Genomic DNA, 144,179 nt, shown 5'->3' on the forward strand with positions numbered 1-144,179 from the left:
AACAATTGTTTTGCCCACCAGTGTAAAGTAAACGCCAACACCGCTAATCGGAGATTCACCTCAAAGGGGGAAAAACGAATGGGTAAATTTGCTGCTTACTTCACATACCACGCGGCCCTATCGCACCACGCGTGTACATTATCCGCGTTGACGAAGGCGTCCTCGTCATCACCACACAGCAGCACACACTACCGTAGTGCGGTTCGGTTCGGACGCAAACAAAAACATCTAAATGAGTTGAACAAAACAGCTACCTCTGTACCAACAACAATCTACATGATTAACACCTAAAGCTTTTCTGCTACTGATTCTACGATTCCTCTGCCTCGGAATGCGATACATACTATATACAACATCAATTTCATCAAATTTGTTGATTTGCTACATTATCATTAAAAAAAAGTTCCGTGATTGGAAACAAACAGCATAGAATTAAAGGATAATACAACAAAAAGGTTATCATCATGAGTCAGTTCACCTAAGCAGATGACTCCCATGTAGAAAGAAAATCCGTTCTATTCAAAGCTGTCCAGGTTGAGCGATTTGATGTACCCGTCGATCTTCTGCTTGAGCTTCCCGTTCACCACCAGCTCGTCGGTCGACAGTTCTACATTGGTCATCGGGGATACGATCTTCTGGCGGCTGAACCACTCCTGAATGGCCAAACGCTCGTACGTGAAACCGTCTGTGGTGAAGGAAAAAAGCAAAAAAAATGCAATATGATTATTAGGTGTCAAATCACAAATAACAGTCTTTCAACCAATTGAGCTGACTTTTTGTGAGTGTCAAGTTTGTGGTTGACCCTAATCACATACAAAAAATCAGCTCAATTGGTTGAAGGATTTTTGAGAAATGGCAGTGGGTAGACGGCCCCACCCATCGCACAAATCGGGGATTCCTAAATAATTCGTTATTTAAATGCCATAGACTAAGGTAAACGTACTAATGTTCTACCTACCACTAGTTTTCGACCCTTCCATTCAAATTGAAAACAGTGTTTAACATATAAAGCGATATGGTCAAAACTTCCGATGTATGCAAATTAGGAAAATTTGGTGGTTGGAACAAAAAAACTTTTGACAGGCATTTGTTGATGTTTTATTGAAGAAGAAATTGATGAAAAGTTTTTCTCGATTGATTGACGCATCCCGAAATTACGGATCATGGAACTTGAGAAAAGAAAATTAATTGTGCACAAACATCTAGAGAACCCTTCGTGGTCTGCCTCAAAAATAGCAAAAGTGTTAAAATTCCCAAAGCCAACGGTGAGTCTTGTAATCAAACGTTACAAGGATACTCTGAGTGTGGATAGAGCACAGCGCATCTATCATAAAAGTGGCACTAGGGACAAAGAGCTGAGGAAAAAGGTGTTGAGGTACGTGAAAAGCTACCCAGGTGTCTCCATACGTGATTTGGCAAAGAAATACGATTCCAACTTTTCCACCGTGCGTAACATCCTTTCAAGAGAAGGATATAAGTCTTTTTGTGCCAGCAAACATCCGAATCGCTCCCTGAAACAAAATTTAGTGGCCAAAAAGCGAGCACGATTACTATACGAACGAGTTTTGACGAAATTTGATGGCTGTATTTTAATGGATGACGAAACATATGTCAAATGGATTATAAACAAATCCCCGGACGAAAATTTTACCTGGCAACTGGTCGTGGGGATGTCCTTTCCAGGTATAAATTTGTTTTTGCTGATAAGTATGCTCGTAAACTAATGATTTGCCAAGGAATCTGCAGTTGTGGCCTTAAAACCAAGGTTTTAATCACATCTCACACAATGACGTCGAAGGTTTACATCACAAACGAAGTGACAGACGGAGCGGCTCGAAAACTTTGGTGACTAACCTGCTATTTCAATTTTTCAGTGTACCACATGGCAACACCACTACTACTGGATTGTACCACATGGCAACACTACTATTGGATTGTACTAGCATTTTCACCAAATATATTGGAATGTTTTGGTTCTATCTCTTTCACTCTACTCAAAACTGAAATGCACAAAAAAATGAAAAAATGAAACACTCTTTGCACTCTGTCAAAGAATCATTGTACACAAAATCAACTTTGTTCAAATCAAAACAAAAAAACTAACCCATCTGGTGGATAATGGCACAAGCTTTCAAGAAAATTCTATTACAGTGAACCACATTATTTTAATGGATTTCTTCGCCAGTTAGTCGTCTGTCACTTCGTTTGTGGTTTACATTAAAGAGAAGAGTGTCTGAAAAAGCGGATTCCACCCTTCATTCGGCAACACAAGACCAACGTTATGTTTTGGCCGGATCTAGCCAGCTGCCACTACTCTAAGAAGGTACTAGAATGGTATACTGCAAACAATGTTAATTTCGTCGCCAAAAAGATTAATCCTCCGAATTGCCCTGAGTTCAGACCGACCGAAAAATATTGGGCAATTGTCAAGCGAAAACTTCGAGGATGCGGTAAAGAAGTGACAAATGCACAACAAATGCGTTTAAAGTGGAATAAGTTCGCCGGTACAGTGTCACCAACGACTGTGCAGATCATGATGGCATCGATCACAAGTAAAGTGCGACAGTTCGTTCGAAACGGTGTTCTGTATATTTGTAAAATTCTGGGATCTCTTCAAATATGAGCCTTCTCAGCAATCAAAATAGGTCCTCTTAGTGAGAAGAACAAGCGATGATACTGATATTTGACCATGCATCGGAACCCTGGCCCGAACCTTTTCTTGTGTCCAATATCAACACTGAAGTTCATAACCGTCACCAAGAAGAGCTTAGGCCCAGAGAGCGATGTAGTAGATCATACATCCCGCTACGTACCAAGAAAAAATGATCTATGCACGTTATGGGGCAACTGTGCAACTGCATTACTTGAATAATTTTGCTGAAGATCATAATTGCTGAGAGATTGAGCATTTTTTTGTGAAATCTTCGTGAAAATCAGTTTTTGGTCCGTAACTTTTCTACAATGTTTTTAAGTATTTAAAAATATGGTTGGACTGTCAAATTAAATAACTTTAAAGAAAACAGCAACTTCCTATCATCATAATTTGAAAAGTTATTCGCATTTTTTGTGTGTGAAAATTACCCAATTTCCAATATCAATACATTCTAAACGTTCAGAAACAATTAGGCCATTCATTGAGCATGTGAAAGTTCAAAGAAAATACTGTAAAATATTGAAGGAACCAGATCACCCCCGTGTGACCCTGTATCGAAACACTTAAACTTAAAACAAAATCGATTATGTCAATAAACAATCCTAAAATCATTGATTTTTTAAATTGGCTCATTCAGCTCCTAATCATTTCAAATTTTCAAAAAGGCTGATGCCCACATTCATCAGGATTCAGTTCAAATTGTTTGTTGGAATGTTCACTCAAATTATAGGAAGTATTAATTTTTATCATCACCAATATTTTAATAGTATTCTAGTCAACTACATTATGAACTGCTCTTTTGTCATGACGTGTCAAGAAATATCAATATTAAATATACAACATTTCAAAATATTTTAATGATTTTTATATATCAATGTTTGTAGGTAGCACCAAAACTTTTAAAATAATTTACAGCTCTTTAAATATTTAAATAAATGCTTACGCCAAAGCTTCAGAATCAGTTAGTTTAGCAGAGCTTTGAATTACTAAAAGAAATGCTTGCTCTTTTTGATGCAGTTTGTAACCCTCATGGGTGACAATTATAACCCACCCTTTTAGCGTGTTTGCCATGAGCGTGTGTCTTGTTTGTTATGATTTATTTTTGATCTGGTCGCACGCTCGGCAACATACTCTCCACTGTTTAATTCTAGATAGAGCTGGAATTAGGGCGTAACAGCTTTTGTAAACAATGGCTTCTCTCGATGATTTCTCGAAAGACATAACTCTCCCTGGCAAATCAACATTACCATCGAATAGGAGAAGACTTCTCCTACCCGATGGATATGTTGATTTGTGTAGGCGTTCTTTGAGTTGCTAGAAATCAACGACAGAAGTCATTGTTTACAAAAACTGTTACGTCCTTATATCAGCTCGATCTAGAATTTGTAAATATTTTAATTTGTTTTTTTAGTAAATTTTATTCGTGTCAGCATGTTTTTAGGATTATAATGTAGCGTAAAAATTATCGTTTTGAATTGTCTCGCGTTTGTAATAAAATAAGGTCCCGTTTCTCCTCCCGCTGCAAAAGCAGGCGAATAAAAATTAGCAGCATAGCAGTCGAGCGCGGTTGCAATAGAACGATGGCGGTTTTTGTTATTGTCCGTTAATGTAAAAAAAAACGGGAGAAACTTTCAAACCAAGCTTGGAGAACAACGCGTTTTCTGCCCGTTATTTTTATTTTAAACCCGAGTGCTTTGTGCCTTTTACGCGGTGCGCATTCGCTGGGGCGACAATTCCCATCATCGTCGGGTGTATGATAGTAGAGTTCCCCCGAAAAGTGCCGGCCCGTGGTTTTGAAACACGGCACAGTAGAGTGTAGGATCGCCATTGCGCGGAAACTAATCATTAAGGATCTCTGCGCTACGAAAAGGATCCAGAATACGCTTGCCGTTCTCGCAACGGAAGGCAGCTAAACAGTGAAGAAGCGGAGGATACGCTTGGCACAGACCGTGTCTGGAGCCGACGTGCACAGCAACAACCACCACCGCCGTCGTCGAAGGGCCCCACCGTGTGACAACGAGGACAGCGAGGACAAAAAGGGAAAGGTCAAATTATTAGAATAGACGCCTTATAAGGAAAATGGCTCTAAGGTTGGCCTATGGATCTAAGATTGGGCCCATCGTTAAAAATCTGCTATTTATCAATTTTATCTAGAGGAACACGTCATTGGGACGGTACTATTTCTGGATGGGACCAAATTAGGAGCATTTAGGCCGACATTACATACGTTTCCCCTATTTCACTTTCTCTCTCCTTTTCCCATCATTTTCACCCATATCCGAACGTCTTTGGGGGAAGTACCCTTGCTCGAGGCCGCCTTGCCGACGTAAAATCGGGCCAGCAGAAAAGTTAAATAGGTTGACAGAAAAGCCACAACTTATAACTTCACATTAGTTATTCGGATTTTTTTTAGGATTTCATTAAAATTAATACTCATCATTAGTTCAAATTGTCTTCTCTACTCGAATGCATATGTAATGGCCTTACAATTATTTTGAAATTCATTTCAAAATTTTCTTTGAGCTTTACGCAAAGCTCTCCTTAGAATACCTTGGAATTAATTACTGAATTGTCTTGAAACATTACTTCTTTTAAATTATCTTCCAATTTTTTATCTCAGTATACGATTCCATCGATATTTTACTCAGAACTTTCTTAAAGCTCTCTGCTGAATTTTCCTCAGTACATATTCTTGAAATTCTCTCGCTATTCTCCTCACCATCGCCATACAATGCTCCTACACTGATAAAATTCGACACATTTTTATTGGCGAATTTCCATGTAAAATGCCACATGATTTTCATGTGTCCACACATAAACAGATTCCACTCAGAAGTAAACATGAAATGTATGAGTCAAATGAATAGTATGTGTGGTTACACATGAATTGTATGTGTACACATAAGAGCTATGTGTCCGACACATATATATCATTTGTTTATCACATTGCAAAAAATCATGTGTGGGACACATAAAAATAATCATTGAATTTTTATTAGAGTACCATGGAGTAAGTCACTTTGCCACATTGTGCCCTTGTAAAACCCTAAGAGAAGAGGTGACAATACGGGGGCGAAAATGAACCACTTTTCTGTCAAACGTGAACCAGCTCCTGATTGGCCGATTTCATGTGCGTAAGATAGAGATAGAGATAGATAAAGATAGAGATAGAGATAGAGATAGAAATAAAAGAGGAAGAAGCCAATTGTCACCTCCTCCTCTTAGCTAAAACCCACACAAACATACTTCAAACCCCCTTTTTTAATCAATTCTGGCACCAGTGCTAAAAATGTTTACATTCGATTGTTATTTTGAAACAACATTAAACATTATGGATCTGGATTAAAAAGCTCAAATCCGAAGAAAAGGAAGTCCGGAACCGGTTGGGATCTGCAAATACAGCAGCATCAGGAGGAACAGATACTAGAAAATGTGAAGATGCCAGAAAACCAAGACAAACACAACGAAACAGTTTCCGATTTCTGAATGTCAGTCCTGTACCACCGAGAAACCGACATGAATGACAATAGCAAAATCAATAAAATTTCTGACCAAAGCACACTACTGACATCTGGCTCCATGTTCGCGGGAAATATTTAGCTAAGTCATAAAACCGCATGCAAAAGTTATGAATTGGTTCGTGTCTGATCTATTCTGGACAAATTATTTTTATCTAGATCAAAACATCCTATGGTTGTGACAGTTTGGATCACTGCACATTTAATTCTGCCGTTTACGATTTTCGGGCATAAGTCAGAATTAAGTGTCATGTCGGTTTGTCGGTGCCTGTACTGCCTATAATTGTATATCAGTCCCATATGGAAAAAGCAGGCATTGAGAAAATGGCGGTCGAAGTTACGAAGTGCAACCAATTCCCATGTAAATATTTGAAAAATCATAGTAAATTAATTGATAGTTTTTTCAAGTTAAAATTAGTTGCAATGCAGCTTGCATGTTTTGTTATTTCAGCGAAAAATATGACAATTCAAAATGCAGAACTTTAACTTGAACTATGGACGACTGAATTTTAGGATGGGACTGATATGCGATTATTTTGCTTGATAGGACAAACTGACTTGATGTTGTTTTCACATTTTTCATGATCAAAATCCATAATTTTATTTCATAATCTGAAAGTAGATGCCATTTGATAGTGGATGGCGTAGTTATCTTAAAATTGACGATAATCCATATGGGACTGATATACGATTATAGGCAGTGGGAGCTGCCTCTTTGGTGTCGGTAGCATTGGTACTCAGTTGAAGGAAAAGAAGAGTGACTTATCCTATGTCTCCTACCCAGGAATTCACCGTGAAGTTCTCCTTATGACTTTCTTGTTTTGAAAAATCATTTAATTCTCACATCTGGAAAATTGTCAATATCCTAGAACTACTAAAATTTGTTTGAATCCAAACTTGTCAGAATACATACTTAAATAATTTCAAATCTCAGACATATGATTGATTTTATTCTAGGAATGATAAAAAGTCTGAATAGTAATGAACGCTTCAGAATTTTTTAAATTGCTGGCCTTCGGGATCTCACCTTTTTGTTCAAGTCCAAATGGTCAAAAACATTAACAAATAGGGGAATTTACGTATTCTCGGCAACCTAAGCAGCCAATGAGTTGGATTACCGAGGTGAAGCAATCACTCACACAACCACTGTACGATACACGCAAGTACACGTAATACCCCGTTCACATTACAGCCTATATCACGTAATATAGGCTGTCTTGCAATGAGCACTCATACATAGGATTTCCAGTGAAAACTTGATGTATGAGTGCTCATTGCAAGACAGCGTATATCACGTGATATACGCTATAATGTGAACGGGGTATAAGTAGTGACGTCACTACTTACTTTTACGTTGATTTTTTGGTTTACCAACCCTATTTCACGATCTGCGCCACCTCTCTCTGTACCTCATTGCTAAGCAGCGACCTTCTTTCTATAGCCTTTTTCTCTAAGGCTCGCACACATATGCAGTATTGGTTTGTTTACAATCTTTTGCTGCCAGCTGTTCTAACAATTTCAGTCGAAAGAATTGTCAAAAACTGTTTTGAAACACATTTACAAAGCTCCAATCTTCTCTAGTGAGAGCGAGTATTGTCGGCAATCAGTTTTTCTTCGGCAACCGTTCCATTTGAACTGCATGTAAATCTGCTGTTCTATTATCGGCAACTCGAAATCAGCTACAATTTGTAGTGCGTGTGTTGCATTTCAAGAAAACCTTGCTAGATTGCTTTTTCTCAGTGGTAAAAATATAGTCAAATTGAAGCTGAAAGCATAAAGAATCGTTTGCATGCATTCAGCGAAGTGTTTTCGTAAGAAAATCCAGTGAAAATAGTGTTTCAATTTGTGTTGCCGAAAATAGTCTGTCATGCCGAATCCGTCATTTCCCTACCAGAATCTTGAAAAAATGTCATAGTTCAGATTCTTTAAATCTTTTTTAATTATTAGATTTTGATTAGTCCGTATGTTGATTATTTTTTTTCCTGTATCTGGGATCTTGAAAATACGTCAATTATCTTTGAATATTTCCCAGAATTTTTCTTCTAATTCTGATAATTTAATTTGAGCATCTCTCAATTCCCCTCAGAATTCTTCTACAACTTTACTTCTTTAAAATTTTCTTCAAAATGCCCATTTAATTGCACCTTTATTTTTTTCTGAATTGTTATGAAATTTTAGTCATAGAATTCTTATCGAAGTTCTTTTTAATTTTCGTTAAATTCACCTAGCATTCTCCTTACAAATCCTATTTAATTAGCCTGTGGATTTTTGTTTTGATCGGCAACACTAATTCATGCGCACTTTCATTGTTACGATACCCATTATCACATTCCCGAAGGGTAGTGTAAAAGAGAAACAGATATTGCATTAAATTCTCAATATTTAGTTTTGTAAAATCTAAGCAATTTTTCCTTCACTCAGGGAATATTTTGGTGACAAATGCCACCTTTGCCACCTGCTGAGTACGGTGCTGAGCATACCTTGCAATCGTCCCAACATTCCATTGAAATAACGCTGTAAGTTTCATTGGAACTACCAACAGAATTTCTTAGTGACCCAAGAGTGTTAATGTGACTATAATAATTTAAAAAAAATTGTGATTCATTTGAAGCTCTCTTAATATTTTCTATAGAAATATATTAAAAACTATCTTGGAATTCTACACAAGTTTCACCAAGAATCGGGTTGTCCTTACCTTGGAAACAATTCTTAGACTTCATCGAAGATCTCATCACCACTATCTTCTAGTTTGAACTGTTTTAGATTACTCTTTAGAATTATTTTCGAAGTATTCCTAGAATGTTCACCTCAAAACTCTTTAGGAGTTTTAATTGAAATTATTTTCTCTAATATTTTCCAGCAGTCCAAGAACCTTGGCAATTTCAGAACATTCATTATTTTCATATTTCAAATTTGAGATCTAGGAAAATTTTCAAGCTCACCAAGTTGAAAAGTTGTGGTGAAGACATGTTGAGACATCGTTTCGATCTCGTTGAAGACTTTTTTTTCTTCTAATAACACAAGGCATCCCTTCCACGCACACCCCCAATCTACCCCTTCAAACAACCTACCTTCGGCGTAAACCGGTTCCTGCATGACCTCATGCGTAATCGGGCAGATAAACTCCAGCGGAATGTCGGTGGTCTTCGATGCCAGCGTAAACAGTAGCGACCGGATGCCGGTGATGTGCGAATCGATCGTCAGATTGTTGGTCAAATCCCAGATGACCACGGAGCGATCGTTCGAACCCGAAGCAATCACGCTCGAGTCGCTGTTGATGGCCAAACAGTTGACGTAGCGCGAGTGTTCCGATAGCGTTTTGATGCACGTTCCCTGCTGGTTCCAAATCTTAATTGTCTTATCGAGGCTGCACGATATCAGCAGTGTGCCGGTTCTGTTAAACCTGTGCCAAGCGTAGGGAGGGAAAATTTAGGCCACATAAAAATAGAGCTCATTAGACAATGAACAAGCTCGTTCAATTCATATCGATTGGACAAGTTGGGGCGGCGATGCTGATAAGAGCGTCGTCGTCGACATGAATCGAGATTTCAGTTTGGTCGGGCTGGGCCCACGTTATTTACCTCACACAAGTCACCGAACTGCCGTGGGCTGCGATCGATTGGAAGCAGCTGGCGTTCATCACTTTCGTGCTGTAGATGGTCGATTGGCCGGCGAAATGCTCCTGAGGTGTGTTGGGAATGAGGCGAGATTTTTTGCTCCGATCCACGTTGGCAGGGATGTAGAAAAGGCGCCAAATTTTTATGACATGATCCGTACCGCACGTGGCCACCGTGTAGATGATCGAGCAGTTGTCAGCGGCTGGCGGGTGGAATTAGGGTCGGGGTTGAATTGTTTATAAGGCACAACAAAATGGTACTCACGGTCAGCATGTACGATTTTGCAGAAATCTGCCGAGAGGACTCCCATGTCATGCGCAGCATCGATAGAGCAGTCCGCTTTCGCGATTTCGGCTGTGGACACAGGAAAGGATATTATGTTTAGCCAACAGACTTCTTTGGCCTGGTCTAGTTAGTATAGGCACAGCTATAAAGCAAAATCATGCTGGAAGTAGCGGATTCCATTCCGCATTGAGTCGAAGATTTTTTTTTTTTGAAGCTGGGAAATTCCCGGCTTCCTTGACTCGTTATCAACAGACTATTGTAATCACAGTGAGCATGCATTAGGGCGTATACGCGATGATCGATTCTATTCGTCGATTTTCTCTTAATAACTCGCTAGATTTAACGTTTCTCGGTGCGTTTGCTGTTGCTTTTGATAGCCAATACAACCTGTTACTACTCTGCATTGAACAAATTCTAGAAAATTGTTTCGATTAGCTGTAGCAATGCAAAGAGAAAATCGATGGAGATAATCGATCATCGCGTATTCGCCCTTATGCATGCTCACTGTCCTAAAATTTAATTTTTCCAGCATTTGGATTCAAAGATCGATACAAATTTGAAACCCTTTGCGCCAGTACATCAATCTTTATAATTTAATGTAATAAATTTATATTTTTTTTTTCTTGAAAAGAGGCATGCTGTTGGGTTATTATATAAGTTATTAATCAAACTGGGGGTAATTGATAGAATGAAGCATCTTAAAGCTTCTGCTTTGACAGTTATTTATTGAGAGCTTTCAATACCAACAAATGCATGAATTTGTATATTTTGTAGAAATGAAGTCGAGAATATTTCCAACCCCGAAGATTTACTAGATCGAACCAGAAATTGAACCGCCGACTACCGCCTCCCACTTGGTAATACCGTGCCTTTACTGACTAGTTCAATTAACATTGTGTGAATGATGTTCTAATTTTGAATACAGTCAATCTTATTTTTTAGACCAAATAGGTAATTTACAAACCTTAAAAAACATGAACCCATTGAATCAAATAATCCAATGTCGGCACGTACCTTCGAAATCATCCTCCACGGCGTAAAATCGAATGTTCCCGAGCGTGCAAGCGGTTAGCAAGATACTCGAATCGCTGGAGAAAGCAATGGTGTGAATTGCTTCGTCATGAATCTTCATGTGTCTGCGGCCGCAAGAAGACAGAAGTTGAAACCAAAAAAAAAGAGGGTATAGAATTAAAAAAAAAAACCGCAACTCTGGCTCTCCTATATGGGATGATGAATGTGTTAACAGAAAGTACAAACTTGGCAGAGGATCGATTTCAGCTCCACTTAATACTTGACCGTTAACGTGACTTCACAACACACACACCACGATTATGCAATCACGTGAACTGATCATCAATGTGGAGCAACGCAATAAATATACAATACCTTTTGAGACTTTTGTCCTGTCCCCAAACGCAAATGCATCCACTGTCGTCGGAACTGACGATCAAGGTTCCATTTGGACTGAAGATGCATGCTCGGATCGCCTCGCCCGCTTCCTGCGTGAGCACGTTGGTCTCCTCACCGGTGGATAGGTTCCACAGTATCACAGTGCCGTCCACCGAGGCCGATGCCAGAACCGCACCCTGGAGATTTTTTTTTTTGTATAGAAAACCGTGATTAGAGAACCATTAAGAAATATTTGTGGTCAAAATCTAGAGCATTTTTCGGACCTAAATTCCTGAAATTTCTACATTACTAGAAATCCAAAACTTGGTGAAATGTTCAAGGTTCTGGGAATCAAACAGCTGTTAAGATCCTGGGACTAAGAGGATTATACATTCAAGATGTCAGCCTATGAAACACAGTAAGAGAGATCTCGAACATAAACCAGTTATGAAAACTCAATAATATTAAAAACTAGCTAACTAACTAAATTCTTGGACATTACTAATTGTTCCAGATCTCAGAATAACGCTGAGTTTGTCTTCACTTTGCAGACCCACTTGTAGTTGTTTCCTCCCTTTCCAATCCCACGTCCGGTTGGTCATCACCAGTGCTTCGAATTCCATTACGCGCTGTCTTCTTCTGCTTCTTCTTCTTCATTCCTTTATTTCTAGACCAACAATTGAAATAGGCGGAACAACGAAACTTAAACAATGCGACAGTGAGCTTGAGCTTGATTGACCGCCCACGGTTGCTACTCTGTTACTGCCAGATCAGCTGTAATTACACAGAGAACCAATAGACGATGCTTGGGACTACCCTAATAAAAATTGTATGGTTAATTTGCTTAACGACGTGTTCTGGGTATCATCCAAACCATTTGTGGAATAGTTCAATGATGTGGGTTATCGTTCGTTTATGGTTATTTTTTATTAGGGTAGCAGTCATCCTCAATGTGTAAAAACTGGTGATCTTAAATTAGGCAATACCAGCGCCGGCCGCGCCCGAATACAGGTCAAGAAAGGAATGGGAAGGATTGTGTTGACATGACACTCGCTTTGATGGAAGCCGAGAACACCTCTGCACTTCCACGAGGAATCACTGGGATGTTGGATAAGAGGGTTGGATTTGCAGCAGGGTTCGTTTTGGTTAACGATAAGCTGAATTGATGTCCGAACGATCATATAACGCGAAGGAGCTTGGGACTAAACCCACGGTCTTCTGCTCAGTAAGCAAAAACGTTTGCCACTAGGCAGACGAGCACCTTTTTAATCACCGAGTTGCTGTTATTACCATGTAGTCATATTAACAAATAAAACGATTGACGAATCTTGAATGTGGATGGGCCTGAGATTAGACTCATGATGTTCTGCTCAGTAAGCAAAAACGGTTGCTCTGAGGCCACCGAGCCCCTCATATCACATAATGCCGTTGCTCAAATTTGTGTATCCATTCAAACCCGGAACCAACGACAACAACGAGTTTCGCAAAATACAAGATACACAAGGGATTTTACCATAAATCCCTTTGATATGTAAGGACCTGGGACCGCGTTTTTCTGCTCAGTAAGCAGGCCACTGTAACCGACGATCTTTCAAATCCGAAAACTAAAAACTACGAAAAAGTACTTAGGCCTTCATTAAGTTCCACTTTCACCCGACGTTCAATGACAGGGTCCTATCCAGGATTACATCTGAAAAATCCAAATCTGACCAACGCCCACCCTAAACCTAAATCTGTTCTAATCCACCTGAAATGACTAACGAATGTAAGACTTTGACTACCCAGCCATGCAATAGTCTCATTCCGTGCCTTATGGCAACTTGATGATTCTATTGCGCTCATCTTTTGGCACCACCCAGGGGAGACTTGGTCCTGTACCCAATGCTTAACTTATCTCCATTCCACTCAGCTACTCGCAATTTCTTGTGATATAGTGGGCGGAATATTATTATATGAGACAATTCAATGCAGACGTCTTTCCAAATTTGGCAGATCGACAGGTAATCGGTGAGTTACCACGATAGTTGCTATTCAAAAACTCGACAACGTCGCATCGTCAACGCCTGCTATGAGAATTTTCCATTGCAGACGCCAACGAAATGACGTCATCGAGCTATCGATCAACTACCCTGGTTATCGCCTGGTACCTTATAGCACGATGCTAGGAGGCGAACCGGAAGAATCGATGAGCTACCTCTCCCCCATTGCGACAGTGAGCATGCTTAAGGGCATAAACGCGATGATTGATTCTCTTCGTCGCTTTTCTCTTTTGTTAATAACTCGCTAGATTTAACGTTTCTTGGTGCGTTTGCTGTTGCTTTTGATAGCCAATACAACCTGTTACAATTCTAGAAAACTTTTTCGCTTAGCTGTAGCAATGCAAAGAGAAAATCGATGAAGAGAATCGATCATCGCGTATACGCCCTTATGCATGCTCTCTGTCGAATGGCTTAAACGCAAATTTCCCAAAAATCACTTCCTTTATCGAATGGCTTTGTTAATTGGCGTGGGTGTATTCTGAATCTCGAGAAATTGTTGATCTAGATTTAACGTCGGTCTCTGTTCCGCAATCTAGTGCCATTTACCGAAGGACATCGATTGCCATCCATTGACGGCAATCGAACGTGCAGGAAGGCAGCTTCCACACCTGCCTATAGGATATCGCACCCATTCAAACACACATGGGCCGGGACCAACGACTTTACTTCCCTTCCGAAGAAAGACGTGACCAGAGATTTTTATGCCTCAGAAAAATCCGACCGACCTCTCCTGGGAATGAACCCAGACCCATCGGGGTGTTAGAAAGCAGTCACGCTTACCACTATACCACCGGCGCCGGCTATTTGAAAATTTAAGTGAAAATTCACCAATTCACAGTCTTAGGACCTAGTGCATTGTTCGGTTTGAGTTATGCAAAGTTTCATGCAAATCGGAGGAGGTCGAGTTTCATTGATCTGTCATTTGGCGTGAAACTGCTCATCTGTATTCGTCTTCACCAGGGTAGTTAATCGATAACCATCGATAACGTCAGCGTTAACGTCTGCAAAGGTGAACATCTGTAAGGACTGTTCATTAAAGAAACTGGACACCTGTTTATCAATGGTTCAGGGTTAAAACGTAACGAAAAATTGTGAATTTTCGCTCAGTGTGTAAAAACATTGTTTATTTTGGCAACACACCTGAAAAATAAAAAAAAAAATAAAAGTGGGAAATAATGACGAACGATGGGTCGGATCGAGGGGCGACACTATCTACGATGAAGGAAAATTTGTGTTTTGCTGTGAATAGCTGCGCGCACGCTGAGTAGATAGAAAGAAGATTGATGACGATTCTAAAGATTTCCTGCAAAAAAATGATGTGCAATGCGATTGTAATGCAATTAGATGCGAGAAATTGTAGAAACGCCTGGTTCGGTCCGAGGTACAACTGATAATAAATATTTATTCTCAGGCTTTAAGGTTGTTACAAAACCAATGGTTGCTTAGATCCTACATTCCCTCCTTACGTTTAATATTTAAAAAATTTAATATATTCAAAGTTTGTAATCTGCTAAGTATTTAGGTACATGTTTCGAGCGCTTGCTGGTAGCTCGGCTAGTCTCAAAAGGGCGTTTTCGACCATCGCATCGTGAGACCATCTGAGGTTCCGTAGTAGTTTGGCTGGTAGAGGGTTGTTCCGTTGGATTCGTAGTACGTTCAGCAGCAGTTGGAATGGCTGGTCCCATGTCATCTTCTTCTTGTGTGCCCTCAGAGGTTTTATGATTATCTGCGTCATTCTCCTGTTTCATCATGGGATTCGCATTTAGGATTCGTTTGGTGTGGTTCACGTGTCGATTGAAGATCACACTGCTTTTAATGTTCTTCAAGTGGAGCCGTGATCCGTCGCGTTGTATCACAAGATGAGGTTCGGGGTTGAAAGTGGTTGTTAGCTTATTTTTCTTGACAAAATTTTTCACAATCACATAATCTCCAACATCGATATTGCATTGCTTAGCTCTCCTTTTTGAATCCGCATAGATTCTTCCTTTTTCTTTCGCCTTCCTATCGTTTTCTCTTGCTTCAGTTTCATTGACTGGTCTTGAGTTTCCTGGTATTTTATCCCGAATGTTCCACCCAAACATCAATTCCGACGGTGAAAACTTTGTTATGCTGTGAGGTGTTGCTCGGTAAGAGTGAAGAAAATCTTGTAGATCATACCGCCAATTACGTCCCATAGTACAGCTTATTTTCAAGGTCTTCAATAAAGTTCTGTTTTGCCTCTCGACCAATCCATTTTGAAAAGCTGCATAAGGAACTGTATGCTTGATTGAGATTGCATTTGTCTGACAAAAATTCAAGAATTCTGCTGAAGAAAATGGCTGACCATTATCGCAAACAACTTCAATAGGATAGCCGAACCTTGCAAAAATTTCCCTCATTTTAGTGACTGTTACTTTTGCTGTCATTGAAGTAAGTACACACTTAGAAATAACTAATTTTATAAGTGACGGAATCCATCTTTGACATAAGAGATGAGACGTAAACAAACATGTCATGTAATATTAAGTGCTCCGAGACTAAAAATTTTGTTGCTCGACGAAAAGTACGTTTGATTAAGTTATATATCGCGTCTGTTATGACTCAAATTTATGTCAAAATTGACGCTCGTATATGTCACTCTCAGAGCACCTAAATTTACATGAGTTTTTCTAAGTGTGTATAGCAACTTCAACGTACCGGGAGTAGTAGTCTGTCGCTACAAGCAAATGGTAACCGCCAGGAATTTCCATGAAATCCACCGCTATTTTCTTCCACGGTCCGTTAGGCATCTCGGTTCTTGTTATAGGAAGTGTATCAGGTTCTGATACAAGCGTACATCCTGTGCAAGATTGGACGAATTTCTCTACCATAGAGTCCATCCTAGTCCACCATACTTTAGATCGTAGTCGACGTTTCATTGCTGCAATTCCAAGGTGAGGTTCGTGTGCAAGCTTCAAAATTTGGGTTTGTAGGATTCGAGGAATTACAATTCTTTGATCTTTCATCAATAAATGTCCATCACTGGTGAAGCATCCCGACATTTTTGCATAACGCATTAATGTTCTAGGCCAACGTCGAGAAGGGTACGGTAACCATGTAATCAGTTCTTGCAGTTCTTCATCTGAGTTTGTGGCAGTTACAATTTCCTGAAGGGTTATTGCCAACGGGCAAGCATCACTAGCTATCATTCGTACGATTCTTTCTGATTCTTCATCAAAGCTAGGTTCATTATCTGGTACAGATTGGCAGAGTCGTGACAGCGGGTCAGCGATGTTATTCTGTCCTGGACGGTACATTACTTTGAAATCGTAGGACATCAGGCGCAACTTCCATCGTTGTGACGGCTTCAGACGATCTCCAAAAATCACGACTAACGGCTTATGGTCCGTAACCAGATGGAAAAACTTCCCGTAAAGATAATAGTCAAACTTTTCACAAGCCCATACTAATGCTAAAGCTTCTCGCTCAGTCTGCGCGGTCTGCGCATACTTCTGTTCTGTCGGAGTGAGAGTTTTAGACGCATAACAGATCACACGATTGCGATTATCTTTCCCTTTCTGTACCAAAACAGCACCAAGGCCAACAGGACTCCCATCGGCAATAACATAAGTTTCATCGTCAACATTATAAAATCCAAGGGTATTTTTGTTAAGTAGAATCATCTTAATTTGCTCGAATGCTTGTTGGTGTACTGGTTTCCATTCGAAGTTTATGCCTTTCCTTGTGAGCTGATTTAGGGGGTGTGTAATGGTTGCCATATTTGGAACATGTCGATGAACGAAATTAACCAAACCAAGCAGACTTCGAACTGCTTCTGCGGACTTGGGGACTTGTAATTTTTCGATAGCTTCCAGTTTTTCTTGAGAAATTGAAATTCCTTGTGTAGAAATGTGATAACCCAAGAAGTCTATTTCCCTAGCGCCTGTGATAACTTTGTCAGCATTCAGTAGTATCTTGTACTGCTTCAATCTGTTATACACCATCAAAGTTCTTTCACGAAGCTCAGATTCGTTTCTAGCGGGGATCAGAATGTCATCGATGAAAATAATAAGCCATGGAAGATCAGCAAAAATCGTCTCCATAACTTTTTGAAACAACTCAGGAGCAGCAGAAAGTCCAAACATGAGCCTTTTATAACGGAATAAACCAAGGGGGGAAATGAAGGTGGTGATGTATCGAAAATCTTCTCGGATGGAAAGCTTGTCGAATGTCAAGTTTAGTGAAAATTTGATTTCCTCCGATTTTCTTCGTTATTTGCTCGAGTGTTCGAAGGACACTTCTCTAACTATTGCTTTGTTAGCCTCCCGGAGATCTACAATAAGTCTGACCTCATCGAAGCTTTTACGCTTTACTAACATTGGAGAGACCCATTCAGAAGCTTCATTGACACGTTCAATAATGTCCTGCTTCTCTAGCTCCCGAAGTTTTTTCAAGGTCAATTCTTCAAGAGGAAATGGTATGCGACGAAGGCTTTGGCGGACTGGAGTTACAGTTTTATCAACTTTGATATTAGCAACAATACCTGTACACATGTGAAGTTTAGAATAGATTTATTTAAATTTACCTGTATAAATTATTGCTTACCATCCATATGTGGGAACGATTCATCATTCACTGCTTGCAAAAATTTCACCAATCCAAGTTTGACTGCTGTGTCACCTGAGAGAAGCGAGCATTTCCCATTCTGGATCACGTAGAACGTAGTGTCGGTACTCCGACCGTCGATCATAGCTTCTGCGTCGACTTCACCAAGCACTTTCAACGGTGTATTTATCCCATAAGCATAGAATACTTTGCTGCTTCCTCTCCTGATAGAGTATGCTTCAAACCCAACGCGTTTCAACTTAGCCCAATCCGCTTCGCTTAAAACGTCTTCGTCTGCTCCTGTGTCAATCACGAACTTCAAACAAACTCCTCCAACAGATACTGGAACCAGCTTCTTTCCTGCTCCTAGATGGAAAAGATCAACTACATCTGAGTTGCGCTCGGTTCCATCTACAGATACTTCTCGTACGAATCGCTTTTGTTTACGGGAAGCTCCGAAACGATTGTACTGGGACGGTTGTCCGTTGGTCTTCTTCCTTTTTAGAAAACAGCAGCGGGAAAAGTGTCCCACTTGACCACAACTTCTACATTCGAGTGATTTGGCTGGACACGATGGATCTTTCGAATCATGTCTGCCATTGCATCGGAAACATCTGAACCGCCTTGGTCCTCCGAGTTTGGAGCGTACCTTCAAAATTGACTCTTCATTGGCCTCCGTTTCGACAGCGCTGACTTTTTGTAAGTTTCCGTTCCGATTGTCCAAATCGCTCATCTGTATTTGAACAGACTCGTGGGTACGACCGATCGCTACGATCTCCTTGAAGTTAAAGTATTTTTCCAGGCACTTCCTCTTCAGACTCACATCCGTTGTAGTTGTAATAATTTGGTCAGCTACCATGCTTTCCAGCTGATCTCCAAAATCACAGTAGGCTGCCTGCTTTTTCAGTCTGATGACAAAAGTGTCAAACTTTTCACCTACAGCTGGTTTCATCTCGCGGAACTTCTGACGTTCGAACGTTTTCGAGAGTCTCGGTACAAAGTAATCGTCCAACATTGACATGGCAATGTGGTACCGGTTCTCCATAGCGTGTGATTCGTCAACATGAACTTGCTTGACCACTTTCCGGATGTCTGGTCCACCGAACATCATCAGGGATTTGAATTTTTCCTCCTGATTGTCAACGTCCTTCCATGCTAGGTATGCTTCAAAATGTTCACGCCACTTCTCCCTCTCATGCTTTAAGGTTGTTACAAAACCAATGGTTGCTTAGATCCTACAGAAATGAAAGAAGGTTTTTCGAAGATCGATTCGCTAGTATGAGATTTGTTGAACATCTACAAATGAGATTTAGATGTGTCGCCCCCTCGGGTCGGATCAGCTTATCAAGTCGCAAATTAATTCCGAGGGGCTGTCAACTTGTGTATTTTCGATTCATCTACCCAAATTGAAAGGGCGTATTTTGTATTTTTCCGTATTTATGTATTTATAAGTTTTGTGTATTTTTGAATTAAAGCGTATTAAATTCTGATGAAATGTATTTTTCGTGTACAAAATATTTTCGAGGTATTTTTGTATATTTCATTTAAGGTATTGCTGATTGCATCTGAAACTGGACTGTCCCAAAAATGCAAAAAGTGTGATAAAAGTGCACGTTTCCGTCAAATCGTTTTGATGTCTTGGGAGCACTTATTGTTTGCATCATAAGGAATAAGTGCACCGAAGACACCAAGACGATTAGACGTAAACTTGCAATTTTTTCACACTTTTTTATAAGTGAAAACGCGCTTATTAGTCCAATTTGGTGTTGACTGCTTTAAGAAAATTTGGTCTGCAGCACAACGAAAAGTTAAGAAGAAAGTTGTGCAGAATCTAATGGGCGGTATCAAGAGAAAAGTCTGAGCGTTCTTCAGAAATGATAAGTAAACATTCAAACTCACGTGATATCGGTCATATGTATGTTTTTTTTTTCTTTATTTAGGAGATTTTCAGCCGTAGGCTGGTTCATCTCCGATATGTTTGTTGATTTTCATTAAACATGAATTTGTCCGAAAATAAATATTTTCCTTTGAGAAACAGATGTCTGCTTTCATTAATGAACAGTCCTTACCATATAGGTAATAGCATAGCAAGTACTGAATCTACCTAAAATAACAGTTTTACGGTGAATGACTAAAACTCAGTAAAATAAAACACCTAGTTTTAGCTGTTTTCAGTACTGATTGTATTTTACTGGAACAGTCATAAAACTTAATCCCAAAATTACTTATCACACCCTGTAAATCAAATGATTTATTTTACGTCATTCACTTCCGTTCCACCTCACACACTTGACTTCGGAAATTTATGTGTAAAAACAGCAAACCTCTGTGAAAATCAGTGAATCATCTGAAAGTCAACGCAGCAGCGCAGAAACAGCTACAATCTCTGCACTCCTGTATCGACTTCCAGATATTTCATTCACTTTCGAGCAAAAACATTAAATTGCCTGTAGTAGAGTTCCACACTTAGGCACGCAGTCTTGCACAGCAAAAAAGCTTCCAGTCGGCTAAACCACGAGGAAGTGTTGACCAATTAAGCTGGACGAGCTCTGGATTAGCTAAAACAGTATAATTGCCACCCTACCACTACACATGTTAACCGCAGTTCCCAAATAAAAATCGCCATGATTTGAAATATTTTATTTACTATTAATTTACATCAAAATACTGCGATTAAAATACTGAAAAAATCAGCATAAAAATATGTAAACAAATATTTTACTGGAAAGACAGCAATTCGTTTACTTCAGTTAAAGCAACAACTACTGAGTTGATTACTGAAAACTCAGCTCTTTGAAAATCCAGTAAAATTTTACCGACTTCCATAATCTAAACTCTGTGAGTAGTTTTTCAATCATTAAAACAAAACCTTATTTTTCTCGAAATTTTGCGAAAGTTTATTTCGTCGGATTGAAATATTTTTTCCTCTAGCTGGACTTTATGCTTTGCTTTATCGTTCATGCCAGTCTTTCGCTTATCTGTGCTGCGACATCACAAATAAATTAATAGCGAATTCGTTTATTATTCAGTTCCAACCTGGATCGGGTATCAAGATTGGGTCTGCTTGTTTTCTGACAAACGTCAGTTTGATCGTTTGTTTTTAAAACCCAGCTCAGGTTGAGGTTCGCACTGACAAAAAGTTCGGTTTCGCACTGGGTTGGAACTGGTTCCAACCTCGATAATAAACGAATTCGCTATAAGAGCAAACGGTCTATCCCTCGTTTCGTGCAACTTGCACGCACACATGCGCACACATCGGCGGTTGCTAAACGTCAAACAAATCAAAACAAACGAAGTCAATCAGTTGTTGCCGCAATCAATTTTCATTTTTCCATCAGACGTTTTCCCTCAAACTTTCGCAGGCAAAACAAAAGTGATAACGGTCACTGAAATCGATACCGTTGTGAATATTTTAATGGTTCAATAATTGCTCGCCACTTTTATTGTTGAAAAATAACAATCAAGCTAAGCGATGAGTGCCAAGAAGGAGCCGGAGACGGTTGGCTTCTGGCTGCCGAACCAGTGCAGCGCCAAGATGGACATCCTGACGCCGCACAAGCTGGCAGTGGTGTTCCTGATTCAAGAATACCTGTCGCTCAAAAAGTCAGCGGAGGAAAATCCACAGCTGGAGTTTACGGCACGGGACCGGAGGAAGTTCTGCATTCTGCTGCTCAAACTGATCCAATACCCGGACATGGCATTCAAAGATCTGTACGGGTTGCTCACCTCGCCCGTGTACGGAATCCACCGGGCTCATCTGGATGAGTTTGAAAAGCTGATGAAGATGCTCAAAACGGTTGGGATCGAGGTAAGAGGTAGCGGCGTATTGCTTTTGGCGAATGTGAACGTGACGTTTTTTGTTTTGTAGATTTTGTTCGACTTGTACAACGTAATAGAGAAGCTGATTACGGATAATGCTAGCAGCTACCAAATTGGCATCGTTGGGTTGTACCTACGCAGGGTGTTCGTAACGTTGGATAAGATGAATTTTCCGGAATTTATGGCACTGTATCGGAATGCGGTGGCCTATTACGAGAAGGGCGTTAGGGCAGTTCAAATTTCGAGTAGCACTTTCTCGAATAGCGAAAGCTTTATGAAACTCGAAGCGCAGACAGTGTACAAAGATCGGAACTCGACTAGCAAATGGTCTATGAAGCAAGCGGAGCTGTTCGTCGCACAGCAGAGTACACTGCTGCAGAACAACGAAATGAATGCCTTGAAACCGAAGGAAATGCAAACGAGACTGAATGAAATTATCCATGATCATCCCCTCTACTCGCAGGCCTATTTCGTAAGCTACTTAAACAGTGTTCGCGTAAGAGATTTCGTCAACGCAATTGACGCGCTGCATCGTTCGTTCGATAGGAGCACGCTGAACTCCATGGCTCTGGTCCAGGACAACAAGGAATATCAGTATTCAGCGCTGAACTTGGCTATTCTGCACGCTCAGTTCAACCACACCGAGGAAGCACTTGCAAGTCTCAAAGAATGCATCATGCTGGCCCAAGAGAATAGCGACAAAATTTGCCTACAGCTCGCACACGCCTGGCTCTGCCTTCTAGATGCCAGCAAACCGCAGTTCTCAGAGAAGAACATTGCCAACAAGGAACTGATAACTCTGGTACATTCAATTTCCCTTGGAATTCAATCGCTGGTGAAATCATCCGCCGCAACTGGTTACACGCCGGCCAAACTATTCGAGGTCCTGCTCAAGAGTGACATCCTTAATTGCCAGACATCCATGATAGACTTGATTGCCAATGGCATCGCAGAACGAGCTGCTCTTTGGGCCCTGTATGGGAAGAATGAGGTTTCTTCGCTTTGCTCGCAGCTGTTGTTAAACTCGGATCTCAAATCTCTCGGCAAAACCTACAATGGCGAAGGAATCTGCCAAGCGCTGTGCTCCCTGATCGTCTGGTTGGCACTCCAAGGCGAGTTCAATCTAGCGCTGATTATCCTGAAGCACACCAGAGAACGATTCCCGCGCTATCCATTGTCAAAATCGTGGATGGTTGTCGATTACTACATCAGTTCGATACAGGCCATTTTTCGAGGCGAATGGACCGATGCTAGTAACGCATGCTACCAACTCTACACCTTGGACAAGCATCTGTCTCTACTACAACGAGCCTATTTGGCACTGGCTCGTCTGAACATCACTTCAGCTGACCTCTTACTACGTAAGCTACTGGATGACGACACAATTGAGCCCCTCACAAGGGTTCGTGCCCTCCTACTATCCGCCCACACGCTTACCCTTTCCCCAGCTACGACCAAAATGGAAGTGGTCAACGTCCTTAACGAAGCCCTGGCGATCGCCAACAAAAACTATCTAGACTACGAAAAGGCTCTCATCGAAATGCACTTTGCACACGTCCTGCTAACGATGAAGCTGCCGCATCAAGCGCTGAAATCGGTCAAAAGTTGCCTGGAGAATATCCTAGCCAACGGTGGCATCTACGATAGGGCAAAAGTGCTGTTCCTGTTTGTGAAATGCATCCTGGTAGTGGAGCAGAAAGCGGTCAACAAAATTTCCAAAATCGGCAAATGTTTACCGATGCTGGAGCAGGCGGTGGAATACTTCCAGAAGCTGGAATGCTACGTCAAGGTAAAGGATGTGTACATTTTCCTGGCCTCGTTCTACAACGAGGTCGAGATGAACGAAGAACGGAACAAGTACGCCTATAAGTACCGACTAGTCGAGGAGCAGTACCCGACGGCGCGTGAATATTTAAATTTATTCTTCTAATATCGAGATTAATATTGCTTGAAAAAATATGACATTGAGCAACTCATTTGGTCCGAAAAAGTCATGCACGGATTAGCTGATAGCGCTTACTTACCTTTGGCGAAACGCGAACACTAGTCACTCCATACTTGTGGCCGAGTAAAGGCGAAAAAGGTTCCTCGCAGAACCCGTTCCCGGCTAACCAACGCCACACTCGTACTGTTTTGTCACTGAAATGAAACAAAATTTGTTCATCGATCAAACCAAAAACTGTTTATTCCTGTTTCTTATTTCAACCGAGAGCTTTCAAAAACAACCCTGAAAGAGATGGCATGAGCTACCTAGTTCGATACTTATTATCAAACCTTCCAATTATTAGACACTAGCTGAGTGTGCCCGGCCTTGCTAGGGATTCAATATTCCCCCCTATTCTGCGAGTCACGTGACTCTCTCTCACCGGTGAGGTGACTCTCTGTGCAAATCAAATGGAGAGTAACCTCACACGAGGTGACTATTGCCACCTCACCGGTGACAGAGAGTCACGTGACTCGCAGAATAAGAATTTATGAGTTGATGCGCCGAATTAAAAAAAACATGCTATATTGTACGTAGTCCCCCTCCTATCTAAGGGGCTACCTCCTATGACCTCCACATGAAAAATTTGGTTCCATATGCTTGATTAGTTCTCGAGTTATGCAGAAATTTCTGTTTCATTTGTATGGGAGCCCCCCATGGGAGGGGTCTCGAACCATCATAAGAACCTTTTACGGTATTTTCCGAGTCTATAAGGGTCAGACAGACAGACAGAAATTCATTTGTATGTATATATTGTGCGACTATGCGACTAGACTACCATGCGCCTATCTTAAAGTCATTGTTTACATTTGGCACATAGGCCCTTTCCACATGTTGCTCTAGTTACTAGCTCGACTAGCTCCCTCTATCATACGTCAAAACAAAACCGATAAAGGTTAGTGCAATGAACAGAAAGTAAAGAGGTTATATCCAAGACACGACCGTAGATTTGACGTAGGATTACGAAAGGTAGTTTTGATGTCACAGCAAAAGTATAGTAGGTATATATTAAATTGATTTCTTAACTCGTTATCAGTGAAAAAGTTCGAAAGGTTGAAATTTGGAAGCAATTTGAGAGTTCTGTTTGTGAGGTGCTCTGTCGATGTCTATGTAGTACAAGCCAATCCTGGACGATATGTCTTGGATACAAGCTCTTACTCTTTAGTAAACTCTTTTATCAGTCATTTGTGGTCCTGAAAAGGAACGATGGGTTGAAGCTTAGAAGCCAGTTTAGAACAATGCTGTAGAAATGTTCTTGGTGATGATAGAATGTCTTGCTTAAAAATTTCCAATCGCGAGATATCCGCGATAAATCATATAAATTCGAGATTGTTTTGATTTTTCTAGCGTCCTGGAGAAAACTTTGCGAAGTGTTTCTGGTAATTTGACATGGTCATGTGGTATTCGGCCATTGCGAGAATTTTTATGTAGGGGATGGGATGGATGTAATTTAGCGCCTAAATGCCCCTAATTTCGGCTCATACATATACTCAGCAATCGACTAAATTTTCAATAGCGACCAAAAATATCCATTAGTACCGTCCCAATGACGCGTTCATCTAGGTAAAATTGATAAATAGCAGATTAGGGTATTCAACACGGATGCAGCTGACGAGTTGTATGTTGTTTGGAACGAGGGTGACGTACTCGGCATACATGACCCACAGCGGCTCACGACGAGCAACTCAATCAGATCAGTGATTGAGGGTAAGGGCAGCCATGATAGCTAGCTGCTTGCGAGGAGCCTTTCGTTGTGTATTGGAGAACATCACCACTCACCACACACTGAATGAACAGCGTTCGGTGAGACAGGATGAAATTCAATTTTAAAATTTGTGTCAAATAGTTGAGCACGTTTCTTGGGAACCTTCTGGTCTTAGAGTTACCTCTATGGTTATATCAACAATCAATACGAAGCTATCGATTTTAAATTGGCTCACTACTTGACTAGCCTATTGGTCCCAAGCAAATCGATTAACGTATCCCATCCTAATCGAAATTATTATTATTTCGGGACCTTCTAGTCTTAAACCCTTAAACGCTGTACAGACTGGAGAGTTATAACATGTTATAACGGTTGTCAAATAATTGCAACACAGAAACCACCATCAAGATAGCGCTATAACATGTTATAACTCTGTAGTCTGAACGTACTATAAGACCAGAAGGTCCCGAAGAAACGAGCTCAATTTTTTGGCTCATCTCTGGTACTACTTCGGTCCCAAGCTAATCGATGCACCCCTCGAAACATGGGAAAATCCGAGGGGAAATTGTGTTTTTCTGTGCTTTTCTACGCACACACTGAGTAGATAGAAAAAAGATTGGTGACGATTCTGAAGTTTTACTGCAAAAATATTATGCCCGATGCAAGTAGCTGCGAGAAATGAGTAATGCGGTCAATTTTGGTTTTTTGAAATAGCATCCCCAATATGTTGCCGAAAGACGTAATCCTACGTCAAAAAGTAGAAGGGTCTGTGCCTAGGAGCACGAACGGAAGCTTGACGTTGGACCGCTAGTGTAAGGAACAATTATGTTGATCATTTAGTTCTTAACTCTTTCCGTTTTTTAATTGGTGGAAAAGGGCCGGTTGTTTTTCAAATGGTGGCCACACCAGTGTAAGTCGGTGCAGACCGGATGACGGCGGCCTAGTCATGCTGCCTACTGCGGAAAGCCTTTCCTCGGGTCGATGTGGGTGCTTTCGTCGTCGTGTCGTCTTCGTATTGGTGCGATGCGTGCTGTTCCACTCATACGTCGTGTCCGACGCTGATCCGTCCGTCGCTCGAAAGCAAATGACGAATCAACGATTTGGCAAGCGTTTTTATTATCGCTGCTTTTCTCCTCCCTTCCTTTCATTGGTTAAATGGTGAACGATCAACCGAGCATTGAGCTCGCTCTTGTGAGCATGCGCAATGTGTTGTTTGTTCGATTTGCGCTCTATCGTTGCGTCCGTGTTTGGGATTTTTCGTTACATGTCGGAATTTTGATTTTTTTTAATGTGACCCCTAGTATAGAACCCAGACAACCAGAATGCACGTATATTCAAAGTTGTTTTCCTGATGTACAAACATATATACAAACAAACAAATCGTATAGAATGCAAAGAAATGGCTTATACGTACAAAATTGGAGGCCGTATACATGCAAATTTTTATTTAATTTTAAATGGGTTGATTTAACATCATATACGATTTAATCTGTAATAACACATTCACTTTGAAAAGTCATACGATGTAATCCGATTTGATTTGTGATACAGTACGACGAAAAAATGAATCATCGCATATTGGTCGGAAATTTGCATTCTATACGATTTAACTTAAACATAATGCGATGCATGCCGTTCTTATATGCGATGTTGACTTCAACTGTAGCAATTTACGATACTGTCTGCACATTGTTATACGACTTCTGGTTGTCTGGGAAATTAAAGACGTAGTCCTACGTCAAAAACATTTAAGAGACTGCTTTTACTAAGTGACGGGTTGCGACAGAATTTTGTCCAGGCATCCCCTGCACGGATAGAAAACTCCTTATACCTTTTGGCAAATTTCTATTACTGATTATCCATAAAATGTATAAGTCAACTAACAAGCAGACACCTTGCAAAAAGTTAATGAAGATCATGTGTCAAATGAAACGTATAAGCGGACCTATAGGACCTATGTGGGTTGTCTTATGGAATGTATAAGGCTGATGTTTTGGCAAAAATGTATAAGTGAAACACATGGATAAAATAATTGATTTTCGTTTCGTGTGGTACTCCCATAGACTAACTCTAAGACCTAAGACCCTAAAACTTGCTCGATCTTTGGCTCTGGAAGTACCTGACCTTCGGTCCCAAGCTAATTGAAGCACACCTCGAAACGTAGGAAAATCCACGAACCACTCATTAAACTCTGTAAAATTTATTTGAGGCGAATCAAAACAAACACGAACTTTGACAGATCCTACCGTATGCGTGAGAATGTTTGCACCATCGTACAAATAAGGTTCCCGTTCCACCTGTGCATACAATGCCTTGGTTTTCTTTGCATGCACGTAACCTATAGCGCATACCGTAGTAGCATAGAGGTAACTCTAAGACCAGAAGGGGGCATGAAGTAGTTCGCCTCCTCGTGGTGTTTCTGGAAACGTTAATTATCGAACCCAAGGGATAGATATTGCGGCCAACCGAACTACAGCAGAGTAAGGACGCTGGAGCCCCATCCAGCTCGTCCCAGGAGGTCGATAAGCCCTGCACAAACCCTCGTTGTGCAAAGGCAGGAGTGACACCGGGTTCTTAGAGTGCTTAGCACACGCAGCTGGTAAGCGGTCATATCTGTCCGGTTTGGCCCTGGACAGTTGGCTGGCTATCACGTCTGCTCTAGAACTCAGGCGAACAATTAACAGCGAACAACAAGAGGAAGGCTCTGCACAGCTGCTCACTGTGCAGTAGCGAGTGTCACGTCTGACACACCACCAGTGATGCGCCATAGCGCAACCGGCCCCCTCCCATGATGTAATACTTTCGGACGGTTCCGGGGAGGGCAAGGGCCTAGAGCACAGGGTAAGGTTTAGTGGGTCGGGAGCGCTACTTCTCCCATCCCCACACCCTGAGTTATCTTCTCAGGTGTCTGGGAGTTTCCGCCGGTTGGTAGTAGGCTGTGTATAAAAGAAAATGATTTACTTAGTTTGACAGTTGCACCATGACGAAGTGGCAGCGTATTCGTGATTTGTTCCACGCGCAAATGTCGCAAAAAGACATCCCTAATAAAAAATTACCACAAACGAACGATAATCCAAATCATTGAACAATTCCACAAATGGTTTGGATGATACCCCGAACACGTCGTTAAGCAAATTAACCATACCATTTTTATTAGGGATTTCAATCGCTGTGGGAGTGTCCCGGTGGACCGTCAAAAGGGTTTTAGACCGAGAAAAGAAAGGACAACTAGCCGCGAAGGTGGCCACAGGTCGTCCGAGGTCAGCTCGGGTTCCGAGGGTTATCGCTGCTATCAAAAGGAAGATTCGGGTGAATCCAGTGCGTTCAATAAAGAAAATGGCAAAGGAACACGGGATCAGTGACTTTACGGCACGGAAGATCGTAAAGGAAGATTGCGGGCGAAGTCGAGGGCACGGAAAAAAAACTCACATGATTACCAACCGCATCCGGGAGCTACGAGTCGAACGATGCAAGAAAATCTTGAACTTCCTTAAGCGAAAAAATCCGGTAATCCTGTTCACCGACGAGAGCATGTTTACCGTCGATCCCGTATCAAATTCCAGAACCGACCGCTGTATTAGTTCTCTTCCGGTAAAAGACGTGACCGACGAGCACAAGAACGTGTATCTGACCAAGCATCCTGCTAGCGTTATGGTGTTTGGATTGGTGGCTTCCGATGACAAAAAAAATGGACCCGGTGTTCATTCCAGAAGGCGACAAGGTCAAAACGGAGGTCTACATCGGGATTTTAAGTAATTAAGTATGTTCTTCCGTGGATCAAAGAATAGTACGGTCCGAAGCCAAATGTTGTATGTCAACAAGATGGGGCTCCGTGCCACACCTCGAACCGCACTCAGAAGTGGTTGCAGGAACATCTTCCGTTCTGGGCGAAGGAGATGTGGCCGCTATCCAGCCCCGATCTTAATCCGCTGGATTACTCAATATGACGCGTCATGAAGGTCAACAAATCTCACACTAGCGAATCAATCTTCGAACAATCTTCTTTCATTTGTCGCATCTACTTGCATCGCTCATCAATTTTTTGCAGGAAATCTTCAGAATCGTCATCAATCTTCTTTCTATCTACTCAGCGTGCGTGCAGCTAGCCACAGCAAAACACAATCTTTTTTGCATCGTAGATAGAGTCGTCCCCCTCGATTAGAACCTGCCGTGCATTCCGGAAGCGTGTGGAGGCCGTAATTGCAGCAAGTGGATACTCGATCGATGATTATCATAGTTTAAGACTCTGAGAAACATCCTCCTTTGAATAAATAAAAAAACTCGAAAACGGAATTTTTGAGAATTTTTTTAATTTTGACATTGCTCAATATGGTGCAAACATTATCACGCATACGGTAGTACGAAAATGGGGTATGCTTATAGGTGTACTTAGGACCAATAGGCTAGTCAAGTAATGAGCCAATTTAAAATCGTAAGTTTCGTATTGGTTGTTGATTTGTTTATTAATTTATTTATTTGATAGGGCTCATTCGAATTAACTTTACAGAGCCGAATATTCTTGTTAATTATACAAAACATCGTAAAACTAGTCCAAAGGTACAACACTATAAACACTTTATCCTCCGCTATTCAATAAACCTCCTTCATAAGAAAGGAATCCATTTCCAGTGGTTTCAATGTACGGCAGTATCGTCAACGGGAGTTAGAGCGCTTCCATTGCAGCAATGGACGCAAAACGTGTTCGCATCGACCGGAAGAACTGCTGATGAAGAACAATCACCCCTATTCTGTATTTCGTTTCGAACGAAATTGTCATACAAAAAAAAAATTTTGTATGAGAATGTCGTTCGAAACGAAATACAGAATAGGGGTGAATGAGGAGGAACGCACAATGGTTGCAACCGCGTAAACAGACACGTGACAAACATCGAGAGTGGCCTGCTTCTGTCGACCGCCGAGTGAACTCTTGGTAATCCTCTGTGCATCGTCTCAAAATTGCGTGCCATGATGTCGCCACGCTCTTCGAATCACACCTTCCAAGGCGATATTAAATTATCATCCAACAACCAACCAATCATCCACTTATTGGATTCTGAAGCATCTTTGATTTGAATAGGCTCGATGCTTCCTCATCCTTTCGTTTTATAACGTCCCCACTGGGAATTAAAGCTGACTCCCAACTTAGACGTTACGTTACTCTATTTAAATATGAAATAAATTGTACAAGGTCCTGTCTTGAGACTTGCCGAATTAAATAAAACAAGTGAAAGTGATTGCTTTAAAGACTTTCAAACAATCCAGAAAATAAAAATAAAGAGATAGAGAGGTTTTCAACATTTTCAGAAATTATGAAGTTCAAATTGGCCCATCGCTAAAAATCTGCTATTTATCAATTTTATCTAGATGAACGCGTCATTGGGACGGTACTAATGGATAATTTTGGTCGCTATTGAAAATTTTGTCGGGGCATTTAGGCCGACATTACATCCATTTCCCCTATAATGAAAATTTGAAGAAGCACTTACTTACTTACCTTTCCATCCCCTTGGCTACGTCCATGATGACCATGTCTAGCTAGTTGTACCCTTTTTTTTAATCAAATACAAATTATCTATTTTTATAATGTTGACCATAATTAGTTCATAATCACCGGTCAACGCCCGAAATCCACTTGTCTGAATGAATAATTCTTGTAATCGTCCTCCTAATTACGTGGTTCGATAACTCAGTCGTAGCCATAGACATGGTTTACTCATCGCATTTGGGGGGAGCAGTCTCAGTTTGGGGTGACTTCCGGAAGCTTAAATTGATGGCCGGTGCGTCTACGCTGTGACATATACATTTATAACCACATCATCCCCACGTTTTCTCTCTTCTATTAGATTCTACTTGATAGAATCCTTGATATAAGGTGACAACCGATATCGGTGCAATGATGAGGGACATTATAGATATTATAATTCATGTGCGACTGATTGACTACCCCTGAACTACCCATCAATTGCGATGATGCCTGATGAAAATAGAACAAAAGTCGGCATATTGTAATATCGATCCTTTGCGTTCTGAGCTGGAGGGGGGGTATTTTTAAACATTGTATCAACTGCACCCACGTGAAGATTTTCTCACTTTACAAAGTAATAAGTTTTATAAGGAGTAATTAGGGAGGAAGTTATGTGAGATACTGGGCAGGTGCAAATCAAAAGAAAAAATCACCAACTTACGTTCCAATCCAACCAACTGTATCGATCGGACACAATAAAAGAATGCCTGTTGCATTAGGGTGGGTCACTTTTACAACCCCCTGCTATGTATTGAGATCCCCAACAACTGTGCCAAATTTGAGCGTATGTGGTTACGATCTGGATTTGCGGGAGAACTTTAAAGTTTGTATGGTAAAATATATGGGAAACGGAACATTTGCTTGTCAAAAATTCAAACATTGATCAGTTTTTACCAAACTGGAAAAGCTATGCCAAACAACTTTGTCCAAGATCGCAAATTGATTCGACTGCAGTGCAAAAAGTGATTAACCTTTTACTTTATTGAATGTGGTCCGCCATACAAAGTTGACCCACCCTACTGTTGCATTATAGATGATAATGCACCTGATAGTGGCCTGATATTTGATTCATATTTGATATGTATGCCTTGCTCTTGTACGTCCTCGACATTGCAATTACCTTGACCCGGTGACGAGTAACGAATTTCCGAAAAAGTCAACAGACGTGACGTCACTGTTGTGGCTGGTTAGCTTCTGCAGAATCTTCGTCCGGGAACCACTCATCTTTTGGCAACTATGTTCTTCGTTAATATACTCACTGGCACTGGAGCGTTTGAGAAAGATTTACACAATGACGCGGTACTTGTTGATGAAGCAATTTTTCCTACTTAATCTTATCGCAAAAAAAAAACGTCGCAGATAACAATAGAGAATGGGGTTGTATTATACCTATTTGCTTTTTGTCAAGTGGTTCGTTGCTTATGTTTTCATTCACCAAGTCGGCGTCATCATCATCATCATCATCTTGATGTAGTTCAAACAAAGACAGGATACACTTAGTCCATTAAAAAAAACTCGACCGTCCTCGTCCTGGAGCAAGGGCGGAACTGGAAAAAGTTTCCACATGACATCACTTCGCTCCACAATGCAGTGACGACGAGAGGCGTGTTTGTTTCGACACAATCTGAGCGACGAGAGAGACCGAAAAATTCACATTCAAACTTTAAAAGAATGTAATTGCATATTGCATTGTAAGTAGTTCACCCATACCTACTGTTCACATTTACACTAACAGTAACAGCACTTCTCTATTCACAACTACGACTGTCAATGGGACGAGGAAATGTTATGACGTCGTTGCTCGACTGCAAGATTCGTATCACATGAACTGATACAACACATCAGACATCTAGCCTAACTGGAACTACTAAAGTCAATCTATTGGTCTTGCGTACGACGTAGGTATCAAATCGTATAGAAACATGTTGCGTAATAAATAAACTCCTACAAGCTATTGTCGTCGTCGATTTACATATCGATGCTACTCCCTATAGGTAGGACATCGGGTACATAAAAAATACAGCCTGTAGTTCAAGGCGACAACCGAGGCGGTTCATGGTTTACACCTGTTGGCCGCTAGTAACCAAGATGTTTGTTTACATACGGATGTACAAATGTTGGTGTCGTATCCTAGCATGTATTCAAACGTGACATGCGCGTGTTGGTGGAGGTTCTATTTTCTCTCCCTCCCTGCAATTTCTGTTGTTTATTTGTTTTGTCTGAGAGTTCTGTGTTACACGTGGTTCCTGTGGCACGGTGGGAAATTCTAGTAAAATTTGTCTTGCTGCTACTTGATACTATATGGTCTACAATTCGTTGAATCGAGCTTACTTAAATAGCCTGGGCAGCTTCAGCCAACGTGAAAGACTTTCATCCTGGCGGCTGCTTGCTTTTGCGTTCTTTCAGATAAGGCTGGCAATGAATTGAACTTTATTGTTTTTCTCAATACTCATCTCAAATGAAATTGCATCTTCGAAGTCGACTTGTTATTGTATTTTCAGTTATTATAATTTAGGTCACTTCAACCGTTAGGATTCGGAAAAAAAAGGATCACACAATCGTCCGTACTCCAGTTCTTGTTTCGCTCTCTCTCCCTCTCACTCCGTGAGGAATCTGAATCCTCACGCTTAGTTAAACTTGCCATTCTCCGCGTTTCAGGTTCCATTTTAAGTATCCCCCTTCTTCTGTTTGAAACGATTTCTTGCCGTCAGATTATCGACTGCCGCCTCCCGAATAACATAAAAGTTGATTATTGATCAGCTGGCCACAGTTTTCCTTCCCTCGTTTACGATTGACCGCTGGTTTAGTTATTGTGTGCGCTCGCGCATACTAGTTAGACAACTTCACTGGTACGGAACAGTCAATGTCCCAGTGCGTCTTAAGACTAAGTGGAAATTTTTGTTGAAAAACACGGAGGGAATGGGACAAAAAAAAATGAACACAAACGAAAACCGAAATGTTGAAAACGGAGTTGTGGGTGGCCTCGAATTCGCTCCCCTTAGGGTGTAAGTCTCTTCGGGTCACGCGGGAACATTGAGGTTTTACGGATGTTGTCCAGTCCGAGGTACAGCATGACAACACGCTCCATACCGATGCCGCCGCCAGCGTGCGGCGGACAACCGAAGCGGAACGCTTCAATATAGGCGGCGATTTTCGAAATATCTGTTGAATAAGCGAACTTGCGTTAATGAATGATTCTTTGGTGGAATTTCAGCAAAGTTTCCGTACCGATTGCGTGGTGCTTGGCACGCTCTACCAGATATTCGGGATCGTGGATACGTTGCGCACCGGACAGGATCTCTTCGCCTCGCATGAACATGTCATACGAGTTGGAGTACTTCGAGTTGTTGGGATCCGGCATCGTGTAGAACGGTCGCACCGCCAGGGGGAATTTGTCGAGAATGTAGAAATCGGTGTCATACTTTGCCTTCACCAGCCTGCCGAGAAGTTTTTCACTCGGTGTCGATAGATCCTCCTCGTCGTCCATTGTGACGCCGGCTTCCCGCAGCATGGCGACTGCGTCAGCGAATTCCAGCTTGAGGGGTGGTTCCAAAAATTTGAACGCCTCAACGTTGTACTGCTGACCGACGGCGGCAATTTCGCGGCCATAACTGAAACGGGTAAAAGGGAATTTAGTTCCAACTTAGACACTAGAAAAAGGATCATCGAAATTTGAACATACTTATCGCGCAATCCCTTGAAGATCGCCGTAAACGTATTGCCGATGGTGTCCAACACCTCATGGTAGTGATACTTGAACGCCATCTCCAGATCGAGTCCTACGAATTCAGTTAAATGTCGGTGCGTGTTGGAATCCTCCGCGCGGAATACAGCACCCACCGTAAACACCTTGTCGAAGTCAGCTGCGATTGCCATCTGCTTGTACAGCTGAGGAGATTGGGCCAGATATGCAGAGTCTGTTCCTCAAACAGTGCCGGTTATAATTCGTCTGATAATTCGTCAAACCTTATCATCCTTACCTTTGAAGTAGCTGACCGTAAACACATTAGCACCACCCTCACTCGCAGCGGAAATAATCTTCGGTGTGTGAATCTCGGTGAATCCCTTATTCGCCAGAATGTCACGGAACAGTTTGCACACACCGGCCTCCAAGCGGAAAATCGCCTGATTGGCAGGCGTTCTCAGGTCCAGCACACGGTTGTCCAATCGAGTGTCCTGATTGACGCGGATTTTTAGCGCCTCCGGATCGTCGGATTTCTCCGGACGCGCAGCATCTTCAATTTGCAGTGGCAGTTGGGCTTTCGCGGCCGACACCAAATAGATCTCTGCCACGTGCAGCTCCAGGTTCTGCTCGGTACACGATTCGATCTTATTTTGCACCGGAATCAGCTTCGCTTTGATGTCGATGATGCTTTCCCGTGGTACACTCCCGGAAAATTTGACCATCTGCTTCGAAACGGTACTCTCGTTCACGGCTAGCACACACTGCACGGTGCTACTTTGCTGACGGAGCACCAGGAAACACTGCTTGCCCTTGGCACGTGACGTATGCACTCGACCTCGCACCCACACCAGTGCATCCTTCCCGCAGGTGGACAGGTCATGCACCATTGTAAAGTTACGCTCGGCATGCTTGGCCGTACTCTGGATCATCTTGGTCACGCCGTACAGACCGACCGAGTAGTCTTTGCTCTCGTCGCCGCCCGGTTCCTGTTGGTCCTTCTCGGCAGCTGCCGCTGCTTTGTGCTCCGCTTTCTATACGGAACATGTTTATAAGTCGGGTTAGTATGATAAATGTGTTGATGAAGACGGGTATTGGTAATACCTTAGCGGCCTTGACGGCATCTTTGGCTGCCTTCTTTGCGGCTTTCTTCGATTGCTCGGTCTCCTCGATGATGGTGTTCTCAACCATGGTTGCGCGCGTCGCTGGGAATCAAGTTCCTGTGAAATAAGAATGATCTATGATGAATTTCGGCGTAAAGGTTCGCGTTTCACGAATGCTTCGTCGAACTAGACATCCCCCCTAATCACGGATCAGTCCGAATATTATATATGTTGGTAGATATCTGTTACAGTATATCTACGTGCAAACGGAAAAACGCAACATCCCACGCGAAGAAGCTTGAATGAAAAATTATCTACGTCACGATCGACACATAACTACTTCAGTCAGCTTAGTTTTCCCGGTATTTTCGTATTTTGGATTACATTGCAGTCTAGTCTGTGATTTATTTTAACCGTAAGTCGTTCGACATCAAAATTGAAAAACGACCCAGACACCCAACAAAAACAATGATCTCAACAACAACCATCAAAATACCTTGGTAAATACCTGTACCTATATAAAATTAATGGTGATAAGATCCCCCAAAAAGGTACGGCAGAGCTGCGGCTTACATAATGTTGCTGCTGTGTTGGTGTTTTGCCAGACGTACAGACGTTGCACATACAATAATTTATTCCTGATACAGGACCAGGAATGGGATGATCAGACTGAGGGAAAGAGAACCCAGTAAAAAAGTTGTAACGTTGCAACCAAACTTCCTAATGTTGCATCATTTTTTACCACTAAGGAAATTTTAACTTAAAAAGGTACCCTTATCAACAAAAGAGAGCCACGAAGTCAAAAACCTCAGATCATCAGTGTTTCGACAAAATAAAGCACTCATTGCACTTTGCCGGACGGAATCGCTATGCCTCGTTGTCGTCGATATTAAACGAGCAGACGGGAAAGTTGGATTCTACTTCCTATTTAACCTAAAGTGCCGTGAATCAGGCTCAAATTTCGCCGGTTTTTCAGGCTCACCTAAATGAAGTTTGCTGGTATTCTACAGCTAAGGCGTAATCCTACACTTTTCCACCAAATCTGATCACTTTCAAAGGGGTTTTATCGCATAATAATCACTTTTCACTTCTACCTAATCAACCGGACCGCACTATTGCCCGCAACTTCTGTGCAACTACACGTCGCGAATTTCAGGTTTGGATTGAAAACTGCACCGACGGAGAAGAAACTGACAGAGCGTCTGTCAGTTTGAACGCATCAAGATATTGTTGAAAAGCAGGGGTGTGACAAAAGCAGGCCTTTTGGTAACCACAGTGCATGCTCGATTATCCGACCATCACAGCAAAATGCACTGCTATAACTAAAAAAAACATGTCTTTTAACTGAAAGTCTGCTATTGTCGCTAGAGTTGGAAACCGAAATAACCCACTCTCGGTCTGTACGTTAAACATAACGTCGCATCAAGTGCGCTGCATTCTTTGAATTATGCACTACACGAAACGAAAATTAATTATTTTATTCATGCGTTTAACTTATACATTTTTGCCAAAACATCAGCCTTATACCACAAACGAAGTTACAGACGACTTTCTCCGAAGAAATGAATTAAAATAATGTGGTTCTCTGTAATAGAATTTTAGTCCACCTTCCGCCCCTCACCGCCAGGTTCGCTAGTATTTTTGTGTTGAATTAATTCAAGTTGGTTTTGTGTGCAATGATCTGGCAACTCGTGTCCTTGCTCGTGTTGACGGGGTGCTGTTTTCTCACTCATCGAAGGAAATTTTGATTAGAGTGAGAAAGTAAGGAACAGTCAGCGCGGGAGCCGTGTGCGTTACTATAGGTGCGGCAGAAGGAATGTAGTCGACTCTGTCGTTCTCACGGTGTTCTTACGCATGATCCAACGTTTCGTCACACTAGATTATGCATAAGAACGTCGTGATAATGCAAGTGCTGGCTTGTTTCCTTCTGCCTCACCAATCACATTGATCACAGCACATACGATTCTCCGTCGGTTCGTGGTGCATTGTGCATTCTTTGTGCCATACCACCAGTCCAAACACTAGTGGTGGTAAGCTCCAACCGGTATTATCCTCGGATTAAATCCCGATCAAGAATGTCCGGCTGGTTTGATGTCGACATCAGAGTTAATCAACATAATTCTGAGCAAACATTTTTCAGATCATACAAACAGGGACGGTATTAAAAGTTAATCCGAGTTGGAGCTTACCGCCATAGAAGTTTTGGAAGGTTCTCCCTCAGTACCTGTAAGCAGTGTGATACCAGCTGACATTCGCATGGGTAGAGAAATCCGGAACATTTTCTCACTTTTGAGCATCAACGTCAACCCGGTCTCGAATCGCATTTTCGCTTGAGGTGGCACCGTTGGCAGTAATCTATTGCGCCGTGGGAAAGACCTGCTTAGTGCACTAGTGCTGGAAAATTCTGCAAGTTCGTCATTAAAATTAAATCAACTTTTCTTCGCTGTAACGTACTCCGGATCAGACTCGCTGGTGGAACGTTTTCGTGGGACCCAAAAAGCTTCAGTTTGAACTGCTTTCCAAAAGATTTCTGGGCAGGCGTCTTGGGACGCACGATCTCCACCGAGGCATCCGTTAGCGTGTTCGTGTCGGAGCGGATGACCTGTTTGATCGGCTGCAATTCTACCATCGATTTTCGGCCCTGCTTTTTGTTTAACTTCACACGATAGTTGAAATCGAACACGGTCGACGATCCGGCGGAGGATGCTTCGTCTTCATTCTCCGAAGAAGTCAACGATTTGATCTTTTCCGAGCTGAGCTTCTCGAGCCTTACGACCGGTTTGACTCTAAGTAATTTTTCGACGGAAGTTCCTCGTGGCAGTGGAATCTTCTTGACCAGTTCCTCCAGACTGATTTCTTCGCTTCGAAGAAACGAACGAGGAAGAACTAGATGAAGACGTGGACAGCCGTCATTTCGACGTTGGTTTCTTTCGTGTAGAAATCAGATCGGAATCGCTGTCGTCACTGTCTATTGCGGTTCGTCTTTTCTGAGATTTGCGTTTGGTCGTCAATGCAACTGACTCTTCAGAATCTGAATCATCCGATTCAATCTGACGTCTGCCACTAGATCGGCCCCTAGAACTCCCCTCTCTGCTATCGTTACCGGCTTCCGCCCATCTTGCTGCTTCCACTCTTCGGGAAGCCTTGGCTAGCTTCAAAACCGCTTCCGGCGTCTTTCGGGCAATCGGATGACAAAAGGTGAAAACATAGTTCTTCGAGGGAACCTCCATGCACTGATCTTGGCGACAAGTCGAACCGCACGTTGCACAAAGGATCAGATCCCAACGCTTGCAATCGTCGTAATCTCGCCCATACCGACAGCGACACTCTTCAGCGTCACACTCCGAAGGACGTTCCAACTGATCGTTGAATACATTCGGTTCCAGCTCCCACGAGGCATCCTTCGAACAATTAAAATAAAATATTCAGTATTCAAATACCGATTCACCCACCTCCGCCGCTTCACTTAATTTTCCGGAATATAAATGCCACGCTGATGGATCTGCTGACTAAAGTCGTCCTTGTTGCACAAAGGGCAATTGAAATAGTACCTCGCCGATTGGGCAAACTGTGCCACGTAGCTCCGATGGAACCAGCCATTCTGACAGCACGGGGCACGAATCGATTCCAGCTTCCTGTACGGTCCCATATCATCGTAGCAAATCCCACAGGCTTCGGTCTAGGAGTGTTTCACCTTATCCACCAGCGCTACGTGCTTATCGCACCACGACTGGAACGTTTCCACGTAATGCGACAGGCACTCATTCTGCATCCCACAAAGCGTATGGAATGAACGGAAGCAACACCAAACGTTTGCATACCGTTCCTTGCAGATGTAACACTTTTGTCCTCGGATACGAGCTTCCTCATTTCTGATGTCCTCCTCCATGAATCCGAAGATTCCCTCCTCGTCTTCAGGTAACAAGGTACACGTAGCAGGTATAATGACTAGTTTTGCCACGTCTAGTAGCCCGGTCCAGAATAGAGCATCGCACCATCGTACCGCAATCATGCTCAAACGCGTGACATACAGCATCTTTAGCCGAAATAAATAATAAATTGAACAAAATTGGTTTCATCCGATCCTCCTTCATTCTCACCTTCAGCACGTCGATCGATTCGATGGATTTCGGCATGATTTTGGAGTAAATTTTCCTCCTTCAGATCGCCCTCGTCGAGAGCTTTCAGTTCCTCTACGGAGGAGCAAATGCATACCGAGTATGGCCACCCGAAAAAAAAATAATTATAATAAAATAACGAAATTACAATGATTTTTACGGTTGAATTTCGGGCACATTATAAATTTATTGTTAAATTATTGGACGGGTGAAAAAATAAATTTCGTTTTAAAAGATACAATTCTCAATGAAAATTAATTTGATGAGATCAAATTTGTTCGAGAAAAATCAGTTTTTTTATTGTTAAGATGCTTAACAACCCCCCTTTTTTACTGTACATTTCTCATATACCATGATTTTCGTTTTGATTTTATGATAATCAACAAAAATCTCCATTCAAAATCATTATATTTTTATTGGATTTTTTTACGGTCGGGTCCTGTTTGGCGTCCAACAACTTGATATCTTCTCGGTCGCGAATGACCATGGCTTTGGTTAGGAGCACCGACTGATGAAATCTTTAGCAACAATTGCCGCCAAAAAGCGCGAGTCATTGACAGCTCAACATTGTTTACTTGTAAGCAAATGTTAACCCGATGTGTTTACTCCTAATCATTTTGGCCTAAGGTCTTTCATTATACAAAAGAAGTGCAGATAACAATGAACACAACATAGTGACATGCAGTTTGACAACAGGCTCTCCCTTTCAATTTTCGTTAGAGAAAAAGAGATAACAGGCGGTGCCCCAATAGCATCAACTACTTTAAGCTAGTACATATGAGTAGATAGTGTTGCCGTGAGGTACACTCGAAAATTTCAAATGTAAGTGCGTCAAACCAAATTTCGAGCCGCTCCGTCTGTCACTTCGTTTGTGCTTATACATTCCATAAGACAAACCACATAGGTCCTATAAGAATGCATAAAAGGTATGTGTGACCGCTTATATATTTCAATTGACACATGATCTTCATTAACTTTTTGCAAGGCGTCTGCTTATTAGTTGACTTATACATTTTATGAATAATCAGCAATAGAAATTTGCCAAAAGGTATAAGGAGATTTATATCCGTGTATAATGCGCACTAGATGCGAAATGATGTTCAACGTACAGAACGAGAGTAAAATCGATTGTCGTGAGTGAGTTATTTCGGTTTCCAACTCTAGCGACAATATCGGAAACAAGTTTTCAGTTAAATGACATTAAGATAAAGGCCCAAACGCAATGACGACGGAAGCGGAACGGCAACGGCAGCGAAAAAGCCCGATCTGAGTAAGCCTACTTGTCGGATTGAAAACTAGTTAGATCCAAATCGACTTCGGTTAGGCATCTTGATGTCATTAGTGACAACTGTCAAACTTTCCGTTTCCGTTCCGCTTCCGCCCACATTGCGTTTGGGCCTTAAGTTTGGTCATTGCTCCAGTATTTGGCCCTACACAGTAAACAAAAAATGTATATCCAGCTTTCCATGCTCGGTAATGGCGGCCTGTTTGTATGAATAAATGTATCCTTCACTGTGCTTTTTGACACTATCTGGATGTTCGAATTTCAACCCCTTCCCTTTCCCTCTCCCAGGAACAGAAGAAAATGGAACAACATACGCCCTCCAGTTAGTGTCAAAAAGCACAGTGAAGGATACATTTATTCATACAAACAGGCCGCCATTACCGAGCATGGAAAGCTGGATTGATCAGACTACCGGGAACCGGTAATCTGACCGTTTTCAATCTGCACGCCTTGCAAACTAAAAAGTGGTCAAACCAAGAGCTGGTCACTCTACACATTTACTTTGCGCCAAAATTTTTCTCAGTGTGCCTCAAGTGTGCTGCGCTGTGCCAAGAGTGCCAGTCATCGGACTGCCTAAAACAAAAAAATACTATAAATGAACGATAGCCCGAGGGGCACGCAATACAAAGAACCGCCGAAGTTTTTTTTTTTTTTTTTTTTTTTTTTCTTTATTACAGTGACTTTTAGCCACTGGCTGGTTCGTCACTTAATCGGCGCGTTGAAGTTAAAATGCATTCAAAAGTACTTAAAGTAATTAATGCGTTTTGAAGTAGTACTGACGGTAATTAAAATTATCTATCCGTAATTAATGTAATTAAAAGTATTGAAAATGTAATTAATGCATTTTAATTACGAAATTTCAACTGTAGTTAATGGAGTTAAAATGTAGTTAATGTTCTACATTGTGTAATTAATGTAATTAAAGCAGTAGTTAATGGAATTAATTTAATTACAGCCGTTGCCTGCGTTGGAGTTAAAAGTTATTGCGTGCTCCTAGCGATAGCCCAAATCACAGAACTATTCCACAAAAGGTTAGGATGATACACCAAACACTTCTTTGAGCAAATAACCATACAATTTTTAGTAGGGTGACTTTGTTTGTGTATCATAGACGTAACTCTAAGACTAGAAGGTCCTGAAATAACGTGATCAACTTTTTGGCTCAGCTCTGGTACTCTCTTCGGTCCCAAGCTAATCGATTCATCCCTCGAAACATAGGAAAAGAAAAACCAATAACCCCTCATTTTATCTGTCAAACTTTCATAGCGAATCAAAACAAACATTGCGTAGTACTAGAATTTTGACTAGAATGGGGTACGTTAATCGTTTGCTTGGGACCAATAGGCTAGTCAAGTAGTGAGCCAATTTAAAATCGTTAGTTTCGTATTGATTGTTGATAGTATGTTTGGTAACCCGGTATTTTGATAGATCAAATGTTTTGTTTTGCTTACCGAAAGGGAGCGATAGGAATATTGTACGTGTGATGTTCTTCGAGAACCCATTCGTGTACGTTGAGGAAGTCCTGCAATTCGAACTGATCAGCGAAGAATTGGTGTACGCGTGTTGCTTTCGCTGTTGGACAAGAATTCCAAAACTCGGATCATCCAGGAGCTACTGGAGACGGAATGGATGACGCAGGAAATCACCCCCTGCGAACCGTACAAAACCAATCGGGAGAAGTACGAGATGTGATGCTCCAGGCAGACGGGGCTGTTCACGTCGCCGCACAGCCTGTGGAAGATGGTGAAGATGACGATGAGCATGCATGGATGATTCTTTCATGAACCCCGACGAGATGCTGGGTAGTGGTAGTGGATTCATTTTGTTCCACGCTTTTTCCAAACTGATACAGATGGCCGATTCAAGAGCTGTGTGAATCATTTAAGAAAAAATATTTTATGGGATCTGCTTACATACACTAATAAAAATTCAATGATTATTTTTATGAATTTTTGCAATGTGATAAACAAATGATATACATGTATGGGACACATAGTTCCTAGGGGCGTCTCACTTTTAAAATGCTTATTGACGATGTATTTAATTTTTTAAAAATGCATTTAATTTCCATCGTTTACATCAACCATTCAGTGGGATGTGAACGTCAAAACAAACCAAGATATACAAACAAAACATGAAAAGAAAAATCGTCTATCCACACGATTTAGGTGGACTAGAGAATTTATATGCTGCGCTGCCAACGGAGGTTCCCAGGGAGTTTCAACGGTGTTTCAACGCATTGTCGTCGGAGGAGCTTCGGCCAGTGAAGAGTTTGGATGCTGCCAACGGGATTTTCTCTCGTTCTCGGTGGAGGAGGTTCTGCATGATTTCTTTTGGAGACGGTTCTAGATGCTGCAAACGCAGATTCTAGGAAAGTTTTTCTTGTTCGTCGTTTGACTAAATTACGTAATTTACGAATAACGTTTGACTAACAATTACAATTACCTACAGTATGACCAATTAAAAAAAATGCCAAAATACAAAATTTCGATGGCATTCTCTTGCGTTCATGGCGGACGAATTTTCACACGGTTTCGGTGGCGATTTCTGATGCTTCCAGCGGAGATTCCAAATAATTTCGACGGAGTTTTCTCAGCGGAGGAGGATCTGCACGATTTCGGTTGAAGTTTCCGTTTTGTCAACTAAGGTTCCAGGTAGTTTCGATGCAGTTTTCTGGTGTTCACGGTCGAGAAGTACGATTTCGGTGGATATTGTCGGTGCGAACAACGGATGTTCCAGGAAATTTCTAAGTCATTTCCTCGTGTTTTCGGTGAAGAAGCTTCCACAAGATTCTGGTGGAGATTTGCTATGCTGTCAACGAAGGTTCAACGGAATTTTGATGGGGTTTTCTCGCGTTCTCGGAGGAGGTTTTCGATGTTGACACTGGAAGTTCCGAAGGCAGCTTCTGCACGATTTCGTTTGAGATTTCCGTTGCTACCGAAGGAGGTTGCAGGGAGTTTCTAGTAAGTTTATGCGTGTTCACGGCGGAGCGAATACCATAGCATGATTCGACAGTGTTTTCAAATGTTCACGTCGGATAGAGTTATGGGCGATTTCGATGGAGATTTTCGGTGCTGCCAACGGAGGTTCCAGTGGGTTTCATCCGAGTTTATTACGTCCGATGCTTCCATCGGTTGCAGGGAATTTCGACGTATTTTTTCCGCATTCTCGGTCGAAGAGCTTCAGGAAAAAAAATTTCTCGAGTCAGGAGTGTGGATTTGAGCGAACCGATGTGAACAACATGTTTTGGTAGGAACTGTCACTTAGAGCATCACGCTAAAAAAATGCACTGGGAAAATGTATTTAATTTTTTTGTTTGTGGTCAAAATGCATTTATTTATTTTTTGTTATAATAAATGCACCGCAAGTGATCTCCGTAATAAAAATAACCTCATTAATAACCCGTTCACATTACAGCGTATATCACGTGATATACGGTGTCTTGCAATGAGCACTCATACATCTAGTTTTCACTGGAAATCCTATGTATGAGTGCTCATTGCAAGACAGCCTATATTACGTGATATAGACTGTAATGTGAACGGGGTATTATACGTGATATAGAACGATCCGTGATATAGCAGCTATATCACGTTCTATATTACGTGATATCCCCAGGGGGAACGACACTTCAGGATTATCCCATTTTTACCCGAATCACTCCTTAAATTTCCAACGTGCACAAAAGTTCAATCCATCCTGTCTATTCTTTCTATTCCCAATTTATCCCTTCTGCATGCACACAAATTGTCAAGCAAGCCGTGCAGTTTTCAAGTCAAACGCGAAGCACTTTGCCATACTCACTGCCAATTTTCAACGATCTCCATAATAAACATGGTGTTAAAAAAATTTGATTTGCGTTGAGTCGTTCAAGGTGGCGATTGTCCTGGCGGAGCTGGTGGAAATTATCAAAGTTGAAACGTGAAGGAATGAATAGTACGAAGGTAACCACCACGTACATCAGCTGGTCGTGCGGTTAAAAATCGGCAAAATGCGAGCTATGCTGGAGGCCAAGGATGAAGTAATTTCTCGATTGGATTTCCGGGGGAGGTTACATTAAAATAGATTACGGATCAGTCATCTAAAATCGGTCGTGGGAGCAAATATATCAAGCGCGTCATAGAGGAGACGGCAACGCACATCCACTTCCCTGACTCAAACCACCAGCCTCACCTGACAAGGAAACCCCCTACATCAAGCATGTGGAAAAGGAATTCAAGTTCCACTCGGCCCTAGTTGTATTCGTTGCTGGTGCCGGTCAAGAGTTCGAAGAAGGAAGAGCTAATGGTGAAGGATGTCACCCACCGGGTGATGGAGTTTCTGTGCGAGAATAAAAAAAAAAACGGAACAAATCGAAGAAAAATATATGTATATAGGGTAAATGTTGGCTTCGGCACCCATTGACTGTTTTCGGCAACCAAAATTTAAACGTTAATTTCACTATGTTTTCCCATCAACGCACTTCCCTGAATGTGTCCAAACGATTGTTTAGCCTTTCAGCTTCAATCTGATTATATTTGAACGATTGAGCAATCCAGTAATGCTACATTTTTCTTCAAATAAAGCATACGCACTACAAAATGGGGTTGATTTCGAGTTGCCGATAATAGAACAGCTGGTTAACACGCAGTTCTAATGGGAAGGTTGCCGAAGAAAAAGAGGCTGCCGACAATAGTCACACTCACCTGAGAAGTTTGGAGCGTTGTAAAAACGGTTTCAAAACGTTTTGAAAAATTCTGTCGATTGGAATGGATAGAGAAACAAGCAGCAGATGAATGTAAACAAACAGACACATCATATATGTGCGTGACGCTGAGAAAATGCTAGTAGAAGTGCAGACGCTGCTTAGATTGACGAGAATACGTAAATTCCCCTATATGTATACATACCACAGTTTAATCTAAAACTAATGTCGAATCTCCATATCATTGATGAAGTACAAAAATAATAAATATGTATTATGTAGATCAGTTAATTGAAGGAAAGTATAAGAAGTAGAATAAATAAAAGAAAGTGTTCGATTTGTAGGGCCGTCATCTTTATGATATTAAACAAAATATGTACAGTAGGGTGCTTCATTCTGAAAAAAGTGATGAATTTCTGATGGGCCACCCTCCAGTTCGATTCATAGCCCCAAAATATGAACCTGTGCAAAAATGGGTAAAGATTGATGAAGGTTTAGACGTCGCGCCAATAATTTGAAATTTGTATGGGAATTACTATGGAAGAATTTAAAAAATCGCTTATATCGCTATAACTTTGCTTCTACTTGCCCAAATGTCGAAAAAATTTAGTATGTTATTGCTATGGCAATAAACAAAAAGCCTACAGTTGCTACGCTCAGTTTTGCAGCGTATCAAGAATTATAAAAATGTGAAAAAATGGCAAAATAGGGTAAATTGACAGATGAATATGTACAAGGCAACAACGCCAATTTCATCGCAACAACAACAGGCTTGTTGATCATTGTCATGACAACCACATATTTTTTTTTTTCAACGTTTGGACAACTACAACCAAAGTTAGAGCAATGTAAACGAAAATCAATAATTTCCCATACTAATTCACCAAAATCTCCATACAAAATCCAAATCATTGGCGCGACCTCTAAACCTTCATCAATCTTTACCATTTTTTGCACAGGTTCATATTTTGGGGCTATGAATCGAACTGGAGGAGGGTGGCCTATCAAAAATTCATCACTTTTTTCAAAATGAAACACCCTAATGTACAGTCTTTATCAAATTTAAAATAACAAAAAAAAAAACTAAATTATACATAAGAAAAATTTTATATCCTCATTGCTGAGTAAGCATGATATATCGACCGAAGATAGATCTTTTAATCTTGGGAATACCAAGGAGTTTTGGTTCCGATGCATGATATCTCTCCTTGCCTGGATTTTATTTAGTCTTGCTTTAAATCCTTGCATGGTGAAGTTGAGTTCGTTGACCAATTTCACCATGCTCCAATTTCGCCACGCTCGTATGAAAAATAGTGAGTACATAGAATAAATGAAGAACACTAATTTTGATTATATAAATCGAATAAATCGGGTATCGCTATCAGTTGCCATACAGACAATTTGATTTTTTTCTTCTTGGAAAATTGCATGGGTATAATTCAATTTTTTGTGGCGTCCTTGGTGTTAAATCGATTATCTGTGCAATAATAATTGACACAAAATGGTGATGCTCCAGCCAACAATGGTAGTATCATAATCAACTGAACGTTGCGACCGACCGGACATTTTTTCAGATGATTTGATGATTTGAACCAATTTATACTAATAACACTCATTGATTCGAATCCGATAGAAAACAAATGAGATTATTTTTTCACTGAGCATTGACTAAAATGGCTACTTCGATGTTTTTCTTTCGTAGTGTTTCATTTCAGTTGCACGCATCCCCATGAAAATTTAAAGCACTCTCGTATCCAATGCAATCCTATCAGGAATCCCATATATTTTTTCATCCTTTCTTTATTTTCGTCATAATGACACACTCAAAAAAAACTTTTCAATTACATTATTTTTAAAGGCAAGCATGGTAAAATAAAATGCATCTGAATGAGTGTCGTTCCCCCTGGATATCCCATACAAACGATCTGTCAATCTATATCACGAATAGTTCATGATATAGCTCATTTCATGTTGTGTACTTAATAAAAATCTAAAAAACAGCGGCTGGCAACCAGGCTATGATAGAGCTGGTCGTTATTTTTCGGCATCAAATGTCATTTTCTTGTCATCCCGTGCATGGAATCGATACACAAAATAAAACAAAATACAAAGTGCAAGTGTCCTCCTTTTTCTCGCTGAATTATTGTTATCACTCTCCGTCAACGCAGCCGCCTCTAGAACAAAATAATTGGAAATCTCTCCTACAATAGCAATCGTACTCCCAGGTTGAGCAATTCCGAGCCCTTTCCGTTCTGAATTGCAAGTCTACCGGTTTGTAAATGTTACTACAACCAGAAATAGCATGCACTATGTTTTAGGTAAATTTCAAAAGTAAAATTAATGTAGCGATAATTATCATCTTGTTAACTTCACTTTCAGTGTCCATAGCCAACTTAGGAACGAAGCTGAAGCTCTTCACCCTCTAGAACGCTACTGCCTGGCAGCGGAATCATTGAATTTAATTCCTCTTCCTCCTGAACATCACGTATTCGAGCTGCAGATCAACGTGATTAAGGTGATCATTGCCGACATAGACGATTCGACGGAGGGAGTCTAACCGAAGATGAGACTGCTGATGAAATTGCCCCGATTCCGGACCAGGAGTTTGCTGAAGAACTGGGGGCGTCCGATTAGTACCCTGATGAGCAGATGGCAGCAAATGTTGCGGGTACACTTAGATGATGTACAGAAACGGAACGAGGCAGATCGAGAGTACATTTTAGTGGAAGCGATTTTATTTTATTTGTCTAATAATTCGACAGTGAGCATTCATAAGGGCGTATACGCGATGATCGATTCTCTTCATCGATTTTCTCTTTTCTTAATAACTCGCTAGATTTAACGTTTGTCGGTGCGTTTGTTGTTGCTTTTGAAAGCCAATACAACCTATTACAACTCTACATTGAACAAATTCTACAAAATTGTTTCGCTTAGCTGTAGCAATGCAAAGAGAAAAACGATGAAGAGAATCGATCATCGCGTATACGCCCTTATGCATGCTCACTGTCGAATTATTATGATTTACTGCATGCAAAAAAATTATGTTTTTGTTTGTCACATTTGCAATTCAAATGAACAAATCATGAGAAAATTGAGCCGTAGATATTTGATTCAGTAATTGCATCAATCAAATCACAGTTCCCTTCCTGATGACTGTGTCCGGACTGAAAACAAATGCAGATAACCACCCATATTCTTGTTTCGTTCGAACCACACAAACAAATGTTTGTTTTGTATGGTTCGAACGAAAACAAGAATATGGGTTAATAGCGAACTGCGTATGAAAATCATCATCTTGACATGCAAATTGACATATATGGATAAGCCACCTGAGTGAGTTGAACGGTATGCAGATCGTAGTGCAGCAGAATATCATCTGATTTTCAATACATATTTGAGCAGTTCGTTCCATGTGGTGATTGTGTGTTGTCGGATGAAAATCTTCGATAATCTGGGCAAGTTAGATGGAGGAGTTCTAGACAGTTTATTGGATAAGATCGTCCTGAGAGGGAACATCTGGAGTGTGCTCGCTACTCTCTACGTATAGTTCATATACGTCTAAGCGGCCGTCAGCACGCTACCTTACTCTTGTGCACGTTTGGGTCACGGTTAGTATGGAAGCATGATTGTGTTTCATGTATGAGACCGTAGTAAACATGTGTGTAAAAATATCTTTCAACAAGTCACCGGTACTTTTTCGGGAGAAATGTTACAACTCAGACAAAACTATTCCGTGGAGAATTTTTACTTTAATAGTATGTTGTTTGTAATTTTTCACCTGATTCATAAGATATCAGAGGTCAAAATTTAGAAAAGTCGGTCTCCGTTACCCTAATGCATGGCCTTCAGAAAATTTCCATACATTCAATAAAGGATCGTAGCGAGCTAAAACTCTGGCTGTAGACATACAAACTATCCAGAAATAAAACCACATCGTTAGATCAAAGGGTAGACATTTTATATATTTGAGTGAGGTTGGCCTCTGAAAGAGTCGATTTGAAATAAAGGTTTTAAGTTGTGTTCCATAACTTCAGAAGTATTCAATTGAGTTTTATCCAAATACACTTTTCAATGCGTAATTAGCTTTTCTATTGACACTATGAATACGTCAAGTGGCCAGCTGGTCATCCGAAGGCTCTATGGGTCACCAAAAGTAAAAAAAAAGTTACTACTCATCACGTAAAAGACTCTTACTCCAGAACGATAAGAGAATATTAATGCACCATTCGACGCGAAAATAATTTTCCATAATTACCGTAGAATACATCAAGAACTTAAAATTTCATCTAAGGGTTGTAAAATGAGAAACACATTTAGACCAACAAACACGACTTATTGAAAGACACTAAGGAATGGTGTGGATTCCACAATACAATACAATATTACAAAATTATGATTCCGCGACCCAAATGCATGCAATGTTCTCGCACAGCAGAGAGTAGAGCGATATGTCTACTGGCTGTATATTCATCGGGGTATAGTTATGAACCATGCATAGAGAGTAGCGAGCTTATCCGCCGTTAGGTGAACGGCCACGCCAGTTTTAGGGTCAATGAGCGACTACAGCTAGGTCAACCACATGTGTAAGTACCGGGGTATATGAACCATGCATAGGCTACAACGAGTTTACCCAGTATCAGGCCAGTACCGAGGCCTCTATCTACCATGCACATTAGAGTGGTTCAGAGTATCGATTTTATTCCATCAAGCTTAATCGATTTCAAACTAGGTTCCAATTCCAGGTTAACACCATACATACGTTTGTATTCCCTTATAAACGGGTACCATACACAAGCGATATCATAAATGGTGCGACCATATCGCATAGAGGTAGGATGATATCCCGAATTGGTGAACTGAATTTGATGATGATTAGTATTCGATTCAATTAAATAATAATAGTGATTCATTCAGAAACATTTTTCCGTTGAATATGTTGTATTACAGAACAAGAATAATTATAGATTCTTCACAGTCCCACGCACATCCTTTTAATATTTATTACGAGCAGATAAATGGTAAATATTATAATTAAATTATACGTAAAAGATCGCATTGATACATTATTGTTTTGATACAAATGATTCTGAAGCATCATTGTCACAACCCTGTGCCTTGTGACGCACCTCTCCTACCACAACAACCTCGGTAGCAGAATCCACCACAAAAACCTCGCCACCAGAATCCAACTCCGACCGTGGTTTCCAGCTGTCAAACGCGATGATGTGGAAGTTTTTCTTGGTAGGGCAAAAGAGTGAACAACTTCCATGTGGATAGGTGAGGTTTTTTGTGAAAGAGGAACAACTTTGTTTAAAAATTAATTACTCCTACATAAATCTAGATTAAATACTAGGGCGGTGTTTTGCAAACTTATGAACTACTTACAAACTATACTACTAACTACACAAAAGACAAAAGGCAGGTAAAAAATCAAAAGGCAAATCATGCACAGTTTAACCTAACCATAAAAATTTCCCACAGCTACACATAAATAGTACGGATTGTTGCGAGTACGGACAGATTTATTACTAGAAGAACAGTAAACGTAAGTAGCCATCAACATAAACTCGTATATTAAAAAAAAAACAAACACATCTAACAAGTATCCTAAACATAAAGATACACACGAATTGTAGCTTATAGCCCAAGCCCAAACTAATGTATGTATTTCTTATTAATTCTTCCCGAAGGGATTTTTTAACATCCCGTGAAATAAATGTTAGAGAATTGGAAATATTTTTCTTCCTGTCGGTTGCTCGCACAACAAATTAAAAAATCCGTTTATCGATCGGGGGCTTTGGGCGGTGGTCAGTATGTCAAAACGGTCAGAAAGTCAGAAGCGGGGAACTTCTCCGGTAAATAATCCGCCGGTAGGAACAAGCTGCGGTATCTGTAAGAAGCCAGACGATAGTCGAATGGTTGCTTGTGATACCTGTGAACAGTGGTACCATTTCGCGTGTGTCAGTGTGGATTCGAATGTTGAGGAACGGGATTGGAGCTGCGAAAAATGTCTAGTTACAGCAGCTGCAGTCCCAACCGGCACATCTACACCAGTGGCCACGGGGGGAGCGATACCAAAGTCGAATGTCAACAAGCTGCCGGAGACTAGTCGGGATGATCTGTTGCAGAAGCAGTTAGCGGCGATGCAGAAAAGGCTGAAGGAGTTCGAACGTATGATGAAGGACAAAGACGACCAGCGTCTGAAGGAGCTCAGAGATCAACAGAAGAAATACGACCAGGAGCTGAAAAATACGGAGCAACGTGTGCGAGATTTGATGAGAAACCAACTGCGATCAACTGGTGTAAGTGGTAGCGGTTCAACAGCGAGTTCGACTGGCAATCAATCCCTGCAGGCTGGAGGTTCAAGTACGTCCGTTAATCAACTTGATGGAGTGCCGAGAGCGAGTTCGACTGGGAATCCTCCTCCACAAATCACCGTGAACCAGGAAGGCACCGATCTAGCGCAAGAGTTGCAGCTACTACAAGAGAGGCAGGCATTGGAAAGGAAGCATCTAGATGAACGAAGTGTACTACTACAACGGTACGCGAATGTCGACGGAGGAGCAGCTGGAGGTTTCGGTTTGAATCCTCAGACGATGGCGTACCAACCAACTAGGAGCAGTCTCTTCGGCATCCCATCGCTTAGCCAAAGCCAAGTTTCAGCACGTCAAGCGGTAACCAAGGAACTTCCAAACTTTTCCGGGAATCCAGAGGAGTGGCCGCTCTTCCTAGCAAGTTACGAGAACTCGACTAGAATATGTGGGTTCAGCGATGAGGAAAATCTTCTGCGTCTTCAGAAAAGCTTGAAGGGAAGAGCATTGGAAGCGGTGCGCTGCCGGTTGCTTCATCCTACGAATTTACCAGGTGTGATCTCGACGCTGAAAACCCTATTCGGAAGGCCAGAGATCATCATCCACTCATTGGTCAACAAGGTTCGTGAAATGCCAGCACCGAAGGCGGAGAAGCTTAATACACTTATAGACTTTGGAGTAGCAGTGCAAAATGTCTGTGCCGCCATTACTGCGTCAGGTCTGGACGAGTATCTGTGTAACGTAGCCCTGCTCCAAGAGTTAACAGAGAAATTGCCACCCGCTATCAGATTGAACTGGGCGTACCACCGTCAGCAGTTGAACGGAGTCACACTGTCGGATTTTGGAGATTGGCTGGGGAATTTAGTCGAAGCAGCGAGCATTGTCACGATACCTTCCATCAGTGGTCCCAAACCTGAAAGACGCAACCGGAAAGAAGAGAATTACGTCAACGTTCATACCGATAGCTACGCAGTCAAGGATGCCGCTTCGAAAGATCGCCCAGCAGTTGCACTGAAGAGGTGTGCTGTTTGTTCGGAACAATGTAGCGGTCCTGAAACGTGTCAGAAGTTCCTCGATATGGATGTCGGATCTCGGTGGACTATCGTCAAGGAGCAGAAGCTTTGTAGAAAATGTCTACGGAAGCATTTCGGCGCCTGCCAGATCAAATCACCATGCGGGAGGAACGGCTGCTCGTTCATGCACAGTAAATTACTACACGATGATAAACGTTACAGCAAACCCACCGTTCCTGAATCGTCACCAAGCGGAAGTCCACCGGAGAGCTGCAACACACATTCGAAGCCGGCAGCAAAGATTCTTTTCAGATACGTGCCTGTGACAATTTATGGCAAGGAGAAGCAGCTGACAACCTTTGCTTTCCTTGACGACGGATCGTCGGCAACTTTAATGGAGCATAGTCTCATGAAAGAACTCGGGCTCAAAGGCACATCTCATCCGTTGTGTCTCAGCTGGACAGGTGGCCATCAGCGGAAGGAAGAAGAGTCGGTTGTCCTAGCGCTGAAGATTTCTGGTACGCACGGCGCCAAACAAGTCTTCGAGCTCCCTGAGGTTCACACGGTTCGGGATCTTTCTCTACCAAAGCAGTCGATGCTAGTGTCACAGTTGACAACTAAGTACAACTACCTGACTGGGTTACCCCTGGAATCTTACGACAGAGTTTCCCCCAGAATCCTAATCGGAATGAACAACTGTCGGCTAGGACACGCCTTGAGAAGCATCGAAGGAGGTGAAAACGAACCGATAGTATCCAAAACCCGACTCGGATGGCTGGTTTACGGACGGTGTGAGATGGCATCCGGTGCATCGACCGCTGACTATAGTGGCTATCATAGTTTCCACATTTGTCCATGCGTTAAGGACGAGGAAACGCAATTGAACGTGGCTCTTAAGAAATACTTCTCGATCGATTCCTTGGGAATCTCCGGATCATCTAAACCGTTACTCTCAAAGGACGAGGAACGAGCGATGCAGATCCTATCATCCGAAACGCGTTTCACTGGAGAGCGCTACGAAACCGGATTATTGTGGCGGTACGATCAAGTGCAGTTGCCAAACAATAAGGCAATGGCGCTGAAGCGGTTGGACTGTCTGCAGAAGCGGATGAAGCGAGACCTCGAGCTGGGTGCGGCAGTGCGAACGAAGATGGCTGAATATGAAGAGAAGGGCTACATTCGGCGGCTTTCAACGGCGGAGAAATCGCAGAAGCATTCGAATGACTGGTACTTGCCAATTTTCCCGGTAATCAACCCGAACAAACCAGGGAAGATACGTATCGTGTTCGATGCGGCAGCGAGAGTTAACGGTGTCTCTTTGAACTCATTTCTCCTTACGGGACCAGATCAGTTGGTGTCGTTGCTTAGCGTTCTCTTCAAGTTCCGAGAATTCCGCGTCGCAGTTGTGGGAGACATCCGAGAAATGTTCTTTCAAGTCAGGATGAAAAAGCAAGACCAACGAAGCCAGATGATATTGTGGATCAGCGGAGATCCTGATGAAGAACCGGAGGTGTACGTGGTGCAAGTAATGACGTTCGGTGCAGCATGTTCACCGAGTTGCGCGCACTACGTTAAGAACCAGAATGCGGACAGATTCGTGGAAGATTATCCAAGGGCAGTCGAGTGCATCAAACACGAACACTACGTCGATGACATGTTGGCCAGCGTTGAGACTGAAGAGGAAGCGGTGAAATTAGCGAGCGAAGTCCGATCCATTCACTCACAGGGTGGCTTCGAAATACGTAACTGGTTGTCGAATTCATCAGCAGTCGTCAAGCGTTTACACGAAACCAGTACCACAGAGAAGGACATGAGCCTTTGTACGGACATGGCAACAGAAAAGGTGCTAGGCATGTGGTGGGATACTGCCGCCGATTCGTTTACGTTCCGAATCTCACCGAAGCACAACGTGGAGTTGCTTTCCGGAAGCAGGATGCCTACCAAACGAGAAGTCCTGCGTATGTTGATGGCGATTTACGATCCTATGGGACTCATCTCCAATTTCCTCATCTACTTGAAGATCCTACTGCAGGAAATCTGGCGTGCCGGATGCGGCTGGGATGATGAAATCAACGGGAAGCTAGCCGAAAGATGGATAACCTGGGTAGAAGCGTTGCCGAACGTCCGACAAGTGAGCGTACCTCGCTGTTACCGCAATGCGACGTCTGCTGAATCTACGAATACCGTGGAATTGCATATTTTCTGCGATGCGAGCGAAAACGGAATGGCTGCCGTGGCTTACTTCAGGTTCGAAGAAAAAGGAAATACGGAGTGCGCGCTGGTTGGCTCAAAAACAAAGGTGGCCCCTTTGAAATTCCTCTCGATTCCGCGACTTGAATTGCAAGCGGCCGTAATAGGCGCTCGTCTAGCTGAATGTATCACTAACTCACACCGAATGAAAATATCGCGACGGGTTTTCTGGACCGACTCCAGGGATGTGGTATGTTGGCTCCGTTCTGATCACCGACGCTACAGCCAATTTGTGGCATTCAGGATCAGCGAGCTACTAGATACAACACAAGTAAACGAGTGGAGATGGATTCCGACCAGAAAGAACGTAGCTGACGATGGGACGAAGTGGGCACGGTTGCCAGACTTTCAGCCAAACAGTCGTTGGTTCCGTGGTCCCGATTTTTTGTGGGAGCCTGAAAGTGAATGGCCTGGCGACGGCGGAGATCAAGGATCAACCACGGAAGAAATCCGTCTCAGCGTTCTTCATCATACAATTACCGAACCTTTGTTATATTTTGAACGCTTCTCCAAATGGAAACGGCTGTTGAGGACAGTTGCATCGCTTTGTGGTGAATCTTCGTAAGCATATCAATAGAACGGCCACAGAACTTGGTCCGCTAACGCAGGAGGAGTTGAATCGTGCCGAGAGCATCATCTATCGACAAGTTCAACAGCAAGCTTACCCGGACGAAATCCAACTGATCTGCAGCAGTAACCCAGGGGTGCAGCCATGGGAGCGTACCTTGCCGAAGACTAGCCCGCTATATAAGCTCAGCCCAGTCATCGATGAGCACGGTGTTCTACGGATGCGTGGACGTATCGATGCTTGCGAGTATGTAGATGAATCTACCAAGAATCCGATCCTTCTGCCCAGGCGCAACTACGTATCCGATCTAGTGCTCGGCGACTACCACGCTAGATACCGTCACCAGAATCACCACACTGCGCTGAACCAGATTCGACTAAAGTACAACATTCCCCGTCTCCGTACAGAGTTCGAACGAGTTCGCAGAAATTGTCAGCGTTGCAAAATTCGGCAAGCGAGTCCCAGGCCTCCAGCAATGGGGAACCTCCCAGCTGCCCGGTTGGCACCATTCCAGCGACCGTTTTCTTACACCGGAGTCGACTATTTCGGGCCGATGCCAGTGATAGTCGGCAGACGTACCGAGAAAAGATGGGGAGTACTTCTCACCTGTATGACAAGCAGAGGCGTGCACATTGAAATAGCACATTCGCTGACGACAGACTCTTGCATCCTAGCGCTACGCAATTTTATTGCTAGAAGGGGTCCACCGCTCGAGATGATTAGCGATCGAGGAACGAACTTCATCGGAGCCTCGAGGGAGCTGCGCGAAGCTCTGAAACTCGTCGACGAGAAGAAACTGATGGTCGAGTTCGTCGGTCTTAACACCAAGTGGACGTTCAACCCTCCGACCGCTCCACATTTTGGTGGATGCTGGGAGCGCCTGATCCAGTCTGTCAAGAAGACCATGAACGATTTCGACCCCCCGCGTTTGCCTTCGGATGAAATTCTTCGTTCCATGTTAATGGAGATCGAGATGATATTGAACACAAGACCGCTCACTGACATACCTCTAGATAATGACACTGACCCCCCCTTAACACCGAACCACTTTCTGTTAGGTTCTTCGGATGGGAGTAAGCCCCCAATCATTTTCGACGACAGTCCCACTGTGCTGAAGCGATCGTGGAAGATGGCCCAGGTATACGCCGACAACTTCTGGAAGAAGTGGATTGACGAGTACTTGCCTACGTTGACACGCAAGACAAAGTGGTTTCAACCGGTAAAACCTATCCAGGAAGGTGATCTGGTGTTGATAGCTGACTCCAAGCTTCCGAGAAACTGTTGGCCGCGAGGACGCGTGGTCAAGGCAGTTCAGGCAACCGACGGACAGGTTCGGCGCGTGACCGTTCAGACGTCGAGCGGACTTCTGGAGAGACCAGCGACCAAGATTGCGGTGCTAGACGTCGGTGCAAACGGTGGTAAGCCACTCGAACAACAGCGGCGTACCGAGGGGGAGTGTCACAACCCTGTGCCTTGTGACGCACCTCTCCTACCACAACAACCTCGGTAGCAGAATCCACCACAAAAACCTCGCCACCAGAATCCAACTCCGACCGTGGTTTCCAGCTGTCAAACGCGATGATGTGGAAGTTTTTCTTGGTAGGGCAAAAGAGTGAACAACTTCCATGTGGATAGGTGAGGTTTTTTGTGAAAGAGGAACAACTTTGTTTAAAAATTAATTACTCCTACATAAATCTAGATTAAATACTAGGGCGGTGTTTTGCAAACTTATGAACTACTTACAAACTATACTACTAACTACACAAAAGACAAAAGGCAGGTAAAAAATCAAAAGGCAAATCATGCACAGTTTAACCTAACCATAAAAATTTCCCACAGCTACACATAAATAGTACGGATTGTTGCGAGTACGGACAGATTTATTACTAGAAGAACAGTAAACGTAAGTAGCCATCAACATAAACTCGTATATTAAAAAAAAAAACAAACACATCTAACAAGTATCCTAAACATAAAGATACACACGAATTGTAGCTTATAGCCCAAGCCCAAACTAATGTATGTATTTCTTATTAATTCTTCCCGAAGGGATTTTTTAACATCCCGTGAAATAAATGTTAGAGAATTGGAAATATTTTTCTTCCTGTCGGTTGCTCGCACAACAATCATTGTTTTTGTTTATGATCTGGCATAAACGTCATGCTATATCACGCCAGCGTAATGTGAACACCTCCACTTGATATCTATATCATCTAGCTATATCACGTGATATAGAGCGTAATGAGAACGGAGTAAAACGATGTGTTCGGGGTATCATCCAAACCTTTTGTGCGATAGTTTATCCATCCGGGATACAGTTCGTTTATGGTATTTGTTTATTAGGGCTGCCCCTAGGCGTTACCTCTATGCTTATACATGCTCACCGTCGAAGTTACCTACAAATTATTAAAGATTATTTTGATTACTGTTTGATTACCCAGTTATTCAAAATTAAATGATTTTTTCGAAAAAAATGCAGTTATTTTTGATTACCGGTCATCTTCCAAGCTTGGTAGAAACCTTTTTTAGAGCAAAGCTCTTCCAAGCAAAAATCCAACAACCACGAATTTAGCACATTAGAACACCTATTTGTACTCAGCTTGGCTTTAAGTACAGCCCTGCATACGGCTACCAAACATGCAAAACATAGTGCTGTCAAAACCAAACAACAACAAATCTGGGCAGACGCTTTTGCACTTTGTGTATGTTTAAATTTCGGAAGTCTTTTTTATTTTAAATTCGTTTTAAAATGACTATTTTCAAGTTGAAAAATTTTCCGAACGTGTGCAGACTATGCCTGCAACCAAAATCATCAGCCGAAATAATTTCACTAGATAGCTACCGACCCGCATTCGGTAGCTCGATCTCCGAGATGCTTGAGGAAGTCAGCCTGAAGGTTCCCTTCGTAAGTTGAAAATTTCAATTTGCGATAATTATTGTGGTTTGATTTTTTTTACCGGATAAATCTCGCTTTAGGAATTGGCTTGCTACCTCCCGGTGGAAGCGTGCGAAAGTTGTTTGGACGTGTTTGAGTTATTCTACAAGTACAAACGGAAGTTGGATCTGATTCAACGTTTTTCATGTTGTCTGGCCGATGTCAAGTGCGGCAATCAACGGCCTTTGGTGGAACTCTTCGACGGAGAAAAACAGCAGCTTCAGGTCCTTTTCAAGGATTTGGATCTATGCGATAGGGAGGACGCTGGCGTGGAGGAAATGCTGAAGGAGTTCAATGAGTATGACCTTGCGTCGACGATATGCATCAAGGTTGAAACTGTTGACGACGAAGAGGTTTGTGGAGAGGTGATGGCACTTTCCGAGGACGGAGTCGAAGAGAAGCTGGATGTGCCTAGTTTTTTGAGCGAGTTTCAGAAGGCATTGGAAGAACGGCATGATGAGAGTGAAGTTCATGGCGAGGTGGTGTCAGAAGCGGAAGTGCCTGATGCGGGTGCAGGTCAGAGTACTACCGGGCTTGATGAAGATTTAAAGTCTGAATACACGATGATTGAAGATGATGAAGAATACGAAATTGATATGGAAGATGATGTGGATTACTCGGCAGACGAGAAACCGCCTCCACAGAAGCGGCGTTACGTTCGGTTACCGGAAGAGGAAGTGGATGAGCAGCAGTGCGGTTTGAAATGTACTTTCAAAACAACATTCCCTTCTCAGTTCGAGAAGCACCTGGCCAGGGTGCACGGTGATGAAGTAGAAATATTGTCATGCCATCGGGTTAGCTGTGCTGGAGATCTGTTCGATTCGCTTGAGCTGTTGAGGCAGCATAAAAATGATGCCCACAGTACGCATATTTGTATGGTTTGCGGTAAGGTGACGAAGCATTTGATTGCTTTGGAGAACCACACGAGGAGTCACGAGCGTGAACGGGATCCGACGGTACGGTGTTCAATGTGCGATGAAATGTTCAGAAGTGAGGTGGAAATGCAGCGACACGTTACGAAGGCACACATGAGTCGATTACTGTTCGAGTGTCACGAATGTGGACTGGGTTTCAAACAGTAAGTGCTGCTGGATTCGATGAAAATCGGGTGGGAATAATTATGGACTTTTTTTTTCGCTTGCAGCAAACTGCTGTTGACGCAGCATCTGCTGACACATTCCGTGGAACGGAACTATACTTGCAATCAGTGCGAGATGGCATTCAAAACATCGAATCATCTGCGGAGGCACATCCGTACGGTGCATACCGAGATTCGCTACACTTGCGAGCATTGTCCGATGACCTACGGGCGGCGGGATAAACTGCGGATGCACATGGAACGCGCTCACGACGTACGTAAAATCTTTCCGATCGATGGTTCATTGGTATTAACATGTTTCGTCAAATTTCCTATCCTCTCACATAGATCCAAACGTACTTCGTGTGTGAAATTTGCTGTACCTCGTTCGAGTCGGACGGAAAGCTCCAGGAGCACAATCTTCGCCACGAAAACGCCCAGGATCTGGAGTGTGGCATCTGTTTGACCAGCTGTGCAACCCCGGAGGACTTCAACGAGCATATGTGCATCACGTATCAGTATGTGATTTTCTTGTGTAGGTACCGTTGGAAGAATTATAATTTTACTCTATTTGCATTTTAGGGAGGATTACGTTTGCTGCAACCGTGACTTCCGTTATCATTCCTTCTACAACCGGCACATGTTCCTGGCTCACGGTTTGAATACAAATGCACGGGTGAAACCGAAAGCCGGGGTACTGATGGGAAAGCAGCGCGCTTTGAGGGTAAGCATCGAACAATCTTTCGTGCCGAATCCATCATAAACCCTCTCCCTCTCACTCGATTTGTCGTTTTGTAGAAACCCGTGGAACGTTGCCCCAAATGCGAGTACGTTTTCGCAACGCGAAAGCTGAAAAAGCAACATATGGAAACCTGCGAGGGGCAGGTGGTGATTTTCGAAATTGAACCAGTAGCGGATGAGGCTGGTTGAGAGGATTTCTTTTTTTTTGTCTACTATCCCGCCACAATGGGTAGAAAACTTTTTTCTGCTGTTCGCTTACAGTGAAATTGTAATTATATAGATTTTATTACTAGCGATTTGATGTTTCATTTAATTTCGGATCGAAATCCTCCTTTGACCCCTAGGGGTAAGATTATCTACAAATGCTTATTCTTTTGTCTAAAGCATTTGCGTATTAAGCGTTTTCGTTTGCTGTTTGCGATTGAATTGTTTTGAGTGACAAAGGAACATATAGGTACTTTGGCAACACGGATTCATAAGAATTGGGGGGTGTACCGTCCTTACCAATCAGCCGGGGATCTATCGCCTATTAGTTATCGAAATTATCGCTATAGTAGGAGTTGAAGTTAATTCTGCAAATACACGCAAAGAAAGGGTATCAAGCCATGGAAATAATTCAACGTCAACTTCCTACCTGTGAATGAGATTGATAAACTTTTCCGAAGGATTTTGCGTGGCAATGTCGGTTATTTTGTGCATCAGCGACTTGATTTGATTGGTGAAATCGCAACGGAAGTGCTCCACCCGTTCGGAGAACGTCTCGGTCGGTTCCATCGAGGTGGCGTCCTGTGGTACGAGAAAAAGAACAGTTATAATTGATCAAGCAATGCACGCAACTAGTCCAACATGTCGTTGATGTCTTGAATATTGGTGGTGATGTATTGATTATTGTTGTTAAATGACAGCTTGGCGTATTCAAATATGCTATATGTTAATCGTTGCGGTTGGTTCCCTCTTCGATATTGCTCGAATTATAGAAAAGCTATCGATTACGTCAGACGGCGGGGCCTAGATCGACATAGGTGCACGAATCAAGATATCTAGGGTTGCTCTTGCGAGTATATCAGGCATAACATTTGATAACGGCACAAAAGCATTTGTAAACAAACTTTCTAAGGCCCTTTACACGCGAACCAAAATACGCCTACGCAAACCAATACTATTTTCGGAAAGGTGATAGTTGCCCCTATCCGATGATGTTGTTGCTATGCGTGGGCGTACTTTGGTTCACGTGTAAAGGGCCTTAGAAAGTTTGTTTACAAATGCTTTTGTGCCGTTATCAAATGTTATGCCTGATATGGCGTAACTTTTGTCGAATGGGACCCACTTTGACCCATTCATTAAGCTCGCAACCCCCCAATATTGAGCACAGATGTTGTAAAAGACCCTTAACACTCAAAACTGGCGTTCTAGCCAAAGAAACTGCACTGAAACCCAGAATCAAAATACCATCGAACTTGAAAATGAAATAAAAAAAAAATGTCAAATTAGTTCACCCTTTATTTCCCAGAAGGTTTTTGGTTGTTTTGAGATGCCAAAATGTATTTATGAAAAAAAGGACTAGAAAAAAAGATGTTCCATACAGCTTAAAATTATCGAATCCATCAAAAAAGTTCTTGTTTAAAATCAATAATATGCTAATTGTTTTTCAATAGTTACTTATTTGAATCCTTACGAACACATTTGGACGAGAATAATGAACACATGGAGAAGCTTAAATAAGTACTGCCTATTTAATGGTAGATGGTCACTAGACTGATGCAAAATTTGAAATTTTCGCTCCGCAAATTTTCGTGTTCAAACGGTTTTAAATCGGGTCCTGATTAGCCTCCGAAAGTTTAAACTTATTTGATAAGAATCTAACTTGGCACAAACCATTTGAAGTTTATATGGAAATTTGTATGGGAAACAAAACTTTTTGTTCGTTGTCTTCTAGCTTTTTAACATATTGTACTATTAACACATTCTATTGCTATTCTTATGGGAAATTTTATCAGCTACAACTTTGCAGAAAATCGTTTTTCAGCCAAATGTCAAATTAAATAGTTATTAATTGTTGAAGAGATTGATAATCTTATGGCAAGATTAAGCAACTGTATTGTGAGCAACACTGTATTCTGCAGTGTGACATAGTAGCCATGATTTTTGTCTTCTATTCTACGCGCCATAAACACCAATGTTGCCTGCTGAACAGTTGATTGAGCATAATCATAAGACATCAGTGACTTGAATCATTAATAATTTTTGTTCCTTACATTTGATCGAAAAGTGGTCTTCAACAAAGTTGTAGCTGAAATTTTTTAAACAAGCTCAGCTGTCATTATCTAAATTAGAGTAAACTGGCTAATTTTGAGATAGATATGAACCGAAATTATGGTTTCTCTATAGTAATTCCCATATAAACTTCAAATAATGTGTGCAAAGCTTTTTTTTTTGACGTAGAACTACGTCTTTGTCGACTATACTGGGGTGCAAGTCAAAAAATATGTGTGGTGAAGGAGTGTTAGGTTTTGAACGCTTGTAACTTTGTCATTTATAGATGAAATTAAAATCCAAATACGCCAATCGATAGGATATTACATTACGAACCTGTTGAAATAAATATTTTTCCAATTTTTCTGTAATTAAACTTTTGAAAATGTACAAATTATAATTTTATCACTGATTTCATGAAATAAGCCTTTTCCCAAACCCAGTCATCATAAACATATACCACTTGGTTGCACATCATTCTGCTTGAACCTGAAAAGATATAAATCAGCGCTGCTCTCATGCCACTGCTCATTAACGCTTCGGACGGCGTGGCGCTTGGTCCTGCAGCAAGCAGGACCAAATCAGAGGCTTAAGGTGGATCACGGCGTGACCACAATGAGGAAAAGCAATAATGTAAACCCCCTCCACCCTTCACAACAATCTCTCGGCCCCCCCCTCAACAACCTCTCCTACCCCCCCCCCCACCATCAAACCTCTCCTACCCCTCTCCCCACCATCAAACCCCCCCTACCCCCCCTCAAATACCTCTCCTAACCCCCCCACCCCAATACCACTCCTAACCCCCCCCCCCACAACAAAAAATAACCCGAAAGCGAGACAGACTTTGACGATCCCTTTTTTCCGGGAAATAATTTTTAAACAAACCACAATCATTAGTAAAATCAAGTTTTACCAAATTTGAACAAAAAATTGCATTGAAGACATACTTGATTACATTCAGTTGGTGAATTACACACAACTGACGGTAAAACATATCTGGTGCCTCTATATATGCAATTATATTAACATCCAAAGTCCATCCTATTTTACATATTCTGCACAAAAGAAACTTTCTGCTCCGCCCTATTCATAAAAAACTGCGGGAAATTCTATCAGGTTCTGAACCTGAAAAGATATAAAACAGCGCTGCTGTCATGCTTTTGCTCATTGTCGCTTCGGACGGCGTGGTGCTTGGTCCTACAGTAAGCTGGACCAAATCAGCGGCTTAAGGTGGATCACGGCGTGACCACAATGAGGAAAAGCATTAATGTAAACCCCCTCCGCCCTTCACAACAATCTCTCGCCCCCCCCCCCCCTCAACAACCTCTCGCCCTTTTAACAACCTCTCCTACCCCCCCCCCCCCACCATCAAACCTCTCCTACCCTTCTCTCCACCATCAAACCCTTCCTACCTCCCCCCCTCAAATACCTCTCCTACCCCCCCCCTCAAATACCTCTCCTAACCCCCCCCCCCCCACAACAAAAAATAACCCGAAAGCGAGACAGACTTTGACGATCCCTTTTTTCCGGGAAATAAATTTTAAACATACCATCCTAGAAGGGACGAATATCAACATCACCCAACGGTTCTTTCGGAACCATAACATCAAACGGCCCTTTCAAGGGCCACAAATAAAATTAAAAGTGTTGATTTTAAAACTGAATTGCATATAATGGAAATTCAAATAGTTACCAGTGTCTACACCAAAATATGTAACGGCTTGTTTAGGACCATACATTTGAACTTTCATAATTTATTACATTCCAGGAAAAATACTTGAACCAACATTGAACACTAACAAAATTTCAAATATTGTTTTTATGTGTCCCACACATGAGTTGTTGCAACGTGATCAACAAATCAATATCTATGTGTCGGCCACATACTTAATATATGTACATATAAAAACCATGCGTGACCACACATACTATTCATTTGCGTGTAAATTTCATGTGTACTTCTGAGTGGATTCTGTTTATGTGTGGTCAAATGAAAATCATGTGGAATTTCACATGGATATTTGTCAAGAAAAATGTGTAAATTGTTTTGAGTCAACCATAACCGAAACATTGAAATACTTGAAAATTTTAAGATAAAGTATAATAGTCAAAAATGCATGAAAAACATCAATTTTGTGTGGTTCTACGTCATACTGCGGTCGTGTCTAGGACACAACCCTTTACTTTTTTTTGTTGAATTCTTCATTAAAGAGATTTTTAGCCTTAGGCTAGTTCATCTCTAAATGTGTGCCAAGTCAGTTTCTCACTAAATGAGTTCAAAAATTTGGGAAGCTGATCAGAGCCCAATTTGGAACCGTTTGAGCATTGTGGAGCGAAAATTTCAAATTTCGCCTCAATCTAATGGTCACTCCCTTGCTTAACACACCAAAAACACACTTCAACCATAGAGGTAACTCTAAGACCACTGGGTCCCGAAGAAAATCATTATTATTTTTGGCTCACTCAGTACCAGAACAACGGTCCCAAGCAGTACCAAGCTATTTCACTCACCCCTGCATGTTCTGCATGAATCCACACACCCCTGATGTTATCTGTCAAACTTTCATAGCGAATCAAAACAAACATAGTGTAGTAATAGAATTTCAACTAGAATAGGGTACGTTAATCGTTTGCTTGGGACCAATAGGCTACTAAAGTGGTGAGCCAATTTAAAATCGTTAGTTTCGTATTGATTGTTGCTTCAACACTCTTCCGTCACATCCAATTTCAAAGTTTCAATCAATTCTGGCACCATTGCCCATGTTTACATGTTTACATTTCTAGTATTTTTGTTTTGTTGCTCACTCAACTTACTGGAGGACAGAGATAGAAATTCTCACTCAGCTGCACGATACGCATTTCCTCACTCAAGCTACTTTTCGGTGAGTAGTGAACCGTTCACATTTTCATCTCTCCTTTTTCATCGATAATTCATTATCCTCTCTCATACATAATCCGAAAATATCTCTCTTCAAAAACCAACGAAAATACTTTTTCATCACCCATTTGGCTCTGAAAACTACCAAGAGCGAAAAAATTAAAGGGTTGTGTCCTAGACACGACCGCAGTATGACGTAGAATTACGCAAAATTGATGTATGTCATGCATTTTTGATTATTATACTTAATCTTTATTATAACCGAAACAGGTTCAAAACTCTCGACAATTCATGTTAGCATAATCAGACCACGGTTCATCTTACGCATGAGATAATGTATTTAAATGTAATGTAATGGTTAATAATTTACAGAATTTCCCCTACATAACTACTTTGGGTTGATCAATGTTAAGTTATTTTGCTGTGATCAATGTACACTAAATTTGACATCGACATCGACTGCAATAGGAACTGACACTGTTTCGTCACATATTTTTTGTTGATTTGCACCTCAGTATAGTAAAGAAATACGCCATACATGTTGTGGGATAAAACAATTGTCAAAAAATACATTAATTTTTTTCAGTAGCTCCATCATTAGCTTTAAGTTAGGTTTCTGAAGCAGAGAAGAAAGTGAAGATTGCATTTTATGATAACGCAACAGGCAGTTGTTTTACCTGTCAGAAGACGGTACTTTAAATATTGAACAAAATGTTGGTTCATATGTCAACGAAGTAGGAGAGGAAGGGGTATAACGATCATACGGGGCTTAAGCACCTCTTTGTTCTCCAATTTGGAGGATAACCCTAACATAAAATTACCATGCATCATCATTATGTACTTTACAGCGTGTTCGTAGAATGATTGCAAAATAGAATACTGTGACTTTTCTCAAATTAAACGTTTGGTTTCCAATAAGAAGGTGCTTAGTAAAACATTAATTGAAAATTAGAGGATTCAGCTATTGAATTTCGAAGTCAGAGCAAAAGCTTGTATACAGGTTCTCCCCCTGTTTAATGTTTTGATAGTAAACATCATAGCTAAGGTACACCGGCGCAAGTTGAAACAGTACGTATATCTCTTTGGAAGTGAATATTCACTGTATTAGTACAAGACACTGAAGAAGTCTGCACATTGTAGACGAAATACGCGTATCCGTCAAGGATAAGCAAATAAAGTAGTGGAATTAAATGGAAAATACTAATCCTTCTCTCTCTCATTATTAACTCCACTGTTTGACACTAAACTAACAAATGTTCAGCTCGCTCTCATACAAATTCCCACTGAGGGGCGCTAAGATGGTGATATTTAACTACGTAGACATTTTTTTGGGATTCTTCCTACCTTCCTCCCCCTCCCCCTCGTAGTTAATTAACAGCCCCTTAGTTGAACGGGACCCAAGTCACCTTTAACCACTGATTTGCTCCTGCTTACTGCAGGACCAAGCGCCACGCCGTCCGAAGCGGTAATGAGCAGAAGTGACTTTTTGAGTTTGAATGATCTATATTTCTTGTATTTGTTTGGTTTACATGTATGAATTTTCAAGTGACACAGATGCGTCTTTTCAACTTTAGTTATTTTGAAATTTTTAATTATTATTTACTGTTTATAGTCCTATCAGGCCTGTTAAAGTATGACCACCTTTAGTGGGATTGGTTTGTTTTGAATTGAGCAGAAGTGCGACAGCAGTGCTGATTTATATCTTTTCAGAGCGATGTGCAACCAAGTGGTACTCGATTATGATGACTGGGTTTGGGAAAAACGCTTATTTCATGAAAACAGTGATAAAAATATCATCTGTACATTTTTCAAAAGTTTTATTACAGAAAAATTGGAAAATATTTATTTCAGCAGGTTCGTAATGTAATATCCTATCGATTGGCGTATTTGGATTTTAATTTCATCTATAAATGACAAAGTTACAACCGTTCAAAACCTAACACTACTTCACCACACATATTTTTTGATTTGCACCCCAGTATAGTCGACAAAGACGTAGTTCTACGTCAAAAATATCTCCCCAAATTGGTCGGTTCCAACCCAATGTGATGTAAACAGTCGAGGCTTGGGAATTCGCTGTCCCTTTTGTTCTTCCGCTGATTAAATGGCTGACGGAGTGTGACATCATACTGTGTTATCGATTTAAACAGCGGCAGAACGAAAGGGACAACGATTTCACATAGCCTCACCTGTTTGCATTTCATTGGTTTCAACCAGCCCGGCAGATTTTTTTTATTTCTTTTTTATACCTTCTGTCAAATCATAATGGTCATCCATAAATGACGATGCAATTTTCTTATCAATTTTAGACCTTCCCTCCCCCTTCGTGGCGTTTTTTCTGTACCTTATGCACCTACCTACCGTACCTACCGTTACAAATGTTGAAAGTTTCTTGAACCCTCCTCTCCTTAGATTCTCTAATTTATGGATGTGCCCTAACTGTTGTTTTGGTTCTTAATTTCGGATCATCGCTTGCGTGCGGAAAGTGATTTTTCAGGTGTATGAAAGAAGTGAAAAATCATTATCGGCATCAAGAATTCACTGAAAAAGAAACGATTTATCTGCCGCTCATGCTCTCCGAAAAAAATAATTCGCTGTTGCTTTTCTCGCGAAAACTGCTGTGAGCGTATAATATTCTCTCGCTTCTCACATTCTCATCTATTTCTCCTAGCAGGTGATATATGACGTTTCTCGCGTAACATTTGAATAGGGCCTATGATCAAAATGTAAACAAACCGATTTTTGATACCATTCTGTAGCACTGGTAATTAGCTACCAGTCGTATAAGAATGTTCCGCATTAACGATAAAAATCATTAAAAATAACTTGATTTTAAAAACGGCCGATCCACGAAATTTTTCCAATCATTCATGCTAAAACGGCCTAACCTCGGGCCTAACATATATTTTTTTCGTTCGATGAGGTTCCATTCATAAGCCTAGCGACGTAGAAGGGCCGATGATTTAAAAATTTCAAATCAAAGCTAGGCCCTACTGCTTGAGACAGGGCCGATGATTTATTTAACGTTAAGAAAAGGCTTAGCAAAGGGCCTACAATTTATGATGACAAGCACAACGGCTTAACAAAAAGGGCCTAACAATTTAAAGATTCACAAAGAGGCTTATTACTGTGATATTAAATTTTTATCGATTTTCATGTATTTTTGAAAACGTTTCGCATGTTTTGGATGTTGTGTACTGAGATATAGTAACTATTGTTATTGTGAACAATATAAATGCCTAAAATACTTCAATTTATTTATATAGGAATTAAATACTGGCGGAAAAATTTACAATTCATTTTCTGGATTGTTTACATTTTGGACATAGGCCCTTTTCAAATGTTACGCGAGGTTTCTCTTCTCAAGTACACTCAAAAATATTACAAAACGAATATAGATTAAGTTTTATGCATTTTATGGTTTTTCAAAATTTATACATTGGTTCGATTAAAATTTTCGTCAAAATTATACTAAGTCCGAATAACGGAGTGGAATTCGATCAGTGTTTACTAAAATGACAGGAATAAGAACATCTGGATTCCCTTCGGAGCTTCGTGCTGGTGAAGGGCTTTGTCCCAGTGGATTTCTACTGCGCCTGTAATCTGCTGGGCAGCATCGAAATTGTAAGTATTTTTTTTAAATATTATTAATAAAAAATAAACTAATGAAAAAAGCTTCCTGAGACAATTATTTATTTTTATTTGAAAACAATAATATTTACCATAAATGAAATAAAGAAGCGAAAATACATTCTCTTGAATAAACCGTATCTATGCATTGTGAGTATGTTTCGATTTTATACTATGGCACGCATAAACCATTTTTATACTAAGTTTGCATTCTCTACCTTTATACCGACCTTTGCGTCGGTACGGAGAGTTGCTATTTAGCGTAACTTTTATACTATTTAGATTTCAATATTTTTTGAGTGTAGGCGAAAATTTCGATCTCTGCTGGAGGATGAAGGCCGGCGCACAATGGATACATTTTCGGGTTTTTTGATAGTTAGCCCATGCATTATCTGTCAAAAAACCCGAAAACGTATGCATTGTGCGCCGGCCTTGACGATTTTAATTTCTGCGTATAATAACGTAACGCCCACGCTTTCTGGTGGCGGAAGTGCAAATGGTGAAATGGAGAAGCTCGTAGAGAAGTACTGCGGTAAACCAGAGGCTAAACCTCGACTGAAGGGACTAGTCAAAAAACAATACGAGGCAGAACCCAGCCACGGAGGACTATTGTTCAAGCCACGGTTACCATTCGTAAGCATAAAGCCACCAAACGCCGACAGGGCATCTCATCCGGTGGCGCAGACAGCAGTAATGAGAGTTCCACCCAAGCTTGCAAATGCTCATTACAGCTAAAATGCCATTTTTCGGATTTATGAAGCTATGAGATAATTCTTATTCACAAGATGCAAAAAGAGATGGTAAAGTGTGTGTATGACACATAAAACATGTCAATTTAGCTTTCAGAGGGTCACAATAGCGATTAGCTGTAACCACAAACGAAGTGACAGACGACTAACTGGCGAAGAAATCCATTTAAATAATGTGGTTCACTGTAATAGAATTTTCTTGGAAGCTTGTGCCATCATCCACCAGATGGGTTAGTTTTTTTGTTTTGATTTGAACAAAGTTGATTTTGTGTACAATGATTCTTTGACAGTGTGCAAAGAGTGCGTATTATTTTGTCATTTTTTTATGCATTTAAGTTTTGAGTAGAGTGAAAGAGATAGTACCAAAGCATTCTAGTACATTTGGTGAAAATGCTAGTTCAATCTAGTAGTAGTGTTGCCATGTGGTACAATCCAGTAGTAGTGGTGTTGCCATGTGGTACACTGAAAAATTGCAATAGCTGGTTAGTCACCAATGTTTTCGAGCCGCTCCGTCTGTCACTTCGTTTGTGCTGTAACGATAAGCAACGCGATGAGCGAGCAATCAGCTATCATAAAATCGCTAGTTGTGACCTTTTGAAAGCAAATTGTCAAATTTTATATGTAATACACAAACTTTACCACCTCTTCTTGCATCTTAAAAATAAAAATTATCGTTATAGTATAGGGTAAATTATGGCTTCGGCACCCATTGACTGTTTTCGGCAACCGAAATTGAAACGTTAATTTCACTGTATTTTCCCATCAAAACTCTTCGCTGAAGGTATTATCAACAATCAATACGAAACTAACGATTTTAAATTGGCTCACCACTTTAGTAGCCTATTGGTCCCAAGCAAACGATTAACGTACCCTATTCTAGTTGAAATTCTATTACTACACTATGTTTGTTTTGATTCGCTATGAAAGTTTGACAGATAACATCAGGGGTGTGTGGATTCATGCAGAACATGCAGGGGTGAGTGAAATAGCTTGGGACTGCTTGGGACCGTTGTTCTGGTACTGAGTGAGCCAAAAATAATAATGATTTTCTTCGGGACCCAGTGGTCTTAGAGTTACCTCTATGGTATTATCATAGAGGTAACTCTAAGACTAGTAGGTCCCGAAGAAATGTGCTCAGCTTTTTGGCTCACCTCTGGTACTATCTTCGGTCCCAAGCTAATCGATGTACCCCTCGAAACATAGGAAAATCCACGAACCCCTCATTTCATCTGTCAAACTTTCATAGAGAATCAAAACAAACATAGTGTAGTACTATAATTTCAACTAGAATGGGATACGTTAATCGATTTGCTTGGGACCAATAGGCTAGTCAAGTAGTGAGCCAATTTCAAATCGATAGTTTCGTATTGATTGTTGGTATTATGCCGATTCCTTACCTTTTCAGCTTCAATCTGATTACATTTTCACGACTGTGCAATCCTGTTATGCCATATATTTCTTTAAATGAAATATACACACTACAAAATACGGCTGATTTCGAGTTGCCGATAATAGAACAGCTGGTTAACACGCAGTTAAAATGGAAAGGGTGCCGAAGAAAAAGAGACTGCCGACAATAGTCACACTCACCTGAGAAGTTTGGAGCGTTGTAAAAACATGTTCAACCCGTTTTGATCAATTCTGTCGATTGGAATTGGTAGAACAGCAAGCAGCAGATAAATGTCAACAAACAAACCTTTCATGTATGTGTGTGACGCTGAGAAATCGCTAATAGAAGTTCGGACGCTGCTTAGATTGACGAGAATACGTAAATTCCCCTATATTTGTTTCATTATTACGAAAAATAAAATTTTAGCTGTAATGAGCAATTGCAAGCCTGGTTCCACCAACAAACTATCGATTTGAAATTGGCTCACTACTTGACTAGCCTATTGGTCCCAAGCAAACGATTAACGTACCCCATTCTAGTCGAAATTCTAGTACTACACAATGTTTGTTTTGATTCGCTATGATTTTTTTTTTAATTCTTTATTAAAGAGATTTTTAGCCTTAGGCTAGTTCATCTCTATTTCGCTATGAAAGTTTGACAGATAAAATGAAGGGTTAGTGGATTTTCCTATGTTTCGAGGGGTGCATCGATTAGCTTGGGACCGAAGAGAGTACCAGAGCAGAGCCAAAAAGTTGAGCACGTTTCTTCGGGACCTTCTAGTCTTAGAGTTACCTCTATGGTTCCACTTCCGACTCAGAAAGCAAGTCCGTCGTGCAGTAGCTGCAATTCTAGCACTAGTTGCAGTTCCGGAGTCACCAACGATCGAAAATTAATTTTTCCAGGAAAGCTTGCAAACGACGTCGGAAAGACGTGAAACCCAAACGTACCAAACCCAAAAAGTGAAAGACCTCGTCTTACAAATGCAGTAGTAGAGGTCATCTCCAGTGGAAGCAGTGTATCCAACATATAGTTACCTCTATGGTGTATCCATAAAGAAGGTCCCGAAGAAACGTATTAAGAGATGATCTAGCCTAAGGCTAAAAATCTCTTAAATAAAGTTTAAAAAAAAAAACAACCGAAGAAACGTGCTCAACATTTTGGCTCAGCTCTGGTACTATCTTCGGTCCCAAGCTAATCGAGGCACCCCTCGAAACATAGGAAAATCCACGAACCCCTCATTTCATCTGTCAAACTTTCATACACGTCGAATGAGAACAACCCAAATTTGAGTTTAGTTCACTCATAATCGCCAAAAGTGCAGGAACTCAGCGATGAGTAAATTTGCCTAATGTTTTCCTAGGTTTTTCCAGGATTTTCCAGGGAAAAATTCCCGAATTTGAGAAAAGTAAAGATTGCCCTAATAAACGGGTACCATACACTATCGATATCATTGAGTTCTCCAAGCAGGATCTCACGAACACTACACTAATAACATAGTTTTACACACACTAGCCTATACTGTCATGTGCACGGTAAGAATCAAACATCCATTTATGAGTCAAAGTGAACCCATTATCAATAAAATTGGCACCACTAATTAATGAGTAATTCATTATGCCAATTAAGTAGTAACTGTTAGCTACTGTTAGCAGAAACTCATTGTTGTTAAAATAATTTACTCATTAATGAGTAAAGCCACCTTTATCAAAAATGGGTTAAGCTTTACTCACAAAAGGGTACTTGACTGTTACCGTGCAAGCGTAGGGTTTGTTTTTGTTTTGTTGTTTATTTTTACTTTAGAATGACAGTTCTAACAACAAACAAAAAATTTCTCACAGCTAACAAAAATTTTCATCTCACTAACACACGCAAATCGCACCAATACGAACCCGCCTGGAGAGGACTATAGATGATACAACCAAACCACATAAATTTGGGATAATATCCCGATTTGGCGGTTAGGCGCTTTTTATAATTCAGTGCCAAATGTTGGCACTGAATTATTGTTTATGCGGGTGGATTTACTCAGTCTATTGGTACTACTCCGAGACTGAATAAAAATTTCGTCAATTTCCTCATTTTCCAGCAGATTTTTTAGGTTTTCCACAGGAAACCATGAGAAAAAATTAAACTCATCGCTGAGTTCCTGCACTTTTGGCGATTATGAGTGAACTAAACTCAAATTTGAGTCGTTCTCATTCGCCGTGTAGCGAATCAAAACATAGTGTAGTACTAGAATTTCGACTAGAATGGGATACGCTTATAGATGTACTTGGGACCAATAGGCTAGTCAAGTAGTGAGCTAATTTAAAATCGTTAGTTTCCACTAGAAATACTCAAAGGGAGAGATAGGCGGAGAAAACAAAATACAATTCGGCAGCAGGGATTTGTTCCTAAATTATCTTGCAACCCTTGCTAGAAGTTAGCATTTCAAATGACTTTTATTTTTGATTCGATTTACGTGCAAAATAATAATTGATTGCATCGCAATATTTTGCACATTTCTTGGTGCCATTCATTAACCAACGAAGATCAATTAATCAATAGAGTTAGAATATTGTTTTTGGTTCCAAAAACTAGTTGAATTTGAGAAGCACACAAAACATAAAGGTGATTGAATTTCTGTTCGATTGCAATACTCTCAAATTTATTCTAGTAAGAATAAGAAATCCTCGGAAAAATTCTAATTGGAATGTTTGATTAGCTCAGATTTTGACAGTTCATTTGGCTCAAAACATTCTCTCCGCCCCTCTGAGTACACGGCGAATGAGAACGACTCAAATTTGAGTTTAGTTCACTCATAATCGCCAAAAGTGCAGGAACTCAGCGATGAGTAAAATTTGTCTCATGGTTTCCTGTGGAAAACCTAAAAAATCAGCCGGAAAATGAGGAAATTGACGAAAATTTTATTCAGCCTCGGAATAGTACCAACAATCAATACGAAACTAACGATTTTAAATTGGCTCACCACTTTAGTAGCCTATTGGTCCCAAGCAAACGATTAACGTACCCTATTCTAGTTGAAGTTCTATTACTACACTATGTTTGTTTTGATTCGCTATGAAAGTTTGACAGATATCATCAGGGGTGTGTGGATTCATGCAGAACATGCAGGGGTGAGTGAAATAGCTTGGGACTGCTTGGGACCGTTGTTCTGGTACTGAGTGAGCCAAAAATAATAATGATTTTCTTCGGGACCCAGTGGTCTTAGAGTTACCTCTATGATAGTACCAATAGACTGAGTGAATCCAATCTTTACTTTTCTCAAATTCGGGAATTTTTCCCTGGAAAAGCCTGGAAAACCCTGGGAAAACATGAGGTAAATTAACTCATCGCTGAGTTCCTGCACTTTTGGCGATTATGAGTGAACAAAACTCAAATTTGAGTCGTTCTCATTCGCCGTGTATGTTTCGAGGGGTGCATCGATTAGCTTGGGACCGAGCTGAGCCAAAAAGTTGAGCACGTTTCTTCGGGACCTTCTGGTCTTAGAGTTACCTCTATGGTAGTATCATAGAGGTTGGTTATCGATCGTATAATTGAATGCAATAGGTTTTAGCTTGCGGTGGAAGGTGATGATATTGCAGCTGCGGTTGATATTAGGACCATGGCGAGAGGACGCGATTGGCGTAGAATTCCCCTTTCGGCGTAGATTCAAATACCTGCTATAGACTGGTACCCCTCAAAGTAAGCATGTAACAATGAGCGTTATCAACGGCATAGGAACACATTTTAGCAAGCGTTATCTGGTGAAATCTATTGCTTTAGGATAGGAGCAGGTGCCACTTTGTTAATACGATCTAGGATTTGTAACTTCCGTGTCCATTAGCAACGAACAGTGATGGAACATAAAAATTAAACAACACAAAACTTCTTCTTCCTAAACTAGGTTTGAGTATACCTGTTGGCATGCAAAGTCATAGTCCGACTCGGAGGAAAGCGAAAACTCATCGGTTGAGGCCAACATCGAACAGAGCTCGGCATCAATGAAATGTCGCTGTGCCTCCTGCAGTTTGTTTGTTTGTTCCGTTTGGGGTTTATTTTGACACGCACAGGCATTTCAATACACGCACATTACAAAAGCAGCGTCCCCGTTAAATGAATAAAACAAAAATGTGGAGAGAGAAAGAGACACACAATATTTTAAAGGTGGCTGCTATTTGTGCTATTGGTTTTTGGAATGGGTGAGAAGTTGTTTGAAGGACTTACCGCTAGAAAGGTGCAAAACTGAATGCAAATGTTGCAGAGATTGATGACAGCTTTCAGAAGATCGGGATCCGTCAACATGCAGTTTTTTATGCACTGGTCCAGAAAGTCCTGATGGTAGTTCAGGACGTCGTCGATGTTTTTAATCTGCGAAATTGAGTGAAGAGCGGTTTTTTTTTCGGAGAGATGTATAACGATCGAACTTACCTGTTTGATGTTCTGATAGAAGAGGTGCCAGTTGGGTTCGATCACCTCGATCATCATGTACGACTCAAAGTTCTGGATGGCTATGAGCATCTTCTGCCGCAGGGTAAATGCCGACCGGTACAATTTGGCCGTTTGCGGTGCGAACTGCTTGGTTCGATTGTTGGCAATCCAAACACGGCACAGTATCCGCTCGACGTACTTGAGATAGAACAGCAGTCGGAAAATCATCTGATACTTGGAGATGGTCCACCGGTTCAGTACGATGGAAACTGGCCACTGGGCGTTATAGTTGAAAGTGAAGCATTCGATTCCTTTCAGCTGGGATGTATCGCCAAGGGTGTCCAGGAAGACGTCCTCTTTTTTGACGATCTTGGAAATCTGAGTGACGATTCCGTAGGGCAGAAGCATGGTTTTGAGGTCGTCGTGATATTCGTCGTACCGAGCAGAGGACATGTTGAGTGTGACCTCGAGGAGATTCTCCAGTCGCATTGGACGAAGGTCATCGACGTCCTTGTTCAGATCTTCCTCGCAGGTATCCATAAATTGATCGATGAAATCCCCTTGCTGTAGAAGGAAGTAACGCTTCACGGAGTACAACCGACCCATCAGATTGTACTTGTCCATGATCAGGTTCAGTAGCGAAGAAGAAGCGTAGTTGTACGCATCTTCTATGGACTTGATGTACGTCTGATGTTCGGAATGAGTGTACTTTAGTGTGACGCAGATCTGCTGGTTATAGTCTACGGAGCTTCCGCATTCTCGGATAACGTTCAGGTATTTCCCGGTGCGTAGAATGATGTCGGCATATTTGTTCAGGATGCAGGGAACCTTATCCATTCGTATCGTGTACTGCTTCTCCCAGTAGTCCATTAGCTCGTTCTCGTTGAGATCCATCTCGTGATGTTCGATTAAAAACTCCTTACGAGGGTCATGAATTACCCCATTGAAGATCCATAGCTGCAGCATTTCCATGTAGGGTACAGCAGCCATCTCGATCAGATGGATCAACACCTTCTGACTCTTCTCGTCTCCCATAGTGGAAGTGATTTTGTCATGCAGCAGCGTAAGGACCGTTCCGCCTCGACAATTGGTCTGCCTAATTGCGGTCACAATTTCCGCTAGCACTTCCATCGTGTGAAAAACTGGACGCAGCAAGTAGAGTAGCTTGTGGAACGTAAGCTGCTGCTTGAGGAACAGCTCCTCCAGCTGCGTTATCGAGAGATAGTAATCGTTTATGATGGTCTGAAGTGCTGCCCGTAGAGCTTGCAAGACCTGCCCACTTTCGAGGGAGCTCGATGCTGCGATGAAATCCTGCACCTGTGAGTAATGCGATGCCAACGGGAGAATCTCCCTCACCATGTCCTTCAGCGATTCCCCGATCTGATCGGACACTTCAAACTCCACCGGATACAAACCCGGTGAATGGATTGTCTTCTTCGGCGCAATCAACGATCCCTTCACCCCCATCAAACAGTCCAGCAACTCTTTCAGGACGATCGGCTCTTGCGAACTCAGCGGAATGGCGGCCACATTCTTGTTCTGCATCGGATAGAGCTCCTCGTAGTTGAAGTTCCACGAGACGATCGGCCCCTTCTTGGCCATGTAGTCGAACGTTTGCGGAACTAGCGCAGCTGGTATCGAACCGGACGATCGGTTCGCCGCCGATCCGATCGCCGCCTGTACGAGTTTCTCCCTGATTTCTTGCACGTTCTCCGGAGTGATCTGCTCCGGAACGGCGATTCGAGTCGACGACAGTGGAGGAGTTTCGAACAGTGTCACCCGCTTGGAGACGGAATCTACGACCGGAGGCTGTGCCTTTTCCGCTTGCACTACGGACTTTTCCGAATGCTGAGTCTTGCAATCCTGCAGGAAATTGTTCAGCACCAGAACCAAGGCCGCGTACGTATCCTTCGAATTGGAGGACACAAATTCGTCCACATACTTGGCCCCGTTCGGGGTGGTTTTGAACAGCTGGGTCAGCAATGCTCCCAACCGTTTATTGCTATATTTCGCATCCTTGTTCCGGAAAATGGTCAGGACGTTATCCACGGAATAGGTGCATCTGCAAGCAACCAGATAATTTGAGAACGGCACGGTTGTAAACAAACCAATCCGTTGTGACTTACCCTGATTTTTTCACCAGCTCCGCAAGGATTTTCTTTGCTTTCAGCTCAGACATTTTCGCTCACTGTAATGGGACACTAACCTACCGACACATTTGTACGAAATTTCACCGAAAAACACCACAAAATACTGAAAAATGTTTGTCGGTTGACCACAATCAAGCAAAACTGTGCACAGGAATGTTTCTGTTCATCGGGGGGCAACGTCCGTCAGTTTCGGTTTAGATGAGATAGTACTAGATTGGGTCGACTCTTGCGATTGTACGTGACGTTAGCTCTGTTTATCAACGCATGTCATCGACAGCGGTCAAGAGGGAAAACAAAAACAAAATTTTCAAACGGGATTGAATAATATTCGCTGATATTTTTGTTTGAGAATTTCCCACCGGAAAACAGTGAAAATATGACGATAAGTGCTTTGCAGCACTTTCCCGACGTGTGTCGGCTATGTTTGCATCACAAACCGGCACCGGAGATGGTTCCGCTCGGCAGTACCCCGCCGGAGTACGATGCACAGCTCGTTGATCTGCTGGAGGATTTCTGCGCCCCCACACCGAAGGTAAGGGAATGTTGGTACATTATTTATAAACAAAAGTAAATTTTATTTAATAGGCTAAAATTGAATAAGATCGAAAATCTGTGATGTATGATTGCAAAAAGGGAGGTAGTTCCATGGGGGACATTGATTTTCAAAAGTTCAAAAATAGTTTTCGTTCAAAACCAAAATTACGTTCATGAAAATGTGTTCATTGCCTTTATTGGAATCTATACTCCAAATTACCGCTCTAAACTTTAAATCTAATATCGATTAAATATTTTAAAATGTGTCATAAGTAAGATTGCAAATACTTTCTTTAAAATGAAACATCACGTTTGGAGTAAGGTCTGGAGGGTCTGAAATCATGTTCTGCTGGAACGTCTGCAACGTCCCTCGTGAACATCTGGAATCATTCTCGTGAATGTCTGGAACCACCATAGAGAAAGAAAAATTGTCTTCTGGAACCTCGCGTCAGGAACGTTTGGAATCAACTTCTGCAATGGCTGGAATCGAAAACGTGTGGAATCTTCATTGGAAATGTCTGGGGTCACCGTCAATAGCGTCTGGAATCATCTTTGGGAACATCTGGAGTCTCCTTTCAGGAATGTCTGGAATCATCTTAGGAATCATCGTTGAAAACATGGGAAGACTCCTTTGGGCACGTCTGGAGCGTCTGAAATAATCTTCTGGAATGTTTGAAACATATTAAATTTGACTCTTCGAAAATAAATTAAAAATATTCGCAAATCCCTCTGTTGCCGATCGACCAATTTTCGACTAGCCATCTTAACTGTTATCTTCTTTTCTTTTATCCTAACTTCTATTAGGATCTCAACGCGCAACTTCCGTCTGCCCTATGCGAGCAATGCCAACAGGAATTCATGGCGGCATATAAATTCAAGCGAAAAATGGCTTTCTTGCTAGATTTCCAGATCGCTTTTGTCAAACTGAAACAGAGTGATCCCAATCCCTTGCGGCAGCTGTTTGATGAGTCTCATGATTACATGAACTTGCAATTTCAAGAACTGAGTCTCATAGAACCGGAACATACTCTTTGTTGGGATGATTTAGAGTGCACCGAAGCCGAGGCGAAAGAAGTCAATCCGGAAACCGTTGGAAATGTCGAGGTTATAATGAACGACGAAACTGATGAAACAGAACCGCACGTTTTTCATATTGAGTTACTAGAAGACAGCAGTAGCGAGTGTTTATCGGATAACTCTGCCAACATCGAGGTGGAGTATCTAGAATTTGAGCAAGAAGCAGAAGATCAGACTATGATCGTTGAAGAACCGGAAAGCAGTCCGGGGGAACGGCGGTCTCCTGCATCGAAAGTGAAATATGAGAAACCTCTGAGCTGTGACAAATGTCGGTTTTCGACTTACTACAAAGATACATTTGAATATCACAAGCAGAAGCATGTGGAGCAGGAAACGCAAACCGAGTGGAAATGTGGAATCAATGATTGCGAGGAACAGTTTGATTGGAAAGATCTTCTGGTACGACACAAGAGAGAAGTCCATCAGTGCTGTGTTTGTGACATTTGCGGAGTAGTGCTGAAGAATAAGTATTCTTTGGATGTACACGTTCGGAGACATAAAGGCGAGACACGGTTCACTTGCAAGTACTGCCCTTCCACGTTCTATACGGCTCAAGAGCACAAGTTACATCTAGGGTTGGTTCATGTTACGAGCGAAAGAGTCAAATGTGGAATCTGTGGTCTAGAATTTAAGAAGTAAGTTATTTTTAAAACTGAGGAGAACTCATCTAATGGTCTGTATCTCATTTCAGTGCCACTTGCCTAAAGCGACATCTGAAGTCTCATTCCGAGATTCGAAGTTACCAGTGCCCTTTTTGCGAAAAGGCATTCAAAACCACAATGCATTTGCACCGACATAAGGAAACGATTCACCTGAAAGTTCGATTCAACTGTGACTACTGCGACACATCCTATGGGCGAAAAGACAAGCTCCGGATGCACATAGAACGAGTTCACAACGTAAGTCTGCTGGAGGAAATACGGCTAGCTGCTTCCATTCATAAGTTTATATTCACAGATCCAAACGTATTTCCTGTGTGACATATGTCTGAAATCGTTCTCCACCGAGGATCAGCGCCAAGAACACATGGGCCACCATGCTAATCCCAAACCGCTGGAGTGTGCCATCTGCTTGGTGGCTTTTCTAACTCAGGACGAATTCGATAAGCATCTTTGCATTTCCTACCGGAAGGATTACGTTTGCTGTGAGCGAGATTTCAAATTCCACTCTTTCTACAACAAACACACGTTTCTGGTGCACGGTCTGAGAACAAATGCCCGCGTTAAACCGGCAGTCAATAAGTTGATAGCAAATGTGCGTGCAGAGCGGGTAAGTTTTGTTCGGTGGGGGTAGATTGATCGAGTTTTTTTAAAACAGTTCTGCGTCTGATTTTCAGAAACAAGAAGAGCGTTGTGCTAAATGTGAACGAACTTTTACAACCAGAAAGCAGAAAAATGCTCATAGGAAGGTTTGCCGCGGGAAGCAGTGAGAAGACCAATCAATTGAAAGGATGAAAGTACGGGGCCATTTGTGGTTGAAAAATTCAATTAATATTTATTTTTTTACTTTTCCTTAATTAAATGAGTTTTTTTTTTCTCTGAAAAATGGGTGTACCTATTTTAGAAAATAAATCCCTTCATGTGTGTTGTGTATGTTATTTAAAATAGTTGTATCTGCTTATGTAAACAAAGATTCAAACGTCAATATGTCGAAAGTCTTAGCTCGCCCACGCAGAATAACCCCACCATAATGTTGGGGAAACTTGAAATACATTGAGCTCTACAAGCAGAATCTCGCGAACACTAATGCAGTGCGTAAATTCATAGGATTTCAACAGTCGTCACAGCAATACATATGCAATTTTTATAAAATACATGTGCAGCTGGAAAAATCTATAGAGATCTCCAAGCACAATCTCACGAACACTAAAGGCTAATAACATTTGTATGGTTATTTTACAGAACGACGTGTTCGAGGTATTATCATAGAGGTAACTCTAAGACTAGAAAGTCCCGAAATAACGTGCTCAACTTTTTGGCTCAGCTCTGGTACTCTCTTCGGTCCCAAGCTAATCGATATACCCCTCGAAACATAGGAAAAACCAATAACCCCTCATTTTATCTGTCAAACTTTCATAGCGAATCAAAAAAAAAACATTGTGTACTAGTAGAATTTCGACTAGAATGGGGTACGTTAATCGTTTGCTTGGGACCAATAGCAACACCAATAGGCTAGTCAAGTAGTGAGCCAATTTAGAATCGTTAGTTTCGTATTGATTGTTGGTATTATCCAAACCATTTGTGGAATAGTTCTATAATTTGGGTTATCATTCATTAATGGTATTTTTATTTATTTATTTATTTGTCGTCAATCAGTGTAGACCGTTTTACAATAGTGCTGTTGCCTTACATGCTATTTTAAAACATACGTTTTATTTGAAATTGTCAGCAAATGTAGACTGCATATACAACTATCTAAAAAATAAAAATTATTTAAACTTAACGAGATGAAATCCTAGCAGTTAGTGTTCTCCTTACTGTATCTTTAGACATCGTTAGATCTATATGCTCACAATAATTATTATACACTCTCATCATTCTATTAATTGGTCCATTTTTACCATAATTCGTTCTGTGAGGTGACAGTTGAAATACATTTCGAGTTCTTAACATGCGTGATGGTACGTAAAAATTTAATCTTGCTAATATTTTTTCTGAATTTACGCGTTGTGAGATAATATCATTGACAAAGGAAATCATGGAAATTTCTCTTCGTTTCTTAAGTGTTTCAATGTTTATCAACATGCAACGGGACTCATAAGAAGGAAGGGGAAAAGAGGTCCAGCCTAGTTTCCTAAGAGCAAATAACAAAAACTGTTTTTGAACTGATTCCATACGATTTATATAAGTTTCATGGTATGGAGCCCAAACCACACTGCAGTATTCGAGAATTGATCTCACGTAAGCTATATAAAGTGTTTTGATGGTATATGGGTCTTTAAAATGATAACTAAATCTTTTTATGAATCCCAACATATTATTTGCTTTGTGAATTGTGGTATTCACATGATCTACAAATGTCAACTTCGAGTCAAGAATTACTCCTAAGTCCCTAATTTTATCGCACCTTACAACCAGCTGGTTTCCTAGAGTACATGTAAAATCTAGAGTAGTGTTTTTTCTGGAATATGATATAATATTGCATTTTTTTAAATTAATATCCAGCAGACTTTTAACGCACCAGTTGTAGAAAACATCAATTTCATTTTTAAAATGTAGCAAATCAGAATTGTCAAAGATTTCCATGTACAGTTTCATATCGTCAGCATATATGAGCACATTTAAACGATTTAACACAAACTTCACGTCATCCACAAATAAAATAAATAATAAAGGACCTAAATGAGATCCCTGTGGAACTCCCGAGGTAACATTAACTGGCGAAGATATTTTTCCTTTAAAGCGGACCATCTGTGTTCTTTCTGTCAAGTATGATACAATCCATTTTAAAAGTGTACTTGTCATACCTAAACGTTTTAATTTAAAAAGAAGTAAGGGAATGTCTACTCTGTCAATGGCCTTACTAAAGTCAGTGTATAAGGTTTCAACGGTATTACCTCTATCCATTGCTTCAATAGAAAAGTTTACAAATTCCAACAGATTAGTAGACGTTGACCGACCTTTAAAAAAAACCATGTTGATTATTTGAAATGCGATGCTTAACCTGGTTAAATATTTTCTGGTTAACAATTGCTTCAAACATTTTAGGAATGCATGACATAATTGCAATACCTCTATAGTTTTTAATATCTGAACTAAAAATGATTTCTTCCAAATTTTTGGAAAATCACCTGTTTTGAGAGATAAATTGTAAAGCCAAAACAATGGTTTAACAAAACTTGTTGCTATTTTTTTCAATAAAAATGGAGGTATTTCATCAGGACCAGGTCCTTTGCCAGCATCGAGACTTTCAAAAGTCATAAAAATTTCTTTAACAGTGATATTTTTAACTGATACGTCATTTTCCCCTTCATGTAGGTAAGAAAAATAGTTCAAATCGAGAGCATTACTGGATTTCTTATATGTGTTTTGGAAAAAAACGAGCAAATAGGTTACAAATATCCTCACTATCAGTGCTATCACACTCTTCAAACTGCATGCGTGATGGGAATGTACATGACTTCATTTTTTCGTTCGCGAAGTTAAAGAACGTTTTGGGATCTGATTTTATATTTTTCTCTACTCTTGAATTGTAATTCTCATATGCTGACGATATTTCTGCCTCAAGTGCTCCGCAAATTTCAACGTATTTTTCTAAATTTTGTGACGTTTTAAACTTTTTATACGCCTTGTGTGCTTTTTGCTTCCTGTTTTTAATATTTCTGATTTCTTGTGTATACCACACAGGATATTTGGTGCTGTTCACTATTCTCTTTTGTCTTTTAGGAACGAATTCTTCAATAATATTGTATAAGTTAGTATAAAATATGTCAACAGCCTTGTCCATGTTGTTTTCATCTTTTAAAAGGTTTTGCCAACTTATGTTATTCAGTCTGTTGTTAAATTCAGGAACATTTGCATTTTTAAAATCATAAACTAATTCAAAATCAACAACGCTTGGGCGTGACCGATGCGAGTCTGTGAACACTGAGTATTCAATAGCCGTATAAAATTTTTCATTCTTCCATAATGGAACTGCTGCTTCTACAATACAAAAATCTTCTGTACAATTAGTAAACATAAGATCCAAATAGGAATTGAGCTGGTTACGAACATGGTTAATTTGATGAAGTCCCAAGTGGCTGCTTTTATCAAAGATGAATTGCAAAGTATCGTTTTCTCCTACAATTGGTAACAACAGAGAATCATTATCACTATCCTGTATAAAATTAACAGTATTCTGGTTAAAATCTCCATAAATATGAATTTTGGTTCTTGGATCTTCTCTTTGAATTTTCAGTTCTGCAGCAGTGAAAAACTTTTCGTAAGCTGGTTTTTTGGAAAAGTGTGGAGGAAAGTAGACAGAAGCGAAAAGATGTTCTTCGCCGTTTATTAAAATTTTAACCCACACATCTTCAAATTCTTTTTGGCTTTCACTAACAATTTGTTCAGCTTGAAATGTAGCATTCACAGCAATAAGTACACCACCACCTGATTTTTTACCTGATAATGATAAATCGCGGTCACATCGAAAAACACAATATTTACTACCAAAGACCTCTTCGCTATTAATGCTATCAGACCAACTAGTTTCTGTTCCAATTATTATATCATATGTGCATCCGCTTATTTTATTTTGAATTTCATTTATTTTATACGCACTACGCATACGGTTAAAATTTTGGCAATAGACTGTAGTTTCACTTAAAAAAGAGCTACTTGATAAACTAGCGACATGGTCACTTACGTCGTGCTGGTCAGGGGGTGAAGTGGCTGCATCCTGTCCGAAATCCCTCAAGTTATGTGAGATGCCATGATCCTCGGGCTCAGCTATGTTGTCATATTCTACCTCAGGTGAGTGCGTCAGTGGTGCCGAAAACACGCATGTCTACATGTGCACGGCTGACACGATGTAGAGGAAGAATTCCCCGGAGCCATACCATGTGAATTCTGAAGACCGCTTACTGGGTACGGGTTTATAGTTTCCCTTTTTTCAAACTGCATCGTAGGTTGATAATTAACCGGTGGTTTGTTGAAGACATTTTTTGCTGCTGAAAGCAGCTCTCGATCAGGTGGAAGAAAACGGGGGTTGCCATGATTTCTGATGTGGGACTGGTAGGAACTGTTGTTTTTGTTATTGCTATTAATGTTATCCTGTTCGTTATGTCGAATGATGCTCCGGTGACCGAAAATATTGCTGTGATTGGTACTGTAACCGTTGTCGGAATTCATGTTTCGATGATTACGATGCTTTAAACTGTTGCTGTGTATGTTGTTCCTTACGTTAGAATAATTTCGTGCTGTATTTTGTTTCCTTTTCCTTCTAGCTTTTTCAGCATGTTTTTGTTGATTTAGCCGTCGTGATTTGCGCGCGTCGTAATCTGACCAGTCTGCCTTCCAGACCCTCCTCATGCCCAAAAGACGCCACCCTGAGTCATCAACGTTTTGCTCATTGTTTAACTCTTCCAGCAAACTGGGGAGAGGGTCAGGTGATGGTGATATCACTTCGTATGGGGAGTCTGGCATATTAAGTGTGACACAGTTAATTTGGGTTTCGATGTTGCCAATACCAGCCGATAACGATTTCAGCTCATCTAATACAATACCTAACCCTAGTATAGGGTTTTGTTGCATTGCAACAATAGAGCACAGGTCAGAAGTTATATTGCTGATATTTTTCAGCTCGTCCTTGAGAAAGTTAAGGTCTTCGGAAATTCCTGCTGTCATTGTTGGCATTGAATTTGCAAAATTTTCTTGTGAAGCTTTCATCGCTATGTGAAAAAGCGAGGTAATGTGGTTTTTAATAGCACTAACGTCAACAATCAATACGAAACTAACGATTTTAAATTGGCTCACCACTTTAGTAGCCTATTGGTCCCAAGCAAACGATTAACGTACCCTATTCTAGTCGAAATTCTAGTACTACGCAATGTTTGTTTTGATTCGCTATGAAAGTTTGACAGATAAAATGAGGGGTTATTGGTTTTTCGAGGGGTGAATCATTAGCTTGGGACCGAAAAGAGTACCAGAGCTGAGCCAAAAAGTTGAGCACGTTATTTCGGGACCTTCTAGCCTTAGAGTTACCTCTATGCTAACGTTGTCAGTAGAACCAACAATCAATACGAAACTAACGATTTTAAATTGGCTCACCACTTTAGTAGCCTATTGGTCCCAAGCAAACGATTAACGTACCCTATTCTAGTTGAAATTCTATTACTACACTATGTTTGTTTTGATTCGCTATGAAAGTTTGACAGATAACATCAGGGGTGTGTGGATTCATGCAGAACATGCAGGGGTGAGTGAAATAGCTTGGGACTGCTTGGGACCGTTGTTCTGGTACTGAGTGAGCCAAAAATAATAATGATTTTCTTCGGGACCCAGTGGTCTTAGAGTTACCTCTATGGTAGAACCACTGCTTCCAGTTGCCGTCAGCTGTTTTTTTATATCGACGAGTAAAGCATCGAGTCGGTCGATCGCTTCATGGACAATGTCAGCATCATTTGGGTGAACCGTGGAGCGATGAGTCACCTCCGTGTTTTTGTTGACTTGGTCGATCAGCCGCGCTTGTTGCTCCACAAGCGCGTTGAACTCAAAACTAGCCGTTATCATAGTTTGGCATGAGCTACAGCATGGTAATACATAAGACAAAATGTTGATTGTCTTGTCTCTCTTGCGAATTGAGCTCCTCTGAACAGGCACAGGTACAGATAATCCTAGGCAGGCTGCGTGGAATTGACGTGGGCATCCAGCACATTTCCACATGCCGGAGTCAGTGGAAGAATCCACAGCACAAATTTCACAGCTCATTTTAACGGCGTACAACAACAAAAGTTAAAAAAAAAAAAAAACACACACGCAAAACGGCACCCGCACGCAAAAAAAAATAAAATAAAATGAAAACGAAATTAAAGCGCACGCGGCTAGGAGCGACTGAAAAACGCGTCCACACTGATTGACGATTGAGAGTGATTGTAGGGTATTATTAGGGTAGTCCAACGTATAGTCACTATATTCATTATCTGGCGGATAGAATTTCGATTTATCAAAAAGCGGAACCAATTCAATATATTGTAGACCAACAATTGAAAACGTACTATCATCTTTTAAAAATAAAACGTTGATTATTCTTTCCTCACCAATCGAACGCAAATTACCAGCATCATTGGATAGGGGAAACCTTCCCCAACCCAAAGATGGTATTAATTTTCGTAGGCGAGTCTTGAGTCACGAGAAAAGGGGTTCCGAAGTTTTGTTCGCAATAACTGATGTGCTCTTTTCTGTTGTTGGTCGTGATTTACTCGATCTTGACGGATCGATCTTATATTTAGCTCTAGAATCGATCCACTGATTAAATCGGTACAAAAGAATCGATCTTCGGCAGATCGATCTTATGGTTTTTGTTTTAATTGACCTTTCTGGCGTTAAAACTCGCACACTTGCGTATTTTCAAGTGCTTAAGGGAATCCCACACGTATCAATATATTGACACGAAAGGGAATTATTGACATTAATATTGATGATGTGAATACAGAAATATTGTCAATACCGATGTATTGACGTCAATATTAAATGTATTGACAATACGATTATTGTCAATAAAAGCAATCGTGTAGGGTCCACTTTAGTTTGCTATCCTCACTTTCGCTCTACACTGAAACAAAGATAATAGTTAGGAATACTATTTTGCAGAAAACACTTATTTTCAGTATAACTACGCTTAATACCGTTAAATCTACCATGATTTCAGTATAGTTGACTATAAATATAATCAAATTTACTACCATTCTGTCAAAACTACTATGCTGACTCAAACGGTATAGTAGTTTTGATAGAAAAATTAGTCAAATTAAATGAATTTCGTTTCTGCACAAATCTATTGGTGGGAGTATTTAATTTAAACCATCAATATAGTATTTTTGCCAATGGATTTTGTTTCTGTGTAGCCAAAAATGTTGGTTTGGTATTGCTATCACGCTAACTTGAAAGTACCCATTAATGGTTGAAAAAGACCCATTTTGAAGAAAAGTGGCTTAACTCATTAAATGAGTAAATTTTTTACCCATTAATGAGTATCTGTTACCCATTAATGAGTAATTGTTAATCATTAATGGGTAACAGATACTCATTAATGGGTAAAATTGTTTAATCATTAATGAGTTAAGCCACTTCTCTTCAAAATGGGTCTTTTTTTACTCATTAATGAGTACTTTCAAGTTAGCGTGATCCTCACTTTCGGACCATCAGTACTCTTGCACAATATAGACTTCTCTGACGTTTGTGAAATGCACAAGTATTAGTTCAGAACTTTGGGTAAATTATAAGTATTACACACTTAATCTAGCTCGGTAAAATCTCCAACAGCTGATTACTTCAGCATTTACTTTTGCTGATATCTCCGAGGATATCTCTGCAAAATATCTGTTTGTTAGCTGATATCTCAGCAAAATTTTATTCGTTAGCTGAGTCTCGGCAATTGTTTGACTGAATCCCAGCAAAATAAATTGCAGAATTACTCGGCTGTTGGAATCTCGGCGAAAATTTTTAAGTGTGTTGTGCAAGAAGACCTTTGAATTTACCCAAAGTTCTGCACTAATACTTGTGCATTTTACAAACGTCAGAGAAGTCTATGGACTATTGTTTGATTACATTGGTACCCCAAGAAATTCTTTCCTTTATACACGCAGGCAAAAGAACGTAAGAATTTCATAAGAAACAGTTATGAATTTTAGCCACAAGAAATCAGTATGAATTTCATTGATTTGCCTTATAAAAAATAATGTTGACAAAAAAATAATAAATCGAAGCAGACTGGAACCGAACCATGGACGTTGAGATTACGGAGCTCGTGTGCTGACCACTCCTCTTTCAATACTTAAGAATCTGGAATGGCTAAAGGCGTATAAGGGCTACGTTGTGTTAGACGAAAATCTTTCATAAGTCGCGTTTATGAAATTCATATTTGTCGTTCATAATAAGTCGAGTTTTATGAAATTCTTAAGTCTATTTGCCTCAGTGTAGAGATTGCTGACGTTTTTCGTACGCACACTATGTCACGTATACGTATACGCAAAATGTTTTCATCGGGAAAAAAAAAACCTCATGGCGAAAAATTTTCCTAATGAAAACAAATCACTGACACAATCACACTTTAGCAATCTCTATAGACTTCTCTGACGTTTGTAAAATGCACAAGTATTAGTGCGGAACTCGGGGTAAATTATAAGTATTAGTGCAAGAATACCTTTGAATATTACATCGAAACTGCTGAAACCAGGTCAATCCATCGGTTGTGCAATATCACATTGTACGATGTACATCGATTTTGCGAACAAAAATACATCCATTGATGTAATATTGTTGGTAATATTGTATCTGTTTTTTGCTATTATATCAATATTATTTCATACATCAGCTTGAATTACGTTGATCGATATTACATTGTTTTTTGCTGTGTACGGAGCGATGCTGATGTTGACGTTATGTTCGTTAAATTTACCACGCAGTCTGGGGTGAGAGTAAATCGTTTTTGCAATGTGATATTTAATAATTACAAAATTTAATAGGTGAATTTACGTATTCTCGGCAACCTAAGCAGCGACCTTCTTTCTATAGCCTTTTTCTCTAAGGAACGCACACATATGCAGTATTGGTTTGTTTACAATCTTTTGCTGCCAGCTGCTCTAACAATTTCAGTCGAAAGAATTGTCAAAAACTGTTTTGAAACGCTTATACAAAGCTCCAATTTTCTCTAGTGAGAGCGAGTATTGTCGGCAACCAGTTTTTCTTCGGCAACCGTTCCATTTGAACTGCATGTAAATCTGCTGTTCTATTATCGGCAATTCGAAATCAGCTACAATTTGTAGTGCGTGTGTTTCATTTCAAGAAAACCTTGCTAGATTGCTTTTTCTCAGTGGTAAAAAATATAGTCAAATTGAAGCTGAAAGCATAAAGAATCGTTTGCATGCATTCAACGAAGTGTTTTCTTAAGAAAATCCAGTGAAAATAGTGTTTCAATTTGGGTTGCCGAAAATAGTCTGGCATGCCGAAGCCGTCATTTCCCCTACGTATATTTTTTTAAGATCGAAAAGATCGCAAGAAAAGATCGATTTTTTCGATCTTTTCGTGGACAAAGAATCGATTCGAAAAATCGGAATTCGGGATGAAAAAGATTGATCCAAGATCGCCCAATCCTAGTATCACCGACGAACCGACGAGACAGCTCATACAAGCCAGAGTCAATGTTAAAATAAGAGTCCCGCCAAGAGTGAAGCCAGAAGTACCAATCGAACTGTCAAGCGGGGTACCAAACAAGCAAAGTAAATAAACATTATTGTTCCTACAGTCAGAGAACTACAAGTATTGCATTCATTACTGACAATATTTTAGGGGAAACGCTCCTATAGTTGCGGTACGTTAGAAGCGTTAGGTTCCTATAGTTGTGTATGGAGTCTCCATACACAACTATAGGAACCTAACGCTTCTAACGTACCGCAACTATAGGAGCGTTTACCCTAGTCATTTTAGATGAAAAACATTTCTTTTCTTTATTTAGTACATTGTGGGTTGGAGGCGAACCAGCCTAAGGCTGAAAGCCTCCTAAATAAAGCTAAATAATAATAATACATTGTGGTATGTATATAAGTGTTATACAAAGCACTTGTTTGAACATGTTTCATGTTCTATAATTGTTTTTGTCTCCCAGAAGCTCCGTTATGAACATGAAATTTTTCACTTCTGAATGAAAGTCATCCGATGCTAACGCAAAAAATATGGTTGCCGTTTAGGGCCCATGCATTAATTATGTCACGCTAAATCGAGCAAAAAATTACCCCCTTCCCCCCTATCGTGACGTTTTTCCTATACCTAATGCATTGCTTGTCACAAAATCTAAGACTTCCCCTCCCCCCTTAGAGCGTGACATAATATATGCAACAACCCTTACTCTGACGAAAAATAAATCACAAACTTGGCGGGACTCTTATTATAACATCGACTCTGATACAAGCTACTTTCGTTAAATACGTTAAACACTACCGACATCCACTCATCCGATCGCGTCATACCATGAGCAAGGACATGAACCCACGTTTAGTTTATATTGCCTTGGTTTGCGTATCACCTCGTTTGACAGATCTGATCGCCCGTTTGAAAGTTCGAATCGCTCGTTTGACTATTCGAATTGTGGACAAAAGAAATGCTCCTGTGGCATGTCGGTTCGTCGGTGCTAGTATCGCGATATCACAACTCCTTAAAAAGGAATCCCGTAGTCTCACGCATATTCGTGTGCATCTGGGGAACTCTATTAATGGAATTTTTTCCATTAATAGAGTTCCCCAGATGCACAAGAATATGCGTACTTAGTATTTCCGGTACTCAGACAAACTTGCCCTTGAGGAGGCATTTCAAGAGCAAATTTTCATTACGTCGAAAGTAACAAAGGTAAACAAATGCTCCTGCTATTACACTATATACTGTCCGAATATAGGATCACATCCTATTTTTAAATTTATTTACCAGTCAAACTACCGATCAAAATATTTTTCGATGTTACGTCACCCGATTTCTATGAAGATGTCGTTTGTCTTAAGTAACAGCGCAGAGAAACCCGTGAAAAGTGTACGTTCGTCGTTTCGCTTTCTCATTATTAAAGTGAATAAATCGAACTGTTTGTTGCTACAATGATTTCGGTGGTGCTAAAATGATGAATGGGCTGCACGTAAGGAGACGTCTCCCGAATATCCTGGTAAATACATTATGACTTAAACAACATTGGGGGGCCACCAAATATATCATAATTAACAATATGATCCAATAGATCAGAGCACGGTCCATACACAGAAATTCAAAACAACCCAAAATTAAGTTCTTTTCACTCATCTCCCATGTTCCGTACGATAAGCCAAATTTGGGTAAACCGGCTCAAAGTAGTTTGCATTTAAGCACGGCAAAAAAAATTACCCATCGCTAAGTTATTTTCAATTTTTTCTACCCAAAATTAAGTTCAATTAACTCAAATTTGGGTATATCGCATATTACTCAATTTTGGCTTCTTGTACGGAACTAGACGGTTGAGTCGAATCTTTCGTTCTATTTTTGACAACAATAGCGAGAGGAAATGAAACGGACAGAGGTCAAATAACTCAAATTTGAGTTTAAAAAACCCAAGCGGTGGGTAGTTTTGTTTTTCTGTGTAACCTCACTTTTTGCTCCCTATCATTTTGCTTCTGAGTAAAAGAGATAGCAACGAATGCGAGCCAAAATAAACCACCCAAAACTGTCAAAACTTACGGGTGAGAGAAGAGTGCGGCAAATCTTCGTGAACTGATCAATCACCCAATCATGCCTTTTCCAAATATTGCAATGGCGACCCGCAAAATATTGCTTCACGCACCATCTACACTCAAAAATATTACAAAACCAATATTGATTAAATTTTATGCATTCTATTATTAATCAAAATTTATACAGTGGTCCGATTAATATTTTCTTCAAAACTATACTAAGTCCGATTATCGGAGTGGAATTCGATCAGTGTATAATAAAACAATAAAAAATGACAATGTCAAACACGATGGCACTCGTAGTCGTTTTTCAGTTCACGTTGAAGGTGATCCCTAATAAAAAATAACCATAAACGAACGATAACCCAAATCATTGAAATATTCCACAAATGGTTTGGATGATACCCAGAACACGTCGTTAAGCAAATTAACCATACAATTATTATTAGGGATAACGTTCTCAATTGGTCCTGCAAACATCATCCGCTCATTGATCGAAAGAAGCATATAAGACTACCGGAAGTGGAATCAGGGCCTGCCATCAATGGCAACCCTGTATCGATTAGCCAATAAACTGCTGATGCACAGTAATTTCTTCTATCTGTTCGACTTAACGGCCAAAGCGTTGAATATAACAATTCCGGTGGACTCAAGTTTTAGCTGCTTATCAAAGATCAAAACGTCGGGTAATGATAAACTTGGGTTTCGATAATGATAATTTTATGGTACTGCTTTTGCTTTAATTAAAACTTTAATTTTTATTGGAAAACAATTATATGATTATATTAAGCATTAAACGAAAAAGAAGCAGAAAATACATTCCCTCGAATGGATCAATGAAAATGCTGAGTTTTTGACAGAACTATGCTGTGGCTACCACAGTATTTTACATTTGATTGTCCATATACAGTAGCGCCAAAAGCATGCTGTGGTGGTTTCAAAACTTGACCATCTAAAATGATCAATTAACCGTATGTACACTCAAAGATAAATTAAATGAAAAAAGCTTAAAAAGTATGCAGTTTCCCGCTTCACCTTATTGAGTCCGAGCCATGATTACTTCGGCAGTAGTCATGCATGATTAAAATCGAAATATGCTTTCCAGTGTTAAATTTTATTCTTTTTCAATACTGATATATAATAAAAAAAGATTAAAATTAATTCAAAAATTATTAAAATAGAATCAAAAATGATTCAAATTTATTCAAAAAAAGATAATCTACAATCTAATCAACCATGATTACACTGGGATCAATATTAGATGCTTATTTTTTAGAATGAGAGGATTAATTTTTAATCATTCGATATGATTAAACTGAGTTTAATGTCAAACTGATTAAATTTCAAGCAAAATAGGAATAATTCAAATCGGTGTATGCATTGCAAGCATATCAGTGCCAACATTTCAAAGGGGCGTTATTGCTTTGTAAACAATGACTTTAGCCATCAATTTCTCGCGAATGAAATCTTACCTCTTCAAAATAACAATGCTAGCTGGTAGAGGAAACATTCCTCTACCTAATGGTGTCATTATTTTTCATGAGTGAGCTTTTATTCGCGAGAAATCGATGGCTAAAGCCATTGTTTACAAATGCAATTACGCCCCTTTGAAATGTTGGCACTGATATTTCGATTTTATACTATGGCAGGTATAAATCATTTTTATACTAAGGCTGTGGTCCATTTGGTGAATTTTCACTTAAATTTGACACTTCGAAACTAAATTATAATGTTCGAAAATCCCTCTGTTGTTGATCGGCCAATTTTCGAGAAGGTGTGTGTCAAAATTGATTCCTGGTCTGTCAGATATAAGTCTGCTGGAATAGCAGGCTAATTTGGAAATTTTCCATCTGTCAAGTTTAAGTGAAAATTCGCCAAATGGAACACAGCCTAAGTCTGTATTCTCTCCCTTTATACCGAGGGGGGCGACACATCTAAATCTCAATTCTAGATGCTCAAAAAATCTCACACTATCGAATAAATCTTCGAAAAATCTTCTTTCATTTCTCTCATCTACTTGCATCGTGCATCATCTTTTTGCAGGAAATCTTCAAAATCGTGATAAATCTTCTTTCTATCTATACTCAGCGTATGCGCAGCTAGCCACAGCAAAGCACAATATTTCCTGCATCGTAGATAGAGTCGTCCTCCTCGCTTTATATCGACCTTTGCGTCGGCATGGAGAGTTGCGATTTAGCGTAACTTTTATACTATTTAGCTTCCAATATTTTTTGAGTGTAGCTTTGAAAAAGGTCAGCAACAATCATTCAATTACAATCGAGGGGTGAGAATATAGCACTTATTACAAAAGTAAGAGTCACATTGTTTTCATTAATTACATTGTGTATATTACTTTATTTTTTTCTGACATGTCTGTTGTCAACAAATAAAATAATATGCTGAAATATGCATTTGAAATATAAATCAAATTTTCATTTGGTTTATCCCTCGTGACGATAAACAAATACATTGGTATCTTTTTTGGCCACAGAGGTGCTTTCATCGCTAAAAATTTGGTTCGCCAGTTAAGCGAATGAGTGGATCATATTGTTAATATAATATATTTGGGGCCACCAAACGAAGTATACACACCAAAATTCTTAAATCTTGTTCGGTACTTTTTGCTGGATTTGGTCGGTGAAATATACTTTTTACCGAATGCTTTGTAATCAATATTATTTTACCAATTTTCCGCAATCATAAGTGCTGAATTCCCGTAATTTGCAGAAATTTACCGAAAACTGCAAATCAAATTTGCTGATTGAAACTGTAAATGGTTGCGATTCCGCAATTCTGTAAAAATTGTAACGAATGTACTGTAAAAATAATCTTTTACAAAAAAAACTGCAATAAAGTACAGCATTTCCGTACAACTTACTGAACAGATTTGTAAACTTTGTACTGTCAAACACAACCTTTGCTGCCATTTCGATGTTGAGTGTTCTTCGGTTTTATGTTGTGGAATGTAAGTACTTTACTTTTTTTGCTAGATTGTGTTAAATTTACACCGAAAATTTAATTAGTTTTCATTTTTGGGTCAATGTATTTCAGACGCCATGGACGTTAGGCAACTTAATATCCTCCTCAAAAGTGCTGATTTCGGCTCAAAAGTCCACTGTTTGCTGAATCCGGCTTCATTACTGTTTTTTATTATGTTTGTACGAACGCAAAAATATATATGGTAAATAGACTATATAACGTAAACAGTCGTATGAATTTTTGGGTTGGTGAATGAAAGAAACAAATCATTAATCAATAAAAATTCTAATTATTATGATTTATTCTGAAAAAAAAGTACAGTAGATTCGGTAAAACATATACTGAACGCTATGGTAAACTTTACTGATCGTTAAGTAAAATTTACAGTCCGCAGGTCAGTAAATTTTGACAGCCCATAAGCGAAGAAAATTTACCGAACGGATTGTAAATTGAAAAATTACCGAATGGATTACCGAAAGTTCAGCTGTTCCATATTCGGTAAAAATTTACAGTATACTGTAAAAAAATCTTAGTGTGTAATAACTTTTGACTCATAAACCAGTATTTTTTTAGCATGAAAGCTAGTGATCTGCTTTATAAAGGTAATATAATATAATAATAATAATAAAGGTCATATATGATTAAAACTCTGCTTAATATGTTAAACATGGCTATCACTATGAGATTATTTGTGTTTAATTGGAAAAAAGGAATAACTTTTCGGTCATCAAAACAAAACTTTATTTTTATCGGATCGGTGCGAATGTTACTTTCGACATAATGAAAATTTGCTCTTGATTTATTCTGCCTGGAAAAAGTGTCGACCTAATACCACAGACAGACATACAAATTAGTACCGTTGTACTCCTTTAATCAAGTACCTCAAAACGTACAATTTGTGGTACTAGCTTAAAGCAGTACAACGGTAGTACAACAGTGAACTTTGTATGTCTGTACAAGGTATAATCGAGAAAAAAAATGATCATGGTTTCTCAACGATCCCCATTTGTTTATTTCTTCAAAGGGCTCACTTATCGCCTTTTGTCAACAACGGAATCAAACCAGACGCGTTTTTGATTTTTGCTCAAATCTACGAAAGTTTTACGATTATTTCTTATGATTTTGCAAGAAGTGTGAATGCCATCATTCCAGTTTCTGTTTGATCGAAGTGCTACGCATCTACTACTTCTTGCGAAATGGTTGTGTTCAATCTGTCCACATTCCCCGAAGTGTGCCGCCTTTGTTTACAGTCGAAGCATCCGGACGAGCTCGTCTCAGTGGAAACCATCCGTCCGTTGTTTGATCGCAAGCTGAGCGACCTGTTGGAGGGCTTGACCTTCAAGGTTCCTGCGGTAAGACTGGCGCGACACATTATAATTTCCAAATTCAAGTAATTGAAAATGTCCCTTCCAGGATGTGCTTCCTTATTTCCCATCGGAGGTGTGCTTGATGTGCTTGGAAGTGTTCGATTTCTTCTACAAGTACAAGCAGAAGATGAACTACATCCATCGTTTTCTGGTGGCATTCGCCGAGGTTAAACTAGGAAACGATCAATCCTTGGTTAAGCTGTTCAATGACCACAATGAATATTTTTCGATATTGTTCAAAGATCTGGATCTTTGCAACAAGGATGAACTGCTCGTCGAAGACATACTGGAAGAGTATCCCCAGTATAAGATCGCTTCGATGCCTGTTGTGAAACGGGAGGCTAGTCCGGAGTTAGTTTCGGAAACGGCAGAGCCTCCTGACGATTACGAATATCATGTTGAAGTTTTAGAAGAACAGGACGATAAAGCGAAGGGTGCGTTTCTGGTGGAGAGGTTGCTGGAGGAGCTCGGACAGGTTAAGCAGAATGAAGCCGGGGAAAAATTGGTGGAAATAAAGGCTGAACCGGTTAGACTGTTGCGGAATGCCCCGGAAGCGTCGGAACCTGGAGTCGAAGAAGTACCGTACTGTGATTCGGAACACTTGGAAGATTATTCGGACGATTTTCAGGAAGGTACTCTGGAGATCGATACCAATGATGAAGAAATGGAGGATCTTCCTGCAAATGAGGAGGATGTTGCAAGTGAAGCTCTGACGAGTGCGGAATCCAAGAACGAAAAAGAATCATACAGCTGTGGGAAGTGTAAATACAAGACTGTCTTCAAGGAAGCACTTACAGTGCACGAGAAACGCCACGAACAAAACGATCACTTGGAAGGAATTCACTGTTCCCATCCATCCTGTCTTAAGGTTTTCCCCAGCAAGGCAGAGTACCAGAAGCATCTGAAGCAAGGAGTCCACAAGCAGCATGTTTGCGACATTTGTGGGGCGTCCCTTAAGCATAAGTACTCGCTGGAAGTGCACCTATCAAGGCATGCTGGAGTTACTCAGTTCCAGTGTACCTATTGCTCTTCTTCGTTCTACACCAAGACGGAACTGCGGAATCACATGCGATCGATTCACACTACCGGCGAGCGGTGGGAATGCAGCAAGTGTAAATCTGTCTTCAAAAACCGAAAGCTCCTGAACCAGCACCTGGAATCGCACGTGGAAGAACGCAATTTCAAATGCACCGTATGTGATTTTGCCTTCAAAACAATGCAGCATCTGAAACGGCACATCACTACCGTGCACAAGGAAGTACGATTTCACTGCGAGCACTGTTCGATGTCCTACGGACGGAAGGACAAGCTGCGGATGCATATGGAGCGCGCCCATAATGTAAGTTTCCAGGAATAACTGTCTTAAATTCAATCGATCATTCAAAATTTCCCCGTATCTTGTTAGATCCAATCCTACTTCATCTGTGACATCTGCGTGCGAACGTTCAACAATGGTACGGCACTGGCCGAGCACAAGACCCACCACGCCAACCCAAAGCCGCTTGAATGTCCCGTCTGTTTGCTGGCATTCGAGAACAAACGGGCCTTCGAGGGTCATCTCTGCATCACCTACCGGGAGGATTACGTCTGCTGTGAGCGGGATTTCAAATTCCATGTGCACTATAATCGGCACATGCTGACGGAACATGGCGTCAAATCGAATGCCCGGGTGAAGCCAACGAGCGGAGTGCTGATGGGGCAGCTGAGAGCCGGTCGGCGGAAGAAGACGGTTCAGTGCCGGATGTGTAGGAAGGTGTGCCCGACGATGGTGGAGAGGAGGAAGCATGAGGCGGGATGTGCGGAGAAGCGAGATAAGGTTGGCCTGGTGGAAGGGAGTAGTGATGGATCGATGCCACCGATAGAAGAGATGGGCGAGGAAGAGCATCTGGAGCAGGAGGAGGAGGAGGAGGAGGAGATGGTTGATGAAGAGCCGGACTTCATTATTGATGAGGATGTTGAAGAGCCGGTTGGAGAGTTCTGAGGTGACAATCGGAGTGTTGATGTTTCATGAATATAACTGTTAAGTGAGGGCTGGTTGGAGTGCTTACTGGATGACATCCCCTAGTGTGTAATGTTGCTAACCTACCAAGAATGAGCATGCAGTGTACGATTCTGGTGAGTATTCATTTCATATTTTTAGACAGGACAGGACAGGAAAGTAGTAGGAGATAATGTTTTTCACTAAAACATGCCCTTTCGGTCTCAAAATAGGTTTTCGGCTTTTCGGATTTAAACATCAAGTATTGATTTTTGTTTGAATTAAATTTTACCTCCACTTTATTGTCCACGTGAGAAATCTTCTCCGTTTATTCGAACACTTTCAAATCGTTTTCGTTCGACCGCAGTCGCTAACTAGCTGCTGTGCGTTCCGGGCACACTTTCCCTTTCGGCACTACCATCAATTCACAATTCAAATAAATAAATAAATAATTAAATAACCTAGCAATTAAACAAACACTCTTCTACTCCGTTTAGCACTGCACAATTTAACAAAACTAATAGCTAATGACAACAATGTTCTACATTCCGTGGGCTGGCTCTACTACTGTTTAGTGGGGAATGTGCTGGTGGGGGTGGGTATCGGAAGGTAACCCGAAGAATGGCTCTTCTAAAATTTGTACATATGAATGAAGCGGTATGAAGCGATGAATGAAATGAGATGAGTGATGCAGGAGACTTGGGAATACATAGTTGTTAGAATCAAGTAGAGTAGAAGAAGAGTACAAAACAAGTGGGCCTTCAGGGACACAGGGAAGTCACCGGTTAGGCATATGGCCGCTGCTGGTGGTACGCCATGCTGTGCGGGTCGTACGGATAGTGGCTAGGACTGTTGGGCGTCTGCTGCTGGACATAGTGAGGATGTTGCGGCTGCTGCTGCTGCTGCGGCTGCGGATAGGCTCGGTGGGCCGCGTATTCGTCATCGACACGATCGTTCCGGTCGTAGAAGCCATTGCTGCTACTGGTACTGTCGTCGTCGTGCACTCCGTGGAGGGAACGCTTCCAGTAGCCACCGTAGTCATCGCCATGTTCGTCGTAGTGATGCTGATGCTGGGCGTGCTCGTAGTAGATTACCTGTAATTCAGATGAATGTCCTTCAGTAGATTTAGGCATGAAGGCTGAAATGGGAAGGATTATGGGGCCTATCTGATTGGCAGTACTTTTTGCGGTGACGGGTGTTTCTTGAGGTCGATCCAGAAGCGGGCAATGTTGATCAGCAAACCGATGGCGGCGATGGCGAAAAACTTGAGCTGCAGGTGGAACGACAGGACCTTCAGCAGGAGTTCGATCTTGCCCTTCAAGGCGGCTCCCAGGATGAACAGCTTCATGAAGGTCTTCTTCTTCTTACCCTTGCGTTTGCCTGTTTTGTTGTTTGTTTTTGTTTTGGGAATTTGGTTATTTAAAATAAAATGCGATGGGAAAAAGAGATAATTGAAACTATATTATTAAGACGCACACCGTAAGGCGCTGTGGTTAGGTTAGCTCCAAACAAATTGGTTAACAGGGTTAGCTTTGGTCTTCTACGGCGGATGAAGGAATCTTCGTTAGTGGGACAATGATTAGAATAAGCACACAAAAAGCGTTACGGCTTGGGGGGTTATACTTGATCATGCAGAATGAGAGGTTTGCAAAATCTGAAATGACGTAAGGTGCACGCAATTAACTAAATGGGTTATTGGAATCAGGGTTAGTTTTTCCATGCCTTTGTAGGGATGATGAAAACATGATTTATCTGGAGTCGAATTAATGGTCATGCCAAAAACTTTCATGAAATGAGAAATTAATTCGATGATTGATGATTTTATGACAACCACGAGATTACGAATGGATCTGTTCAGTGATGAATGTTACAAACATGCACACGAAGACTTTCCATGCCTTAAGAATGCAACACAAAAATACAAAGAAGCAAGCCTGCAGCTTGAAGGTGACCACTTTTATCGTTTGTTCGTTTTCTTATGTTTGTAAATCATGCCTTACTCGCTAAGTGCTCGTCCGCTCAGTTACGTAACGTTTCTTCTTATGTATTTTTATCGGTGGCTTATGCATTGCCCCCAGATATCAACAAGTCTCCCTAACTCGGTGGAAACTCAGGCTACTTAGACCACATTTCTGATAACAAATTCTTTCATTCTATACTAACGTTTGAAGAGGACCGAAAAGCCAGAATGTAAACAAACCATATTTTGCTACATATAGAGATTTCAAATCATCAACAATGTTTTCTTTTACGCATCTTTAAATATTCATGATATTTGAAAAATTAGATCTCCAAAATGATCTACACTGAACCAAAACATCCGCAATACTTCGAATGATTATTGCATTGATCGAGCCCTTTAACAATATGCATTCGAATTTCGGATGATTTTCTTATGGTTGAATTCGTCGTCAGATGATGAACATCCATATGACTGTCATTCAAATACAGGATGATTTTCGTTTGAAAATTAGCTATAAAACATACGGTACTCAGAGGACAAACATTTAAGAATAGTGTGACATGCAAGTGCTTTTATTTAGATTTATAATTTGATTATCTACATTTCTATACTGAATAGCCATAATAAGCCATTCCATTATGGATACAAAATTTTTTCGTGGTGAAGGAAATCTCCACCACGAATGAGCCAACCATTGGTTTTCATCCTTTACCTATGTTCGAAACAGCTCTGATAGCGATGCATATGCTTCCACCTCGTTTGTCAGCTCAGATCAGCAAATGATATTCGATAGAATTACTAACATCATCGTTTTGAATGATTTGCGTTATGGGGCTGAACCAATACCATATGCATTTCCATTTAGTATGACAGTCATTCTGCAGAGAGCATTACGCATTTCAACTGAAGGCCCTATCCCTTCTCATAACAATTTTCATCCTGTATTCTAGAGGAAAATCATCTGATTTCAAAACAACCGTCATCCGTTGCAGGTATCATTCGAAAAAGCGATTTCGGTGATTTGTTTTGAATGGTCTGAGGTTTCATTCGATCAGAGGATGATGTTTGTGTACAGTGTACCTAGCCATTTAGCCACCGCGTGACTTTTGATGACACACAGTGTATCTGACAATTGAGCATACATCGAGGGGGGCGACACATCTAAATCTCAAGTTTAGATGGTCAACAAATCTCACACTAGCGAATCAATCTTCGAACAATCTTCTTTCATTTGCCGCATCTATTTGCATCGCTCATCAATTTTTTGCAGGAAATCTTCAGAATCGTCATCAATCTTCTTTCTATCTACTCAGCGTGCGCGCAGCTAGCCACAGTAAAACACAATCTTTTTTGCATTGTAGATAGAGTCGCCCCCCTCGGCATACATCTGTATTTAAATTTAAGTAAAACACCTGTATGAGCACTATTTACAACAGATGAATTTCTGAATTTTTGGCTACTGGCTCATCAAACACTTATCGGTTATCGGTATGGTATTGGGCTTATTTGGTTGAGTGTGTAAAAAGCAGTGATGGGCAAAACACCGGTACAGCACCGGTAAGGATTTCAAAATCATAACCTATGTGCTGATCTGTTGTACCGAGTGTTTGGTGCTGCTGTCGGTTCGGTTTGGTAGTAGCAAGCAAAACTTGAACCACTATCAAATACCTTTCAATATGGGTATTTCCGGAAACAGGGTGACGTCTTGAGATCGGATATCAACATCAGACGTCATTTTGAAATCCAAGATGGCGGCTTCCTGTTGAAGAAAAAACTGGGAAATAATGTCAAATATCCTTCAATATGGGATGTTTTGGAATCAGAATGACGTATATATGCCGGAAATGTATGTCTGACGCCATTTTAAAGCCGGAAGCCGCCATATTGGATTTCAAGATGGCGTCTGACATTGATATCCGGTCTATATACGTTATCCCGATTCCGAAAATACCCGTATTGAAGTGTATTTGACAGTATTTCCCAGTTTTTCTGCAACCGGAAACCGCCATATTGGATTTAAAGATGGCGTCTGACATTGATTTCCGGTCTATATTATAGTCGCTATATTCATAGTCTGGCGGATAGGATCTCGGGAACCAATTGAGCTGTCAAAGAGCGGAACCAATCGAGCAAATCACGACCAACAACAGAAAAGAGCACATCCGCTATTGCGAACAAAACTTCGGAAACCGTTTTATCGTGATTCAAGGCTCGCCTACGCAAACTAACACTATCTTTAGGTTGGGGAAAGATTCCCCTATCCGATGATGCCGGTAATTTGCGTTCGATTCTCGAGGAAAGAATAATCAACGTTTTGTTTATAAAAGTTGATAGGACCTTTTCCATTGTTGGTCTACAATATATTTAATTGGTTCCGCTTTTTGATAGATTGTAATTCTATCCGCCAGACTATGAATATAGCGACTATAGTCTATATTGGTCATCCCGATTCCGAAAATATCCATATTGAACGGTATTTGACAGTATTTCCCAGTTTTTTCTATAACCGGAAACTGCCATCTTGGATTTCAAAATGGCGTCAGATATTAATTTCCACCCAACAAACAATTGCCTATTGAAGAAACGACTTCTTGACGATTTTATTCCACTTCATGCTTAATAATACTTGTACTATTTTTAATAATAACTTCTGTTCAGGCTTTGTTCACACAAATCTGGAGAATTTATTCAACCACAACATCGAAATATTTGGTGTTGAATAAGGTATGTCGAGAAGCTTTTATTCGACTTACAAAAGTTGTAACAGAGCTTATTCGATCAAAGTTTTGATTATTCAGCGTTTATTAGACCATCTGTACTTCCTTAAACAGCGATGGTAAGGTATATATTATTATAGACGCTTGATTCTCATGTGAAATAATGTTTAATTATTACATCATTATACATTTATTAAACGATTATTCAACTACGGGATAATTAATCCGAAAATAAGAATGGCCGGAGCAGGGTTGTTTTCCGTTAGTGATTGTTGTGTCATTATTTCTGTCGAACTTATTACATACAAACATACATACACACACATGTCGTTAAATGGGATTCGAACCATGACCTTCCGATCACCAGCCGCTTGCCTTGCCATCTGAGCTATCCTAGAATACATCATATGAGCAGCTAAATAAGCAATAAAAGCTTGAATCTGAAAACCTATCAGCACTTCCAGCCGTAGCTCTAGCTAATTCAAGGAGATGTGAGAATGATTAATTCATTCATAGTTGTTTAACATTAGACCAACGTTACCTCTCCATCTATCTAATTTCGATGGAAAGGATGCTATTCTTTTCTATAAATCTATGAATTGGTTGTCGTGAGTGATACGATTTATGATTACGATTTAAATTAATTAGGAGTAGAACATAAATAAAAAAAGGGTTGAGGCTGGGATTGAACTCGCGACCTTCTACTTGGAAAGCGGAAACGGTAACCACTATGCTACCAATTTCGTTGTGTTGTTAGCCTGAAGAACTGTTGTGGAATAATGAATGAATACGCCGTTTGTAAAGCATTTATAAAGCATGCAATTAAAACATGGACGCATAGTGGTATAAGAGCTATTATGCTGACTGTATTCACCTTTATTCAGCAATAAAGTTAAGCAATGCAATGGAATCTAATAATGGAGCTAGAAAATAACTATTGGACTATAATAAAGCATGCTATTAAATCAATTGAAAACAGTCGAAGTAAAGCGTCAATGTATGTGCAAATTACACTTATTCAGTATGTTATTAGATCAAACTTCTGGTGTTGAATCAGGAAGACAGTCATCGTTTGTATAGATTTTAATGAGTATATTAATCAAATCAGAGCAATCTGCGAAATAAAGGCGCATCTCGATCTCAATGAGGTTTTCTGAGCACATAATTTGACAACCCGTTTTATTCAGCATTGTACACTGTTATAAAGCATTTATTCAATCTATATGCTTATTTGTGACTCTGAATTGTTTTTGGGCAGTGATGTGGAATAATGAATCTAATACGTCTTTTATAAAGCATTTACAAATCATTCAACTAAAACATGGACGCATAGTGGTATAAAAGCTATTTTGCTGACTGTATTCACCTTTAAACAGCAATATTGTAAAGCAATGCAATGAAATCTAATAATGGAGCTAGAAAACATTTATAAGACGTCTAAATATAGCATTTTATTAAAGCAATTGAAAACAGTCGAATTAAAGCGACAATGTATGTGAAAATTACACTTATTCAGTTTGTTATTAGATCAAACTTCTGGCTCTGAATCAGGAAGACAGTCAACGTTTATAAAGCTTTTAATAAGTAAATTAATCATATCAGAGCAAACGGCGGAATAAAGGCGCATCTATCGATCTCAATGAGCTTTTTTCAGCACATAATTCGACATCTTGTTTTATTCAGCATTGTACACTGTTATACAGCATTTATTCAATGGGTATGCTTATTTGTGACTGTGAATTGTTTGTTGGGCAGTCTCTAGACATCATCCCGATTCCGAAAATACCCATATTGAAGGGTATTTGACAGTATTTTCCAGTTTTTCTGTAACCGGATGCCGCCGTATTGGATTTCAAGATGGCGTCTGACATTGATATCCGGTCTATATACCCGTATTGAAGGGTATTTGACAGTATTTCCCAGTTTTCTGCAACTGGAAGCCACCATATTGGATTTCAAGATGGCGTCTGATATTGATATCCGGTCTTTATACGTCAACCCGATTCCAAAAATACCCATATTGAAGGGTATTTGACAGTATATCCCAGTTTATATATAACGGGAAGCTACCATCTTGGATTTCAAAATGGCGTCATATATTGATTTCCAGTCTCTAAACATCACCCCGATTCCGAAAATACCCATTTTGGAGGGTATTTGACAGTATTTCTCGGTTTTCCTACATCCTGAAGCCGCCATCTTGGATTTCAAGATGGCGTCTGACATTGATTTCCGTTCTTTATACGTCATCCCGATTCCAAAAATACCCATATTGAAATAATTTCCCAGTTTTTCTATAACCGGAAGTCGCCATATTTGATTTAAAAATGGTGTCTGACATTGATATTCGGTCTCTAAACGTCACCCCGATTCCAAAAATACCCATATTGAAGGGTATTTGCTAGTATTTCCTAGTTTTCCTACAACCAGAAGCCGCCATATTGGATTTCAAGATGGTATCGGTTATCGATTTCCTGACTATAGGCGTCACCCGGAATCCAAAAATACCCATATCTAAGGGTATTTGTCAGACTTCAAAACGATTTCCAGTTCCTTCGCTACCAATATTGTCTATCAAAATATTTGACAGTTGAATTAAAAACTGTCGCTTGGTACAAACATTTTACTCGCCTTTTTGGGAACATTGCTATTTAATTCTTACCAATGTTCTGAACCAAGAACGGTTCAGATTTCGTGAACCAAAACCAAAATTCTAGCACACTGGTTTTCGGTTTTCAAGCTGCGGTTCTGAACATCAACTCGAAAACCGGCAATGAACCAAACTTTTTGAATATTTGTTCATTTGTAGTCACAATCTCGGTCACAATAAAGATCTTTCATATGTCGCCCACTTATTTTGCGACAACATTTTTCTCAGTGTGCCTCAGCGTGCCGCAGCTGTACCGGCAGTGCCAAGAAGTCATTGAACTAATAATGCCTTGTTTGGCAACCCGGTATTTCAACAGCTCTTGTGTTTGTTTTGTTTTCCAATGTTTTCAAAAACGACACGGACTCCAGTTGGGACTACACACTGGATGCATCCGTGTCCAAGGATGCCTGCAACGGACGAGCTCCGTTGCTACACGATCCTTCCATCTTCGGCGGAAGGCTGACCCCGCATATCGAGCGTCAATAATTCGTCAACCAGCCCTTCTGGAAGCCGGCGGAGGAAACGGATTTGCACCGAATTTTTCACCGCCCGAGTATCATCCGTTGAAAAACTGGAAACCAAAATCGGTCGGAACACACGTCGGACTGATGAAGGACGCACCGCAGACCCGAAACGGACCAGCCAACTTCATTCAACCGGCACAGCAACAGGGTGCAGTCATGATGGTCTACGGACTCGATAACAACACAGCCAACACCGATAAGCTGTTCAATCTGTTCTGCTTAGGCCGAAGTAGTTCTCTACCCTATTTGGTTTCACTCAGAGTTGTCCAAAATTGAGTCTTCAAATACCTACTACCGATACGGTTAAAAAAGTAGTCATTGTACCGTGATGCTGAAGCAGACGACAGTCGCTCAAATTAAAAGTCACTTGAAGTAAACCGAAGACTTCAAATCAAGATGACTGGCAACTGTTCCCTTCTCCTATACAAATATCAAACGTCACTGATAACAGCGCCTCTGTCAATAAAAGGTGGAACTGTGAAGCACAAGTGTTAGTGAGACTGCTCATAAACAGTGACTGTGTGTGTGACCTAATGTCACCGAAACGAATAATAATAACACGGTACTCGTTGTTGTTTTTGTTTTGCTCTACAACATTTCACGGCAATTTGTATCCTAATCCCAGCAAGCCGGTGGTTTCCCAACTCCAAACCGAAAAACTTGTCATGGTGGATCAAGTAGAGCAGAGGATTGAAACTCGGATCGATCTAGTGAAAGTAAGTTTTGCTTGTGAACGAGGAACCGAAATATTGTTTGTTTTGCCTGTTGGAAGCAATCAATTATAAGGATTTGGCAGCTTCCACCACCATTGAGTGAACTACCGTCATTCGAAAGCTGCTGAAAATTCAAGGATTCTAAAAGAAGAAAGCGCAGTAGGCTCAAATGTTGGAGAAAATGAAAATGAAAGGTTGAAGGGCTACAATCCCAAACGGTACGTATCGATAAAGAATATATTTCCATTTTAGATGTTGTCAGAACATGTAACCAGTGGATAGTGATCCTCTGTATGCGTTAACAATTCTTGGAATTGGCCGAACTCCTTCCAGATAATGATAACAACAGTGTCGGATTGGCCAGTGACATTCAAATAGTCAGCGAGTACTTACTGTGCCAAGTTGCCGAGCGTCACAACTTAACTCCACCCGCTGTGGCCAGATGCCAAGGCCGTGCGGAATGGGCATGCATTTTACTAATGCACCATAAGAAGCCCATAAATGCATCACTAAAGGGCTTAGAGAAAGTGGAAGATAATTCTGAGATAACATATTAATGATCGAGGAAGGTCCCACCATCATTGTAAATGGCATCATTGGCATAATTTTAATTTTAAAAACAAGTTTAATTACGCATCTGTTCAGTTTCAGCTGGAATTTTACTCGTTGTAAGCATAAAGCAAAGAAAAAAAAATGTTTAACTTTTTACGACAACCATAACAAAACCAATAATTGACATTCCCTAAAGTAGAGGCGTTGCCGTTACTGTCTCCTGATTTTTGGAGGAGTTGCCAGTCTTCTTGATTTGTAGTCTTCGAGTAAACACAAAATTGCGGGTTGCCAAACCTTGCGGAAAGAGAAATTAGTTGGCCGTGCAACCAGATTTACTTTTATTCTCTCCGCGCGTCTCTTATATAACATCATCTCTGCAAAGAGGGTACCGCCACGGTCCAGATGGGAGAAGCCATCGCAGTCGAACCAGTCGAATGCAGCATCCAGCACTTGAACAACATTGAATGAATGGAAATGATGGTAGCAAAATTCAAATTGCATTTTCCAAGCAGAACTACTTGCCAGAGTCCACCAACCCGTAGACCCTGCCGGACAATTCGATCAGCTTCAAGGTCTACAGCGCCTCCAAGAACAATCGCTTCCCAGGATCTGCTGCTGACTGCATTCACCACCAAAGGACTGCCACCCGCTGAAATCGGAAAGTTCCTTCTCCGGATTGGTCGAGTTTCCAAGCGTAACCGTGGCGGTGAATGCCATCATGAAGTGCAACCACAGCGCGATCGATCACAAATGCACAAAATTCCCGTTCATTATGAAGCTGTGCATGTGCTTCTCCTCCTCCAAGAAGATGAACGATGCGTGGAGCAACGAGAACATCGAACATCGACGGACCAGCAGCAGCATTGGAGCTGCATCGCTACTTCGTGCAGCCATGGCCGGAAACCTCGGTCAGGTCAAGATACCGCTGTCAGCTGTTCTTCGTCTGGGAGGAAAGGTGGATACGACTGCCGTCACGGGTGTAATGATTTTGAGAATCCATGGTGAAACTTGGTGGAGATTCACGGTTGTTGTGAAAATAATTTGACTAGGAGTGGCAACATCAATAACAAATTTTGACACATGCACACTGCGCAGGCACAGAAAAAGTTCAGTGTTGCCAATAACTTAAAAGATCATAAAAATTGTAACCATGGGTGCCAAAACAGCGTCAATGACTGCGCCCGGGTGTGCCCAAGTTTGATTTTGGCACACTGTGTAGAGTGACCAACCCCTTCGGTAGCAGCGAACATGTGAGCAATTTTTCATTCAAATCGTAAATTCTCTGATAATTCCAGGCTTTTTCCTGGAAAAAATAAACTTTCCTATTCCTATATTCTATTTAAATATGTCATCAAATTCTTGGGTCAGTATTGATTTAAAGACTTTCAGCTCCGTAAAGTTGTTTTTTAGCATTGAAGTCTTACCTAATAAATATTTTTTTTATGAGGTTCCAGTTAGCTTCCAGTATATGTGGGTGCATTTTGTCAGTTATTTTTGAAAGACTTTTAACAACCTTGCGTCAGTTTAATCGAAAAACAAATGAAGAAATGGTTACGTACTGCACGGACGAGCCTTGAACAACGGAGGACGGGAAGATTTTCTACCAAGGGACACTTGCATGCAATCTTCTACTTCTGGAATCCTATAAACAGCTATGGAGGGTACAATTAGAGCAATTTGACTGCTTTTGCAAAAACACAAACTAGACGGATGCAATTTTGGCTTGATTTCAGCGCGCCACGCAGCTTGGATGGTTCCCTTAGAAGATTTAGAATTTGAATCCCCAAGAGTAAACCAATCAAGCTTCAAATGGCACCAACCAGACAATCCCCCAAAATGTGCACCGCAGTCTAGTCTAAGACACCTAGCCTGCCTGAGTTCCTGGAAGAGATTAATCCGTTCGACGGTTAGCAAGGGAGGCAATAACGTTTTCGATTAGCATGAGAATGAGATTTCTTCTGTAAAGAAGTCTGCTTTCAACTCCATGATGGGACAACGTTTCAGGTGGGGTCTAGAAACCAAGGATTTTGGAAAATGTCAACCGATTGGGATCTGAAATCTAAAGATTGGGGCAGGTTTTCAACGAGGTTCAATTGGGGGTTTGAGGGGGGGGGGGGGGTTCTAAAATTCTCATAGTAAAATCGAAAACCGTACGACGGGATCCACCGAAGCCTCCTTCGCCGCTGTCGAAGCGGCCAGTTTCCTGTTCGTCTTCATCTTCTTCTCCTCCTTCCTTCACTGAATCTGACCCACCTCCAACGCTACCGTTTTGATCACCACCGTAACCTAAACTCTGGTCACCCTCTTGCTTGCCTCTACCGATAGCTTTTTCCGGCCCGGCGCCAAATCCATAATCCACCAAACCGGTCACATCATCATCCAAATCGCTTCGTGCAAGACCCTCGGTGGTACCGTTGCCGCCGTCGTTACCTATCTTGTGTATGATGTGATGCAGGTGCTTCTTGGGTCGGCCACCTTCGACGTCTTTGGTTGAGCCCTCCGAGGCGTAGCTGTGGGCGGTGTTAATGCAGTCATCTATTCAAAGCCCATACAAAAAAACAAACAAGGACTCACCTGTCGACACCGTCCGAGACAAATTCCGAAATGGTTGCCAGTCCTTCCTCGACCTGCGACATTAGGCTCGAGGGACTCTGCTTGGCTTGTTTGTCGTCATCTTTACTCAAACCTCGTTGCTCGGTACGTCGTTGGAACTCCTCATCGGCTTCCCCTGCAAGTAGATGAAAATAGACATTCGTTAAATGATATCGTCGTTCTCATTTCAGATTCCTGGTAGGAATGCCATCAATTTGCTCTGATTTTCCCCCCACGGTACTTAGTTTAATCTGACGGATCCCACACATTGGCCGTATCAGTGAAAGCCAGGATAATTGCTCTGCTCGGATAGATAAACCTGAATCACCAGACGTGGGCTATCTGGGTCAATCTTCCCTTTCAGGCCACGCGACCGGAGTAAACAAGTTCCCGTAGATTATCCGTATAGAGGAGGATGACACATATCGGAAACCACTCTTACTAGTCGACGTAACTCGTTTTTACAGTTTGATCTAATTACGATTACGTGTACCGAGGTGCGTAAGCGATGGGAGTTTCAGGTGAAAAATAAAGACGAAAACGGACTTGAACTTGACCAATGACCAACAGTGTTGAAGTACGGCAGTAAGTGGATCAGTGCAGTCTGGAAGAAGGGAAACCGGCTTTCCACCAGCTGATGAACTGCTGCTGCTGCTACTGCTGCATTCGTGTAATGCAACTGTTTTAATTACAGTGCTGACAAGCTCGGGTGCAACTCGGGTGCATGCAATGCACAATGTGTACAAATGCAAGTAATTGGAGCAATATGTTCGTTTGGTATGATGCTACCGCGGCTCGTCTCGGATTGTGGCTTTCAGATCGGTGAAATGGATTCAATCGATTATCATTGCAACGATAGTTGATGCATTTCTTGTTAATTTCTGTTATGCTTGGTCGCTAGTTTTTCGCCATTTTCCAGCTTTCGATGGTCTCATCCAGTTCATCGGAAGGTATCGGAGAGTAAGCCTTATTATCCAATTTTAATAAAATAGATTATTGATCAATCATGGAGGTGGATCATCCATTTGTTTGTTTTCTAGTGCATCCCACACGACAGAATTTGTTTTCAATATTTCCCTCAGTGTTTATCCTTAAAATTAGTTAAAAATCTAATTATGAACTGTTGTCCGAAAAAACAAATAAATGTACCGTAAAACGGGGTGAAGTTGATCATTAACACTCCGAAAACGATGCCTGCGGTAAAATGTGTAACGGCAAACTTGGAATGTTTGAATAATCATAACTCAGTCATTTATTGACGAATTTCAAATCTATTGGCGCCATTTGAAACTGCATACAATTTTTTTAAAAATCTATTGATAAATTGCTGAGCAGTGGTTTTATAAACATTGCCAATTTGACGTTGCACACTTTACCGGAGGCATCGTGTTAAGGTGAAGTTGATCACTACACCGTTTAATTTTCGTTTGTCTACAATCCATATTCATGATATTTTGATTAGTATTTCATTATGTATATTTAAATAGTAGAGGAAATGACGGCTTCGGCATGCCAGACTATTTTCGGCAACCCAAATTGAAGCACTATTTTCACTGGATTTTCTTACGAAAACACTTCGCTGAATGCATGCAAACGATTTTTTGACTAAATTTGACTATATTTTTACCACTGAGAAAAAGCAATCTAGCAAGGTTTTCTTGAAATGAAACACACGCACTACAAATTGTAGCTGATTGCGAGTTGCCGATAATAGAACAGCAGATTTACATGCAGTTCAAATGGAACGGCTGCCGAAGAAAAACTGGTTGCCGACAATACTCGCTCTCACTAGAGAAGATTGGACCTTTGTAAAAGCGTTTCAAAACAGTATTTGACAATTATTTCGACTGAAATTGTTAGAGCAGCTGGCAGCAAAAGATTGTAAACAAACCAATACTGCATATGTGTGCGTTCCTTAGAGAAAAAGGCTATAGAAAGAAGGTCGCTGCTTAGGTTGCCGAGAATATGTACTTCTGAAACGTTTTCCCTAACAAACGTTGCAACTTTGAGGATGTGATCAATTATGCAACTTTCCACTGTTCCTAAAAATCCTATCAGAATTAGCATTTATTCCATTGCAGTGTTTGACGAAATTACTAATTTAACATAATTTTGGGCCGTTGAATCTGAATTTGAAATCAGATCTCGTTAAAATGAAGAATATAGTATCATAAAAATAATTTTATGTGAAAAACTGACGTTAATTGCCTACATTTAGGCGTATTTTTTGACTACATTCAACTCTCCACAACTCGATATTCTATAACTTAAGATTTTCTATAACTCGAGGGATTCTGCAGTTCCTTCATTTCCCCATGTATCGTACTCGTCATAAGTCGACATTTCTACAAGTCGATGCCTCCTTTGGTCGATGATTTATGACTAAGTAGTGTGATATGTCAAAGGTAGAGCTTCTGAATTCTGTGATGTTGATGTTAACGAAAGATGAAGAGAATCGATCAAAATCACTTGCCCCCTGTTTCCAAGTTTGGTTACTCTGGAGAGCATTTTGTGTTGTCGTTGGGGGCGTGTGGTTCTGAATATGGAAAAACAGGCACAGATAAATTCTATTTCAACTGTTTCCTGTAATAAGCTTGTTGGCAAAGTTGGTGATGATTTAACCTCCGAAACCGTACAGAGTACGTCTGTCACTTCATAGCGTAGACGACATCCATGACCGCTTACGCTTGGCGTGTTCAGAGTAGGTGACAGCATCAGGGATCACATTTTCCAGGAACACTTTCAGCACACCTCGTAGATAAGACCTTTTCCTCCCTTGCCACGACCAGTCATTGTTGCTTGTTGGGTAGAATAGTGGATTACCTAACCTGCCACATACTTCCTACTGCAACTTCTGCTGCCTGCTCACCACGCCCTCCGAAGTGAAAATGAGTTGAGGCTAGACAGCAGTGCTCTTTTATATCTTTTCAGGTTAAAGCAGAATGATGTGCAACAAAGTGCTACCCGATTATGACGACTGGGTTTGGAAGAACGTTTATTTCATGAAAACAGTGATAACAGCATTGCTATTGATGCGTAGAAATATGTCTGATCGATTGGTGATAAAATTATTGAAATTGGTGCAGGGGCAGCTGAGATACTAATGTTCAAAATCTTTCATAATTTTGTTACATGTTCCAATTTCGGTTTTCACAAAGTGTGCCCCCATATAGCAATCACAGACGTAAGGGGAAAGCACTGAAAACGGTTCGAAATCGTCTGATTTCGCCGTTGATCATCGAGAAGCTGAGGAAAAGGTTCGGGATCCCGGAGATCCTGTCAACCAGATTGGCGACAAAGATCCAGCAGCTAGAGGGACCAAGCTCGGAGAGTTTGGAGTCGGTGATCGAGTTCGGAAGTGCCGTCGAAGAGTTTACCCAGCACTGGACCACTTGAAGAACCCAATTTTGATGCAGAGCCTAGTTCAAAAGCTGTTGTTGTACTATGGGTGAACTACAAGCGACGTGCCCAGTCTGTCGACATGGAAACATTCGGTGCAGAGAAGGCGTTGGAAGCAACCTTCGAGAAGGCAGATGCAAAGGAGAAGGGTAAGAAGCGAGATAAACCACAAATGAAGACTTTCGTTCACGCCACGGATGGAAACAGCGGCCGGTCTGGCAAGAATAGTGCGGTGTTAGCTGGGAAGAATTCGTCGCCCCTATCGCAGCGCCGAGAGCTGAAGTGTTTCGTGTGCCAGCAGTTTGGGCATTACGGAAGAAACTGCCAGGAATTGCTCAAGCAGAGTGTTGCAGAGCTCTGTTTACTCTGCCTGTACGACCATGGACAACGATCATGTCGTATAAGAGCTCGTTGCAAGGTAGATGGCTGTCTGGAGAACCACAATGCCTTTCTTCATGGTGGGCCAGCCGGATATTCGCGAATTCAGGTGCAGGTGCAATAGTCATCGCCAGTCGAAATGTGCAGTTCTGTTTAGGATGGTTCCAGTGACGCTGTACAACGGCAAGAGAAGGGTCGATACTTTAGCAATCATCGATGAAGGGCCTTCGGTTTCCATGGTGGACAGTGAATTGGTGGAAACGTTGGGTGCCGATGGACCAGTGGAACCACTGCAAATGACTTGAACAAACGGCATACAGCGCACAAAGTATCAGTCGAAGAAAGTGGTGCTTGAGATATCAGCCAGAGACTCGTCGAGTAGATACGATCTGTTGGAAGCTCATACGGTTCACAGAAGCTGGATTCAGCTAAGAGGGTCCAGGAGTTTGAGCACCTCGAAGACATCGACATTCCCAGTTACGAGAAAGCTGCACCGAATCGAAGAATCCGGTGAACCAGTTGCCATTTTGTGCAAGCTCGGCTGAACACCTTATGCTCCAAAACCAAACGTCATAGGAAAAGTGCATTTTCTGGGACACATTGGTGCTCGTGTGAGGAGTGCAGCAAAGCGGATAAGGATCTGGACGGGGCGATAAAGAAGCATTGTCAACTTGAAGACATCGAAGTATCATCTATTCGTTTGGAGTCGAAGGAAGATCGTAGAGCTCGCGAGATTCTGGAGAAGACGACTCGAAGAGTGGGTGGCAGGTTCGAGACAGGATAACTCTGGAAAGAAGAAGATGTTTGTTTCGGGAGAGTTTCGACATGGCCATGAAGCGGTTGCAAAGTTTGAAGGCTCGGATGAACCGGAATCCGGGGGTGCAGGAATGTTTGCAGAAGCAGTTGGAAGAATATCTTGCCAAGGGCTACGCGCATCGCATCACCGAGCAGGAGTTAAAGGAGACGCCGAAGAGTGAAACTTGGTACCTACCGGTGAACTACGTGGTACATCCGAATAAACCGGTCAAAGCGCGGTTGGATTGGGATGCGGCAGCGAAGGCTCATGGAGTGTCGTTAAGCTGTTGAAGGTAGAGATGTGCGATCCGCTTCCGAGCTGTTCTAAATACTTGATTCACTAAAGTGAGCTGATAGCCTGCGATTTAATTTTTAGGAACCGCAGCTCATCAACTCACTGATATAACAAGTCAAAAACATTCAATCCGTCACTTATAGGGGAACTTTTCAATTAAGGACTCCACACTCCACTTACGCATTGAACAGCCATCGCGTTAAACCAAGATGCGCGCGTAATACAACATGTGATCGATAGCATCAACTTGCATCAACTTGCTTTAATACATTCTTCTCTGTATTCGTACTTGTTCTTGCGTGGAACTGACGATACTGGGAGCAACTGATGCACTCACCTGAGGTGGAATATGACAACACAGCTGAGCCCGAGAATCATGGCATCTCACATAACTTGAGGGACTTCGGACAGTATGCAGCAACTTCACCCCCTGGCCAGCACGACGTAAGTGCCCATGTCGCTAGTTTATCAAGTAGCTATTTTTTAAGTGAAACTACAGTCTATTGCCAAAATTTTAACCGTATGCGTTGTGCGTATAAAATAAATGAAATTCCAAATAAAATAAGCGGCTGCACATATGATATAATAATTGGAACAGAAACTAGTTGGTCTGACAGTATTAATAGAGAAGAAGTATTTGGTAGTAAATTTAGTGTGTTTCCATGTGACCGCGATTTATCATTATCAGCAAAGATATCTAACTAACAAGATATCCCACTAATCAATTCCTCATACAAGGCATATAATTACCACCCTTATTTGATCGCAGTGCCATCTGTTGAATGCACATTGAAACTGTTGGGAGTTCCTCTCATCTCTCTTCCCATAATTCTCTGGGGGAGCGGAAGATCCGCACAAAAGCAGATAACCGAGAACAGCGAAATGCAGTTCTCCACCTCACAGCTCAGCTCCGGATCTGAATCATCGACCCGAATGATTCACTGGGAGCTGTTCAGGATGACAGCTCTCGGATCCGTTTAGCTCTTCGGATCTTTTTTCTCTCAATTCCGCACGATTCTGCTCTGGAACCGGATCTGAGCCGAGAATGGTGAGAGCAATTTTGCTGGAGAATTAACATCAGCATTAAAATCTGTGTGTAGACTGAATTGTTGGTTAGCATGAGAAAAGGCGTCAATTCTATCATCGCGTGTGATATAGTTATAGATTTCTCGCATACATTTTCTGCTTTTACTGATGTGGCAATTTTGCGTGCAGTTCAGTTGATGCGTTAGTGGCGTTTTCAATTGAAAAGTAGAGCAATGTTGTAAGCTACGGATTTATTGGTTTTAATTACTTTTACTATTTTATGTAGTTTTAAGATATACATATCTCTTATTGGTTTATGGCCACCAAAACTATTTATTTCTTTTACAATTTTGAATTTGTGTCCAAATTTCAATAATTTCAATGTGAGCTGAAGAGCTGTTCAAAAGAATCAGCTCCCCTTATTGAGTTGGACGGGTCTGCTCGGCTCAGTCAGATGAGCTGTTTTGCCCACCTCTTTCCGAATCATCGACCCGAATGATTCACTGGGAGCAGGGTTGCCAAGGGATTTTTCGAAAAATCTGGCTGTTGTAGAATGAATAGTCTGGATGTTCTTGATAATGATGTTTTTTTTTTTCAATATATGTCAAAACCTTAACACCAATCATATGGCTTGTTGCATATCTCCTCGACCATCAAATTTCAATACATTATTTCAAAATATGTCAAAGTGTTCACATCTATTTTTAACAGAACAACGTGGGTTACTTTTTGACATGCTTTGAAATAATATATCGAAATTTGATGATCGAACCCATCATCATTGGTGTTAAGGTTAGCAAGGTTATTTGTAACCAAAATGTCATGTATGTCGAAGAAATTTGTCTGTTTCGAGATTTCGTACAATTTATAAATAATTCTACAAACAGTCGGTTGACGCAAAATGATGAGTGTCGCAGGGAAATGCCAGCTGACCATCACATTTTGTTGTGGTTCAAACTTTAACCCTAAAAGTAAATCACTTTTGTTTGGATCATCCAGAAAATAATTCCAAAAAGTTAAGATTTATCAGCTCTCTAAATTTTTGATCATCCACCTGAATCATTTCTCGAGCAACAATATTTGAAAATTTTCCGTGTGCAGTAAACCCGTTTGATGCCCCCTTTCTTTAACATTGTAAGCCAAAGTGAATTGAGAACTATGGAAAAATCTGGACCATTAAAATCTGGAATGTTGGCAACGCTGACTGGGAGTCGTTTACGATGACAGCTCTCGGACCCGTCCAGCTCTTCGGATATTTTTTTTCTCTCGATTCTTCGCTATTCAGCTCCGGATCCGGATCTGAGCTGATGATATGGAGCTGAAGCTACAGATTTATTGGTCTATACTATTTTTACGATTGAATGCAGTTTCAAGCTTATATAGCTCTATTGATTAGGGGTAACCAAAACCACTCATTTCTTTTCCGATTTTGAATTTGTGTCATAAATTCTATAACTTCAAAGTGAGCTGAAGAGCTGTTCAAAATAATCGGTTCCCCTTAGTGAGCTGCACGGGTCTGATTCGCTCAGCCAGATGAGCTGTTTTGCTCACCTCTAGTTGAAGGGCCAAGACCAGTGCTGAGATTTGTCATTGTCATTGACAGACTTTTGCGCGATATTGACAAAATTGGTTTTTCACATAGTCAATGATAGACTTGATCCTCAAAAAAATCTTTGTCAAAATCTCATTCATTTTTTCGTCAATGACAAAGATTCACCTGGTAACAGAAAGTGTAATTTCTTGCATTCTGAGTCACATTATTGTTATTCAAGCAGTTCAGGACGTAGATGCTTATTCACTTTAATGGCTCCATATAATTGTTTTGCTCTTACCATTTAATTTCATTTCAAATTTAGCTAATAAACAAATCAGCACATGTTCGGTACTGACAAAAATGCTACTGACAATTGACATGGTTTGCCTTGACGATGACTGTTAGCTCAAACGAGTGACCAAAGCAGAATTTTGAGTATCACCGTGTATTGCCGAAATTTTGCAGCACTGGCCAAGACATGATAACGTTTCTACCAGCTGTTATAAGTGGATTCCGCGAGAGGAGAGTGGCGTTTGGAGGTGACATCAGGGAAATGTTTCAGCATGGGTTCGTGCAGAAGACCATCAGGCACAACGGTTCCTATTCCCGGGTCCGTACGGAGCGGATGTGGTTATCTTCGGCTCATGCTGTTCGCCCTGCTCCGTACATGAAGAACTTGAACGCGCGGGAACATGGCGAGCAGTATCCGGAGGCTGCCGATGCTCTCGTTCGAAAGCACTATTTCAACAGTGCCGATACAGAAACGGAAGCGGTGAGACTAGCGATGGATGTGCGACGCGTACACACGTTCGAGATTCTGATCTGGGTTTCTAACTAGGAGGAAGTGCTACGTTAGCTAGGAGAGGAGAAGTCTGTGGTGAGACCACTAGAAGTAGACAAGCATTGCGCTACGGAGAGAGAACTGGGAGTGCTGTGGAACCCGGAAGGAGATCACTTTATTTGCTCGACGGAGATTCGGCAAGACCTTCAGTCCTACATTCGGGAAGGTGCTTGGCCAACGAAGAGGATTACGTTGCGGGTCATTGCCAGCATGTTCGAACCGAAGCAGTTCCTGGCTCCGGTGCTCATACACGGACGGATAATAATGCAAAATTTGCTTCTGATGCTGGGTGGCGATGCACAGCACTGCCTATAATCGCATATCAGTCGCATATGCATTTTCGTAAATTTTAAGATAATAACGCTATCCACTATCAATCGGCATCTACTTTCATGTTACGTGATATAAAGGGCGAACACGAAATTATTGCGACACCGAAAATGTCATGCCAATTTTCTTATAATGTTTAGAATCAAACCAAAATTTTAGGGTAGTTTTATACATATATTTACTTCAAAAATCAAAAGAAAAGTTAATCGATGGAGCCTTGAGTGTAAAATTGAACGCATTTTCGCTTGATGCCCTCCATCAAAGTCTCTACAGTGTCATCCGGTACCAGTTTCTCAGTTTTTTTTTCCATTTTCTTAACATGTTCTTCTCGTCTTTGACTGTCTTCTTGCTCTTCCGAAGTTCCCGCTTCATTATTGCCCAGTACTGCTCCACCGGGCGCAGCTCCGGACAGTTTGGCGGATTCATGTCCTTTGTAACAAAATGGACAGAATTGGCCTCATACCACTCCAGGACACTTTTAGAATAGTGGCATGATGCCAAATCTGGCCAAAATAGCGGAGCTTCGTCGTGCTGCTGCAAGAACGGCAAAAGGCGCTTCTCGAGGCACTCAGATTTGTAGATCTCGCCATTTACTGTGCCCTTTGTCACGAAAGGCTCACTCCTCAGTCCGCAAGAGCAGATGGCCTGCCAAATGAGATATTTGGAGGCGAACTTCGACATTTTCTTCTTCTTAAATTTGTCGTCCACATCGAACTTGCTCTTGCCGGTGAAAAACTCCAACCCCGGAATTTGCTTAAAATCGGCTTTTATATACGTTTCGTCGTCCATCACACAGCAGCCATATTTTGTCAGCATCTTCTCGTAGAGCTTCCATGCCCGAGTTTTAGCCGTCGATTGTTGCCGCTCATCACGGTTTGGAAAGTTCTGTACCTTGTATGTATGTAGTCCAGCTCTCTTCTTTGCATTCTGGACGTAGCTCTGCGACCAGTGTCTGTTTTTATCATTTACCATCACATGCAAGGAGTATCGCTTCAACCCAGTGTCGATGAATTGCGTTTGTTTTGAACATCTTCGTAGTTACGAAACGAGCGAAATGAACAAATGAGTTTATTATACATCAACGAATACGCGTTTGTTGATATTCAGTAGTGCTCGATTATCAAACCCAAAATTGTCAAATCAGAAGTGATCCTCAAAAGCAAAATAATCAACGAAATTTTGGGCAAAATGATTATTTTGAATATTGTCGACCACACTGCCTAAATCATCGATATTATCATCAGTTCAGCTTGAGGCAATAATTTGCCGTCGACTTATGTCTAAAAACCACGTTCTTCAGCGCTATATTTGTTTAAAATGAAAATAATTATTTTGCATTTGATCCTCAATATCATCCCGACCAAGATGAAGACGAATATCAATATTTACAACAACAGAGGCGATAATGAGAATCCAGCCACGAATGAAGAAAAACAAATGTTATTTTTGATACTCAGAGGTTGCCTAGATCAAGGGAATTTGTTTATATCAAAATTCAAATTCATGCAGGTTTTCAGCTAAATTGAGTGTAGAAGAAAGGATTTTTATCAGCACTGTCTGCGAAATGCCGATCTTTTTAGCCAAATCACGACTTGAGACGTTGGGATTTGCTTTAATCATCCGCTTCACCTTTCCCTCCGTCCTTTTGTTTTCCGGTCCCGGTTTTCTTCCAGCTCCTTTGCCGTGGTCCAACGTCAACCGCTCCTGGAACCGCTTCAACACTCTAGAGACGGTTGAATGGTGAATGTTCAACATTTTTCCCAACTGCCGGTGCGACAGGTCAGGAAATTCCAGGTGTTTGGAATGAATTTGTTCTCTCAACTCGCGTTGGTTCACCTCCATTTTCGTTGAATCGAAAAACACGACTTCGAGTTTGACAGCATGTACACAATACACATCAATGAGAAAGTGTGCAAAATTTGGTTGATTTTTACCCAATGGTAAAAAAGTTATGCCCTGTTGAATGTGTCGCAATAATTTCGTGTTCGCCCTTTAACTACGGACTTGAATGATGAAAAATGTGAAAACAACATCAAGTCAGTTTGTCCCATCAAGGAAAGTAATCGCATATCAGTCCCATCCTAAAATTCAATCGTCCAGAGGTCAAGTAACAGTTTTGCTTTTTGAGTTGCCACATTTTTCGCTTATATAACAAATCATGCAAGCTGCATTGCAACTGATTTACTTTTAGGCCATAGGCAGGTTGCACACTACTAGAGTCCAGAGCTACCGAGTACGTTGACGGACTCGAATTTCGGTGGTTCGTGCCGGACATGCCCATATTTGGCTGGGGATTGGCGTAGTCTTCCAGCACGTCTACCGGGCACTTCTCAGCACTTCTGTATTAAATACAGCAAGGATAAACGATTACCATTAGGACCATTTACCCTAATTGGCGAATAAGGGAATTTAACACGCCATTTCCTTCATATTCCACTAACGATCGTCTACACGGATAGAAATCTCCTTATACCTTTTGGCAAATTTCTATTGCTGATGATTCATAAAATGTATAAGTCAACTAATAAGCAGACACCTTGCAAAAAGTTAATAAAGATCATGTGTCAAATGAAATGTATAAGCGGTCACACATAGCTTTTATGCATTTTTTTAGGACCCATGTGGTTTATCTTATGGAATGTATAAGGCTGATGTTTTGGCAAAAATGTATAAGTGAAACACATGAATAAAATAATTGATTTTCGTTTCGTGTATAAATCATTGCTGTTCTGCACAGTCACTTAAGTCACTTTCTAGAGTGACTACTCAATTTTCCTATTTATTTCACCAGAGACTTTTGGTTCCGGTTTGAAATTATCGACCATTTTGCTCGATAAGTGTCTGGTTTATTGATCTGATATACGGAGCCTAGAAAGCAATTTTTGGATCACTGTGCTTTGACTATTGATCAGTGACCCGGGCCATTCGTCTTTAATCTCCAGTCATCGTACCCATTATTGCGCCATTATCGAGCATTCCTTATCGCCACCCCTCATAGCCGCCAAACAGTCTGCTTTCCCTCCACCTAATGGTGGTTTTTCCACGTTTCGTTGGGGTGGGTGACTGCATATAGCGGCCAATTGCTCTATTCTGGCCTACCAGGGAGATTTGCAGCGTGCATCATTTTTACACAAATTAAAATACCCACACAAAGTGTAAGAGTTACACTTTCACATCTGAACACGTTTTCAATCACAATCGTCACAAAGGATTGATAACTTCATTCACGGGTTAATTACCGTGACGGGTCACCAGAACCGTTTGCTTCTTTTAATTGCTTTTTTTTCGTCCGATTTTGGCAAAACTCTAACGATCCGCAATGGGATTCGTTATCACATTATCAAGTTTGCCTACTTTCACACACATCGGATTAGAAATCTCATCAACCGCACAGTAGTTCCCAAGGAAAACATGGGCGATCGCTCCGCTCTGTCCACCGTTGCTTATCCATGCGTGTCATTTGAATCAGTGTGCTCCGTAGGTTTATCCAGCAACACGATTCATGTAGTCTTTATCAGATATCTAATTAATGACCACATTTCATCGTTCCGTGCCACTTGAAAATCAACCAATGCTGCAAAATAAAACTTCGCACACCTTTCTCGTATCCATTTCCATCGCTAGTATCACTCGGTGACAGGTTTTACAGTTTTTGTTTGTCTCTAACGGCAGTCGTTCGTTACTTGGACGAACGACCTGACATACCAGTCCTGCATCCCATAATTTACTCCATTAAGGAGCAGCATCGTTTCTCTCCGGTAACGAGTTTCGCCATAGCAGTGGTTTCGTATGACCGAACTAACGAAAATTGATGCTCCACCATGGGCGCATGAATCTTACTTGGGCGACCATCATCATCGTCCTTAAGCGGTGGGTGCATCTTTTTGCCTCTTCTGAAGAAAGTCATATTCTCCTTTCACGAGCATCTCAGATCTACCGGCAGCTATCGTCGAGGTTCTTCCTCCTGGGCCGAGGCAGCAAAAACAAATCGTGCCCCTTTTTCCCCCCACCGTGGGTATCACTTTCAAATGCCGGACAGCGCCAGTTTCTCCGATGCATGTTTTCATTTTCTTCGATTTCCAATGAATGGGCTTGTCTGCAAGATGAGCTGAAGACGACTACCGAAGAAGATCACTTACCGCTGATAACCTTTTAACTCGAAGCTCGGCTCGATCTCCACTGTGTTTTGCACAATGGCAAATATAAATGTTTCGCTTGCTGTGGCCCCGGGGGAGACCTCCCCGGCGCATTTGTGAACGTACGTAGTTCCACCGCGGGCTCGACCAATATTGGTTTGGCAGGCATTGCCAAACGGCATTCGCCGCTTTTTGTCTTCATGTTCACGATTATTCAAATTATTGCTCGTTTGACATTCCACCAATCAGCGCTGCAAGAGGCGATATTCGTTCGTAAAGCACGTGGGTGACACGATCCGGGAAAGTTGAGTCGCGCTTTTTAATTGGCCCAATATGGGGCTAGGGGGAGCTTCTTCGCTTACACACGTTTTCCCTTTCGATACGGGCAGACTGGAATTTTGGGCATCGATGCATCGACTTTCGCTTGTGAGGTTATGTGGTGAGGTGCTATTGAGGTAGGTCAGGTATTTATTCCGGTGTGTTTTGCTTTGTTTTGACGATAATCGTGCATTAATTGAAAGAGAAAGGACCGTTACTGGAATCGGGAGAACAGGGGTTTCCCACGACTGTTTGTTTTGGACGGCATGGAGGCTGCCAGCTGAGTAGATCGTGACATGTTCGGAAAAGATGATCAAGGAATTTACACGGATGCCGTTCGGGATCGATGAATGAACTCAAAACTCGTTTGAATTTTCAACTCTATGAGGGGAAAATGATGATGCGATCATGACCATCATTTAGCATTGATTGAACGCATATAGGACATTAAGTAACTATCGGGCTATTCATCAACAGTCGGCGTGACTTTGGAGCTTAGAGGGAATAAGTTTCAATTAGAATGTGTTTTTGCAATCAGTTTATTTTCTACTCATTGTTTTTTTTTTCTGGTGTAATTTATTGACTATTGATTCAATTTGGTGTTCTTTGAGTAATTCCACAATTGCATTTGTGTGTGTAGTGAAATAATGTAAGTCATGTTTCTTGGCCACCACTGCACCGAATTAACCCCAAATGAAAGGTACTATTGTCCTATAGAACGCTGCTGAGTATTTTTGGGATCGGTCAACTGGTTCCGGAGGTATTTAACTTCAGAACTAATCAGTCGTTTCAAACTATTTTGACAATTTCATGTGCATTTTGGAATTTAAAGCTGGTTTGGAAATTCAACATTTTTTGACAATTTTTGGAGCTTGGACCAGTATGAAGATTTTGAACAAAAATTGCTGCCATTTTTCTCGGTATTTTTGGATCATTTTAACATTTTTTAACCTTTTTGCCGATTTTTGGCGTTGTCAAACCATTTCGGAATTTTAAAGCCAGTTTGGAATGTCTAGTCTAAGGGAGACCGCAGTAGGCTCTGCCCGAGAGTGGTTGATTTCCGATTTGGCTGTCACGTTTTTGCTTCGATTAGAATTTTTCCTTAGGGCCGTTTAGCTTAAGTAAAAGTTTCCAATAATGTTGTGTGTAACCACCATATCCTGTGTTCGGTAGTTGGTAAAGTCATATACGCGAAAGTGTTTTTAAATAACCGGAAGAGGAGAATCCATTATGTGCTAAGAAGGATGGGTATGACCAAGTGCAATAGAATCAGACTTGTTACAGGTCATTCCGGTGAATCACTATATGAGATGCAAAACGTAGAGAAAAATAAAACTAAGAAACCCATGGATTGGAGGATCAAATTAACATGGTGAGATCAGTCCAAATCAAGGGGTAGATCCACACACCAATCTTGGTGTGCCGCAAGCAGCGTTGCCAGTATTCCAGATTTATTTGGATTTTCCAGATTTTTAGTCGTCTTGCCAGATACACAGACAGACCACGTATATTTCCAGATTTTTTAAATATCTTCCAGATTTTCCCAGATTTTTTAAACATGTTGCTTTAAAAATATCATTGAAATTAATTTACCCTCTTATAAAAAATAAAAAGCCAAACTTGCTATTTTAATTATTAAAGGTCATCAACGTTGGACATTATTGGAATTTTAAGGTTGTTCTGAAAATAGTTCACAGTTAAGTGTGCGGCGAATTCTTTGTGAAATCAAAGGAGAATTTCAAGCTACTTTGGAGTAGAATTACATCCACCTTTGTGGGTTTCGGGTTCATGCGGCGTCACCCATCATTTATGCGTATTGTGAGGTCCACGAAGTGAGGGTTCGATTCCCCCTCCAGCCGTTGCAAATTTTGGCAATCTGAAAATTTCCCTTCTGGTCTAATGGGTGTGGTGTGTTGTCCGTTGTCTAGTGTTAAATATTGAGTCTGTGCAACCTCTGGTTGAAGACGGTGTCAATTGTCTTGTCAACTCTGATGACAATTCCATGGAGATTTTGTCAATAAAGGGAATACAATCCGGAAGAGGAATCATAGAAAATTCTTATAACGAAACGTAAGGAATATGCTGATACGAATCGTGAGAATAATTTCAAAGGAATTCTGTACAATGTTTCTATGGAGACTAATTTTAATAAAATTTTAAGCACAATTTCTAGGAGACTTTCAAAACCATTTTGACAAAGTACTTGAGTACTTAGGAATATTGAAAAGGATTTCAAAACAATTCTGACCTTACCTACAAAGCAGTTTAAAGGGAATTATCGGATGGGTCTGAGAAGAGTGTGACGGTCATTCTGAAGAGTGTACCAAGAAAACTGTTAAGAATATTTTAAGAATTTCATAGAGAAAAATGGACACAAAATTGAGCCAATTCTTGTAAATTATTACCAATTTGAGGGAGTTGTGGAAATGGAGAGTGATTTATAAGAGATTACAAGAGGTAATGCTAAGAACTGTTAAGGCCCACCCACATTAGATCCGTTTGCGTTGCGTTGACGTAAATTTGACAGTTAGACAATAGATTTAGCTGTCACTTTGCCGCAACGCGTCCGATCCGGATCTAATGCGTGTGGGCCTTTAGAATTTTACTGGAAAAGTTTATATATTTTCAAGATTATTTTAGGGGAGTATAGAAAAAAAATTGATAGAATTCTAGGATGATTCTAATTGAACTAAAAAGAAGGCGAAGATATCCTGTAAAGATTTCCAAGTAAATTCAGACTAACAAAAAAAAATCATGATCTGGGACGCAGGAAGTTCTTGAGACTTCAAAAATGAAGCTATCAGACTTTTATTTTAGTAATATAATAAAATTATTCTTTAGCATAATGGTCATGCGAAGAGTGGAATGGAGTGGAGGTAAACTGTGTGTGAGTTCCACGATGTTAGGCTTTGATTCCCACTTCAGCCCGGTGAGTTTTGCTTAAAAATAAAATTGCCTACTGGTCTGCTGGGTGTTGTGTGTTGTATGATGTCAAGAATTAAATTGTAAATCTGATCAACCTCAGAGTAATAAGAGAATTATTTAGAACTAATGAAATCATTAAATTATGGTACTGCATCAAATAGTAAGGACTACATCGACTATTAGTTCAAAAAATCCATCCCATCAAATTTCCTTGATTTTTTTCTTTTCATTCTTTTTAAAACTTTTACCGTTTAAAAAACAATTCTAACCATATTTTTTGCTGGTTTTTACCCACATTCAGCTCAATTTATTAAATGCTGCGTTATGGATATTTGAACTTTTTGGGTACACCGTGTCAATACTTTTGAACTTTTGCCAACAAGTTATTTGCTTTATATTATTTCATGTAATTTATAACCATTCTAGTACTTTAAATAAACTCCAGATGATCATACTAACCTATTTATACGGGAGTTTGGCAAATCACTTTGATTTCAATAGCATTATGTTAAAAAGAGGATTTTTTGGAGCATTCCAGATTTTTCCAGATTTTATATTTTACCTGGTCCAGATTTTTCTGAAAATAACCTGGCAACGCTGCAAGTGTGCTGCAGGTGTGCCGATTGTACCGGTCATAGAGCAAGCTGCGATAGATTGTAAAATACCCATCCCGGCAAACCCGGTATTTCTGACACCTTGAATTTTTTGGTTTGAAATCGCAAGGATAAATCGGATTGATGATGACGCTGGAAGTGGCGGGTGTTGGTGTTTTATGTTCATAGGATAATAAAAGTCCTATGTATTAGCGTTTTATAATGGCCTCAAAGGCAGACCAGAAACCTAACCTATCGTGCTGTGAAAAACAACGGTCTATCAGCGGCCGGAATGAGATGGAACCAGTGGGGAACATTGTTTTTTTTCCTTGATTTGTTTTCCGTCGCTCTTGTTTTCCGTGCTGAGCACCAATGCTACCGACACCAGGGAGGCAGCTCCCACACCTGGACCCTATCTATCGACTCATCAACTCATGAACCGGGGACCAACGGCTTTCCTTCCCTTCCGAAGGAAGACGTGATCAGATGTTATGCCTCAGAACATCCCGGCGGCGCTGACTGGGATTGAACCGAGACCTGCTGGGGTGAGAGGTAATCACGCTTACCACTACACCACCGGCGCCGCTTGGGGAACATTGTTGGAGACTGACTATAGAGGATGATGAATATGACTTCTGTAGTTTGTTGTCTGTGAGTTGCAGCATTACTTGAATAAGGGTGCTAATGGGGTTTGATTAACTGCCTCTTTCTCTTGAGCCCACTATAGAACCTACATTTCGTATTTATATCTATAAGTGAACCGAGAAGTGAACTGCTGGTCTGAGTTCCTCTGGTATATTCAATTAGAGGATGTTCCTGAATATACAGTCAAACAACACGTAATGTTGTGAACAACTTCAATGACAGTTATCCAGCAGTGCTCCCATTTAATTTACAACAACTTAATGCCTACGATAATGTGCCGAAGGTATGCCGATGGATGTGCCGAATCTAATTTTGGCACGATGTGCTGAGTGACTTACCCCTAATTGGCTCTAATCCCATATGGTACGTGTTTTCGTTAACTGACATAATCCCATGCCATTAAAACTTCCTCAAAGTACCAAGGCTGTAAAATGCGTGTCGATTCATAGTTGACATGGCTGGTTATGATTCAGCCACCAATCGAAAGATATGGCTATCTAATTTTATTTTGAATAAAGAAAAAAACCAATTAGACCGATGGTTGGCCAGCCGGAACGGAAAAACCCGGAAAAGTCCCAAACAAAATACGTGTCGATTCATGTTGACATGACTGGTTCTAGGCAATTTGCTTAGCACATCTTAAGATTGAGTCACTACTTGAATGGTATGCCTATCTACTTTCAAACGGAACAGACAAGGCACCGATTGGAGTTGTGGGTGGTCAATCGTAACGATAAAACCGGGAAAATGGTCAATCCCTGAAAGTAAACCTACACAACAAAAAATTATGCATTTTAATGGTGATGTAAATATCCATGCATGCTAAAATTGAAGCATGTAAACTTCCTTATCACGTAAACTAGCAACTTGCAAGAAATATTGCTTACAAAGATGGATGGTTGCATACAATATTTAGAATATTTCATTAAATTACTCATAAATTTACACGATTTGTAATGTGAATTTGTATGATATGTGAGGCTCCATTTATGTGTATTATAGTGGCAGAAATTTACGCTACTTTTTCGAACTGTGTAGAGATCTGCAACTTTTTCTAAATTGCATACAATCATGAGCATAGAGGAAATATACCATCACCATATCGATTTTGCAAGCAAGTGGCCAGAAAATGGTCCTCTGAATATCCGGAATCACCGGGAAACTAGTCAATTCCAGAAAGTAGACGTAGAGATCCACGATTTTTTCTAACTTGCTTAGAGGAAATACGACAAAGACGTAGTCCTACGTCCATACACAAAAAGGTAGAAGATGGCTGCAATGAGTTTCGAACCCTGGTCGAATGCGTGACTGTCTCAAGTGCTGACGGCGTTCAGTGATGAAAATAACTCTACAGCGGAGCGAGTCCATTGAATTTGGAAGAGGGTGATTATTGTTGTTGTTAAATAACTCAGACATCATTTTGATTATATGGGCTGTTTTCATGCTATGATATATTGAAAAATATCGAACACGCCATTTTGAAAAATTAGGCGTGAGTCAAAATGGCCGAATTCCATAACAAACTTGAATCATTGCCACTAGCGAAAGCAAAGCTTCATGGAATTCTGACAGCTCAAATCTAAAATTTGTTTATATTTTCGCTATTTGGCTTGGAACTGCTCAGTAGGCGGTTGGCCTAAGGTTTTCTCTTCCAGTGATGGGGCTTCCGGAGATAAGCATTTAATATTCAGCCGCTGAATGCCAGCCAGTCTCTATGCAAGCCGCACCTCCATGGTATTTCAGTTGGTGGTGTGCATCCATTAGGACTTAACCCGTCTGGTGTCAGGATATTTAACCCATAAAGTATTTGCAGTAAATTTGGAGTTGACTTCATTGACTCTAGACTGAGTTCAAAAGGCATTTGAAGGTAATGGATGCCCCATAGAACACTGTGCACTATGGTGGGTCAAGTTTGTATGGTGGATCACCACTCCCTTTTCCCCACTGCTCTTCCGATGCGTATTGAGGTCCACAACAACGGTGTCAAATTTGAACGAATTTGGTTATGATCTAGATTTGCGGAAGAACTTTAAATTTTGTATGGGAAACGTCAGTGCTGTTCTTAATGGTGACATCTATCGGAAATTTCGCTTACACTTAGTTCGATTCATTGTTAACAGAGGGCATTTATACAGGGGTATATATGAGCTTGTAGGTACGTGTAGAACACCTGGTATAAAGTGAAAGTTTAGTAACTTTTTGTACAAAGATCAAATCGATTTGCACAAAGTTGTTTTGTATAGTATTCTAATCTATGTCCGAGGTTTGGTGAAATTTAAGCATTATTCGTTCCGTTTCCCATACATTTTCCAACACAAAATTTAAAATCCTCCCGTAAATCGAGCAACCCTAAACAGCAGTGAAGAACAGAGGGTTGTAAAGTTGATCCACCCTACCGTGAACACCTGTTCAATGGAAATGGCAAATAAAGTACTCATCGAAAACCGTCGGCTAAAGTGATAGATCCCACCATTTCCTTCAATTGGAACAGCTGTTTTGCAATAACTCCTTACGATCCGTTATTTTCTCTCAAAGGTTCAGCTTGTTAACCATTACCGATCTATTGGCTTATAAATTAAGTGCGCTATCAAATGCAACATGTTTATCATTATCCCACTTATCGCAGGTGCTTTTTCACTCAATTGAAACAATATAAAAATAAAATACTCACGGAGAATGAGCTGGGGAAAGAAAACCACCGAACACGATTTCAAGCTGAACATTGCATTAGGTCCTAAGTAACATTGACAGATTCTCTTCCTCGATTTTCTCTTTGTATTCCCATGACCATGTAAAGACATTCCCAGGTATTTTCAGCACACAGCATCAGTAAAAGAAGCTTTTATCTAGCATCTAATGGTTATGTGCTCAAGTTATTAACGAAAGAGAAAGTCGACGAAGAGAATCGATCAATGTTACTTAGGACCTAATGCAATGTTCAGCTTGATTTGTTTTTTTTTTGTTGTGCTATATGATGAAGAACACATCAAAGCCATTTTCTTGTGTTACGTGAGCCAGGAAAACCATCCAATAATAATGGATGATTTCCTGGGGCGCGGGCGTGCGCGTGTGGCTTTCAATTATGACCATAATGGAAATTGACGAGCGAATGCACGTTGTGCGAAAGTTTTCCAAATGCTTTAGAATGTTTCGCGATAATCGTAAATTGCGAATCTACTAGTTGTCAAAATTTCCCACAGGCTGCCAACGGTTTACTCACCCATCATTTCAAGCTTCTTCGTCTCGAGGATGTCCTCCCAGTTGGACAGCATCCGGCCGGCTTGCTGTCGTATGCATTGCATGGGGTTCGGTCGGACCATGCACATTACGCTTTCCAAGATTGCAGACGAATCGACTGATGCTGGAGGAAGGGAGAAGAAGAAGAAACGAAAACACAAACCATTAATATGAATCATCGTCGCACATTAATCGGTGGAATTGAGGGTGGTATTGATCACATTAGAAGCGATTAGCGAGGTGGGGCGGCAGTCGCGCATGGTAGATCCGAAGATGAGTGGGGAAAAAGGCTATCGTTTGATGCAATGAACGAACGCGGTCCAGCGAGCTGTGGAGGGCTGGATGTGTTACTTAGCGCTTGCGATTGATGAAGCAGAGCCTCCAGAGAGTACCTACCCGAGCAAAGTCTGAGATCAAATTGAAATCTAAATTTGATGATTTGATTTCGCTGATAATGATTACTCAGGTTGCTGTCGTTTTGGTCGTTTAAACGGTTGAAATATCAAAATTGAGAGCAAAACAATCTTCCTGTGGCATCACCTTGAAAATTATATCTGCTATCAGTGACAGCAAACTGAAGAATCAATTTGATGTACATTTTTCCCGAAGATAACAGAACGTGTTTTTAGTTTGATGTTCTGCTAATGCAATGAAAACGATATATTTGACAATCGCGCAAACTGAAATCAAATTATGATTTCAGTTTGATATTTATAACAAAATTTGGTTTAAATTTGCTTTCATTTTGATGTTGGACTTTGCTCGGGTACCTAGACTCAGTCGGTGTTTAGTCTTGTGCGCTTTCTTACCGAGACTAGGCATGCTAGAAGAAGCGTTGGTTTTGAGCGTTTGATTATAATTTGTGGGGAAGAAAGTTTGTTTTTCTTAGATTAAATCATGTTTCACGCTTGTCAGCGTCTGGAACGGTGCAGCTAATGTTAGTCAAACACAATTATAAATGTTAAATGTCAGCATTTATGCAGTTGTTTTCTCGGGAGATTTAACGCACATCATTCAGGCATGACAATGATCTTCGAGGGTTAATGAATGAAGCTTGGATTAAAGTGAAAGGATCTGTGACTCAGCATAGTAACTCTAAGGTTCACACCAAAAATATTGCATGGCGTAATTCGAGAATTAACTTAATTTGACGTTTCACAAGACGCACACAAAAGAAGTGGTCATATTATAGCAACTTTCCATCCTCAAAATATTACTTCTTGACAAAGAATTTTACAAGAGTGTACTCAAATCTATGCGAACACACTTTTTTTTCGGTGTGGAAGGACTTAAAATTACACGAACGAACGCTGGGCAACGCAACTAAAACTTCAACGTCGTCGGTCGTGACTTAAACGTTCTAAATCTATAGCATGTTTATTTAAATAAATGTTTGTTTGATGCCGTGCCGATGTGTATACGTATTTAAATATGAAATCGGAAGTTTCAACACTACTGTTTGTATTACTTGTATTTTTGGACTACTGAATTCAATCGCTACATGTGAAAAGAGTCAATGACAATGAACGTCGATTTTTCAAGGATTAAATGTAAGTATCACATAATCTTGCAGAATTGATCCGACGCCTACGAATATAATGGAGATAGTTAGATAAAAACACGAAGGATCCACGATCAGATTCAAAATGGAAGTAATGCGGTATAATCGAGGAGCTCTACTAGTGAGATTGATAGCAAGAGATGGACACTGTTTATTTTCATCGATAGTGAACCAACTTCATCATACAGAGGTGCATTCGGAGCAACATTATGAGATGGTTTGGCAACTCAGACGGGAAGTTGTGACTCACATCCGGAGTCACATTCATACATATTCAGACAACCTGATATCCTATCTTATGGATCCTGAAATACGCACTCCTGGTAATACATTGGAAGAGAAAACCCAACTGTTCTTGCAAAGGCTCGAAACCTCAGCAGAATGGGGCGGTGAGGAAACGATTTCAGTGGTATCCATAATCTATGGAAGGAGAGTCGACGTGTTCAACGAAAATGGACCAATTACAAAATTTAACGAGAATGGAACAGTCAATGGAGTTATACGCCTTGCATACCGGATTACTGCTCATACTAGAGAAAGTTGCAGCAGGAATCACTACGATAGTATTATCCAAAATGTACAATTACGAAATAATAGATCCCAAGAGGTAACAGAACAGACACCCAATGAACGAGGTTATCAGGCCCCGAACAGCGAAATCGAAATATGGCAGCGGAACCCAAGGATTGATGCATCACAAATAAGTAACAGGTCATACGAACATACGACAATTAATACGACAATGACAGGAAACCCAAACCAAAAATACAGAATAGCAACATGGAACGTCAGAGGATGCTCAAATGACAGGAAACGAGACGAATTAGACATTGCTCTTAACGAACAACAGATCACATTAGCCGCTATACAAGGGTCGCGTATGCCTGGATGCACGTTCGAGACACGACATTATGTGTGGTACAATGTTAACGATGACGATAGAATTCGCCAACGAGACGAGGAGGGACTGCTATTGTCGTTCATAAATCTATACATAAGCCGAATAAATTCAAAAAGATAAGTTCGAACTCGTGCTCGTATCTTAGTGACTTCGCTGGAGAAAATATTATATTTATATCCACTTATGCTAGACCGGTGACCAAGGAGGATAATGGAGAATTTTCTGTGTTGATTAGATATGTTTTAGGTCTTTCAAACCACCTACAAAACAGAATCGCAATGCTCGGCGATTTCAATGCCCACCTAGGAGTAGAAGACCTAACGGATAGCGATAGACGCTACATAGGACACAACCTACTACATCGGCAGTCAAATGTAAACGGACTGGAATTGAAGAATCTAATTCACTGCCTTAAACTCAAGGATTACCTCACATTCGCCAAGTTAAAATCCGTCAGAGTTACATGGAGTAACCGGAAGAGTGAATCTCAAATCGACCATATACTACTAAGCGTAATGTCCTTTTTATGCAATCCTGATATCAAAGCGTTCCTGCATCCAGCATCAATCAGCGATCATAAAATGGTGATAGGAATAATTAAACGCAAAAGAAATACAGAAAGTGTAACAATTTCACAAGAAGGTCCAGCCATTCATCCAACGAAGCGGGCTAAACTAGATCTAGGACTACTATATAATGACGAAACCATAAAGGAAAGATAACAGGTAACATTAGATAGAAACCTAGCTCGCATCCCTGGTAATGCCAGCATATGTGAAAAATGGGAAAAGATAGCTACGGCTATGACTACAGCAGCACAATCTCACTTGAGTTGTCCCACATCTCCTATGACTCCAAGGCGTGAGAAAGCTTATAAACGGTACGATCAAATTCATCACAAACTTATTTTGGATCGGTCGAACCCAGTTTTGAAGAAAAGCTGCGCGGAAGCCAGACGCGATAAAGCAAATGCTTTTAAACAACATTTCGAAGACAAAATCAACAGGTTTCTTGAAGAAACAGAACATGATAATGGATTAGATAAAATGGTGAAAACATTCAGGTTTATCAAAGCACACAGAAGGAATAATGGAAGCAAGCGTGGGAAATTTATCCATATTAGAGACTGGGAGATGAGGCTACGAGAACAAGGAGCGGGACAGATATTCAGCTAACTGATGAAACTGACGAGCGCTCTCCGGGACCAGACCCTACAAAGAACGAGGTGATAAGAATAATAATAGAAATGCGTAACAATTCCGCACCTGGCCTGGATGGAATAGCAGTTGAATTGCTGAAACACGGATCTGAAAACCTACTGGATCAATTAGTGGAACTACTAGTCGACGTTTTTCGGAGCAACGAAGTCCCGGTGTCATGGGCAACAACAATACAGATACCAATCCCAAAAATACCCAGCCCACAATCGACAAATGACTACAGGCGAATTACATTATGCTCAGTAGCATATAAACTGTATGCAAAAATATTGCTGAACAGACTACAACAGCAACTTCCGCAGATTCCCGATTACCAGATGGCCTTCATGCGAAAAAGAAGCGCTACGGACCAGATTTTTGTTCTTCGACGGATACCGGATGAAAAATGGCGTAAAGGCAAACCCGTCATTATAGTATCTGTGGACCTTCGGCAAGCATTTGATAAAATCGATGTGTCAAAGCTTTCCCCAATATTGCGGGAAATGGGCGTGTCCGATTCATTGGTTAACAGGATTCTTAAGGCGTGTTTGAGTGAAGAGACATCCTTGCAGTGGTATGGCCAACTCACGCAAATAACACGAAAGAAAAGAGGAATCAAACAAGGTTGCCCCATCAGCCCAATCTTGTTTGTTATCATGTTGCATCACGTACTTGTCACGATGAAGGAATTTATCCCAGAACTAAATATGGAGCATATAGAGAGTATCGTACTACCGCTCATTCTGGCATATGCTGATGACCTCCTGTTTTTGTGTGAAAATATTGACGAAGTCGAACATCTGCTATCTGTATTGGAATCATTATTAGCATCGATTGGTTTGGAAATAAATACCTCCAAAACCAAAGTACTGAGGGACCCGTACAATATAAGGAACGTTAACCCAGACCAGACATATGATTTTGGAAAATACAAACTAACCCTAGTAACGAAACTGACATACCTGGGAGCAACGATTACCAGCAGTCTAACCCGGAAACAGACAACATCAGATCGAATAAAGAAAGCATACAAAGCCTTCCATACACTATGCGGTTTTTTGCGGCAACACCCAGTAAGATGGCCTGTGGTAAAGAAACTGTATCACGCTTTGATAACGCCGGTAGTGACGTATTCAATGGAAGTGGCAACGGTACTCAAAAGTAATAGGAACTCCCTCCGTAGAATGGAGAGCACGATGTTGTCTACACTAAAAAGATTGAGCAGGAGTAATGCAGGGTCTCGTGAAGGAGAAGAATCTGAAAACATGGAACAGTCACAGCAGCAACAACCACAAGAACAACAATTAGTCAATGTAGAGACTTCACCGAACAATGAACAGTCTGATTAACAGTATATAGCTGTACGGGAGTTGGAAGGAAGAACCATAAACAATAAAATCAGGGTTTCTCGTCTAAACTTTTATGGACACGTCGTTAGAAGCGCACCTCAGGGGATTATCAGGAAAGCCCTAGAGTATAGGATCCCGGAGAAGAAAAAAGTTGGAAGACCCTGCTTCACTTGGAAAACCAGCGCAAGGCAGGATGTAGAAAGAAGCGGTCGAAGTGAGTTCAAATCAGCCACGACAAGATTGTTCACTGAAATGGTGGAATCAGAATACGAAGACTCGGAAGTTACTCTCAGCGATTCAAGTAGCGATGAGCAACTGAACATCCTGGATTTCAGAGGTTTCTCTGAAGACGAGGATGATGGTTTCCAAGGATTCGACTAACTATGTGATGGTAAAATCTACTAACAACTTCCCATACTTTTCACCAACCTCGATCATTATTAACAGGTAAATATTCATTTTATTAAATTACTATATTATACTGTCATTACTGTTAACACTATCATTGCAACTAATTCAATTAGGCATATTCAATTGACCTGAATCGGGTTATTATTTTGCATGTAATGATATGGGAAAAGGGGGGACTCACGATTCAGCATGGAGAGTGTATGGGAGCCGTTCTAGGGGTTGGTTGGGGCATGTGGTTCATTTTAGACATTATAGTCTGACGTGAGAACCATGTTCCACTCAAGTTCTGGAATTTGGCCTTGAGACTTGAGATCTGGCCTTCATAAGACCCCCTTCTGTCTCGCAAAATCAAAATCAAAATCAAAATCAAAAACTGTAATGTAAATCCCTTTTCCTATAGCCATTACATGGAACATTCCGTAGGCAGCTGAAAAATACGTCTTATTATAATTTTTCATGTCAACCAACTTGAACGAGTAAAATTACAATTTTGCGTTTGAAGTCATGTTAAAATACTAACGGACGCAATTGTATATCATTAGAGTCGTCTACGTGTGTTGATCTTAGGAGAATTAAAATTACTTTAATTTTTCGAAGTGTGTTGATCTCAATCCTTTATACTTAGGAAATGATCTCTTGCTAAAATTAAACATAACATATTATAAAGTTTATAACGTTTCCTAACAAAATATATATATATCAACTTAGATGCTTCAGCAAAGATGAGTGTGACAGTTCTCAAAATTATAAACTGATATCGAAGAAACCTGGAAGCCAGAAGCAATCGTTTAATTCCATCTCAGTACTCCTGCTTATTTGACTTTTCATTTTTCTGTCCTTCAAATAAACCACACGTTAATTGGAAGAGCTCTGCTTTCACTCATAAAAGGTTATGGGCCCAGCACGCTTCCACTGACCGCCAGCTTGTCTGCTCTGAAATCAGCACCATCCACAAGATTGTTACTTATGATCGCTTTCATTCCCTGTTGACTCAGGTGTCCAAGCCTTCGGTGCCACAAATTGGTCGCTTCAGTTTGACACATATTTGCCGAAGACACTGGAATGTCTACCTCGATCTCGTACAGGTTACCTCTCAAGTTCGCAGTAGCAATGACTTCGTTGTTTTTTGCTTGAGAACCGCAACGGAACCGCAGAAAATTACCACAACGCCTGCCTTCACCAACTTTTTAACGGACATCAGGTTGTCGCGAAGCTCGGGAACATAGAGAACATCCTTCATGTTCAACGACGTGTTCTTGTTACTGCTTCCGACGATGGTTCCAACCGTTTTTGATACCAGTGTTTCTCCGTCCTTCGCTACTTGAATCACAATGGGTTACTTCATCTTGCGAATTTCCGAGAATACGAAGTTGTTCGTGATTCAATGGAACCGTCACCTGAAGAGAGGCCGATGTCACGTGAGAATACTCCGATTGCTGATGATGCAGACGTTTTGGAGGCGGATGATACCGGAGCGCTCCCTTCGCAACAAGAACAACTCGAGCCGAAGGACAAGCGATGTTGAGGCGCACCGGTTACAGAGCAACTTCTGCTGGCTATCCACAGATGCTCCTCAATGCTACAGTGACATCGAAGCCCACTGCGATCGTATGAAATGGCTGGAGGCTGTTGATGACGAATTGCGATCCATGGAGGCGAACGGTGTGTGGAAGATTACACCCTGTCCAAGTGGCGTGCTTCTCCACAGTCAGTCATGCTGAACACAGTCGAAAGCTTCTCCTTCATACGTGCGATGGATTCCAATTTCCTCCCTGCGATTAGCAAATCGTCCACATAGAGTACAACGTACAGCTCGTCTCTTTGATGGCCAGGCCGCTCGATATAAAGCCCGACTAGTAGCGAAGGGCTACCTGCAGCGTTATGGAGTTGACTTCGAGGATACATATGCACCGGTGGCGAAGTTACCAACCATCCGGACTGTGCTAGCTGTAGGCGTCTACAACCAGTTCCATTTCCATCAGATGGACGTTAAAACTGCCTTCTTGCATGGAGATTTGAAGGAGGATATCTATATGGATATTCCTGAAGGCGTCCAGGCTCCAGCAAATATGACCTACAAGTTGCTGAAATCATTGTATGGATTGAAGCAATCTCCACGATGCTGGATCAAGATGGGTTTCAAGCGGTCCCGCCATGATTACTGCCTATACACACGATGCAAAGAAGGAGACGAGCTGTACGTTGTACTCTATGTGGACGATTTGCTAATCGCAGGGAGGAAATTGGAATCCATCGCACGTATGAAGGAGAAGCATTCGACTGTGTTCAGCATGACTGACTGTGGAGAAGCACGCCACTTTCTGGGAATGAAAATAGCGTACGATCGGCAAACAGGAGTTCTTCAACTTTCGCAGGAGGCGCACGTGGCAAGAGTCTTGGAGCGTTTTGGACTGGCTGAATGCAATCCAGCTAAGTCACCAATGGAGGGGACGCCAACTGAAGAACCCTACAGGAAGCTACTAGGCAGTTTAATGTATATTATGCTGTGCGTTCGGCCGGGGTATCTGGGGCGCTACCAGCAAAAACCAACAGAAACACACTGGCAGTGCTTGAAGCGAATCGTTCGTTACCTGAAGGGAAGTGCCAATGCTGTATTGAAGTTCGAACGCAATGACGACCGTCCGCTCGTTGGATTTGCTGATGCTGACTGGGCGGCCGACAATGAAGATCGAAAATCAGTCACGGGATACGTCTTTAAGGTGTTTGGATCAACGGTATCATGGTGCAGCAAGGAGCAAACTACAGTTGCTATTTCGTCAAGTGAATCCGAGTATGTAGCTCTGAGCACCGCTACTGCAGAATCCATGTGGTTATCTGGAGTACTTGAAGATATGAAGGCCAAGGATCCGAAAACACCTGTCACCATATCCGAGGACAACAGAGGCTGTATTGGAATGGCGAATAACTTGGAGACGAAACGAAGCAAACACATTGATGTTAAACACCATTTCATCAGGGATCATATTGCCGAAGAACGCATCCAAGTGGAATCTATTGGTACTCGCAAGAACTACGGATGAGTCTAGGGCTACACGATTGAGAGGGGATATTATCGAAGGAACCCGGAAGCCAGAAGCAATAGTTCAATTCCATCTCAGTAGTCCTGCTTATTTGACTTTTCATTTTTCTGTTCCATTATCAAACTGTCCTTCAAATAAACCACACGTTAATTGGAAGAGCTCTGCTTTGACTCATAAAATAAACGTAAAATGAATGTGTAAAAAGATAATTATAAAAAAAAACTGATTTTTATGGTTCACCCTAACTTGTAATTATTATGGATCGAAATTTTTTTTCTTAAGCAAAGTTGTCTTCAAGTGGTGATCAAAATTGTGACCAAGCAGTGTTTTTTTCAATTAATATTTGTATTGAGAAACTTGTGGCGAAAATGTAAATAAACTATCGAAAAATAAATCGGATGCCACATCCAAAGGAAGCTAAAAAAACTTTCGGAAACCGGAAGTAAATTTCCAGAAGTAGCCATTTCCAGGGAAAGCCTGAAGAAGCTCGGAAATACCTTCCAATAGAAGTCGAACAAAAAAAAACCTTTGGCTTATGGTCAAACTTCCAGAAGAAGACGAAACAAATTTCTGGGAACTTCCTGGAGAAGACGAAAGAAGCTTCCTGGACACGCTGGCAGAAACTTCCTAAGGTAGATTGGATGAAACTTCTGGAGAAAGTCGGAAGCCAGACCGACGTAATTCCGGAAGAGATTTCTGGCGGATGTTCTAATGGTCCAGCAAATTTTCCTGATATTCATAAAACATCCCTCAAGACCTCGCAATGCCCCTGAAGTTTTCGGAACATTCCTGAAATGCACTTAGGAATATTCCATAATTCCTCGAAATTCCTTAAAAGTTCAATTTTCCTGAAATTAGGGGCTGTTTTGGAGTTCTCTGTCAAGCGCTCGGAACTTCCCTGATTATAATAAGACTACCGGAATATCTCTAATCATCTGGACTTTCTTGAAGATTACGAAATCTCTTAAGTGCTCTCACAATTTTCTTGAATTTATTGTAACATCAGCATTAAAGTTCTCTGATCTTCCCGATTTTTTTTTTGGTTTCTAAAAGTTATCGACAGCCATTAAAAAGCATGGAACTTCCCAAAAAATGTTCTTTCAATGTTCTAATGTTCATGCAACTTCCCTTACGTTTCCTAAATTTGCATGAGCCCCTCAGGACATTGCTGAAGTTTTCGGAAAGTGCCTGAGTTTCTCGGAACTCCTTTATAATTTCAGCAATTTCTTTGAAATTAATTGATCTGTTAAGTTCACTGGAGTTCGCTGGACTTTTCTGAAATTTCCGGGTTTTCGAATTTTGACAGAAGTTAATGAAACTGTCTTTAATTTATCGAAACTTACACAAAAGTCTGGACTTTTCTGAAGTTTCAGAACATCTTAAATGTTCCTGCAGCTAGTGTGGATCCGCAATAAAAATCTAATAGCATCCTTGAAGTTCCGGGAAAGTTAAAAAAACTACAAAGGACAGCCCTATGGGGTTGTGCGCAATAGTGACGTAGGATTACGTGGTCTTATATAATTAATGTTATTTGTTAACTGCAGCAGGAGCTTGTGTTTTGGGTAGGAATAGGAACTTGAGCGGGGTTCTCTCTGTTTATACTCTTTAGTATGACTGTAATTGCCCTGAAAAGAACCTTTTGATATGAATAATGGTTGGGCAATTGAGGGTAGCCTTTCGTTGTGTACTGGAGAACCCCACCACTCAACACGCGGTGATTGAATAAACATCGTTCGATGAGTCCGGATGGAATTCAACTTTGAAATCTGTGTCAAGGAAATTGCTTTTCACGTGCAATTGGTGATAATTTTAATTATCATAGGAAAAGCTGCACATTCGTGCAATTTTCAATGGTGACATTTTGAAATATGATAGTCCTAATTTTATTAGATTTGAATAAATAGAAAAAGAAAATCCTATCGATTGTCGTACTAAGAATTAAAAGCCATCATCTCTGGATCAAAATCAGACCACTTTCATGCCCGTGACTGACTTTGGTTTTTGAAATTGCACCCCCAATGTTGCCTTAAAATACATGGTATGTTAGAAATGTCCAAAAAATACTCGTGGACAGCTCGAGGGCAGCTCGATAGCTGGCTGCTTGCGGGGAGCCTTTCGTTTTGTACTGAAGAACACCACCACTCACCACGCGGTGATTGAATAAACACCGTTTGGTGAGACCGGATGGAATTCAACTTTGAAATCTGTGTTAGGGAAATCGCTTTTCGTGGGCAAACAGTGATAATTTAAACTATTATTATTATAATTATTATTAACTATTAAACAATTATATATGATAATCATGCAATTTTCAAGAGCCACCGTTGAACATATGCGTAGAAATATTTATGATCGATTGGTGATAAAATTATTGAAATTGGTCCAGGGGTAGCTGAGTTATTAACATTCAAAATCGTTCATTATTTCGTTACATGTTCCATTTTCGGATTTCACAAAGTGTATCCCCATATAGAAATCACAGAAGTAGTCCTACGTCAAAACTTGCGGGACAAGATGAAAGAATCATTCCAGCGAAGGCTGAAGAAGCTTCCAAGGTAAGGTGGAAGTAAATTCCAGGGAGAGTTGGATGAAACTTCAGGAAATTTAAAAATGAATAAAAACTCCCGAAAGTTAAATTAATGTTTCTCGATTGATGGGTAGCCAAAAACGGTGAGGAAATGCAAACATTAGTCGAAAGAGTATCAAGCATAAGGCATCTTTAGAGATGATTGTTTAGAATTTTGAAGGCTCAAAAAATATAAGGTATTCAAAAAGATACAAGTCTCTCATAAAAATTTTCTCCGAAACTCGAGCGCGGGCAGGCAATAATAATTTTGATTATTTAATAAAAAATCGATATAAATCGGTATAAAATTTCGAAAATCGGTATTCTGAGGAACCTTATCTGTATATCGGTATCTAGTTCTGAAATCGGTATAAATACCGATTGTTGCGCCCAACGCTTTTACGGTGTAATGGAGTTGGTATCAGGTTGCCGAACCCTGTTAGTTGACAGATGCGAGTAGCGCTTACACCAACACAAGCGCGCACATAGCAGTAGAAAAATCGAGTTGGATCATAGCACAACCATTTTACTGTACTTAGTCGCAGTGTGATCGTTTCGTTGCATGAAATAAAAGCGTTACATTTAACATGAAATGTTTCTCGGTTAGTGGAAGAAATCGAAAACTCGGTTTGTTTTGAAACGTGCGTGGATCCGGAAAAAAAAACATTAAGACTCAACGTAGGGTCTGGTCACCGCTCGACGGTACACCGATAAATCAGTATACCTGGCAACGCTGGTATGAAGGGCCAAAAACGAATGTATTTCGCCTATTCATTTTCTTTGGACAGTTAATATTCTCCTTCCAACAACTTGAACAGCCAATTGTTCAGAAAACGAGCCATCCAACAGGACGATGCCCCAATGAATGGGGAGAAGAGCCCGCCCTTTATCCACGAAATGTTAGCAACACGGAGTTGACATCTTCCCTCATCCAAATTTGCTTCAATTGAGTGCCCTGCTGCATTTTTGATAACGTTTAACGTATAACGTTTACAAAAAATATTTAGGAATGTAAAAGCACCCAAACTGACTTTTGGTGAAGAATACCCGACGTGCATTGAAGTTGATTAGTCCGCCACTTCAGACTCGGCGGAAAGGAAAACATTGCGAAATGAAATGCATAATCAGTACCAGAAACACGCTACACCTCATGAGGATCATGGGGTTACCAAATGCTCGAATTGAAAACGAACCCCGTTAAGGTTTTTTTTTTCATATAATAAAATATGGCAAATAATTGCCTGCAATTATTGAGCTTGAGTTGAGTTTGAAAGCAGACCGGATATCAGTAAAAACCTTGAAAACTTAATTTGCTATGAACATTATTTTTTCAGCAAGAGCTTGTTTTAGGTTTTAGGTTCCATATACAGTAGACTGATGCAAAATTCGAAATTTTCACTCCACAGTGCTCAAACGGTTCCAAATTGGGCCCTGATTAGCCTCCCAAAATTTGAACTCATTTAGTAGAAAACTGACTTGGCACAAACCATTTGAAGTTTATATGGAAATTACTTTGGAGAAACCATAATTTCGGTTCATAAAGGGTGTCCACGATGAAATTGCCACACTATGAAATTGCTCTAACTTTTTAACCGTTGGGTAGAATTTAATGAAAATTTGGGTGGATTTAGTTCATAGTGCATTATTTACATCCTGCAAGTTTTAAAGTCCTGTGATCAAAACTCGCGGAAATGGAGTCGAAAGAACAGCTCGTGCGTGATAAAATCTTGCGCATTCATCACGAGAACAAGGATCTCTCGCATCGTTCCATCGCTAAAACGTTGGGAATCGCGAATTCCACGGTGTCGCGAGTGATTAAGCGGTTCGAGGAACGGTTGACCACCGA

General features: G+C 40.8%; 8 protein-coding genes and 2 pseudogenes across 11 annotated transcripts in view; 4 read left to right on the top strand and 6 right to left on the bottom strand.

Moving 5' to 3' along the window:
* Positions 1-509: 509 nt before the first annotated feature.
* On the bottom strand, positions 510-32,566 carry LOC135704634 (WD repeat, SAM and U-box domain-containing protein 1-like). Its single transcript, XM_065226112.1, has 8 exons — positions 32,217-32,566; positions 23,908-24,022; positions 11,460-11,659; positions 11,088-11,209; positions 10,053-10,142; positions 9,753-9,990; positions 9,243-9,574; positions 510-685 (listed from the first exon to the last, which is right to left on the bottom strand). The coding sequence occupies exons 1-8, from the start codon at positions 32,318-32,320 to the stop codon at positions 516-518; spliced, it is 1,371 nt and encodes a 456-aa protein (XP_065082184.1). The 5' UTR covers positions 32,321-32,566; the 3' UTR covers positions 510-515.
* LOC135704562 (uncharacterized) lies at positions 17,924-19,224 on the bottom strand (annotated as a pseudogene).
* ida (anaphase promoting complex subunit 5 ida) lies at positions 21,292-23,857 on the top strand. Its single transcript, XM_065226025.1, has 2 exons — positions 21,292-21,872; positions 21,933-23,857. The coding sequence occupies exons 1-2, from the start codon at positions 21,537-21,539 to the stop codon at positions 23,811-23,813; spliced, it is 2,217 nt and encodes a 738-aa protein (XP_065082097.1). The 5' UTR covers positions 21,292-21,536; the 3' UTR covers positions 23,814-23,857.
* Positions 32,567-33,567: 1,001 nt separating the features above from the next.
* Positions 33,568-37,015, bottom strand: AspRS (aspartyl-tRNA synthetase). Its single transcript, XM_065226026.1, has 6 exons — positions 36,864-37,015; positions 35,883-35,998; positions 35,077-35,812; positions 34,779-35,013; positions 34,325-34,707; positions 33,568-34,258 (listed from the first exon to the last, which is right to left on the bottom strand). The coding sequence occupies exons 2-6, from the start codon at positions 35,967-35,969 to the stop codon at positions 34,095-34,097; spliced, it is 1,605 nt and encodes a 534-aa protein (XP_065082098.1). The 5' UTR covers positions 35,970-35,998; positions 36,864-37,015; the 3' UTR covers positions 33,568-34,094.
* Positions 37,016-38,107: 1,092 nt separating this feature from the next.
* LOC135704565 (pineapple eye protein-like) lies at positions 38,108-39,545 on the bottom strand (annotated as a pseudogene).
* Positions 39,546-58,839: 19,294 nt separating this feature from the next.
* LOC135704630 (zinc finger protein 700-like) lies at positions 58,840-61,068 on the top strand. The gene is made up of 6 exons (XM_065226104.1): positions 58,840-59,015; positions 59,087-60,123; positions 60,190-60,397; positions 60,472-60,641; positions 60,706-60,847; positions 60,922-61,068. Exons 1-6 carry the CDS (start codon positions 58,860-58,862, stop codon positions 61,051-61,053), a joined length of 1,845 nt encoding a protein of 614 aa, XP_065082176.1. The 5' UTR covers positions 58,840-58,859; the 3' UTR covers positions 61,054-61,068.
* Positions 61,069-61,192: 124 nt separating this feature from the next.
* Positions 61,193-78,475, bottom strand: LOC135704622 (gamma-tubulin complex component 2 homolog). Of its 2 annotated transcripts, XM_065226089.1 has the most exons (6): positions 78,301-78,475; positions 76,175-78,236; positions 75,971-76,114; positions 75,663-75,767; positions 61,499-61,650; positions 61,193-61,436 (listed from the first exon to the last, which is right to left on the bottom strand). In XM_065226089.1, exons 1-6 carry the CDS (start codon positions 78,351-78,353, stop codon positions 61,394-61,396), a joined length of 2,559 nt encoding a protein of 852 aa, XP_065082161.1. In that variant the 5' UTR covers positions 78,354-78,475; the 3' UTR covers positions 61,193-61,393. The 2 variants fall into 2 exon arrangements, with proteins under 2 accessions (XP_065082161.1, XP_065082162.1); XM_065226090.1 differs by lacking the exon at positions 75,663-75,767 and having other exon boundaries at positions 61,194-61,436; positions 78,301-78,474.
* A 148-nt stretch (positions 78,476-78,623) lies between these two features.
* LOC135704566 (zinc finger protein 62-like) lies at positions 78,624-81,387 on the top strand. The gene is made up of 5 exons (XM_065226028.1): positions 78,624-78,856; positions 79,663-80,570; positions 80,627-80,834; positions 80,893-81,204; positions 81,272-81,387. Exons 1-5 carry the CDS (start codon positions 78,701-78,703, stop codon positions 81,362-81,364), a joined length of 1,677 nt encoding a protein of 558 aa, XP_065082100.1. The 5' UTR covers positions 78,624-78,700; the 3' UTR covers positions 81,365-81,387.
* Positions 81,388-96,861: 15,474 nt separating this feature from the next.
* On the top strand, positions 96,862-99,145 carry LOC135704662 (zinc finger protein 37-like). The gene is made up of 3 exons (XM_065226144.1): positions 96,862-97,149; positions 97,211-98,503; positions 98,570-99,145. Exons 1-3 carry the CDS (start codon positions 96,994-96,996, stop codon positions 99,143-99,145), a joined length of 2,025 nt encoding a protein of 674 aa, XP_065082216.1. The 5' UTR covers positions 96,862-96,993.
* A 297-nt stretch (positions 99,146-99,442) lies between these two features.
* The window catches only part of LOC135704635 (uncharacterized), a 65,753-nt gene continuing 21,016 nt past the window's right edge, over positions 99,443-144,179 (bottom strand). Inside the window, exons 2-6 of one of the 3 annotated variants that reach the window (XM_065226113.1) lie at positions 131,289-131,429; positions 110,836-110,989; positions 110,416-110,771; positions 100,323-100,522; positions 99,443-100,236 (exon numbers count right to left, since the gene is read on the bottom strand). In XM_065226113.1, coding sequence (XP_065082185.1) covers positions 99,928-100,236; positions 100,323-100,522; positions 110,416-110,771; positions 110,836-110,989; positions 131,289-131,429 — 1,160 coding nt within the window. In that variant the 3' untranslated portion in view covers positions 99,443-99,927. The remainder of the gene's footprint in view (positions 100,237-100,322; positions 100,523-110,415; positions 110,772-110,835; positions 110,990-131,288; positions 131,430-144,179) is intronic. The other 2 variants (XM_065226114.1, XM_065226115.1) reach the window with 2 other exon arrangements.

Source organism: Ochlerotatus camptorhynchus, unplaced genomic scaffold (assembly GCF_037179485.1).
Source record: "Ochlerotatus camptorhynchus isolate MF236.1 unplaced genomic scaffold, CSIRO-AGI_Acam_v1.1 ptg000244l, whole genome shotgun sequence".
Classification (NCBI taxonomy): Eukaryota; Metazoa; Arthropoda; class Insecta; order Diptera; family Culicidae; genus Ochlerotatus; species Ochlerotatus camptorhynchus.

Excerpts from the sequence above, each read along its gene's own strand:
- LOC135704566 (XM_065226028.1), top strand. The coding sequence starts at position 78,701 with ATGACGATAAGTGCTTTGCAGCACTTTCCCGACGTGTGTCGGCTATGT. Across the intron at positions 80,571-80,626 it reads TGTGGTCTAGAATTTAAGAA|TGCCACTTGCCTAAAGCGAC; the intron begins GTAAGTTATTTT and ends ATCTCATTTCAG. Across the intron at positions 80,835-80,892 it reads ACATAGAACGAGTTCACAAC|ATCCAAACGTATTTCCTGTG; the intron begins GTAAGTCTGCTG and ends TTATATTCACAG.
- LOC135704630 (XM_065226104.1), top strand. The coding sequence starts at position 58,860 with ATGACTATTTTCAAGTTGAAAAATTTTCCGAACGTGTGCAGACTATGC. Across the intron at positions 60,398-60,471 it reads ACATGGAACGCGCTCACGAC|ATCCAAACGTACTTCGTGTG; the intron begins GTACGTAAAATC and ends CCTCTCACATAG. Across the intron at positions 60,642-60,705 it reads CATATGTGCATCACGTATCA|GGAGGATTACGTTTGCTGCA; the intron begins GTATGTGATTTT and ends TTTGCATTTTAG.
- LOC135704622 (XM_065226089.1), bottom strand. The coding sequence starts at position 78,353 with ATGTCTGAGCTGAAAGCAAAGAAAATCCTTGCGGAGCTGGTGAAAAAA. Across the intron at positions 78,237-78,300 it reads GAGCTGGTGAAAAAATCAGG|ATGCACCTATTCCGTGGATA; the intron begins GTAAGTCACAAC and ends GGTTGCTTGCAG. Across the intron at positions 75,768-75,970 it reads AGTTTTGCACCTTTCTAGCG|GAGGCACAGCGACATTTCAT; the intron begins GTAAGTCCTTCA and ends AACAAACTGCAG.
- LOC135704662 (XM_065226144.1), top strand. The coding sequence starts at position 96,994 with ATGGTTGTGTTCAATCTGTCCACATTCCCCGAAGTGTGCCGCCTTTGT. Across the intron at positions 97,150-97,210 it reads TGACCTTCAAGGTTCCTGCG|GATGTGCTTCCTTATTTCCC; the intron begins GTAAGACTGGCG and ends TGTCCCTTCCAG. Across the intron at positions 98,504-98,569 it reads ATATGGAGCGCGCCCATAAT|ATCCAATCCTACTTCATCTG; the intron begins GTAAGTTTCCAG and ends GTATCTTGTTAG.
- AspRS (XM_065226026.1), bottom strand. The coding sequence starts at position 35,969 with ATGGTTGAGAACACCATCATCGAGGAGACCGAGCAATCGAAGAAAGCC. Across the intron at positions 34,708-34,778 it reads TTCAAGGGATTGCGCGATAA|TTATGGCCGCGAAATTGCCG; the intron begins GTATGTTCAAAT and ends TACCCGTTTCAG. Across the intron at positions 34,259-34,324 it reads TGCCAAGCACCACGCAATCG|ATATTTCGAAAATCGCCGCC; the intron begins GTACGGAAACTT and ends CTTATTCAACAG.
- ida (XM_065226025.1), top strand. The coding sequence starts at position 21,537 with ATGAGTGCCAAGAAGGAGCCGGAGACGGTTGGCTTCTGGCTGCCGAAC. Across the intron at positions 21,873-21,932 it reads TCAAAACGGTTGGGATCGAG|ATTTTGTTCGACTTGTACAA; the intron begins GTAAGAGGTAGC and ends TTTGTTTTGTAG.
- LOC135704634 (XM_065226112.1), bottom strand. The coding sequence starts at position 32,320 with ATGAGTGGTTCCCGGACGAAGATTCTGCAGAAGCTAACCAGCCACAAC. Across the intron at positions 10,143-11,087 it reads CGTGGAGGATGATTTCGAAG|CCGAAATCGCGAAAGCGGAC; the intron begins GTACGTGCCGAC and ends CTGTGTCCACAG. Across the intron at positions 9,575-9,752 it reads AGTTCGGTGACTTGTGTGAG|GTTTAACAGAACCGGCACAC; the intron begins GTAAATAACGTG and ends CGCTTGGCACAG.